The sequence below is a fragment of the Nelusetta ayraudi genome, unplaced genomic scaffold, assembly GCF_046127955.1.
Source record: "Nelusetta ayraudi isolate G7.1 ecotype Tasmania unplaced genomic scaffold, CSIRO-AGI_Nayr_v1 ptg000073l, whole genome shotgun sequence".
Lineage (NCBI taxonomy): Eukaryota > Metazoa > Chordata > Actinopteri > Tetraodontiformes > Monacanthidae > Nelusetta > Nelusetta ayraudi.
In genome coordinates this window covers 1364804-1490140 of record NW_027466123.1, presented here as the reverse complement: position 1 = coordinate 1490140, position 125337 = coordinate 1364804, and the positions used below count along the sequence as shown (strand labels likewise).

At 46.2% G+C, this 125337-nt stretch overlaps 4 protein-coding genes across 5 annotated transcripts; 3 read left to right on the top strand and 1 right to left on the bottom strand.

Annotated features, from left to right (window-relative positions):
• Positions 1-5370: 5370 nt before the first annotated feature.
• On the top strand, positions 5371-44395 carry nrp1a (neuropilin 1a; the record flags this gene model as incomplete). Its single annotated transcript, XM_076043112.1, has 15 exons — positions 5371-5575; positions 12055-12282; positions 14490-14645; positions 18477-18643; positions 27738-27893; positions 30158-30302; positions 33854-34185; positions 34329-34473; positions 36721-36816; positions 38271-38321; positions 39359-39502; positions 39593-39870; positions 39998-40094; positions 40828-40881; positions 41137-44395. Coding segments are annotated over 15 exons (2538 nt in total), but the record flags the coding sequence as incomplete, so codon positions are not given.
• Positions 44396-47855: 3460 nt separating this feature from the next.
• LOC142899486 (integrin beta-1-like) lies at positions 47856-68799 on the top strand. Of its 2 annotated transcripts, XM_076043082.1 has the most exons (17): positions 47856-48265; positions 59794-59863; positions 60184-60269; positions 61225-61441; positions 61515-61685; positions 62092-62330; positions 62407-62562; positions 62656-62751; positions 63826-63915; positions 64141-64281; positions 65290-65489; positions 65572-65810; positions 65998-66220; positions 66689-66918; positions 67102-67268; positions 68051-68128; positions 68569-68799. In XM_076043082.1, exons 2-16 carry the CDS (start codon positions 59794-59796, stop codon positions 68126-68128), a joined length of 2403 nt encoding a protein of 800 aa, XP_075899197.1. In that variant the 5' UTR covers positions 47856-48265; the 3' UTR covers positions 68569-68799. The 2 variants fall into 2 exon arrangements, with proteins under 2 accessions (XP_075899197.1, XP_075899198.1); XM_076043083.1 differs by lacking the exon at positions 68051-68128 and having other exon boundaries at positions 47857-48265.
• A 2346-nt stretch (positions 68800-71145) lies between these two features.
• On the top strand, positions 71146-78793 carry LOC142899501 (ras-related protein Rab-18-like). The gene is made up of 7 exons (XM_076043107.1): positions 71146-71311; positions 72793-72848; positions 74357-74418; positions 74653-74725; positions 75251-75369; positions 75924-75990; positions 76605-78793. The coding sequence occupies exons 1-7, from the start codon at positions 71244-71246 to the stop codon at positions 76775-76777; spliced, it is 618 nt and encodes a 205-aa protein (XP_075899222.1). The 5' UTR covers positions 71146-71243; the 3' UTR covers positions 76778-78793.
• A 14005-nt stretch (positions 78794-92798) lies between these two features.
• mkxa (mohawk homeobox a) lies at positions 92799-117637 on the bottom strand. The gene is made up of 6 exons (XM_076043114.1): positions 117411-117637; positions 115519-115678; positions 112302-112455; positions 106938-107279; positions 93390-93423; positions 92799-93252 (listed from the first exon to the last, which is right to left on the bottom strand). Exons 1-6 carry the CDS (start codon positions 117584-117586, stop codon positions 93039-93041), a joined length of 1080 nt encoding a protein of 359 aa, XP_075899229.1. The 5' UTR covers positions 117587-117637; the 3' UTR covers positions 92799-93038.
• Positions 117638-125337: the final 7700 nt, after the last annotated feature.

Sequence of the window (125337 nt, the reverse complement as noted above, 5' to 3'; positions counted from 1 at the left end):
CCTATTATTTTTCTTTTCTTCAACCAATGAGAGAGGGTGCAGAACCTTTAACTCAGGCATTTTTTGACCCATTTTTATTCCCCCACTTGACTTTCAAGTCAACCCATGGCCTCTCCTCTCCACTCACTAACTGACACAAAAGCCTGTTTGACTTTCACTTCCCTTTTTCTTTGATCAAGTGTATGAAACGCTACAGAACTCCAAATGCAGAATAGAATAGAATTGCCAATTCAGCGATCCCAATTCCTCATTGTTAAAATTTTACGAATTATCTATTTATTTATTTTTATTTGATTCTATTTTTGAAACCTTTTTTAATTAAAAAAACAAAAAAAACAACAAAAAAAAACAGTTTTTGCTATTAAAGCTCTTTGTTTGCCTTTTCAATTCCTAAGTAAAACAACAACTTGCTTCGAACTCTGTATAATTTGCATGCACGCTGTCCGTTAGCGGGGTAGTAGTTCGCGATAGCGACTGACAATATTACGAATAACTTACAATGCCTCCTTTTTAACCACTTCCTAAGTACATCTGCAGCAAGATGAACACACCGTGTCCCTCATTTAGCCCACTGAAGTGAAACCCACCTCGACTGTGACCCGTTTTTCATGCTTCTAATGATGCCCTAATGGAGGGGGCGGGGGGAGGGAAAATATGCACTGGGTCAGACCCTTCAGGCATGTCATAGTCGCCCATGGGAACCGAACTTAAGTCAGCTGAACATATTGGAGCGCCGCCCGATTTCAAAGGCCCCCCCGCATGTGAGGGTGAGGACAGCCGGCTAACAGAGGGAGCCTTTGTGATCACTTCTATTTCCTGCTCCGTGTTTGTACCCTCCCTCCAACCCCAGCCTGACGAGGTCGCGCCCAGCAGGATGGAAGAGACCTTGTAGAGACCTAATAGCCAAATTCATTAATTTGACGACAGCGCATCTTTCACAGGGTAATTAAGGAAATCTAATGGAGGCACATTGACTCCACCACTGCGAATAATGAGTCCTCTGCAGTTTGCTAAATGTACTTTGGTAATGCACGGTCACAGGCACGCGCACGAATTCAAAAGTGGCCAGGGCGTCTAAAAATATTACCACTTGCAAGGGGGGGGGGGCGTCCAAAGAGGCTAGTTGGATGGGTGCAGCTGATCTGCGCTTTCTTTCTTTCTTTTTTTTTTTTTAACATCTTTTCCCCATCTGTCTGTGTGGCAGCGTAGAGGTGAGTAGTGCAATCAAGCCCTTCTCCCCTCTCCAGCAAGGTCTCTACTTCTGAGCCTATCAGCTCTGATTGGCTGGCGGCTCGTCCAGCTGTGTGGCTGTCGTCGCGCCGAGAGGCCTCGAGCTAATTTAAAAATGTTGTCTGCAGATCGAGCTCTGTCTGGAGACTTCTCAGTTTTGGTTTTTCCCCTTTTTTTTTTTTTATTTGTTTGTGATGATGCCTCGATCTTCGTTGGAGATCAAAAACGTTGAAAGAAGTCAATTAGGATTCATGTTTTTAGCTGAAAATGAGATTTGTTTTGTTTTTTTTCTCCACGCTGCAGTCATAAGTAAGCTAGCAAGCTGTTTTGTTGACCCCAAAAAAGTTTGGGAATTTGTTATTCGTGTCACATGCAAAATGTGCTCAGTTTGGGGGAAAAGATGCAGAAAAAGAGGCTGTTTTATGTGAGTCCATTGTGCGTCCGAAAGACGCCGGGGATCAACTTGCTCCTTGCCCTCTGTTACAAATGTTAATGGTGTTTTGTTGCGGCGGCCCCAGGTGGCAGGCTGACTGCTAGCCAAGCCGCGTTAGCGCGGGAAGTCGCCGGGCTGGGCTTTTCTGACAGCTGACAGCCAGTACCCCCCCCCCCACCCCCACACCCCACCCCCCCCGTCAGGTCCCATAGGCCCCTCTCGGGGTTTGTCCTAAGCCTGTTGTTTAAGGTTTTCCACTTGTGTTAGCCCGAAATGTTTTGACACGTTTTAAGTGACATGTTGTGGTGCAATTGCGACGTGTACTTTGACAGCCGTAAGAAAGAGAAATGCCAGGAGAGGGTGGCGGGCATTTGTTCCGCACACAGCCGAGGGAAAATGGAGTCAAAACAAAAGGGGTGGGCGGTGGGGGTGGGGGGGGGGTTTCCGTAGCTAGGCGGCGCTTATAAATGGCCTGATTAAGAAACCGAACCAATTGTGGGAGACTTGCGCCGTCTGTCATATCACCCCAGATTACATTGCTTTTTGTAGAACCACATCAAGCAGACGTTTATGGTGGGAGGACAGATTATTTCCATGGGAAAGCTTCAGGCAATATAACTGTTGAATTGCGAGGGTGGTGGTTTGTCGCCTTCTCTTCGGCTCCGCGGCGAGGGATAATGTTTTCGCTCGACACCAGCGGATTGTTTTTCTCTCCGTGGCCCGAAGAAAGGAGGCAGCCTCATACGTTTGAGTCAGTGGAACGAAGGTCATTGAGAATTACATTCAGCCCGCCGTGCCCCTCCCCCGCCCCCCCCCCTCCCCCCATCACCGCCAGCAGCGAGACCCCTTCTCTTTTTCCCCCCCTTTAATTTCCCCGCTGAATTGGAAAACGTTTTGCTCTATTAGCACCGTGGTAGACAGCTTGCTTTGTGACTGCGTGTGTGCGTGTGTGTGTGTGTGTGTGTGTGTACGTTGGTTGAATGCATGTGAGTGGGTGGTAGGCCCACCCAGATTCGAAAAAAGTGGACGGATAAATAGGCAGATAGATCCGAAATGGCATTGATGCAAAATTGGAAAACCGCAGCAGAGGCAGGCAGCTGACGGGAACAATCTAACTTTAACTTGGTGGTTTTAAGAGGACGCGAGTGAGAGGTGCAACTGAATGCGGCCGGCGGGGCTTCAAAGTGGGCCGTGTTCCCCATTTGTGATTCAACATTGACGTTCCCCCCGCTAGGCGTCTTCTTACCCAGTTCCCCCCCAATGGGGATTTTATCCACCCGGTACAACGGATGCATACGTGAACATGACACGATGAAATGTTTAAATGGAGACTGTGAGGAGTAAAAACTCAAAAGGATTTGTGATTGGAACACAGTGGGGGGTGACGGAGGGGGGGGGCAGGGGAATGTGTCCATTACGTTGCAAAGAGGTGCGGAAAAGGTGTCACCGTCACCTCTGCTGACTACCATGTCCTCGACATGCTTTCCTACAAAACGAAGAAGAAATGTGTGGTCTTAACCCAACCAACATGGGATTAAACAGAGAGAGTTTCACTTCCTCATACTACAGACATCAAAGCCACCACATCTCACTTTCATTCCGAGGCGTCGGCAGAACGGCTCTCTCAGTTTGCCTCATTCGTCCCAGAGCGCTCGGTCCTCGGCCGAAAGTACCACCGCTAACGGCCGCGCGAGCTATCGCCGATCGGACGTTTTTCGATCGACTCGTTTCTTTGTTCTCGGCGAGATGGCTGAGAAAAATGGACCGCCATCAAAAGCATTGAAAATGTCGCTCGTTTTGACAAATGTTTCCCACGATGCCCTCCTGGCGATACGGAGATGTTTCGACAAAGCATCGCGCCGTTACGCAGAAATTTCGTACCGACACATCCGTTATACAGGCACAAGTAGAGACATTTTCAAGGATGATCTTCTTTTCGATTTCAATTGGCTGGCAGCAGGGGGCTCCCCGGAGCATATCCTCTACAAACGTTTATACGCAAAAAACCGATACAGATATATCGCGTTTCTCTTGTTCAGTCAGCAAATTCGGGGTTTTTTTTTTGAGGACAGGTGCAATGAAAACACCGGCTACCTGAATACACTGACACACTGTACATGATACATTCAACTCTCCTCAAACTTTACGCTCACGTTCTCGCACTCTTGCATCGCCGTCGGCGAGCGACCTCGCGGACACCAGCTCGACCCTCTCTGCTGCACCGCAGTGCGCTCTTCCCTCCGCCCTTTTATGTCAGTGATGAAACTGGCCATCAATTTTTTAGGCACCTGGCAGCGCTGGGCTATTGACAGCGGTGCAGTAGCAGAGACAGAGGCCCGCGTGTTAAATTATAAGTCCGCTGATGGAACCGAACAGGGGGGCGCGAAGGAGATTGATGTTCTTTGTCGAGCGGGGAGACCAAGAGAGGAGGGGAATTGGATCGCTTTGGGGGAGAAATCCTACCGACTCTGTTTGCTTGGAAAACTCGGTATATATGTTGATGAACCCTCTCCCCTTTTAACATTTCGTTGAAAGGTTTACCCAATACGAGCCCCAAGTGAAAGGAGGCTTTAAATTCCTCCGCATCATCATAAATATTTGCACTGGTGGCAAAAAAAAAAAAAAAAAAAGGATCTGGTTCAAAGAGAATTCTCTTTAAGCTAAGAAAAACAAACTGCCATTTAGCAGGAAAGTGGGGGGTTAGCATAACCTTATAAACACTGTGACTCGCGTTTTTCCGTCATGCTACAGCTGATGAAGTAGCTGAGAGTGAGGAGAAGTGGAGCGCGTACAAGAATGTAGTCACAGCTGGTGGGTGACCTGGTGAAAAGGCAGGACGGGGGTTATAGATTAGCATAAATTAGCAGGAAAAAAGATAGCAGCCAATGACAGTGCCTGAGGATTTCAGGAGATTCATTTGTACTGGGAGCAAAGTTTCAACAAGAGGTGGTTTTAAAAACAACGTCAACAAAGTCCACCTCTTATCGCTTCCCCCGAGCAGGAACACGCGCAACCACGTCCATCCGTCACAAAGCCGTCCTCGCAATCTTTCCAGCAGCACCGCATCCGTCCAGCTCTGCTTTCTATCCAAACAGACAGCAACGACTTGCTGAAGTATTAATGTTCCGAAAAAAACCCCACCGCAATTTCTGTGTCACCGACAGGGCAAAGGGGACCCCTATTCAGTGGTGACCTAGGAGGGTGCCTGGCCCCGCCCCTCAATCAAAGTGTAAATGACTTTTTTTTTGTCGAGGGAACCTTTGGCCCGGTTTACACGAAGACCGTTTTTTTCGGGAAAAGCTTTCGGTCGGAAAAAAAAAAAAAGCGACGCAGCCGCCTTCAAAAAAAAAAATGTGTGTTGACACGGAAAGGCTGGAAACAAATCAAAATGCAGCAGTTATGACAGACGTTTATGACTCTTGAGTTTACTCCCCGAAGAAGAAGGGAGAAGGAGAAGGAGAAAGTGGGTGGTTACAAAAGTAGCGGCTTGCTAACATAGCCGGACAATAGCTGAACTTCTGCTGGCAGTCGCGCCAGTAAAAGTTCACTGATATTTTGCTCATTTGCATTTTCCGGCCTCAATATCCTAGTTCGCCTACCCCGGAATTACAATTTTATTTTGAAATATTTTTTTGTTGTTGAAAGTTTTAAAGTTACGAAAATACGGACAAAAATTGCCTTCCGGGTTGTGACGCCCTTCTCTCTTTCTTTTTTGTTCCCTGTCACTCAGGTACGACTACGTGGAGGTGCGGGACGGCGTGGACGAGAGCGGCCAGCTGGTGTGGAAGTACTGCGGGAAGATCGCCCCGTCTCCCGTCGTCTCGTCTGGAAACCACCTCTTCGTCAAGTTCGTGTCCGATTACGAGACGCACGGGGCGGGCTTCTCCATCCGATACGAGATCTTCAAGATCGGTGAGTGGTGGCCTTCCTCCTGAAAAAAAAAAAAAAAAAAAAAGTGAGCTCGGAGTGACCTTCATGCAAGTTTATTTTTTTTTAATTAGCCAACCAATCGGTCGGCTTTTATTTACAAAGCGCTAAATCACAGCCAAGGGCGAAGTCGCCAAGAGGAAACCGCAATCAAAAGAGAAAACCAGCTGATCCCTAAAGGGCAAGCACGAAGCGACGGCGGCCAGGAAGAAGCCCCTCCCAGTGGGAGGAAACTCCCTGGCGGCCGGTCCTCTGCTTCCACCAGTTGGGGTGAAAAGGAAACAGAGAACTCAAGACCTAAACTGGTGGAGTCTCAGAACCCACATTTTCTTTTATATATATACATATATATGTCATATATATAGGGAGAGAAATATATATATATATGTATGTATACATATATATATATATATATATGTCATATATAGAGAGAGAGAAATATATATATATATATATATGTATATATATATATATGTATATATATATATATATATATATATATATATATATACATACATATATATGTCATATATATAGAGAGAGAAATAAATATAACACTTATAGTAATTTCTTATTTTGAGGTCGGAATGAAGTAAGTAACTGTTGCATTCAAGACATGCCAGAGGGGTTGGGCGGGGGGGTTGGCGCGAATGAGAGTCTTCGACTAATTTCATGGTTTGTTTGTGATTTGGTCGAGGCGGAGGCAGAGCGCCGCGTTACGCAACCGCAATATGTCGGGCAATATGCTCGATCCGAAAGCAGCGAATCGCGCCGCCCGCGCCCGCTCCGTAATTGCGGCTTTTTTTTTCTTTTTTTTTTTTCTTATCTGGCGGCGAGCGACTGACTGCACGACGAGCCTTCGTGGCCGGCCGGCCGTCGCGTCGTCAGGGCAAGCCGGCTCCTCGAGTCCCGTCGGGCGTCTCCTCCCTTCGCCGAAAAATAATGTCGACCCGGCGCGACGGCCCCGCGGATCTCCCTCCGTGAGCGACGGCAAAGCAGCGGAGGGGATTTCCTGCGGGGGTGGGGGGGGGCCCGCTGACTTCCTTTGTTTGGACGGAGCGAAGCGAGGGGGAGGAGGGAGCCCCTCCGGTGCAGATCGGCCTGTCATGTGACTGCCAGGCAGACAGGTGCTCCAGACTCCACTTCCATTAATTAACCTTAGCAGTACTCTATCGGACGCCCCGCCCCCCCCCCCCCCCACCCCACCCCCCCACCCCCCGGTGACCTCGGAGACATGATAAATGGACCCTCCGTCCCTTTTTAATCTGGCCCGGCGTGTGTTTGCGCTGGGTGTTTGCCTGCCTTTTTTCCAAACGGGTGTCTGTCACAGACACAGCCGGGCAGCTGGGCGAGTCTCCATTTAGAAGATCAAAGTCACTCTCCGACCCCCCGCCCCCACACACACACACACACACACACACCACCGCCACCTACCCCGAAAATAGAAAAGCTCATCTACGCGCGTTTCCCTCAACCCGCGCTACGGTCTCGCCGTGATTGTGTGCACATTTGCGAGCCTCGTCCGTCAGCCGCCGCTGATTGTAAATGAGGCGTATTACGGCCCGGCAGGCAGTAAAAGATGAAACCGCTAAGCGGCACGCTCGCGGAGACTGGACGGAATACAGACGCTATTGTCGGCAGAAGGCAGGAAGCCGCTGATTGATCTCGATCCTGTCAGCAAACCACACACAAATGGGGAAAGTTCATCCTTCACTTCTTTTTTTTTTTTTTCTGGCCGTTTCTTCTTCTTCTTCTTTCTGCAGGAGGTTAAACAGAGGGCTCCACGTGCCGCTAGCTTGAAATTCATTAACCGCATGCGATGATTACCCACGTGATTGCCGCTCCGCTGGAGTTCAGAATAAAGAGTAGATCTGACAGCGGGTATGCAGTGAGCGCAATGTCGTAGTTCGGAAATATTTCTCCCCCGTGAACAGAGGTGAGCCGTGAGAGGTGCCGGCGTTTGGCTAGCGAACCCCAGGCCCAAAGCCGTTGTGTTTCCGGGTCCACTCTTGTGTTCCGACGAACGGCCGCCGGCAAACACGGCTGCGAGATCAATTAACGGCCGTGTTTGTCCAAGAGCGAAAGCCCCGGCAGAGACGGTGGAGGTAGATTCCGGCGCTGGCTGATTATCCCGGGCTTTACCAGCGCGACGGGTATTAGCTGGGAAAACACTGTGTTGGCTAACACGTTTAGCGTTAATGACGACACGCGTACGCTCCGACCGATCGGGCGGGGCGGAGGAACGCAGCGGCTTGCAAAGAATGCGTGCCGATCGCAGGCGCTGATAGTCCCCGGGAATGAGTGGAACGCGAAGTCAGCCGCTGGTATCGGAGCCGACTTTCATCCATCCCGGGGGAAGGCGGCTACAAACGCGCAAGCAAAGGTCACGCGTAAGATAAACAAACCCACAAGGCTAACGACGTGTAAAACGCGCACCCCCCCCCCCCTCAGGAACTACAGTACAATGCCAACTTAAGCACAGGTGTGATTGCGCGTTCCGATCGAGCCGCGGTAGTTGAAAAGCATAAAACGATATTCACGGCGCGCGGAAAACACGCTAGCTAGTTCTCGCCAGCGACGCTTTGAAAAACCGGCCCGAACGGGAGAGAACAGGTTGTTTTGCAGCTGCACGCCGACCCCCACCCCCCCCCCACCCAGTCCCCAACACCCCCCCCACCCCCCTCCCTGATCCCATCCAGCCGTCTTAATTAGCACGGGCTATTTATTTTATAGCCTGCAAATTGGCAACCCGCACTCGGCCGGCTCAAGTCTGGCAAGGAACAGCGAGGGGAAGATGACAGTCGGGAGTGAGAGGAGATAAAGTCCGCCGCGAGTGAGGAATACTCTCGCCAAGGGGGGCAGATTAGCGAAATGGTTGCGCGCGCGTCTCCGTGGAGGCCCCAGAGAGGGATGGGGGGGAGAAAAGTTGAGCAAACTGACGAGACGGAGAGAGAGAGAGAGAGAGAGAGAGAGAGAGAGAGAGCCAGCGATGGGTTTGGACCGAAATCCTCGGCCTTCCCGAGGGCGATGTTTATCCCCCTCGTCTGGCAGCGTCTCACTTCAGACCCTTTCAAGTCTCTGGAAAGATCCGTCCTCGTCGCCGCGCCGCAGGAGCCCCGCTGCACGTGTTTTCCTTTAGCGTCTCAGCAGCTCGCTGGGACGACGGCCACATCAATGCCGTCCGAGGGGCCCGTTGATGTGGGCGAGGAGGCGAAGACGTTAGCCAACCGAACCCTCCCCCCCACCCACCATTAACCTCTCTCTGCTCACCGTCTCATCTACGTCTCCTCTGCATTACTCAGTAAGAGAGGGTTAGATTGATTGGGAGGCGTTCTTTCTTCTTTTTTTTCTGGGGGGGGGGGGGGTCATCGGTTATTTATTTTCTGCCAAAAGCCGCACGTGATTGGTCCAGATGTGAAGCGACATGATGAAGTGTATAAGTGGTAAACATTTAATACTCTTGATATCACGAACATCAGCCGTTAATAGCCAGTGTTGTTGCGATTGCTCCATGAAAGTAATCCAACTACTGGTTATGGATTACTCCTATACAGGTAATCTAATTCCTTTTTTTTTTTTTCAACTACTTTGTTTCGTAAGTAATCGGTTACAAATGACTTTAGTATGAAAAAAATGATTTTTCCGACATTTTGCACACGACAAGACATTCCGAGCTAGCATTTTTGCCAGAGTAATCCCGTCACATTACTCTGTTACGGAAAAATTACTTAGTAATAGATTACTCGCCAACACTGTTAATAGCACATCACTTGCTCATAAAATAATAGACGCAACAAAAGAACCGGAAGAGCAGGAATTCCCACCGAGGGATGGCGAAGGAACGGACGCTTGTTTTTCAGCAAAAGAAAATCACACCCTCATTGCCATGTTGGGGGGGAAGGGGGGTGGGGGGGGGGGGGGGGCATGCGGGCGTTTTTCAGAGAGCACGCACACCTGCGAAAACATCTTGAGTGCGTGTGGGTGGTGGAGTGGGGTCGGGTGGGGGGGTGGGGGGCACACTCTGCTCCCATTGACCGCACGGCCCTAATGGCGTTGGTCACATCTGGCTCGGATATACGCCGTTAGCGCTCGCACGTGGAAACCGGAGACAACAAATGTGAGAAGACAAGCGAATGAAAGGGAGGGAGAAGGCCCGCCCAGTTCCCAAACACCAACAACACCGTGCGTTCCCCCCCCGGTTCACAAAGGAAACCAAATTTACGGGGGTACGCCACTTATTTATAGCGCTTATTTGGATTTGTATAATTAATAGATATATTTTATTTCTATTATTTCTTTTTAATTCCTCTCTTTGCACTGCATACGCTGCCCTTAGCATTGTTGCTACAGGAAGTTGGGGCTCAACGTGCTGTATTCTGGATGGTTTGTGTAAAGGTTTTTTTTTTTTTTTTTTTATTTATTTGGTGCATAGTTTGTCACATGACGCCACTGTAGTGCAGATCTGGAAATGGCAACGGCAATACGGGGCCAATGAATCCCGCGTCAACACTTGCGGCGCCTCGGGCCGTCGTGCGCACGCCTCTCCATCTGCCGGAGTGTCTGCCGCACCACGGGCTTCAGGTTAATGTTTGATTAAGTGCCGCTAAACCGCCAGTGATGTCACAGGAGGAGGAGGAGGAGGAGGAGGAGAGGAGGCGTGACAAAGTGGCTCGGCCGAGTTAACCGGGCTAATGATTAGCCGGAGAGCGCTGCACAGAGTAAACAGCGGTGATTTAGGTTCGCAGCCCAGCGACAAACCGTGTTGTGTCGCCCCCCCCCCCCCCCCTCCCCCGGGGGGCCTCAAGAAGAAGAAGGAGGAGAAGTGAAGAAAAAGAGAATGGGCGTGTGTAAAGCCAGTTCATTCAGTTGGCCAAAGCAGATGAGCGCCCCCTGGAGTTTAGATCTGCTCTTTTTTTTCTCCTGGCTGCTGTCACTCTTTGGTTGCTCAGAAGGCTTTCGGATGGTTTTCTCCTGATTGTCCAAAGTTCTTCGAGACGCCTTTAGGTGTGGGGGGAAAAGAAATTCAAATTCAATTTATGATAAAGGGGGGGGGGGGGGGCAGCTGAGCTGAGAGCCGGCCCCATTAAACAACATTCACGTTGCTCTCAGTCTCTTGGAGGACACGTCGTCAGAAGAATCAAGCCTAAGACGCACCCTCAGAGTTGAAGTCAGAACTCGGCTTTGCCCACAGTTTAAAGGATCGTACTTGGACACCAGAGTGGCCCGAGTGGACGGCTGGTTGTAAATGTCGAGAGTTCAAGATTGTCTCTTCGTCCCCTCTCTGGGGTTTTCCTGTTGTAAATTCAGCTTGTACCGTATGTTTATAGAGCGGATTAGAGTGTTTGACTGTTTGAGCGCGTTATAAATTCACCCCCCCCCCTCCCCCCCCCCAAAAGCCTTTCTTTAATAATTTAAGCTCTTTCACTACGAAGATTGTAACTCCACCGACAAACAAGAGAGAGACGGGGACCTTGCGGAAGGCAGTGGGTTAGCGTCCGAAGACTTCGGCACCACCTAGCTAAGTGTCGTGCAGAAGCATGTCAGTGCTCTCCCCTTCCTGTTTCAAAAGGAGCCGCTCCTAAAAACCAGTCGACTGCCGGCTGGCAACTAGGATCGACATGGAACCGAACAAAGAGGCTTGAAGTCACGTCACGATCCAACTCGTTCCGAAAGTCACTGCGCCGCAAAACGAGTTTGAATGAAAAGTGCACGCTGAAGCGCCCCCCCCTCACCCCCGGTCATGTGGTCGGCCCGCGCCATGTAGCCGCGAAATCCCTGTGTCTCGGCTGCGAAAATGAATGGCGACGCAGTACCTTGAAAAAGCTGCACACTTAACGCCGGTGCTCTTTGGAGTCGAAACGCCCATTGACTTTTCTCACGCGGCTTCCTCCCTCCTCCCTCCTCCTGCCTTCCCGTGGTCCACCAGCAGTGGACTGCAATTGAGAAGCTTGAGTAACAGTCGGGAGGGGCGGGGGGGGGGGAGCAGTTTGCCACAATCATAATTTTGCCGACAATGACTCCATCTTTGCGATAACTGTCCGCAATTTAGGCCCCGAGACGGGCTCCAGTTGGAAGGCGAGCACGCCGGCTGCCAGGCTACCGTGAGAAAGGACATTACCCTGAGCGCATTATTTATTTTATTTTATTTTTATTTTTTATTTTTTTTGAACGATCGCCTCGGACGGCAGATAGCTCTTCTTCCTCTGGTGCTAGTGCGCAGCCAAGCATAAAAAACTTTGAACATGTCGAATGTTGAACAGCGTCGCTCGTTGCCTTCACAGTCTGGGGAGGCTGGCGCTAGTTAGCGCTGCTCATTAGCTAAACGACAGTCATCCCGAGTCGTGACTCTAAAAGAATGACTCACTTCTTTGGGATGCGCCGATAGTGATACAAGTATCGTCGAGTTGAGTACTCCTTACCAACTCCATACCAATAATAGACCAATTCTCCTCCTCCCCACGCAGGTCCTGCGTGCTCCAGGAACTTCACCTCCAACAGCGGCGTCATCAAGTCACCGGGCTTCCCCGAGAAGTACCCCAACAACCTGGACTGCACGTTCATGATCTTCGCCCCCAAGATGTCGGAGATCATTTTGGAGTTCGAGAGCTTCGAGCTGGAGCCCGACCCGACGCCCCCCGCTGGCGTTTTCTGCCGATACGACAGGCTGGAGATCTGGGACGGCTTCCCCGGTGGTAAGCGACTCGATTGAAATATCGAGATATCCATCTGTCTGCTATATATAGAAATTCTCTGTCCTCTCCAGTCGAGAGGAAATCATTTAGTTGACAATTTTAACCTGACACAACCGGGGGCCCTGAAGTTCTTCCTGTTTCCGCTTCCTCGCCTGTCATTGGCTGCTTTATGGCTTCGTAACAGCGCATCGGGGAGTTATGCGTGCGCGCGAGCGCAAAATGAATTGTGCACACACGAAGGCGCCATTCATTGACTGATGTGTGAATTAAAAAAAAAACAAAAAAAAAACAACAATACTTAATTTAGTTGTAAGAAAGACACAAAAATGAGACATTTTAAGACGGTCCTGCGTGTCTCCAACAATGAGTCTGCATTCACTTTAGCCACTCAACACCAAACAGGATTGAAGTGGCGCCTCACCCGTCACGTGTCCCTGGAGGTGACTGAAGCCGTGATGAGGAAGACAACCCATGAAAGGAAAGTCATGCTCTGGCCTTTGATCGGCGTTCCCCACGGTGCCTAGCTAGCTGGATTGTTGGTGCATTAGCGCAGGGGCTGCGGCGCCCGCTAGCCTTCGCTTGTCTGCCGCGCAGGCGCCGCGGGAATTGCGACCGTCCTCCCGCCCTTAAAAGCACACGTACCTCAAGGAGGGGCAGCTGCTGCGGAAGCACAACTGCCCCCCCCCATCCCCGAGGAAGGCCGAGACTGGGAGCGAGTGGAGGTCCTTTAAAATTTCATGTGCGCCGCGGTAGTCATGCAGATAATCCGGGAGATGGCATTTTTTTGTTCCAGCACAGAGTCACATGGGGTTCAGGGTCTCACATCACACCTCTCCCGTTAAGCCCGTGTGAGGTGGCTTTCTGCCTTTCATGTAGGATCTGGTGCCGGGAGTTGCGTGTTGTGGCAGGCAATTCCACAAACTGCCCATCACTGGCACTTTTTGGCCTACTTCAGTTCTCTAATTTTTTTTTAAAAATTTTGTGAAGTTTTTGGCCAGTGCTGATTATGCACAAATGTCTGAAGTCAGCCTTGCTAATCTGCAAAGTCATTAAGAGTGCATCGCCTCTCTCTCTTTTTAGTCAATGCACTCAATGCTTATTCGGCTAAATTGCGACATGTGCGAGTCATGAAAAGTGTAAAAAAAAATTTAAAAAAAAACCCTTTGGAAGCATTTTTTACACTTACACAGGTGGAAACAATCAGGCCGACAAAGACTAATCAGACCAGGTGGGGACACACAAGGGAAGGGCAAGGCAACCGACACGCGAGGGAACAGGATTTCAGAATAAAACAGGAAGTCACGAGACAATGAACGCAACTGAACCGACAGACTTCGATTTGGTTTGTATACAAGGAACATAAACTGCAAAATATTTACTAAAGTGTAAATATTTACCAAGGAATACTGGAAAAAATAGTTGCGTGTTAAGCTGCAAAATTTAGCAATGTTTTGAATAAATAAGCGCAATAAGAACACAATTTGTAAACAATCTTGAGCCAGGCATATTTGCCCTTCATGTTTACTCAACCCATGATTCATTTGCTGAACAATGTGTCGGTCTAACTCATGGTCGGAAACAACGAGAAAGCTTTCCCACGTTGCAGCAGCGCTCCTCTTCCCCCCCCCCCTCCACCTAGCATCCCTGCGTCTTCTCTCCCCTCCCGTTCTCTCACATTGATTCCCCTCATCCATTTTGCTAATTAGAACTCGCCCTCTTGCGCTCTGTCTTTAATACGCCCACCGAAACCCCCCCCCCCCCCCCCCTACTGTTCCTGCCGCATCTTTATTTGTTCGGTCTCCCCCTCACAAAAAACCCCGTCCGTCCGTCTCTTCGCACACCTCGAGTCTCCGAGGGGGGAAAGGGAAGACGGGAAGTCTGCGGAATTTACGGCCGGCAAACAGACAGAGACCGTGACCTGGCCGCGCCGCGGGGTCACTCTGCAACTTTGCCCTCTTTGTTTCCAACCAGCGAGCAGGCCCGGAATGTTTGGAGTCCCTTCCCAGGCATTTTTATGGAGTCGGCTTTTAGAGAGGAAAGAAAATAAAGCCGGTGCCATACCTCAATGGGACTCGAGTTTTCACACCGCCGCGGGGAAGACCGGTCGTTAAAACCATGTGTGACACGGCTGTAGAAATACAAACAAATATTGAGTCAGCCCTGCAGTAACAATGCCGGCGCTTGTTTTTCACCCCCTTCCCTTGCAGTTGGCCCGTACATTGGGAGGTACTGTGGGCAGAACACTCCCGGAAGGATCATCTCCTACACGGGCATCTTGGCACTGACGATCAACACCGACAGTGCCATCGCGAAGGAAGGCTTCTCCGCCAACTTCACTGTCATCGAAAGGACCGTTCCAGAAGGTGAGCTGGCGTAAAAAAAATAAATTAAAAAAAAGCATAAATAAACGAAATAAAACTCTGGATACCAGACAGGTGGGACGGGATTGTATTGAGAAAAACTGTGCAGTGTTAGGAGATTTAAAAAAAAAAAAAAGGAACGACGACATCAAGAGGTTGCACTTTAGATTGCAGCGCTCACTCGCTCACCCCCCCCTCTCCTTCGCTTGCCAGTGAGCTACAGTGGCCTGCGCTAGCAAACTCGGGTGTCTCGTTCACCTTCCTCTTCGTTGGTTTATTTGAGGACGGCGGCGTTCGCACTAAGAAACGGAGACATCAAGAGGTTACACTTTAGATTGCGGCGCTCACTCGCTCACCCCCCCTCTCCCTCCTTTGCCAGTGAGCTACAGTGGCCTGCGCTAGCAAAGTTGGGTGTCTCGTTCACCTTCTTCTTCGTTGGTTTATTTGAGGACGGCAGTGTTCAGGCTTCTCATATAAAATAATCATTCTATGGGTGGGAAAGCCAAATGATTTGTATTGTACTGCGAGTATACACCTTTATCAGTGCGTTCCTACGAAGCATATTAAGCTTTTAGCAATATAAAAAACAACTAGTCAGGCCATATTCTATACGTCAGACCTCTAGATTCCAAACAGCAAACATGAAGGGAGGGATAGAGTCAAAGAAGTGAAGAAAATAATGGAGAGCAGTGAATGAGTCTCACTTGAAACAAGTGGTTGCAAGAGTGCCAGGGCAACAAACGAGCTCTCAGGATTTATATTCAGAGAGAAGAATTCGCTCACACTTAACAGACCTTCTGCATTATCAAATAGACACTTCTCTCATTTGGTGCATGTGGTTTTTTTTTTTTTTTTTTTTTGGGGGGGGGGGCACATGTGCACCTCCTGCCTGCGGTTTACGTCTCGGCCTCCAAAAGGCAGCTCTCTCCCCCCCCCCCCTGTGCTGCCCTCGACCGGCTCCAGCACAGACTCGCACACATCCCCCGAGCGTTTAACGGGCGGCGGCGTCGTCATAGGACCTGACCCCTGACCCCCATTTTGCAAAACTGCTCCGGCTAAACTTTTCATTAAGGGAAGACGGCTTGCTGGTTGAAGCCATAAATCTGTCCGCGGGCCAGACCACCCCAAACACTCGCACGCAGTCAGTCAGTCAGTCAGCCTTCGGGAACAGATATAGAGATGGATGACGTCCAGTAGATCCACCAATCATCTCCACAAGGGTTTTGTTTGGCTCCGGGGGGGGGGTGGAGAAGGAAGGCAGCAGTGGCAGGAGTGAGTTCACACACTCAGATGTAGTTGTTTTTTTGTTTTTTTTTTTTTTTGTTTTTTTTCCACCGCTCACTGATGTAATTCCTTTTTGGCCTTTCTTAGTCTCTTTAATCCCGCAGACAAATTGAATTACGCATTTTACAACTTTCCACGTCTCAAATTTCTGATTGGTGCAGCGGCTCAGGGGTGGGGGGAGGAGGGGGGGGGTTGCTCGGTCTTGCATCAGCCATCCGAGGTAGGTGCAAGAAGCTCTAAACTTTGTGCAGACTCTCCTGCAGACTTGCGTGAGTTGAATCATTCATAATCCCCTTATGTATAATACACGGTGGATTTTCTCACTTCTGCGCACAGTTGGGTCTGGCTGTGAGCTGCTGATGTGAGGTGATAAAGCCATGAAGGGGGGGGTGGCGGGGGGGGAGCTTGTCTTTTTAGTTTTTTTTTTTTTTTTTATCTCATTTTGACAAAAATAGGAGATAATCTCTCCTCAGCCATCCAGACTCGCGTCATATCTACACCTCAGCCGGCTCTCTATTTTCCTCAGTCACCCACATCAGCGAACGCCTCAAGCGGCGGACAAAAGCCGCTTGTTTTCGCACCAGTGGCGATGTGTTCGTCCACGGTTATGTCGGCCCGAGTACAGAAATGTCGCAGGCGCTCGGCGTCTCGTCGGAGAGAGCGCCTGCGACGGGCGCTGGGAGGTGCGAGACTGTCTTCTCAGCCTCCCGCCGACACTTCCACGCAACGCGACGAGCCGCGCGTATGCTGCAGCGCCGCGACACACGCTTGCCGACTGCGGGCGCGCCCGCCCTGTGACAGATGGAGCGGCCGTCTGTGTTCGCTTACAGGTAGCCGCCGCCGCGTAGCAGATCCACGGCGGCCCTCGTCCTGGCTCTTGCGCGAAGCACGTGACTGCGCGCTGGGGGCCGGACTGCCATATGTTTGTGTCAGTGCTGGCCTTGTGTATAGAGGCGCAGGCATGGTAGATGGTAAAATGGACCTTTATGGTACCCCCGGAGGGCTTTACCTCTCATTCACCCGTACAGTCGTACCCAACGGGTGGCCGCTGCCGCGCAAGGAGTTTCAAGCCCCATTGGGAGAAACCCAGGGTTCAGTGTTCTGCCCATGGAAATTTCAGCACGTGGACAGTTGGAGTCGGGGATTCGAACCGCCGACCCCTCAGATTGTTTGATGACCCGGCCCGCTCTGTCGATTGAGCCATGGTGGCCCCAAGGCCTTGAGCGGAGGGTCTGAGACGGCGCAGAGGCCGATTTCCGCGACCTTGCTCACACCCGGATGTAATGTGAAAGGAGTCGACAAGGAATGCAGTACAAACCGTACAGTAATTACAAGAAAGATTCAAGTCAGTCTATGTACAAACAAACAAGAGCAGATGTGCAAAGGACAGACTAAGAAGAGTGACGGATCGCAGGGGTGAAAGTGTGCCTTGGCATTCCTCTACGTCGTTACGGCTTTATTATACGACTCGGGGGTCGTAAGGTCACGTTGCTGGTTCCAACAGTGACCCCACCCCCGTGCGTCGCGGTGTCAGCACGTCTGACCTGCCGGGCGCTGAAAGTCCGACCCTTAACTCACACCCACTGGTTCTCCAGCTCCGGAGCCCAGGCTGCGCTAATGTCAACATAAACGGGGGGGGGGGGGGGGTGGTGGGTGGTTGGCTCCTCGTGTGTACGAGGTACACCCACGTTTTTGGCTATAGTCGCACTGCTGTCATATCTCTCTTCGTTGGCCCACCAATGAGCTGCCAGCTCGTACTCTGCCTTCCCCCGTAAGCTAGCTTGCTGAGGTTCCAGCCAACCTGCAACCCAGGGTGTCATCTATTTTTTTTCCCTCTGAAGTCACATTTTCTGAGTCCAGGGCCGACCAATTTAAACTCAGAATTTCAAGTCGGTGTGAGGAACCTCTATAGCCTCATGCTTGTAATTCATTTCACCTGGCGTTGGGTGAAAACCGCGTGTCTGGAAATAAAAAAAGACGGTATTGCGCGAGGTCTACCTCAACCTATTCATTCAGGCAGGTGTTGACTCATAACTCCAAACACGACAATGTATTTTTTTCCCCAACTGCTTGCTGGAATGTTATCACCCCAAACATGCGACACTTCTTTAAAAACCTGAATTCCCACCAACACGTCGAGCTGGGAGCGTCTGTCCCAGTGGGCCGCTTAGCATTTCTGCACACGGGGATGAGAGGGATCCACGGACTGGAAAGAGTAGCTAAAGTGAACGTCTCTGTAATGCCTAATAATTGTGGAAAGCAAGAACCGCTCTGAATGTTTTATGAAGTCATTCTTTCATCTTTAATGCATAACACTTCCATTCAACCTGCATTAAATGCCGGGCAGGGAGGATCCAGCCAGGCGTCTCTGATGTGCTGTTCTCTCCCGGCCAGCAGCGCTGAGTGCCTGTCGTGCCGCGTTCTCCCGGCCCGACACTGAAAGCCCACCCTGGGTACGGCACACTCTGGCGCTCTCAGCTAGACCTCCACTAAATGTCTCGTCTGCTCGTTCTCCCTCTCTTTTCTGCCACCCCTTCCTTTCCTTTTTAGACTTCGACTGTAGCGACCCGTTGGGAATGGAATCAGGGGAGATAACATCCGACCAAATCATGGCCTCGTCCCAGTACAACCCCAGCTGGTCGCCGGAGCGCTCTCGACTGAACTACTACGAAAATGCGTGGACGCCGGCAGAGGACTCCAACAAGGAGTGGATACAGGTAGTGCATTCATCCCCACGTCGTATTTCCATAGTGCATTTACGGTTGCTGGAAAGCCACTAATTGGGTGCAAAAGCAAATTGATCTTGTCGACACAGCCTGGTAACACAAGCAGAGCTGTTGATTTCGTCCATATTCAATGTTTTTCACGCTGTGTTGGAAACTTGCGGTGAAGACGATAAGACTGCATGAGGGGGTGACTCATCACTCTTCCTTCCGTTCTGTGACAGTGGAGATGTGTGTGTGAGCAGGAAGTGCATATTTTAAAAATTCACCAAGTTTAATGGCAGTGGCAAATGTTGCTCCTTGTTTGGATTAGAAACACAGCAATTATGCACTTAAATGTATATTATTGTATATATGTTTTATGTGTTGATTGAGGCCTTTTTAACAACAAAGTATATTTACATACACACACACACACACACACACACACACAAATATATACAATATATATATATGTGTGTGTGTGTATATATATACACACTCACACATGTACGTGTATATATATATATATACATATACTGTATATACATATTTGTATGTATATATATACATATGTGTGTATGTGTATATATATATGTGTGTGTGAATATATATATATGTATGTGAATATATATACATGTGTATATATAGACACATGTACATATATAGTGTGTGAATATATGTAATGTATAGAGAAATGTATGTGTATATTTATGTATGTATATAGATATTTATACACTTATATACATATACAAACGTACTGTAGATACTTATATATACATGTACTGTATATATATATATGTATATATATATATATATATGTATATATATATATATATATATATATATATATATACATATATACTTATTGTATATATTGTGTATATATACATACTTTGTTGTTACAAAGGCACATAGATATATATAGATATAGCTATAGATATATAGCTATGTGTATATATATATATGTATATATATATATATATATATATATACACATATATATATATATATATATATATATATATATATATATATATATATATATATGTATATATATATATATATATATGTATATATATATATATATGTATATATATATATACACGTATATATATATATACACATATATATATATATATATATATATATATATATATATATATATACATATATATATATATACATATATATATATATGTATGTATGTATGTATGTATGTATAATATCAAGTGGCAATGGACTAATAAACCAAGTATAGTGGTGAGTTGCGAGATCACCCTTCAGAAGCCTAAAGTCATGGGAGTAGAAGAAGTGGAAGAATGAGCGGCTCGCAGGGTCTGTACAGTATAAGAAATGATCAGCGCCTTGCTCCAGAACAGCAGGGGTGTCCCATATTTGTCCTTCAGTCTCTTGGAGGTTCTCCCACGACGCCGCGGCCATCAATTCCGGTGATGAATGCGCACCGCGCGGACGGACCTCCAGGTGTTTGTTCTTTTTGGGGGGTCCCGCGTCCATTCTCTCCGTCATTGTCCACCCATCCGGCTGCGTCTCTCCTCCCTTCCCTCTGTCTATCTCTCCCACGTGGTCACCCTCTACCAAGAATTGATAGCTGCGGCTGCCTTCGGCGGGGGGGGGGGGGATTAAGTCCAGGCTTCCAGCTCAGCCACACACACACACACACACACACACACACACCCACACACTGTGGGGATGGGCTCTGTCACATATATTTCTGTCCGTCAGATTATCTTCAAAGCGATCATTAGCCACCGGGAGAACTCTGTGTGGAAAGATTGAGGATTTGGGTTTTCCATCCCGTGATGGGGATAAATTCACACATCCCAAATCCCCGCTCGCACATCCCTCCGCCATTACCCCCAACAGTGACACAGCCCTGACGACGAATACATTTCAGGCAAGTTTGATTTATTAACCAAAGGGCCAGGCTGTTTTTCCCTCTGTTGATTTCGCAAAGTTTGGCCGTCATATGTTTCGGCAGAGGGGGAGACGAGGAACGGTGCTGACACGCAGCCAAACATTTCCCCCCGGCCGGGACGTAAACATGCTTTTCCTTTCATTATTGCGCTGTAAATATTGTGCCTGACGGTCTCTGTTACTCCGCCGGGCTGATTCAATCGCTTGACTTGAGAATGTGCAGAAGGGGAGGGTGGCTTCGCCCGCACAAGCGTGAGCACTGTGGGCCTTTTGCGTGTGGAGTTTCGAGTCCAGACCCCCCCTCCAAACCTCCACCACCCCTCGTAGGAATCTCAGGATGTTTCCGAAGTTGACGAGGAAGAAACGCGCCGCCCTTTCCGCTTCCCCTCTTCGCGGCGTCAAGTACATTTGCTTGACGGGAAGGGAAGCTCCTGTTTGCAAAACACGCGCGGCCGCACCGCTGCCCTGTTTTGTCTTCCATCTCGAGCAGAAATTCGCCGCGAGATTGCAATTGCCACCGTATTGATTGCAACGAGGCTTTGATTTGGCGGTAAACATGGATTTTCTCCGACAAGCGTGCTTATCCCCCACCAATGCTGAGTGGCTCCTCGAAAATGTTCGGATTCCAAATGCTGCCGAAAAGGGCTGTCGTCTGTGGCTTTGCTCGTAATTTCTGTTTTCTATGGAGTGCCACGCGCTCGTGCCAGGCTCTCCAAGCCGGGGGCCAATTATCGCGAGGAGTGTTAAAAAGAGTAAGAAATCCGTCATTCCTCTCTCACTGCTGCCTGCCTGCCACGCTGCAACACGCTCTGGGCCACTCGCAGCACGTTCACTTTATCTCACCGCCCCGTCACATGCGCAGCAGTCATGTATTCATATTAAGCGCTGTCAGCGTTAACGCATTAATCGCGATTAGTTAAATGCAATCCACGATGCAAATTTTTCAATACTTCACATTATGGAGTTGAAACTGCCTTGAAATGCAGACGAGCAGAATTGTACGCGTGCAATTCAAGCCGCGATTAATCGCAGTTAACTGTGAAGATTCTGCGATTAAAAAAAATGAATGGTTTGACAGCCCTAATTCACATTCATTCTTTATTTCATGATGGAATCCTGTTTGGATTCCCATGCTATAGCTTGAGGCAGACAGCGTTGTTATTCACGTCAGGTAGCCTTTTCATTTTTCCGGGCCATTTTTCTTTGCTCTTCTTTTCTTTATCCTTTATTCCCCGACTTTCGGTTTAACATAATCCAGATTTGTTGTCCATTTTAATGCTCGCCTCTTTTTTCTTTTTTTGATGCGCCAAGAGTCAGCTTAAGTCTGCGCTCGCTCGCTCTCTCTCTCTCTCTCTCTCTCTCTGCTAGGTAATTAGATTGGCGTGCTGTGGTAGCAGCACTGAGCGCCGGGTTTGCTGGGCCATTAATCAGCCTTTTGGTGCACGCAGGGGACCTTCAGACCCCCCCTTTTCATGGGACTTTGTAGTTTGAGGAGAGATGAAAGAAAGAAGGCCATTTCATTTGTTCACTTCAGATCTTCTCCTGTTATGCCGCAAATTCCCCCTCTGCGCAGCGCCGGTCGAGTTGCATACGTGCGTCGAGGTAGAGCGGCACAGGACAGAGTGGGTCTCTCCAGCAATGTGCATCAAAAAAAAAAAAGAAGAAGGAAAAAAAAAAACAGATCCTGTGCCCTCTAGCCCAGCATTTAGCCCGATCCTTGTTTCGTTATTTCAAAGTAGTTTGAACGGGAATAACACACGGCACCAGCGTGTGATGTTAAAGTAGTTACTGCACATGCCCGACCCCTTTCTTCCCTTCTGGAGGAGAGGAATGTTCCAGATCGGTGCCATACAGGAGATGACGAGAGAGTTTGGTGCGCTGTAGGAAAAAAAAAAAACCTAATGGCCTCGGCAGAGGGGAAAAAAAAAATCAGCATAGCGTTATTAATTAAAGCAAAGAAGAAGATGACCATTAGGCAGCCGACATTGATCTTTCATATACACACAGCATGAATAATTGACACGGTCTTGGAGCGAGCTGTCAATACCTGAGAGCCCCTGTATTGAGCCTCTTAGAATGGCAACATACCGCACATAGGCGTCCCATTCACTCAGGTTCTTCTTCACATTAAGCACCGAGTTGATTTTTTTTTTTTTTTTTTTTGGTCTCCATATCCATAATTTAGCTGCTGTTTCTTTTTAGCCGGGGAATAGTTTATGCCCAGACGACATCGTCTTCACTTTTGTTTTTTCTCTGCCTTTGTGCAACCGATAGCCCAAATTATGTCTCGCAAGATAAAGGCGACGCGCTCATCTCACCCGACAGATGAAAAGCGCCGAGGACGAGAGGCGCGACGGCGCTCGGTCACACGACGCAAATCCCTTATCCGCGGCATGTGGTTCTAATTTCAAGGTAAAATCGAGCGTTTGCAGGCAAACTTGGCCCGCGACTTCAAACGCCGCCGCGTCATCAAACTGGAAACTGGAAATTGCACGCGGGCCCCGGCAAAGGCCCCCACTTAGCAAAGATAACAGTTTAAGTCACAGCGCCTGACCAACCAAACAACCGCTAATTACACACTGCGCCGCCCGTTTATGTCTTCTGCCGCTCCTAGCTTGGAGGCTAACGCTCAAACTGCTCGCCTTGCTCTGCCATGTCCCGAACTCTGTCTCATCCAAAAAGCGTGCTCATTTTACACCAGCCCCCACCTGCCCCCCCCCCCAAAAAAATGATCCGTCCCCAATTTTCAGGGCTAACCGTTTCACAGAGTGCTAAGTAATTAGAGATTGGACTGGTAATTAACAGCAGCTTTTCTGGAAAATGAAGTCCAACAAGGGCCGCTCAGATCATCGCTGCGTTGTAGAAATGGACACAACCGTCCCAGATCTGCATAAAAATCTCTCTCAGTTGGCCCATCAATGAGGCAAATGAAGGAAACCCCCCAAAAAATGCAGCATTTTGGAGTCATTTTTACCGTCTGTCTGCAGAAACTAGGAAAATTCCAAAGGCCGTTTAAGTCAGTTGTCATCGCTTAAACAGTCATCCGCAGCTGTGTGTACTGAAACAACACCATCCAGATGTCATTAGCTTTCATCTTATTACAAATTAATCTCATTTACATCAGATTGAGACAATTCCAGGTTGCGTTCATCTGACTGTACCGTCCTTTTTGCGTCCGTGAAGCGTCTCCTGACAATTCCCGATTCTCCTGGCGATTCCGGGAATCGTTTCCCAGAAGCCGCGCCAGGTGTCACCTGTGTGAGCGACCTGCTCTTTGACTCCACCTTCTCTCCTCTTGTTGTCCTTGTTGTCCCCGGGACAGGTGCTCACTTTTCTGCCGTCTGTTGCGTAGGCAGAAGAATGGATTTCAAAAGTATTTGGTAAACTGAGCGCAGATTGCGGAATCCTGGCAACTCGATTACAGGCTAATCAGCTGGCGTGAGATGAAGCTTTCGCTGTTTTCTTCAGCCCCCCCCCTCCCCGCCGGTTGTCACTGTACGACTGTGACTCTTCGCCGCGCCCACGCGACAGCAACGAGACTGTATCCTCCGTTATCTACGGTGCCGCTCAGCTGCAGACCCGAGTCACTCCGAGCCAAGGATAACAGTACACCGGGTATCGGGTGGACCTGACGGCGGCGCCCGCAGCTGCCGGCGCAATTGAGGGATCATTTGGAAATTATCCCTTCAAAACCTTGTGCAAACACCCACAACGTGCATTCTCCGTCTGTCATTTCACACGCTTCTACCCCCGGGGCTTCACACGCATGTCTGGGCCAACGCGAGTTCCAGTATGTTGATCTAATTCCGCCGGCTGCAGGCCTCCACTGACTTCACTCGTCTTCTGCCTCTCTGCTTTCGCTGGAGTCCACACGGCTGGAGTTGTGCTTTGAGTCCTTGCTTGGTCTCAGCTTGAGAGGTTAAAAAAAAAAAAACAATCCTATATGATAAAAATAGATGAATAAAATCGCAGCTGAGCATCTTTTCACGCTGCGCGGGAGCAACAAACGGACAAGGACCCGCATGAAGTTCGAACTGAGGTCACCTCAGCGATTCTCAGAAGTCTCGATGTCTCGCTTGTGACTCAGACAGTGCACGTGTGTTCCCTCCACATATGACTTACGGTGTGTCAGCATTCTAAGAATTTCACAGTGTCGTGGAAGGGCCTCGTAATGCCCACCCCGAGCTGAAACAACCGACGCCGGTCGGTCAAGATGGTGCGGGCGGAATCTGGACTCGTCATCACGCCGGCCGAGTATGAAACACTGCAGCGCGGCCAAAGTAGATAACGGATCACGAGCCGCCATTCACACCTCTCCGCGCGGTGATTACATCGCCCATTAGGCATGAGTCAGCCTTTCAGGGCTCACTGGCCAAACACTTCATCATCATCACCACCACCCGAGGATGATTTATTAAGCCAATGTTCGGCGCTGAAATTTGTCGCTTTTTTTTTTCTTTTGATAAAGTATTTACCTTTGCTGAATGAGGTTCATTGTGTCTTTGTAAGATACATATTTGATTGTTTCTTTTATAACAGACACACAGACTATTTACGTTACCTTGGTGATACAAACGCATCATCCAGGTGACTTTCTGAAAACGGACGAAAGTTACCGTCGAATCGTCTCATAGCATAGAAATAACATCTGAAAATAGTCACCTATCTGTCATGAAAGAAAAATGCTGACAATCGTATATATTTATCTCTGCCTTCAAGAATCCCAGTTTCTCCCCTCTCTCCCATGCGAGACCCTTTCTTTCAGCATCTGCCTCCGACGAGCCGCCATAGATCAATCATTTTGCTCCTATCAGCCCTTAAAATCGATCTGCTCTGTGTGCTCTGTGCTCGTCTTTGCCCCACACGCTCCACAATTCTGCCCCCCCTCACATCTGCCGTAATGACTGCGCCGCATCCAGTTCCCCGCCTTCAGACCGCTTCCGTCTTTTGACCGCTCTTTATTTTTTCATCCCTCACCTCCCAACTCCTTGTCACGTACCGCTGAGACGCATGCGTTGAATATTTCAGAATTTCCGTCAGGGATTTCAGTTTTGGGGCATTACTCGTGCCTCTCTCTGGTTTGATTGAGTTAAAGCGAAATTCCTAATGATTGGAGAAAAAAAACTCTGGAAAGTGCTTCCCTTTGAACAAAATTACAGTATTTTGGAGGGGGGGGGGGAGTTATATGTATCAAAAATAGACCTCTTCAAAAAGCCACCATATGTCTGCACGCCGAGTCCAAGCAACCATGTGTGTTCCCAATTAGCACGACGACTCATTAACTTCCCCCCGGTGCTCTTCATCTCCATTACACCTCACGAAATCCATTTTGCAGAAAAAAAATGTTCCATGACTCGGTATTTCAATTAGAGGCACCATTATGTCAGGCTCCACCATGAGCCAAACCGTATTCCGTTTCCATTTGTATATTTTTTGGCAAGTCCATCCGAATCCTTTGGGACGTCAACACACAGAGTGGGAGAGTAGCGTGGCGGAACTCCATTTATCGCCCCCCCCATCTGTTTACAGTGTGTCTTCTTACTACTGGAAGTGAGGGGATGGAGCATTCTGGGGCGTGCAGATGTTTCTGTTCTGCTCTTTTCGCTTTGAGGCATTTAGCACAGGGACAGCATGGAATAGTGTGTCTGTGTGCGTGTGTATACATACACATATACAAGTTACATATGGAACAGCAGGGTAAAAAATTTGGGTAAAACGTAATTTGCGATTAATCGCGAGTTAACTCAGGACACTAATGCGAATAATCGCGATTAAAAATATTATTTGACTGATTAATATATATATATATATATATATATATATATATATATATATATATATATATATATATATATATATATATATATATATATATATGTATATATACATATATATATATATATACATACATATATATATATATATATATATATATATATATACATACATATATATATATATATATATATATATATATATATATATATATATATATATATATATATATATGGCAAACACAAGGCTGACTAGCTCCACTGCATGCATGGTTTTGACATGCTGCCGTCTCTCTGAACCAGATTACTCGCCTTCATTTTCCGAAATGTCTGTACACGTCTGCTCGGAGAAAGGATTTTTCTCTCCTGCCGCCGCGACTCACATCCTCTCTCCGAGAAAACGGCCCAATGATCTCCCTTCTACGCCGGCCGCCGTAATCCACTCAAGACTTTGGCCGTCACTCACCAGAGCCCGAGCCAATCTCGCGCCGTCAAACATCAAAGTTCCCCGTCGTCTCTCGTTGCGATCTGGAGACCCCGCTCCCGCTAATATCCCGGGCCCTCTGGCATTGCTTTGCTTGTAGAGTGCGGTCCGCACGCAACGCCATTAGTCCTCATCAGTGTCAGTCCTCCACCTGTCACGCTGGAGCCGTTTGTTGCTCCCCTGTTTCGTACAAACCCCGCTTTTCTCTGGGATGGATAAAAGGTTTTTGTTCCTTTTCTGAGGGCGGTGGTCCTGCACACGCGCTCCAATGTAATGAAAACCAGCGACCACCTCTGCCAGACATGAATCTAAAGCAAAACAAACAGTAAAACACGGCCCATGCGCCTCTCTGATCCCACCGGCTTTGGTCGTCTTGACGTGATGAAAACAAAATAGCCTCCTGCATATTATAATGGCACAATGTTTCTTATTCTGTCCATATCTTTCTTCTTCTACCGACCTCCATTTGTTGAAAGTTCACTTTTATCCAATAAGCTCTTGTCTTTCATCTCAGGAAATTAGGTGATCATCATGTGTCTCTTTCATGAATATAAATATTTGATTGCTGTTTATTAAATTAAAGGGTAGCAGTAGATGAGGCTCCAGCCAAAGATGACTCAGAAACGCTCTTCTTACATATATTTTATTTTCATCTGTGGCTTGTAGCCGATGAGGCATTGGAAAAAAAAAAAAAAAAATTCACAAATTATTCACGCGTTTGAAAAATTGGAACATACAGAGAGTGGTACGTTTCAGCTTCATTAGGATAATCAGTCTTCTAAGAAGTGAAACTCTTGTCATCCCTCCTTCCTTTTAAGCCGGGATTTTCTCACGATAAACCCCCTTTAAGCAGCTTTTTCCTCAGCCTTATTCTTCTTCACCCACCGTCTCGCTCTCTTCTCACCCTCCACAGGTGGACCTCGGGTTCTTGCGTTTCATCTCGGCTATAGGCACCCAGGGCGCCATCTCCCAGGAGACGCGGAGGATTTACTTTGTCAAGTCCTACAAAGTGGATGTCAGCTCGAACGGAGAGGACTGGATCACTTTGAAAGAGGGCTCCAAACAAAAGGTAGGAATCCCTGTTTTTCGTAGGCTCATGTTCTACTGGCAAGGCAAGATCTAATAGACTTTTGTGGCTCTCGGATATAGATATAAATGTGTGTGTGCATATGTATATATATATGTATATACATATATATAAATATATATATACATATGTATATACATATATATATATATATATATATATATATATATATATATATATATATATATATTAGGACTGTCAGCGTTTTATCGTATTTCAAACCGAAGGCTGGGTGTAAACCTAGCGTAAACCTTTTTGTCCCTTTTACTAACCCGTAGTCGGCCCCTCTGGCCGATTTCTGGTAAGAAATACTTCCATCATGGGGTTAAAACTGCCTTGAAATGCAAAATCACAGAATTTCACACGTGCAATTCAAAACCGCGATTAATCGCAGTTAACCATGAAGCTTCTGTGATTAATCGCGATCAAAAAAATAATAATCGTATAAAGTACCTTTGAACCCACTTTTTTCCACCTTTATTATTCACCTTGATCACGTTATTGTCAATGCAGTCATCTAATGCATGACGAATAGGCAGCAACATGAGAAAAACTCCTCCTCAGGAGTTGTTTTCAACTCATTGGGGGTTTGTTTGATTTGTTTGAGCATCTTCCATCCTGACGACGACCTCCTGTAGCTTGATCCTCAGCTGAGGTGAGAATGCCGCACCTCGAGTACGTGCTTCCCCCCCGCTGCTGTTGGCATGTGCGACGTTGGCCCCTTCGCCGCGTCGCAAGCAGGAGCGGCGACGACAAACAAAAAAAAACAAAAACCTCAACAGAGGGTGAAAGTGGACGGAGCAGAAGGAGAGCAAGCTGTCGCGTTTGAGCAGCTTTGCAGGAGGCAGAAGAATGGAAGAAGAGTCGGGAGTGGGGGGGTCGGGGGGTCGGGGCGGGGGGGAGTCGGGGAGGTGGGCGTAGACACTAGTGGTGTGCAAACACCACGGAGGTGAGGCTTCGTGTGGAAGGAGGGAGTGGGTGTGTGTGTGTGTGGGGTCGTAAAAAGCCTTTCTCAACACGAGAGCACTCACACTAGCATGTTTGCACTGCAGCGTGCCGCTCTCCGGCTCTGGCTAGAAGAAGAAAAAAAACAGTGCGGAGCTTTAAGGTGAAGCCTGAGTTGTTGTTGATTTTTTTTATATATATATATATAAATATATATATATATATATATATATACACTCTAAAGTGCTTTTTGCGCAGAGGGGCGCAATTTACCGCATGCTGAGCCGGCAGTTATGACGTCTCAGCGCCGCCGCTGGAAAAAGTCAATTTGCCCCGTGAACTGGTGGGGACGGTCCTTTGGCATCCTGACATTTCAGAGAGTGGATGACTTTGGTCCCCGAGAGGCTGCGCAGGCTTTATGGGGACTAAAATGTGTCCGCCGCGCCGGTGGTCGTTTTAGCGCTGCCGTTATCTCAGGGTTTGTTTTTTTTTTTTTTTTTTTTTTTTTAATCGTTGCATCCTTCCTGCTATTCGCCTCTCCGCTGGATTCCTTTCAGCCTCCGTAGCGCCGTCGAAGAGGTCAGGAAGTTGTGCGATTGCGCACAGGACGAGGCGCTGCTGTAAAGTGTCTGCCGTCATATCTGTAACTGAAGGGAAAGACTGCACATGCTTTTTGATATTTTGACATGACTTTGTGAAAGGTATACATATGTATGTATGTATGTATGTATGTATACATGTACATATATATAAATATACATATATACATACATATATATATATATATGTATGTATATTTATATATATATATATATATATATATATATATATATATATATACACACATACATAATTTTCAAAATAAAATTGACAAATGCGATCATGGCTTGAGCTAGAAACGCAATAAATATCTTGTAAAAGTTACATATAGAGCAGGTTTGCGATTAATCGCGAGTTAACTCAGGACACTGCGATTAATCGATATTAAAAAATTTCAATACGTGTATATGTGTGTGTCTGTATATACATGTATAGACACACATATATACATATATGAGGTAATCTTCTCAGCTCTGCAGATCAATAAATAGACAAACGAAACAAAACACGCGGTTCATCTCACTGCGTCTGTCCGTCCTAATAAATCCGTCGTCCAAAAGTTAGCTAAAAAAAAAAAAAAAAATACTCCTTGCGCTTCTTTTCCCGAGGAATGCCGCAGCCTCGCAGAAATTCCAGACTCTGCGAATCGCCTTCAGGTTTTCGCTATTAATAATTCACGTCTTCTTTCCCCCCCCCCGCAGGTTTTTCAAGGCAACACCAACCCGACGGACGTTACCAAGACGATGCTTCCCAAGCCCACGCTGACGCGCTTCATCCGGGTCCGCCCCGTTACCTGGGAGACGGGCATAGCGCTGCGCTTTGAGGTGTACGGGTGCAAGATCTCAGGTGGGTCGCCCCCCCACCCCGACCCCACACCCCCCAAACCTTCCTGCTGAGACACACACAAACACACACACACCTCGGTCAGACAATTTACTGCTACGGTTAGCGAGGTCCTAAACCTGGAAACGGCTTCGGAATCCGTGAAACAATTCACCCGTCCTCGGATTATTCCCGCAGCCCATAATACTCCCCGTCCCTGTTGCCCGCCCCTCGCACCTCACCACGGCGAGTGGGTGCGAAGTGACGCCGCGCACACACTTGTACAAACAAGCTGCTGCAGAGTGGAGGAGGAGGAGGAGGAGGAGGAGCAGGATTACCTATTTATGGTTTCCCCCTATGTTAAGATGTCGCTCATTCAATATAAATGGAGCCAACAGCTGCCGGGCCAAGCAGGACCCAGTGCGGCGCCGCCTCTTTGCGGTTCCAGCACCGCCCCCCCCCCCCGCCCCCCTCGCTCATGCTGCTTTGATTTTTGGCAGCGCCCGTCCTCGTCCTTTCCTTTTCTTGTTTCGTTAACTTGCGCGTGTCGCTCATTCTCGCATCTGCCCGTCGCATCTTTATTGGTTTTGGCTGAGCGTAATTAGCGTCTCGGCAGCGCCGATCTCCTGCACTCGGATCAGACAGCGCCTCGCAAAGACAAAATAACACCCCGCCGGCGTTGTTGTCGTAGTTGCCGCGAGGATTACGCCTGGGATTAAAGCGAAGGTCGGGATTAGCGACGGGGGGGGGGAAATTAAAATGTGCTTGGGTTGCAAAGCGTCTCTCTTCGGCGCAGGCGAGCTGGCCCGGTGGCGGGGGCCCCTCGGCGTCTCGCTGGCTCTGAAGCCGCTGCCAGACTCGGCGGAGGTCTGCCGGGAGCTCGGTGACTCGTTCCGCTCTGGCTCTGAGCCCGAGGTCCCTAAATGGTCCAGGGTGTGAAGAGTTTTTCACTCATACTCGTAAAAATACGTTGCCGATACCCTATTACTAAGTAATCCGCGGCTGTAATTAAACTACTTTATGTAACAGGATTACCCTGGCAAAACTGGTAATTACATCATAATTACTTTGTCAAGTAAGGATTCCGTTACTTTTACGAAATATTTTGCTAGCTAAAAATGTCTCGTTATCCACAGAACCAAAAACAACAATGTCGTTACTTTTATGTACTGCGAGTACACACTTTTATTCATAGGTTTATAGGGCAGTGTGTTAAAATCATAATGAGGCCAAATTTTACACGCTGGGCCTTTTGAGGAGGAAACTCTTTTTTTTTTCACGTTCAAATTGAATTATTTCGGGCGTGTCGCTGTTTTTGCCGCCTCCGACACGTTCGGCGCTCGCAGCTGGAGCTGCGGCTGACAAGAGGGAGTTCACTCCGGTGGCAAATCTTAGAACACACACACACACACAATCATAAACAGACGCTGTTTTGGATTCAAGCGGTCGTCGTTTTTAGACGGCAATTTATTATTTTATTTTTTTTTTGCGTCTTTCAGACGTGATGTTCGTAGGTTTTTTATGCTCAACTCGCGAGTCCCGCAGTCACACACACGCACACGCGGGCGCGACAGATGTAATTGCGCTCAGACTCTGTGGGAGCCAAACAGTAAATATTTTATTGCCCTGTGCTGAGGACTCGGTAGGACTGTCGCTGCGAGAAGGGGAGACAGCGGGATTGTAGCCAAACAACAAGTAGCTTCTTGTTGTGCATGTGATTCCTGGGAAGGATGAATGAAAACAGTCTTTTCTAAATGAGGAGAAAAAAAAAAAAAAAAAAATTCATAAACCTTTAAATATAACGGTGCTAACGAAGAATGCGCGAGTCAGTGTTTTGCCGAAAGAGGAACAATGTATTTTTAAATATTTAGTCATTTTCAGGTTAGCGATGCTAAAAAATCTCTCTAAAAAAAACAAACAAAAACAACGAACACGGTTATGCGTTTTACTTTGCATCTGTATTATTTATTTTGATTATGCATTAGTCAATAATCCCCAGTACTTTAATATTCAGTCATGTTTTATGAATACACATGGCTTCAAGGCCGCAGCAACGGGCCGTCCGTTCCGTTCCGGCTCTCGTTGTGAAGCAACGGCGACGAGGAAAAAAGCAAAAACAAGAAAAAAAAGCCAATAAATCCCATTTGGAAACACTGTGAGACGCTTGAACCGGCGGAGGAGAGGACGGCAGCGGATCAGAGGAGCGGAATATAAAAGGAGGAGAGCAAAGTTTGGAAATGTGGTCGGGTCAGGTGGTGCCGAACAGCCGTCCCGCAGATGTAGACGGCGCTGGGGCAGGAGGTAGACAAACACAGGAGGAGATGAAGCATAGTGTGTGTGTGTGTGTGTGTGTGTGTGTGTGTGTGTGTGTGTGTGCGTGTGTGCGCGTGTGCGTGTGTGTGAAAACAGACCCTCGGAATTCAGGACGTGGAAACGCCAGCTGAGAGGTGGGATATAATTGGCTGCCTGGAGAAAACCGCTTCAGGCGCACAAATTAGTATGCATGGGATCTGCAGCAGGCGGAGGGGAGAGCAGAGGAGAGGAGCGGGGGGGGGTGGAGGGAGTTGGGGGTGGAGGGGGGGTGGCGAGAGATCACAGAGGCATCGCAAAAAGTTGCGGCGGCTCGTCCAACTCCGGTTTGACTTTCACTTTCCTCTCCGCGACTCCGCTTGTGTGTGTGAGATTTCCCCCAAATGCCCGCAGAAGAACTTTTTAGTGAGACGTCGTACCTTGGAAGCATTGGTTGGCAAAGTGCGTTCACGCAAATGAGGAACGCAAAAATCCTGTGTGGTATTTGCGAACTTTGCGAAAAAGATCCATAAGTTAAATGCAGGCTCTTCACAGACCATATTAGAGACGTGGCAGAAGTGGAAAACAGTATTAGCATGTCGTCTAATGCTAATAAGACAACATGCTAATACTTTTTTTATGCTGATAAAGTTGTTGTCTACTTTCGCATCTGCGAGTTAGCACACTCGCTTCGTTTGGCTCGGTTTCGGTGTATATCTGGGCGCTCCACGCTCCACGAACCAATGTTGTAAAGTGTTTGGATGCTAACTAGCGGATCCGCTCGTAGCACACTTGCTTCGTTTGGCTAGATTTCGGTGTATATCTGGGCGCTCAACGCTCCACGAACTAATGTAACGCGTTTGGACGCTAGCTAGCGGATCTGCTAGCTAGTTAATGTACTCCTCGCGACAGTTGACATTTTCAGGCGTTAACATTACACGTTGGGTTTGGTTGATGAGAAATTGCTGTCTGTTTGCAATTCACCATTAAAAGAAAAGAAGAATAGGCTACAATGAAACGATGCTGCGTATTATCTGGCCTATTTTTCCACGAGTCCACGAAAAGAGTTTGGTGTTAGCTGACAAACAACATTAGCGATATCATCATCCGGGAGGCTGGCTAACATGCTCTAACATATGGTGTCACATTTTAATCAGGTGTTGTTTTGTTTAACGTACAGACAAACTGTCATCTTTACGTTCGTTTCCAACGGTTCAAAAAGGCCTCATCCTACTTTTTTTTCCCTCTCGCTAACTCAAAGTTTAATCTCCCATTCTTCCTTTCAGAGTTCCCGTGCTCCGGCATGCTGGGCATGGTGTCGGGCCTCATCGCCGACAACCAGATCACGGCGTCGTCCCACGTCGACCGCAACTGGGTGCCCGAGAACGCCCGCCTGCTGACGAGCAGGACGGGCTGGACGCTGCTCCCCCAGCCGCAGCCCTTCGCCAGCGAGTGGCTCCAGGTGGACCTGGGCAAGGAGAAGCTGGTGAAGGGGCTGATCGTCCAGGGGGGGAAGCACCGCGAGAACAAGGTCTTCATGAAGAAGTTCCGCCTGGGCTACAGCGGCAACGGGTCCGACTGGCGGATGGTGCTGGACGCGAGTGGAAGCAAGCCAAAGGTGAAAGAAACGTCGTGACGAATCATCTCGTTGGAGACGATTGGAGGCTCACCAGGAGCGGCTTAGCAGCTTCCTCGCCCGGATCGATATCTCACACGGCAATGTCTCCGTCTCTCTCTCTCTCTCTCTCCCGCCCCGACCAGATTTTTGATGCAAACAGCAACTACGACACTCCGGAGCTGAAGACGGTGGAGACCCTCCTCACCCGCTTCGTCAGGATCTACCCGGAGAGGGCGACTCCTGCCGGCATGGGCCTGCGACTGGAGCTCCTCGGCTGCGAGATTGACGGTGTGTGAAAACCTCACGTATGACGCCTGCACTCTGTCTTAGGTCCACTGGGTGGAAGAGGAACATTTCTAGATAGATAGGTAGGCAGGTGGGCAGGTAGGTAGGTAGATAGATAGATAGATCGATAGATCGGTGGGTGGGTGGATGGATGGATAGGTAGGTAGGTAGGTAGGTAGGTAGGTAGGTAGGTAGATAGATAGATAGGTGGGTGGATGGATAGGTAGGTAGATAGATAGATGGGTGGATGGATAGATGGATAGGTAGATAGATGGATAGATGGATATGGCAAAGAAAATACACCTTTCATTTACTTTTTTTTCCTCTGGGGGGAGCTGTTTGAAACATTGGCCCACAATGACATTCACGTGGGTTTTTTTTGGCTACTTTTCTCATTGCTTGCAACTTTATTTGTATTCTTAAACAGCTCATATATTGTGTTATGTATTTGACAATTGCCAGCACCTGAATGTAGGTTTCAGGCGTGAGTGGAAAAACGTATTCTTACACATACATACATACATACATACATACATGTGTACAAACATACATGTGTACATACATATATACCAGTGTACATATATGCATACATGTTTACAAACACACACACATACATACATACATACATACATACGTACATACGTATGTATGCGTATGGCCCTTCGTTTTTGCATCGTTTCACCGAATTTCACATTCGTTGCCTTCATTTCCATTCACATCCGTGCTCGTGATCTTTCCTCGGTGCTCGGCAGGCGAGCCGTCCCTCGTCTCGCTCTCTGCGTGGTGACGAGTGACCCGGCCCCCCCCCCCCCCCCCCCCGGCGCCCCCTCTGCCAATGTGCGGCCTTTATTTTAAAGGTGCGCGCGAGGAGGACACGAGGACGCAGCTGTCCCGCTCGTTATGGCCCACGAGAGTCGTCCCGACATAAATCCCCCACCCCACCCCGCCCCCCCGCCCCACACACACACACACACGGGGGAGGCACTTCTGCAGGGGATCAGACAGAAGAACCCACCTGGTCCAGATGGGATTATTGCAGCCGTCCCCCCCCGCCCCCCCTGTGTACTCCTATTAGACCACTGCCTGCATTTCTGCTTTCATAAGCCCCCCCCCCTTTTCATTTCTCCCCTGCTCTTTATCGGTCTTAAAGCTGATTTAGCGGGGAAACAGCTAAGCGTTATGAGTGCGTGGTGTTTCGCCCCTAAGTGGATTTACATATTGGATTTTAGGGAGGCCCATTCTGTTGCTTCATGGACTCCCATTGGGAGCATTAGTCAGATGATAATGCTTGTTTGCGGCATTAACGGCGCACACGCACACACACGCACACGCACAACCGCACGCATACTTACAGACAGGGAGTAGCTACACTCTCGCTGCCAAACTGCGGTCGCAACATATGCACACTGTGTGTGTGTGTGTGTGTGTGTGTGTGTGTGTGTGAGTTATGGCAGCAGTGCTAAATTCTGCTAGCTTCGCAGCGGCCCACCGAGGGAGGAGTTGGAGCGGTGGGTTGGGAAGGGGGGGGGGGGGGGGGGGGGGTTGCTGATCGCCGCCATATTTCATGCAGCGGCGGCGGCAGGCGGTTGTGATCTCTCACACAGAGATAATAATAGAAAGGCATTTTTTTTTTTTCCCCGGCCCCGTCCGTCCGTCCGTCCGTCCGTCTCTCTTGCACTCAGGCCTGCTAACTTAGTGTAAACACACACACACACACACACACACACACACACACACACGCGCGCGCGCGCACGCACACACAAGCCTTAGGGGCCGCAACATACTGTAGATCAGCGGCTCCTCCTCCAGGTTGGTGTCGACGCCCCCTGGCAGGTGTTTGGCAGACTGCTTTGATTTTGGACTTTTCTGTTTTTTTCACCTTCCACATAAATAATAAAACTCTGCTCCAGCAGGAGGGTGGAACTGAATATGCTGACTATGCTGTTTTTGACATCTGTAAAAAATAAAAAAAAATAAAAAAAAATAAAAATTATTAATAATTGCAATCTAGTCTTTACGTTCCATTTTCACTGTAAGATCTCTCCATCGGAGATTTAAATATCTGTTTTTTTCTTCTTCTTTTTTTCTTCTTTTTGTTTCTGCTCTTTGCACCGTGCTGTTGCCGCAATGATGCTAATTCGCCCAAATGTGGTACAAATAAAGGCATTCCGCTCAATTCCATTCCCTGATCTAATTTTTATTTCTCTCTCTCTCTCTTCTCCCCCCCCCCCACCCCCCCTTCCCCCGCAGCTCCAACTCTCCCGCTCACCACTCCGTCGTCAGACGAGTGCGACGACGAGCAGGCTCCCTGCCACAGCGGCACAGGTGATGGCTACGACGTGACAGGTGCTAACATCGCCCCCGCGAGACTGCCAGCGCTCCCTGCCCCTGCCCCTGCCCTCGCTGCCTTCCCCCATCTGCCGCGGCTCGCACTCAGACTGCTTCGCCCCTCCCTCCCTTGCTCCCCAGCTCCGCTTCTCTCTCTCCAGCATGGATTTTTTTTTTTCTTTTTCTTTTTCTTTTTTTTTTTTTTTGTGCAGTTAATCTGCCATCTATTGTGCAAACTCCCATGCACGCACGCACGCACGCGGCCGCTCTGGCATCTGATCAGCGCCACACGTAGCCCACGCAAACCGCCCTGCATGCATTTGGCCCTCGTCTCTGCGGCTGCTGGTGTTGCACGTTTTTTTTTTTTTTTGTTTTTTTTTTTGGTCGCGGTTTCTACGACGTACGACGTGACGCAACACATTGCGTCAACGTACAATAGCTACTCGGACAACCCAGCGTCCAGCACGAATGAACAAACGTGCTAGCGCGACAATATTAAATTCAAACCGCAATAAACAAGCGCGACTATTAACTACTGCTAACTACTCCGAACTACTCAGAGGGCGACGGCTTGTGTTTTATTACAGACAGACATTCGTCAAAAGCAAAAAGCAAACAGAATCAAATGGGGTTTCACACTGACCGATCGTAAGGCAGAATCCCTGTGTTAAAGGTACGTTCATTTAGCCGGTGAGCGTCTGGTTCCGATGCAGTGGGGGGGAAAAAAAAGAAATGATAAGCTGCTGCATTATGGACAGAAAGACAAGAGGAAAATCTCAAAGATCAGTCTGTGATTCTGTTTTTTTTTTTTACACTAAGAAATGTACACGGAACAGTACATGCCGACCATATTTCGTTGCACTTTTTCCACACACACAAGCTGAGCTCTCCCTTTGCCGTCTTGGAGAAATCTCCCCTGCTGCAAACAAAAGAAAAGAGAGCATTGCACCCACCTGCTTCTGCAACTTGCAGATGGCGTCCTTGTCTCGCCTGCCTTTGTCCTCCTGCACCTTCTCCTGCTCACTCTGCTGTCCTCTGCTCCCACTAACCCCCCTCCTTTCACTTGCAATGCTGCCCACACCCTCCTTGCAACCAGCAGTCTCCAGTAAAGAGCATGGAAGCATCTGGGTCACTTTTTTTTTTTTTCTTCTTTTTTTTTTTAACAGAAGAATAATTGAAAAATGGCAGCCATGTTCAGATTGGCTAAATTTAGCTAGCATGGATATCGTTAGCCTAATAGCATAAAGTCGTTTTTTTTTTTTTGTCCAAATTGTGATATCTGTCTAACTTTGCCAATGGGCTTGCTAAAAAAAAATGTGTTTTTTCTTGTTTTCTGAAAACATTTAAATAGGACTTAGGCAACTATGCTATGAGGCTAATAATATGTTTGCCACATGAATACAGAACTCATGACAACGTTTTTGCAAGGCTAAGAAGAACCATGCTAATGTGTGTTTTTGTGTGTGCGATAGGTGTGACCGTCATGCCAGAGACCCCCACACCTGAAGTGGACACAATCCCAGGTAAGCCCACGGGCCTTTCTTTTTTTTATCAGGGAGCTGCGCCACGGCTAATGTGCGTCAGCGAGTTTTGCTCGCGCTTGTTTTTTCTGGGGTTTTGTGTCGTTTTCCGCGGCTGTTGCCTCAGAAAAGTCTTTTTTTTTTTTTTTTTTTTTTCATCTCCCTTTTCATCGGGCAGCTGAGTGAGTCATCTTAACCGAAGCTAGTCGGTAGCCTCAGTCAAGGCGAAAGCCAAGGTTTTCAGAAATGGTGTTGCTTGTGGAAACTCCATCCTTTGCCTTCGTTGCGTGAATACAATATATTGCCGTCAGATGCTGGCTAGAATCACTCCCGATAGTAAATTGGCTCGTAGACTCTATAATAATACTATCAGACCTATTTGGGGACCTTTGTCCTCTGTGGACCTTTCAGATCTTTTTTTTTTTTTTAATCTGATTTGCACCTTTTTTTTTCCCCCCGCCTCTATTGGGACATTCTCCAATATTGCATTTGTCTGCCGGGACTCGCACCGTCGTTGGCATTGTCTCATTAAAAGCCTAAGGTCTCCGTGGGCCGCTCAGTGTCTTTCCACTCGGTTTGGACGCCACATCCGAGCAGCGGTCTTCCTCTTCTCCCCCCCCCCCCCCCCCCCCCCCCCCCTGAGCCTGTGATGCTCCGCTGTCACTCTGTGTGCCGCCGTGCTTCAGTGCCCTCTCTTACTTTCATTAAAAAAGATCACATGAGGTCTGCGCCGTTGACTCATTTCTGGGTTGTTTTTTTTTCTTTTTTCCCTACCTTGAATCCCTCTCCTCGGCTCCCTCTTATTAATCCCCGACACTGCAGAGGCTCTCAAAGCCTGCGTCCCTCGGCTCTCTGGCGCCCTCTGGTGCTCGAGTCTGATCACCGCGAGGGGGGGAAAAGTCTCCCGAATCGCAGCCTCCAGCTGTACCGCGTCTCTGTTCGTTTCGAGTTCCCGGTTTCTAAAACAGTCCGAAATGTGAGATCGGCCGAGGATTTCGCGCTTCCCGACCGTCCTTTCACACTTTTGTGCACTTTTGCAGCTTTCCTTTGGTTTGCCTGCGACTTTGGTTTGGCCCACGACCCGTCCTTCTGCAGCTGGACGTCCGAGGACACCGGCTCCAGGTGGCAGATTCAGTCCAGCGGCACACCCACCCTCAACACCGGACCCAACATGGACCACACAGGTGAGGGAGGAGCCGCTGTCGTCCCGACACTCACCTCACAAATTTTTGCACGGTTCACTTTGTAACACGACGCCGCCGCCCTCCCGACAGGCGGGTCGGGCAATTTCATCTACACGCTGGCGACGGATCCCCAACAGACCAAGGTGGCCCGCTTGCTGAGCCCGGTGGTCGGTTCCCCTGACTCGGACCTCTGCATGTCCTTTTGGTACCACATGTTTGGCTCGCACATCGGCACGCTGCACATCAAGCAGCGCAAGCAGACGGTCGACGGGAAGGCCGACATCCTGCTGTGGACGGTCAGCGGCCACCAAGGCAACCGCTGGAGGGAGGGCCGCGTCCTCTTGCCGCGGACCAACAAACCCTACCAGGTCAGTCGCCATCGATTGTTGGGTCGTTTTCCGAGCGGCAACGTATCGTAAAAAAAAAAAAAAAAAAAACAGGTCACATACTCCTACTTAACCTAAATCCGTTGCGTCCTATTTCTTGTTTTTCAAGGTGGTAATCGAAAGTTTGGTGGATGTAAAGAGCTGGGGCGACATAGCCGTGGATGACATCAAGGTTCTGGATGGAGTCAGCATGACAGATTGCAAAGGTGAGGCCATTTGTTCCAAGTTACAACATCCGCGCTCTGAATACGCTGCTGGCCGTGTGACACTTGGGAGATTTTGAGAGTAAACGGCGACATCGAGTGGTCGCGTTCCAGGCCGCGGCGCTCGCCCTCTAAACCCTCCCTCTCCCAAGCTTGCCAGTGAACTAAGGGTGCCTGTTTTAAATAGTACTGCGGTGGTTCAAAACAAAATTAAGAGACTGTGTAAGGTGGACGTGATTTCTGTGCATTTAAATTACAGTATAAAAGTTTTGCGAAAATCCAAGTTGATTATCATGTAGACATGGAATTGGGGAGGGGGGGGGGGTTGTCATACTTTAAAGGTTAAGTATCAAATACTTGGGGATTTTGAAGAAATAGCGACATCAAGTGGTCACATTTTTGGATTGCACCGCTCTTTCACTCCACCCCCCCCTCCCCCCTCCCGAGCTCGCCAGTAAACTACAGTTACCTGCGCACCCAAAACAAACTTGGATACCTCGTTCACCTTTTTCTTCTTCATTGGTTTATCGCCAGTGCTCGCTCTAAATACGCAAAGTGCTGTCGGGTAGCTCGATTGTCCGCACCGGGCTTCCTTAGAAATACGGCAATGCAAGATGGCAGCTAACTGGACAAATATGACACACTGGCGTCAAATATGGCTTCGAAAATAGCAGTTTTGTTTTTTTCGCAACGGACTTGATTTGACTGGGCTGTTCTTTTTTTTTTTTTTAAACAGATCCCGACATACCCACGGAACCGATGCTGCCAGAAGACGGCATCAATGACACGTGTAAGCCATCTTTACGCAAAACAAATTCACCTCTGCGCAGTGGCTCCAGAAGCCCCACAGATACCAGACAGATTTAGCCCTCTGTTTACAGCTTCCCGCTCAAAGTTTGTTTGCCTCTTGCTAAAAAAAACCCAAAAACTATCCTTTGCCGCACCTTTCACACGTCGAGAAGTTCTCTCCGAGAACTTTTCTTGAGTTCGAAACGCTGCCTGGTGTGAATCTCATCCCCGCGTTCCCATCTCTCCCCTTGCACAGTCGACGTCACGGAGTACCCGGACTTTGTGGAGACCAACCAGATCAGAGAGGCGGGCAACATGCTGAAGACGTTGGACCCCATCCTCATCACCATCATCGCCATGTCGGCCCTGGGCGTCTTCCTGGGCGCCATCTGCGGGGTGGTCCTGTACTGCGCCTGCTCGCACGGCGGCATGTCGGAGAGGAACTTGTCGGCCCTGGAGAACTATAACTTTGAGCTGGTGGACGGCGTCAAGCTAAAGAAGGACAAACTCAACGTGCAGAGCTCGTACTCGGAGGCGTGAGGTGTGGTGGCGAGCGCTTCTTTTTTTTTTTTTTTTTTTTTTTTTATCGGCGCGACTCTTGTTGAGCTTTGTCGTTGCGTCCGCGAGTGGCAGAAGGCAAAAATCATCTCTCTGGTCCTCGAGAAGACTGAAAAAAAAAACAAAAAAACAACTAACTGCCAATGGCCTCCAGTCACTGGATGAGGGACAGGTTCAGGAACCAATGGGAGGTTTGGACTGATCCACGCTTTTCTCAGGAACTGCAGTTAAAAAAACAAAAACAAAACGAAAGAAAGACAGAAAGACAGACGAGTAGGGGACACTGTGTACAAAAAAAAAAAAAATACAGGAAAAAATATGTACAGATGATTTAGATTATATTTTAATTTTTCTATTTTGCTTTTCATTGATTTTTACAATCGGATGCTGGTGTTGAGACCAATTTATTGATGATGTTTAAAGTATTTATAGTTGTTTTGTTTTGTTTTGTTTGTTTTTTTTTCTGGGAAAAAAAAAAAAAATCTTTGCTTTAAATCTTAAGTCGAAGGTTGTTGAATTTCCAAATATGGACGGAGACATATCGTATATGAACCATATCTGGCAAAGCTGCAGATTTGCCCCGTAAATGTGCTATACAGGGTGTGCCCATAACTCCCCCGACCCCTGACACGTGCACCCCCCCCCTCCCTCCCCCCCGCACCCCCACCACCACCCTTCAGACCTGAGTCATGGCAATGTATGGTTCTGACAGTGCCTTTAGAACACTTTTGTTTGGTCTCCTTTGGATCTGGGTGTTTTTACTGTACATGACTTAAGTTATAACGACAAGAAAAACTGCAAAATGAGAAAACAATCTATCATTGCGTTTTAGGTTTTGTTTTTGTTTGTTTTGTTGTCATTTTTTGTCCCCCCCCAAAAAAAAACCCACACACTGTAAATAAGTTTTAATATATTTTATTGTCCTTTTTAAAGAAAGTAAAAAGGAAAAAAAAAATATCTGCAGTATCCCTTTTTTCATGTGTGTGCGCACGCGTGTGTGTGTGTGTGTCTACCTGTGTGCGTGCGGGCGGGCGGGCGTATGTGTAAATATGGTATTCAGACTATTTTGTTGAAGGTGCAGTGTTATTGTGTTGTTGTTTTTTTTTAAGAGATTGTTCGCTCAAATGAGACTTTCTGAGACGCTGGAATTGCAGCAGTGTTCAATGTGCATTCAAGCCACCCGTCATCCGAACACCCGCTTCATCAAACCATAGAGCCACCACCGAGTCGTAAGGCTAAAGACTTATATAAAAGTCATTGGGGAGGAAAAAAAAAAAAAGTGAATTGCTAGCCCTGCCCTACTCCCCCCATATTGCTGCTGTGGAGTTTTTAACTTGCTAAAAATTTTTGCGCAACAGCTCGAAACACAGAAAAGGAAAATCTGTCAGCACACCAAAAAGAAAACAAAACATAATTTTCCCGCCCTTTTTTTTTTTTTTTTTTTTTTTAAATCTCAAAGGGCAACTATGGTTTGTCATTTCCATGCGATTGTTCACTCCACAAAGCACTATCTGGACAATGCAGCTTGAATGCACTTTGTAATTGACTCCCTATTGAAAGCGGGACAAACACTAACTGAAGAATGGTGCTATCATTTATTTTAGCTAAACACATTTATGTCTTAAGAAGAAGAAGAAGAAGAAGAAGAAAACCCAGTTTGTATCGTTCACATGCTGTATTGTAGCTTGAAGACCGCAAAAAAAAAACACACAAAAAAAAAACGACGACGACAACAGTTTGACGTGTTTCACGTGTAGCAGCCATAAACATTGATGTCAGAGCTGATGTCACGAGGACGGGACAGCGGTACGGCGAGGGCATAGGTGTGCGTGGCCTGAATCAGGTCGACCCAGCTGTTACCCTCTGGAGCTTTACCAAAGGACGGTTTGCTCTCTACTTTGTTTGTTTGTTTGTTTGTTTACCGGGGGGATTTTTGTTTTTTTTGCAAAACGCGCAACCAAGGATCGGAAAACATTTCAGCAACGCTCATCAGCCACTGGAGAACTATCAGGAACCTTCCCCAGAAAGGAGGCCGAAGAGTGTGTGTGTGTGTGTGTGTGTGTGTGGGGGGGTTATTATAGAACACACACGGCAACAAGCAATCAATCTGGGTTTTTTTTTATATATCTGTGTCTTTTAAAAGAAGTGAAAACTTCACCCCTGCGTGAACTCTTTAAACGTGGGTGGGTGGGGGGGGGTGTGAGGCGGTGAGAGCCGTCTGGATGGATGTCCAGTCACGACCCCTTGACTACCAGAGAACTGAGACCAATGGGGAGGAGCTCTTCGTCTCTTTGGACTGACTGTATGAGAACACATTGGGGCGGCGGGGGAGGGGTACGGCAGAAAAATCGGTGGGTTTGTTTTGGGTTTTTTTCGGCACCCACAATCAAACCAATCAAGGACCGGGATCCCGATGAGGGCAGGAGCTGGGCTTTGATTCCTTTTCTAACGTCTGTGTGCTTTCGTGTGTTGTGCCGTGGTGAACACCTTCTCTTCGCTTTGTTCCATGTCTCCCCCCCCACACACCCTGCCGCCACAAGGGGGAGTAAGGGGGGCGCGGAGCGACTGTAGCTTCTAGCAATTTCTGCTAAACTTAGAGAAAAAGGAAACTGTAGCGTGGACTCGAAAAAACAATGTTGCACTGATTAAAATATATTTAAGAGTTTTATGTGTTTATAGCGTTCATTTGCATAAAAACGGAGGTCCAAAACATACAAAAAAAAAAAAAAAACACCTGTTCATTTCTTGTCTTTTTTTTATATATAAATATCTATAGTTTCAGATCATGTGATATAATTCTGAAATGTAAAAAAATATATCACATGTTCATTAATGAAGAGGCTTAATAGTTTTTTTTTCTCTCTCACCCAACCACAATTTTCATGGCAAATAAATGCTTTGTTTTGTACTGTCATTTGAATTTTGTGTATCTTGTTTTCTGTTTTGTTTTTTTGTTTTTTTTTTAAATAAAACAAGATGATAAGACTTTTATTTTCAATACTGCTTCTGTAATTCTGCTGTTGTTAAACAAACAAAAAATAATAATAATAAACAGCAAAGCCTTAAAAAAGAGAAAATGACATTTGTGTCCACCTGAACTTGGCTTTCTTACGTTTTTCGTCAATGAGGGCTGTGGCCTTCATTTCCAAAGAACTGAAAAATGCTTCCCCCATCATCTTCAGTGGCCTATTGGCAGAGTTTCTACCCCGAAACTAAATGAGATTGTGGGTTTTGTTCCTGCTCTTGGTCATAACAAATTCCTATCCAGCATGAGCAGTGACGCCACTGCTGCTCGACGCTCACTTTGGGAGACGAATCAATCCCTTCATTTGTCTCCGTAGGAAAACTGGGTCGTGGCATCACCACCAAAAACATTTTCAAGCAGATTCCTGAACTGAAGTCTGTAATATTCTCAATGTGAGGGCTGATTGGAGAAGCCAACTGTGGTGGAGATCAGGGAGGAGAGGAAAGGGAGTGTGCTGCTGACCACTAATGAGAAGCCGATGTGAGGGTTGACTGCTCACTTTTAGCAGAAATACAAACATTTGGTATCCATTGGAGAATCATTTGTTTACAAAGAAACTGTACGTAGGGGCACGAGTTGGTCAAGAAAGGTGTCTGAATACAGAGGAAACGGACATTTATAGACAACACAGGTACTAAAATTAAAGCTGCGAGCAGCGTTAGTGGGGCTGAGCCTATGTGACCGCTGTGACTGATTTGGCTTCCAAATGGCATTGAATCAATGTATTTTTTTCTTATTTTATTTAAGCACGCGGAGGGTAATGGGGAACAGGTGAAGACAACATGTAATCAGGTCAGACACACAGGGGGCACATGAGGGAGGGCGAGTGCACTGAAACGAGAGGAGAGTTAGTTCATTTTCAAAATAAAACAGGAAATGACAGGACTAAAAAACAAACAATAACCCAAGATGAGACAGACTTTTGCCACGGTGTGACAAAAATAAAATAGGTTTAGTTTGTTTTGTGGACAAAAGCGTAGTACAGTACATTTACACGTCAATTTGACTTACAAAGCTTTAAAGCTAAGTTATTTCTTTAGTTTACGTACTCTCCTGAGTAGGACTATGTTCAATTGCGACTTCAAACAACAATGCGTTAAATTGCTATGGCATAATCTTCAACTGAGAATCTCTCTGTTGTATATATACTTTGTATATAGTCGTACATGAAACCAAAGCAGACCTGCAGTGCAACGGCAGTTGCTGAATCTTAACAAAAGCAAACAACAATAATAAATAAAAACAAGAATACTTTGTGGATTTTTCACATCTGGAAATAAAAAGGTGGCCCTAGATAGCGGAGCCAGAGGTACGTGTCAGTGCTCTCGTGACATTACAACGGACGATTTCTACAATTTCAGACAAAATAGGATACTTTACTTCATTGACCCAACCCCCCAGCAAAGATAGGATTTCAAATCCAACCAAAGTGAATCTGTAGTTCTTCAGCCCACCACCTGATGTCTCTGTAGAGTAACATGGTCAACATGATGGAAACGGCTACAGTTTCCGGTGACCCCATCCCATTTGCCACTACTCCTCCATTTCTCCTGCAGTCTGGGTGCACGACACCACCTTGTTGTCGACAACAGAAATACACAACGGACGTCTACAATAGACGAAACCCCAGGAGTAAACCATTCACCACCACGCTGTGGATCAAGGCCACTTTGTTTAAAAAACAAAAACAGAAAAACGGGAGACATAGTTGAACATGGAGCTAAATTTGAATGAACTATAACACGTTTTACGTGGTAATAATAATAATAATAATAATAATAATAATAATAATAATAATAATAATATACGATTCATATGGAAAAAGAGATAAACTCAACAAACTGAGTTGAAACAACCTAAATGAACCACAGGGGGGCACCAGCGCATCAACAATCAAAACCAAGTCTCAGCGGTCCGTTCGTTACCCACAAGGAAGCCGTTGCATTTTGACCAACCTGACTCACTTTCCGGTGGGAGTTGAAACTGAATTAAAATGGGGGTGGGGGGAGTTTACTCAGGTAGTGTCAGTTTTCCTGTTTGCTCGCTGTTTAGTCTCTGGTGACTTCGGTCACTCCGATGTCAGACTTGTTGGAAGAGACTGCACTTACTGGAAATAAGTATGTAAATAAAAAAGAAAATCCTCATTCGGTAATGCGAATGAATCCATCAGTAGCCCCCCTTAGGTAAAAAAACAAAAAAAAACAATGACGATTGAGTCTCTACTTTCACTTGAAAAAGCAACTGTAGTCAGTTCAAACTACAGCTCAAACTTGGTAAACACTTAACAGACCTGTTTAGTCTGGTAGAGACAAAACAGGATTCCAAGGACGAGATGTCCTTAATACCACAATGCTTTTTATAACCTCGCATTTTTTCCACTTGGAGTGCAGTGGAAGAACGCAGGAATATCTCTCCGCTGAGTTTCAGGCAAATACATATTTGGCAGGATGGTTATTTTTTCTCCAGGACTGATCCCAGAAATTGTGCGGCCTGGGAATGTTTGATGAGGCCAGAGATGAAATAAACCCTGTTTCTTCCTGTTTTTACAATTAAGATGCTGGAGAGGATGTTGCCTTCCAGTTTGGGGGAGGTTAGGCTGGATCAACTCTGGATAAGAAAAGTTCACTGTAATGTTTATTCAAGTTTGGACAGAGGGGAAATCCACATTGATTTGATTTTGTTTTGTTTTATTATCACAGAGTGCGGGTTGAAAATGAGACAGTGGCTGGGATGGGATGGGATAGGGGGCGGAGGAGGGGTCGGCGGGGCTCCTACTAAACTGTCAGACGTAAACTGTTAAGCACGAAAAGTTATGGCGGCGCCTTCAAAATTGAAGTTGTTTACTACTACATCGTGAGTTACGGTTGTGAGGTTGGGTTGATAATGATGACGTCGACGTAACTAAATAAATAAAATTATAATAATAATTAAAAAACAATCCACATAATTGACCACTGGCAAAACATGAATGATAAATGTAATGCTTGTAATTGTAAAATACAATTTATTCCATTACATCAAATTCAATAAATAATAATAATAAAAAAAAATAGCCTGAAAAAAGCCACATTTTCATTATCTCACCTATAAAGTTAAAGTATGAATCTCGTAAAACAAGGCTGACCTGTGTTTAAAAAGTGGGCTTTTGCCATGACATTTATTTAGAAATACACGTGAACTATAATGAACAATTCGCCCACCTACTAGACATTAATTGCGCTATACTGCGGACATAAAAAATTTAAAGTTTATCATGCCAACATATCGCTTTAAACAACCGATTCTGATGCAGCGTTTGCTTTTAATTTCGAAGGGCAACACGGAAGCGCTGTGTGTTACCTCCGGTAACAGAAGTAGGGGGGTGGCAGTGCTGACTCGCCGAGCCCGAGTCAGATGGACCGAGAGAGGAGGAGGAGGTGACACACACATGCGTTGTCGACTCGAGTCGACTTTCCGTCTCGTCTGTCCCACCTCGGACCGACTCCATCATTTTTTCATTTATTTTTTTCCCATTTATTTTTAAAGAGTCCTCAAATCTGCCCTGTCAGCCAATGAGGGGATGTGCGTCCGGGTAAACAGACGGTGACTACTTTTGTTGTTGTTGTTGTTGTTGTTGTTGTTTTGGTTTGGTCTGGAGGGGGTTTAGTTTAGTGGCTCCCGGTGCCCGCAGGGTACAGAGCCGCTGCCCGTGCGTGTGAGCTGCCGCTGCGGCTTCCGCTTACGGGTCCATCAACAAAGATCCCGAGGGTAGAGTGACTTTCCCCGTTATACCCTGCCTCGGACTAATCAGCACAGCGACAAGGTGAGAGGAACAAGCTATCTATCTATCTATCTATCTATCTATCTATCTATCTATCTATCTGTCTATCTGTCTGTCTGTCAAGTACAGTATAGCTAAAATAACGTTTCAAACAGGATGCGTTTGAATTTTTGGTTTTTGAAGTTGTATTTTCAGAGTTTCTTTTTTTTTAAAAAAAAATTAGTTTTTTTTTTTAAATTATTATTTCTCGTGGCGCTTTGAGATGCCTTTGGCTGTTTTTTTTTTTGTTGTTTTTTTTAGTGATTTACTAATTAAAGTCGATCGATTTATTGTTTTTACGTGCAGTGGAAAAATGAGTGATGAGCATCATCTTGTTTGTCTTTTGCTGGAATTTGGGGGGTTTTCGGGGGGGGGGGGGGGGGGGGGAGGAGTTGGGGGGAGGCCCACTGTTTTGTCGGGGCCCCCCTTGGAACCAGTTACCTTCAGGCGGCCCGTCCTTTCGGAAACCACTGGCGAACGTGGAACCTTGCGAGCCTGAACCGGGCCACGTCCATTGTCTCTGTGGGCTTTTCGGAAGACGTTGATGTAGCGCGCGACGTTGCGGGGTCACGTCACACTCTTTTGCTTTCATCAACGAGCGCAGTCTCGCATGACGCGTTGCCATTATTCCCAGCCCACTGTCCAAAGATGGGACTCGGCGGTCCAAAGGAAGGGGAGGCGATGCGCGAGGACGTCAGCGTTTAGATGGTTGCTCTCCGACGGATATTTGCTCCTTGTTATTGGCTAAGTGGCGCGTGATTGGGCAGAGCAGAGTGGCTCCTACCGCTTCACTCGTCGATGGAAGAGGCCAGGCCGACCGGAGTGACTCCATGGGGTATTTTAATCAAGGAAATGGAAGGAGGAAGGGAGGGGTAGAGGGGTGGAGGAGAGATGTGGTTAGAGGAAGGGGGGGGGGGGCAGGAAGTGAAAGCAAAGGAAGGACATTGACGGAGGACAGTGGTGGGTGGGCAGACATGGGAGAGTGGGGGGGGGCTGATAGATGGTTGACGAATCAGTAGCTTGCCAGCTAAATGGAACTGACCTGGAGACCCCCCCCCCCCCCACCTCTCTGGGGAACAGCTGCGAGGGCCGGTCTACCACCTGATTTATGATGGCACTTACCGCGCGCGCACTGGACGAGGCTCCGGCCGCAGGCCCTTAATCCAGACGTGAGGCTTCTCTCCGTCCAGGTGACAGAAGTGAAAGACGTGAGTTAGGTGCAATCGTTGCGTCCTGCCGTATTTCTAGCAGTAGCAGCAGGGATGCATGCGGCCCCCTGGGGATAGCTGACAAGAAGCGCGACGAATGGCCGTCTGTTCCGCCCGTCAACGTGAGCCCATGATCGCAGACGTGCAGATCTTTTTTTTCCCTTTTGTTTTCTCATTCTTCAAAGGCAAAGTGTCTTGAATTTTCGGTGCTCTGCCGCCGTATGTTCACGCTCGCGGCACATCACAAAGCGTTGGTGTTTTGTTCCCCTTCACGAAGCGCATATTGACCAGGGCCCTTTTGTTTGCCAACTGCAGCAACGCTTCGGGTCAAAACTTTAGGCCCCTTTTCCACCCAGCTTCGACCTCGTCACTTACGTAGCCCTCGTGGGCCCTTTCTCCACTTCTAAAAAACAGGCTGTGAGGCACTGGCGAGGAATGCCGCCGATAAGCTGACCTCTCTTCCTGCCGAGGTCCTCTGAGGAAACGAGGGAGAAACCGTTTCACGTTGGTCGTAAATGGCAGATTTTCCCGCTTTCTGCTCATCGGTTTACGCTGTGTTTTGTGCTATGGCGGCGGGAGAGTCGAGTGAGTCACTCAAGTTAGAATAGCTTTGGCTGTTGATGATGCTGCTGAATTGCTGGGTTTTCCAACTGGTTGTGCGCGTCTGTGACAGCAGGTTTGTTTTAATGAATGAATGAACAATGGTTTCAACGGGAGATCTTAACCCACTGAATTCTTTAATACCACGTACTTTTTCCTCATATGGCAACACATTGACGTCATACAGTATATTTGGTGCAGAAAGTGCTTTTACATCTTTGATCATATAATGAACAATGCACTCCTTGCGTGTTCCTCCCTGATGTGCCCTATAGCACATACACACCCACATACAATGCAAACACTGTTCTCCGTCTTTGTGAACGTGGCCTGTTAGAGGCCGACATTTCAGGGGTGTCAAGTGAGTCAGCAGCGACTCTGAGACAGAAACATACCACAGTGCTGTGTGTGTGTGTGTGTGTGTGTGTGTGTGTGTGTGTGTGTGTGTGTGTGTGTGTGTGTGTGTGTGTGTGCGTGTGGCGGCGACGACCAGCCCACCGGCGCATGTCAGGAAATACAGACCTCAAAGGGAAATTCGCTGACGTCCATTCAATACCACATTAAATGATCAGAAACGTCAGTCAGGGGCGCGAGCGTTTTAAAAGTTCGTGCCATTGCCGATCTTGGAAGGAATTTTACGACCGCCTCGCTTGGCCTCTCCCGAAACCCCCCCCACCCCCCCCCCACACCCCCGCGCGGAATCAAACGTGACGGATATTCCTCTACGTTCCCAAAGGGGAGCAGCGCTTGTAGCCGTCCAGCGCTTACTGTTTTTTAAGCCCCGCGCAGCTTTCACCCCCTCCCTCACGGTAGCGGAAATGGAGGCCCTCTGGTTCAAGTGTCAGGTCTGAAGCCTTAACGAAAGACATCTGAGTGTCATTAAGGCGGCAGTTTTCCAGCTTTAGGGCCTCGGGAAAGGATACAGCAACAAGCGGTGCCACAGCTCAACTGCTGTACACTTGGATTGGAAGCAAACTTTGACGTGTGTGTGTTTAGCGAAAAACAGGGCTGGGTCCTAATGTAGTGGTTTCCACAGTTGTTGACTAATGTGCGTTATCCTCGCATGAAGCAGCGTGGGTGGTTTAGCTACTTCTGGAATATCACCTGAATATTCATATGCATGTGCAGTACTATATATATACACGACACTATGCACATATATTTATATATATGTATGTATATGTATATATGTATGTATATGTGTATATATTTGTATGTATATATAAATATGTATGTCTGTATATATATATGTATGTATATATGTATGTATGTATGTATATATATATATATACATATATATATATATATATATATATATATATATATATATATATACATGTAAAGTTTTAGTTTTGTATATATTTAAATCATGTCATGTCATGATCTATTTGGTGAGACCCTTTTTGAGCCTATCTATCATCTATCTATCATCTATCTATCTATCTATCATCTATCTATCTATCTATCATCTATTATCTATCTATCTATCTATCTATCTATCTATCTATCTATCTATCTATCATCTATCTATCTATCTATCTATCTATCATCTATCTATCTATCATCTATCTATCTATCTATCCATACGTAGATCTCAAATAATTAATATGTATGAAAGTCTATTATCAGTAGAGATAATATGCTGTCTTATCCTTGTAAGAGACAATCTTTTGCCCAATTCTCTTTTCCATCCCTGTGTCTCAATCGAATGGGCAAGTATGGAACACACTGCACACTAACAGGATCTGTGCCGGGTTTCCTACAACTCCGACACAGACTTCCTGAGCTATCAAGTTGAGCTTCCTGCGTTTCAGCAAAAAGGAAAGGGCCGATTCAGCAAACAGGGTGGAGTTTTAGGAGGTTTACTGTACTGCGGATCCCAGCTCAACAGACTAAGCTTTGAGCTGACATTGTCACAGCTAGGCTACCGCCACAGGAATCCACCAAAACGGGCTTACATGCTGGCCTGCCTCACGCAGAAGAGAATCGGATCTTCTTCGTCCTCTGAAAATGTCAAATTTTCTGGAATGCTTGACTAAATCTTTCCAACTGTGGTGATCTTTACCCTGTTTGTGCACGATGCAACAAAGCTCTCCGAACCACCGTCCTGTTCTAAACACTCTCAATACAATCACACTCTGCCTCTGTTGACACAAAGATCATCGGATTTGAAATGTTGGTTTGCGAGCTGCTGATTTGCCATGCTGCGTCTTGTAAGTTGTTCAGCCTTTGACAAGGGCTGCTGTGGCCAAGTGGGAGGGGACTTTTTCGGACACGGTGTGCCAGCGCTGCAAACTGTGACACAGACGTGGAACCATGAGTAGTTGTATTCATTTGGCCCTCTTCCAAAGCCTGTGGTCTGGCCTCAGTTGTTTCTACTGGCCTGCTTTGTTGGGATGTCTTGCAATTAGTCGCAAGCCCCGTTCCAATGTTGGCATTTATTGATCCAACCACCGGTGTGTGGTTTGGCCTGGAAGAACAGCTGATACCTTGCATCTAACAGCACTCTACAGTTTAAGCTAGTAGCTAAGCTAAAGCCACCATCCCATATTATTTTTGGGGTTAGTACCTATAGCTAATCATGGGGGTTGAAGTGGCTATAACATACCTTATCTTACACTCTCTTACCTTATTTCTTTGCATCTAATCAGCTGGTTTGCAATATCACTTACAATTAGCGAGAAAATTAAAAGCACATACATTTAAAATCTCACCAATAAAATGAATGCATTTAACTTTAGACGAGGTTGCATTTTCAATGAAGCATTGCTGCTGAAGATGTGCTTCACGTCTTTGCCTTCTTGACCGTACAATATTTTACCGCTCTGCTCCTCGACGACGACGACGACGACGGAAACTGCTACTACTGATCTTCTCCGCAGTGCTATTTTTTACATTCAATCTCTTCTTCACTTCCTTCCTTCCAAGGCTCGCTGAACTCCACGCGCATGCTTAAAGATTGCGCGTCTTGGTGGTTTGCGTGGTTGGGGGCTGATCTACAAAGATTGCATGCGTAATTGCCAGCATGCGCAAAAGTGGTCGACACCGCCTGATTTAAGTGAGGACCTTTCCGGGCCAGAGGGGGAGAATGTGGGACGGCAGAGAGACTGGCATGAAGGGGATTTAAACCCCTCATTAAAGAAACAAAATCTGACAAAAAAAAAGTTTAATTTTGCGAAGTAAACATGCGTACACACACAGTCTGACAAACTGTTGTTCATTTGTCGAGGTGTTTTTCATCTGTTGAAGTGCTCCATTACAACGAAATGCTTTTGCTATGCAAACTATCAGACGTCTTCCTGACCCGTGGCTTTGAGTCAAATCAAATCGTCTCATATCAATCGTCTCAGAGCAACCCGGTCCGCATCGGTTGTCCCACGCGTAGCCAGTGTTTTGCGCGAACCTGATACCTGCCTTTGAAAGGTGGCGAACAAAAACACAAAGTAAACAGCAATCGGTCGCAGCTCTTGTCAATTCACAGTCCGACCGCGACACAATCCCATTTAAATGGGATCCCCGCCCAATGTGTCTCGCGTTCTGACGGAAACACGTGTCAGTGCACCTGTAGATGTAGATGTAGATGTACATACTGTATCTACCTGCATCTGCATATTCATTAAGCCGAACGCGCTAAATGGACCCCATGCGGTATTTTGCCCACGTGATGGTCACAACCCCCCTCATTGCTCTTCTTCGTCATTAATTAGCTCGTGTAATGGCGTGTGGATTCTAGGCGAAAGACCGAGACCCTCCCATCAGGCCACCGGGGCCAATGGGAGTGAAGGGTTTAAACTGACCTTTTTCTCTGGAACTATTTTACCCTACTTTTTTCTTAGTGTTATTTTCTCTTGATGAGAGTTTTGAAAGACGCTGACGCTTCTTTGCCCTTTTTTTTTTTTTTTGCTTTGTTTCCCTCTATGGCGAGCTCACACCGTAGGAGGTCGTACCCCGTTCAGTTTTCTAGGAAGGCAGCGACAAAAAGGATGAAAGAAATTAACAACTGTCTCATTAGTGTCATTGATCCAACGAGGCTCTTTTTTTTTTTTGGCAGAGAGGACGCGCTATGTGGGAACACTTTGAAGACCTGACCTCCTGTCCTGCTCTCACAAGGATGCCTGATTCATTGCTTTTGTTTCGTGAGAGGCTTACCCTCCAGACAGTCGGGGGTGGGAGAGCGGGGGTGGGGGGGGGGGTGGGGGGGGTGGGGTGGGGGGTGGGCAAGGACACAGACGGACACTGTTTGGCATTTTCCTTCGGCTCCGTCCCCTAGAACGCAGTTTTCAGGGCTCGGACACGTTCCCCCTCCTGTCTGAACTGTGCGTGAGGTCAATGGGGCTACCGGTGATGCCGGAGCGAGTGAACGAGGCAAAGGCTCGGACAGGGATAGCTGGATGGGATACAGCTATTTTATGACTTACTGACTATTAATATCATTTCTTCAAGTTCGGCAGGCCAGATTAAAAAGCTTAACGGGCCGCATATGGCCCCCGGGCCGTAGTTTGCCCTTGCCTGGGCTAGGACGATCGCAGCGTAAGAATGCTCACAATGAGGTACTCTGGACTCCAAAAATACACATTTATCCAATTTTTCTTTTTTTTTTTTTGCCTTGACCTGTAGAACTCTTAATATTCCGATGGCGTTTTGAAAAGTGAGGTGTGAGTTGGATTACAAGAAGTCTGAAGGTTGGATTCAGTGACGCTGAGACGCGAGAAATGTGCAACTTCCTTGCCTCTGGAGTGGAGGCGAGCCTTTTCCCATGTGAGTTGAGCACCGCCCTTTCCTGTTTTTTTTTGTTCGTTTTTTTTTTCTTTTTCTTTTTTTTTTTTTTTCAATTTTCCACTCCTGCCGTGGAAGAACATTCAAGTCTGCGGCAGAGAAACTGAGCCTTCGCCCCTGCACGGACTGTGTGGCTCCTCACTACCACCGCTTCTTTTTCGGCAGCACACATTTTTTTATTGAGCTCTTTCTTTGGCCGTCACGCAGAGGGGCCTGCTCGAGTTAAGCCGTCTGAAGCACATTCAAAATGCAGGGCCGATTACATAAAAAGTAAGTGAGACTTGTGCGGCTTTGGTTAAGTGAGGTTTTTTTTTTTTTTGGTTTGCCCTTTGGATTTAAAATCCTTTTGAATTCTTCTTTTGCTTGAACGGAAAATGCCGTCATCAAGCTTTTGCTTTTTGATTTAAGTTTGTCTGTGTATGTGGTTGGGAAAAAATGTTTCATACACCCTTGGCATTACGTTGTATCGATTCATAGGGGCAAGGGAGGTTGCTACCTTGGCCCGTTTCTATTGAAGTGCAAAAGACTCTAAAATGGAATTTTTGGAAAGGTTAATAGAAGAGAGTGCAAATCCCGATATCTTTCCGTTAAGTGGATTACAGAAAATATGTGAAGGCTATGTGATGCTTCGTTATGTCAGAGTCTGGCGCCTGTTTCACAAAGTGGGTTTCTTCTGGAAACCCGAGACTGTTCCAACAGTTCTGTGAAGCTAACCCGGCCGATTTGGCTTGTGTGTGCTTTCGTGGAGGGCCTCCTGGACGAGGAGGATGCGTCGCTACAGAGAGTTCCAGAAAGAAAACAACAATTCTGAGATCACAGCTGATACAGCCGATGACAGAATAAGCGTCGTGTGTCAACAAGAATGTGTTTTCATTATTTTCTTATTTCATTTTGAGCTGTTTCTAAAGCCTATTTTCATCCGTGGACTGACTGGTGGCTGACTTGTCCATTCCCTCGTCAAGGGTTTGTGCCCCCCCCCCCAAAAAAAACAAAACAAAACAAAAAAAAAACAAAACATTTTTTTTGCGAAACCTCCTTCGGTGAAACAGACTTCTCGGTGCTCGCCAGGTCACACTTGCGCACGGCGATGAGCAACATGCTAACATGGCATTCAAACACGTGCTGCCCACATTGAAGTACATTGGTCTCGCGCAAAGGAGGAAATCGAGTCGTCACATTTCCATGTTCCGTGAATTGTTCCGTCGACCTGTCCCTCTCTAGTGGTAATTTGTGGCTATCACAAACAATGACGCGACATTTTAGCTCAGCACTACTTTAAAGATGGGCCCGATGCGTGTACGCGATGACGTATGAACATCGGAACTCACTCGACAAAGCTGTTTACACCAGCCGAGGTGTTTATCAAACAACAAAAGCCACCTCAGACGAGAATACGAGTTCAAGTAGTTTCAAAGGAGGGACGTTTTTATTTAAATTACTCATGATCCCCCCCCCCTCCCAAATCTTTGGTGAGCAGATCTTCAAAATGCTAGTCACTAAACATCCATGTAAACACGCAACTTGCGTCGCTGTGATGTTTTTGGCTTCTTGCAGGTCGTTTTTGAGTGGATGTCGGTGCGTAATTATGAAACGTAGACATTTGTATCTCTAACCATGGATTGGTAGTTTGATTTTTTTATTTTTTTTTATAGTGTAGAAAAAAACAAAACAAACCGTTGGCTGTAAGAAAAAAAAACAAGAGCGTCGACCTTCCTTCTCTTGCCTCCCCCGCGTATCTGGGATACGTTTGGTCACAGCACGCATATTAAAAAAAGACTGTTGAAAAAAAAAAAGGTTTTAACAGGACCGGCGTGGGAGAAGCATAAATTACTTTGCTGGAGAACAAAAACGTGGCTGCGCAGTCTCGCTGTGCTCAGCAGATTCTGCTGGAATGTGTCTTTAAAAAAAACACAAAAACAACAAAAAAAACCTGACTGGTTATGGCGCTCTTACACACACACACACACACTCACAACTTAATCATCCTCCCCATTCCCCTTACCAAGATTGATATCTTGGGAAGGAGATTTTAAAACCAATTTCTTTTATGTTCTGCGCCTCAAGCAAGAGAACGAACTTTACCGAAAATAAGACGATTCAAATTGTGGCATTTCCATAAATTCCCTGATGTGAAATTCTGTGATAGATGGCCTTGGCACAACATCTTGTGAAACGTTGCTTTTACGCAGGAATAGAGAGAAGAAAAAAAAGCCTTTTGGGTGGAAATGATTCACTTGCGAGCTGAAAATCGCAAAAAAATGCAGCTCACCTATTACGGTACCGATACTGGGTTTGAGTACCCTTCGTTATGATTTACCACTGGCCTGCGATGGTCATGGCCCTGAGCGCTGATTTTAAGTCGGGTGGAAATAAATCCGTTTCAATCGTAAAAATCAGATTTTTTTTGAAGAAAATTGGGAATTTTCACCGTATCGCCCTGCCCTATATCCTATTGGGTTTATCATCAACAGCTGCTTCCTACGTAGATAGAACTAAGAGATTTCGTCAGAAAAAAAACCACCAAACTCAATTGTGCTCTAAGGGAAGCGCCGGTCAGGGGCCGGCCGGACGACATCCTGCTTTTAGCCCTTGTTTTGCTTTACTTGTCTTTGCTCATACTCGACATTCCTCCGTACAGCTGCTGAGCTTCACGGCATCGCTGACAACGTGGCTATTTTTCTAACGCGATACCTTGTTTGACATTTGATGGACTTCATTTACGTTTCGGTAGTTGTGTGCGTGGAGCTGAGTCGGAGACCTCAAAAAGAATGAAAAGTGGATATTGGAGTGTGTGTGTGTGTGTGTGTGTGTGTGTGTGTGTGTGTGTGTGTGTGTGTGTTTTGCAGCCCCAGTTACTTTTTATTAAGATGATTTTTTTACCACCTTCTGTGATTCAAAGCATTCAAAGCAAATGACCTTCACGCTTCAAGATTTGGCGATTTAGCGCTTTACACATAAAAGTCGACTGACTGTTTGATCGATGCATTGACATTACACGCGTTGTTGAACATATTCTAACAAATCTCACATTTCTGAGCGTTCGCTTACGCAAACGAGTCGGATACACCGTGATATGTTTTATGCACTGTGTGTGCGGTGATGGTCTGAAAAGCAAGCAAAGCTAAATGCATTGTAGCGCACACCAGACCGTCTAATCTGGGGTTCCATAGACAGGCAGTCTCTTCTGTGTTTATATGAACACACACAGACACACACACACACACACACACACACACACACACACACACACACACACAGAGGAATGCCGCCCTCAACACCACAGTCTAAGGGAATGTGGCCCACTAATGTCCCCTCCTCTATGAATAGCCAGCAACAGTCACTAGCCCAAAGAGCAAAAGAGGAGTTGTTGCCACTTAATCTCCATCTGCCTGCCGCTGATTCCACTCTCATTCTTTATATGGCCACACATTAGCTACTGTGGAGATTCTCAAAGAGGAAAATTCCCATGGGGTCTCTGAGTGGGATTCGCTAATGTTTTAGCGAATCCCACGTTAATTAAATTTGCTGATCCCTCGGCCAGCTCGTATCACAGCATTAGGCTGTTCATTCAGCCTTGAGTCCCGGCTCTCATTTGATAGATCGAGGGGGTGAGAGTCCCAAATTGGGGGCTAAACTAAACTTTTTCGGTCTGCATCAACAGTGTTGTTTTGTTCGTTTACGGTTCAGGATCAAAACATAACATGGTCTCTCAATGAAGTTTTAAAGTAAATCCAAAGACGCGGTATTATTTGGCCACCTTTTTTTGCCAACTGGAGCTAAGGCTACGCGTCGTGCTAGTGCTTCTGTGGAATATGACTATTTGTTTGTAGATTTGAACTGAAATCACTCAATAAAAAGCAATTGAATATACCGTAGCTTCAAATAACTGAATCATTTTGTTGTTTGTGTGATTTATTAGCCTTTGAGGATCATGTCGCCCTGAATATGAAAAGCTAGATTGGATCGGCTGGATTTTCCACACCGGCAAGACAGCAATATTGATGTATAGCCAATCTATAACCTTTTTATAACCACTCAATTGGTCGGAAAACAAAACTACTTTCATTTTACAGCCATCGTGCACTCCCAGAAATATATTTATGGGTACTATATTAAGCTTTTACCAATAAATCTTGACGAATTTTACATAATGTATCTTAAAGTTGCGTTTTTCGCAAGTCAATTGTTTAGACTGCCTGTCCACAAATGAACTGTTGGGTCCTTCAGCCGCGTTGGCCTTTAAGCAAGGGGTGCACCCTGCCTTCCTCGCGGCGGACCAGACAGGCTGCTTACAGACCCGGGTCGATGTGAAGGCAGAGGGCGCTAGATCAATGGGAGTCGATGCTATTTACAGTGACAGGGATTTTGGGAAAACATATGGGTAAATCGTTACGGCTGTGTATTGTGTGTGTGTGTGTGTGTGTGACTGCACGTTTGTGTGTGTGTGTTTGTGTGTGTATGTGTGTGTGTGTGTGTGTGTGTGTGTGTAAGCTCTACAAATTGAGTTAGCTACCGTTTACCCTTCGGACTAAGAATAGTGGAGCCCTTGCCTCTAATTCATTCATCCATTTTCTGCACGATGGCCTGTCCCGGCTGTCAAGTCGCCAGTTCGTGGCAGGGCCACATAGAAAGACAAGCAAACATACACCCATTTACACACACACAAACACACCGACGGACAATTTCCAGTTGCCAGTTCGCCCAACATGCATGTTTTTGGACTGTGGGAGGAATCCCGGGGTCAAACCTGTGACCTTCTTGCTGCGAGGCCGCGGCTCTAACCGCAGCACCGCCGTGTCGCCACTTGCCTCTAATTATAACCAGTGAACGTACTGACCTAACATGTCCCCTCTTCCCTCGTCTCCCCTCTTGGCTTCTTTATGGAGACATTTCAGTGTTAATTCTCAACAATGTTTTTTTTTTTTCTTCTTCTTCTTCTTCTTTCAGATGAACTTGAAGCTGCTCCTGACACCCATCGTCTTGTTGGGCCTGTGTTGCGGCGGCATTGCTCAGAAAGGTAAGATTGAATCATACCCCCCCCCCCCCGCCCCCCCCCCACTTTAACAACATTATTGTGTCACATGATACCATTTTGTCAACGTCATCTTGCGCAGGAAAAGCACTTTTCCCAATAAGCCGGCCTCTCCTCTGGGGAGAGAGGCTAATGATGCGATTGGCCAGAGGCTCCGTTTTAGCATCACGGCGCATAGATCCTCATGGAGAAACCTTCCATATTCCACTCCGAGTGCCTTACCGCCCCAACCTGACAGTGTTCCACATGAGCTGCCATGCAAACGTTGCCCACTTTCTCTTCCCATCTCTTTGTTTTCCGTCCAGAGGGGAACGAGTGCGTCAGCGCCAACGCCAGGTCCTGCGCGGACTGCATCCAGGCCGGAGCCAAGTGCGGCTGGTGCAAAGACCCTGTACGTGAATCGAAGCTTCCAGCCGTCGCGGCTGCTGACAAGTGCAGTTTGGAGTGTGGAGTTTCGATGTCATTAGTCGGGCAGCAAACACCTGCTTGTTGGATTGCTTTGTTTTCCGATTTGCGTGCGCTCCGGGCCGCGCTGTCCTGAAGATGGTGGTGGTAGTGTGCGCTAGGGATGGGCGATATATCGTCAAAAACATTCACCGCGGTAAGAATATGTCATCTCGCGGTAATAACGATAAACTCCTGTTGATGACGTAATTAAAAAACTTGCGGTGCCACACCAGGCCGGGCATAGGTACTACATCGTTTTCAGTCGTTTCCAGCGTATTTGAAAGTGTGCGCTTCCAAAAAAATCCCAAAAGATGGAGCCGAATTGTTTTCTACTTTTTTTATAGTCACTTTTATCGTTATCGCAATAAATGCCAGAAATGATCGTGATAAAAGTTTCAGTCCATATCGCCCATCCCTAGTGTGCGCACCGACTGTTTATTGAAAGATCTTGAAAGATAAAACTGTATTATTTGTCTGAAGCAAGGGGTCACCGACCTTTTTGACTCTGAGGGCCACTGTACTTCATAGCCACTGAGTCATATGAAGGGCAAGCTAACTTGCTACGCTCTCCTGAAATGACACGTTTTCTCAGTTAGCCTTAAGTTCTATATGATTGTCAATGACACCGATCAATGTGAAGACACTGATCCCTTTCATGGGTTCCCAATAATTATCGACAGTGACTTAACAAGGTTGGATAACATGGAACTAGTTGTGCTATGTTTAGAACGGGCCTGCGGGGGGGCGACTCGTGGTCCTGGGGGGCCAACTGGTGCCCGCGGGCACCGTGTTGCATGATCTCTGGTCTAAAGAAACTAAGTCAAAGCCTTAATCTAGAGGAAAAGAATTCGATTTTTCGTGGATGGCCTCCTTGATTGCTGGTATGCTGCCGCCCGCAGGATTTCTTGAAGCAGGGGGAGACCGTAAGCAGCCGATGTGATGAGCTGCAGTCGCTGATGAAAAGGGGCTGCGGCGAGTCGATGATCGAAAACCCCCACGGCAGTAAGACGGTCGTCACCAACAAAAACGTGACCGTTCGCAAACCGGGCGAGCAGCTGCAACCCGAGCAAATCACTCAGATCCAGCCGCAGAAAGTCAGCGTCACACTTCGACCCGGTAAGGGAAAACACTCACCTCCTGAGTGGATTGGACAAAGTTGCTTCCAGCTAACCCGGCAACTCTGTGGCAGGCGAGCCCCAGACGTTTAACTTGAAATTCAAACGGGCTGAGGATTACCCCATCGACCTGTACTACCTGATGGACCTGTCCTACTCCATGGAGGATGACCTGGTGAACGTCAAGAAACTGGGAACCAGTCTGATGGAGAAAATGTCAAAGATCACCTCCGACTTCAGGATAGGTGAGGAAGTTCCTGTTTTTTTTTTGTTTTGTTTTGTTTTTTTTAATTTGGTCTCCATTTTTGTTTCACATCTTTTGTTTTGCACCGGGTTTGAAGGCTGCCAGAACTTTCCGACAGCCTGGCCGAGATTTGAGAAACGTGACCCTTTAAATCAGCGGCCCCCGAATTTTTGTGTGCCACTGACCGGTTAAACGCAGACAGTATTTTCATGGACAACCGAGTAAGCAACTCCCATTGTCCAACAATGCCCAAATTGTTTTTCCTTTCCCTGCTTACGCACTCAAGAAACATTTCCAAATTGTAAAAAAAAAAAAAAACATAAATAAAAAAAATGCAGGACTGGCTAGGCTGAGCCAATCAATGGGTCACTCGGCCTTTTAAATTGCGCGCTCCTATTTTTCCGAAGGTTTTGGCTCCTTTGTCGAGAAGACAGTCATGCCCTACATCAGCACCACGCCGGCTAAGCTGCTGAACCCGTGCACGTCCGACAAGAACTGCACCAGCCCCTTCAGCTACAAGCACGTGCTGAACCTCACCAACGACGGCAAGAACTTCAACACCCTGGTGGGGCAGCAGCATATATCGGGGAACCTGGACTCTCCAGAGGGGGGGTTCGATGCCATCATGCAAGTAGCCGTGTGCGGTGTAAGTAGGAGGAGGGAAAGGAGGGTGTCTTGTTGGTGCGACGCCGGACTCTGAGTGTTTCCTGTTCGGCTCCTAGAAAGAGATCGGTTGGCGGAACGTGACCCGTCTACTGGTCTTCTCCACGGACGCGGGCTTCCACTTTGCAGGCGACGGCAAACTGGGCGGCATCGTTCTGCCCAATGATGGGAAATGTCACCTGGAGAACAACATGTACACCATGAGCCATTACTACGTGAGTAGCTTGATGCGGAGGCGACGCGACGGTTGGATGAGCGCTAGTCGAGCTTTTTTGCTGGTTGTAATTTTTGAACCTGGTGTTTCGCAGGATTATCCGTCCATCGCCCACCTGGTGCAGAAGCTGAGCGACAACAACATCCAGACCATCTTTGCCGTCACGGAGGAGTTCCAGCCTGTTTACCAGGTTAACTTTGTTTTCTACTCGCGCTTCTCATCCACCTCACTTGTCTGTGCTTTCCCAAGTGTAAAAATACCCACATGTGCTGCGAGTTATGGTAGCCTTGGGCTATAATTATTTCCTCCTGCACCGCTCTTCTCTTCTCATTGGTCATAACCAAGCCGTAATTCAGTCCAGCTTCATTTGCGTAGCATGAAAAAACTGTCTTTTAACAGGAAGAAACCCCCAGCGGGTGCCAAGTTTCAAATTAAAGGTCCAGTGTGTAATATTTGGAGATTTTGAGAAGAAACAGCGATTTTAGAGTGTAACCACTCACCCCCTCCCTCTCCCGAGTTTGCCAGTGAACTACGGTGACCTGGATATCTCGTCCACCTTCTTTTTTGTTAGTTTATTTGAGGACACCAGCGTAACCACTCACCCCCTCCACCTCCCGAGTTTGCCAGTGAACTACGGTGACCTGGATATCTCGTCCACCTTCTTCTTTGTTAGTTTACCAGCGTTCACCCTAAATAAAAAATGCGCTGTCAGGCAGCTGGATTCTCCACACCAGGCTTCCTTAGAAATATGGCATTGCAAAATGGCTGCTAACTCGAAGCAAGACCCTTGATCTGTGCATATATTCTTATATTCGTAAGAACCATTCTAAGGGTAGGAAAACCAATTTACTCTTATTATACTGTGAGTGTACACTTGTATAAATGTATTTATGGGAAGTATGTTAAGCTTTTACCAATATAAAAATCCCTGATCAGGTCAAATATTAAGGGTGAGATCGTTCACTGGAACCGGCAAAAAACAGGAGGTGGTGGGTGAAGAAATATTGCAAAACAATGCCAGATTAGGCCAGTAACAATAGCAGCAAAGGGTAGAGTAATAGTGAAGACCATTAGTTACAGTAGGAGATGGTGTGAAGCAAGAAGAGAATAATCATAGTTGCAAGCAACAAAGGCTCAGCTGTTCCTAAACCTCTCTATTCTGTTTTTTGACGACTATCAACAACTACCGGACGAGACGGGACTGGTGAATTTTTCCGGCTTGACTTGGTAATTTATTGCAAAGTTTTCCCCCCTCTCCGTGCAGGAGCTGAAGAATCTCATACCCAAGTCGGCAGTCGGCACTTTGTCGGCCAACTCGAGCAACGTGATCAACTTGATCATAGACGCTTACAACGTAAGTCATCTTGAGTCATTTGTGCAACTGGACCACAACAGAGCCTTAAGCACGCTGAGTCAGCTCTCCCATTTAAAAAAAGAAAAAGAAAAAGAAAAAAAAAAAAATTCTCAGAAGAAATTTTCCCTGATGCTGCTCAGCAAGGCTTTTGTGTGTCACATAAGCTCCAAGCACGGCAACCGAATGTTAACATTTGTTTGGTCTTTTTTTTTTCCTGTCTGATAGTCGCTGTCCTCTGAGGTCATTCTGGAAAACAGTAAGCTTCCAGAGGGAATGACCTTAACTTACACGTCACACTGCAAGAACGGAGTGGTGAGCGAGGGCGAAAATGGACGCAAGTGTTCCAACATCTCCATCGGGGACGAGGTGAGCATACATAATCCCACCACTTGTGTATATGTTAGAGCTACATGTCTTATTCAGTAAAACATTTTGTGCTATCATATTGGAGAAAAATCGATGCAACTCAGACCTGATGTCTCTATGACTTTAAATGAACAGTTTTTTCTATTTTGTTTTTATAGATTTGTACAAAATTTCGATTTCGGGGTTTGTTTTTTGCCATTGTTTTATAAGGCAGCGGTTTTCGTACAAATTCCCCTAGACCTCACCACACACTTATAACAGTTACATATTTTCAGCATTAAAAAAAATAAAACAGCTACTATAAAACTGGTGAAACATGACATTTCATGGTTTGATTGTCACTGACAGATGTTCAGCAGGCGGCATCAGCTTTCATTATTAATGACTTAACTTACAGAACGTGATAAAGTTTAAGTTAAAATAATGTAAAAAAAAAAAAAAGAAAAAGAAAATAATGATCATGGATGTCTTGCCACAGGGTTGGCTGTTTTGTGCGTTGTGTTTTTGGGGAAGCCAAAGGACTGTAACGCATTTAAACATTGCAAGCCAGTAGCCACGTCAGCTGGATCGCTCAAAGATTTTAGCTCAGAAATCCAAATCACCCACTCTGCCAAACTCCAACATAGTATGAACGCCATTCAATGTGCTGTAGATATAAAAACCAATCAGCTCCCAGATGTTATTTCTGCTATTCACCCTTGGCAAGTAGTCCAAAAAATACAAAAAAAAGGGAAGTGTTAACAACGTTTAAGCTAACTGCTGCTAAAAAAGTTACTGCTGAAAATGACCTTCCAAGTTTAGCCGCCTCATCACAAATACCTTTTAGAATCTCCTTTGTATACTGAGACAGTGCACTCCACAAAGACAAGCCACCTTGTATTGACCCAGTTCAGCACAAGGAGCTTTCTGCCCTTAGCTAAGATTGCAATGTTTTTGTTGTTTTCATTGTTGTTGCTTGAAAGAATCTCGTTTACTAACTGGTCGACATTCCTCTCTCTCTTTCTCAAGGTCGCTTTCACCATTAGCGTGACATTTCAGGGCTGTTCCGGAAGCAACATGTTGAGCGAGACGATCAAGATCAAACCGCTGGGGTTCACCGAGGAGGTGGAGGTCGCCGTCAACTTCATCTGCGAGTGCGAGTGCCACAAGGACGCCGTGGAGAACAACAGCCTCTGCCACAACGGCACCTACGAGTGCGGAGCCTGCAAGTCAGTTCTTTGCGCCGCACGCACGGAGAAAGCGCGGGACGGTTCCCGACGTCTGTGCTCACTGTTGACCGTCGATCCTCAGGTGCAACCAGGGGCGCGTGGGCCGCTACTGCGAGTGCAGCAGCAACGACGTGCCCACGGAGGACATGGACCGCAACTGCCGCAAGGACAACGGCACGGACATCTGCAGCAACAACGGGGAGTGCGTGTGCGGCATGTGCGAGTGCAAAATCCGAGACAACCCCGAGGAGCGCTACAGCGGCCGCTTCTGCGAGTGCGACAACTTCAGCTGCGACCGTTACAACAACAAACTCTGCGGAGGTGAGTGTGACGGGAAGAAAAATAGAAAAACAACACAACAACAAACCAAAAAGACACGTCAGTATTATAATAGAAGTAGATAAAATAGATACATCGGTAAAGGAAATAAAAACAGAGCATAAAACATTCTTGAAATTCCAAAGGCTGGTATTCCGTATTCACTCAAGCCCGCCCTCCCCTTCATCAGGTCACGGAACGTGTGACTGCCGAGTGTGCAAGTGCGACCCCATGTGGATGGGCAGCGCCTGCGACTGCTCTCTGGACAACAGCACGTGCATGGCCAGCAACAAGCAGATCTGTAACGGCAGGGGGGCCTGCGATTGCGGCACCTGCAAGTGCACCGACCCCAAGTTCCAGGGTCCCACCTGCGAGATGTGCCCCACTTGCCTCGGAGTGTGCGCTCAGCACAAGTGAGTCTGGCATAAATGGAAACCCTCAAAGGTCCAGTGTGTAATCTGTAGCTTAATTTATGATTTCTACGTTGGTAAAAGCTTCATGTACTGCCGATAATTACATTAATAAAAGTGTGTACGCACAGTACTGTAGAAGTAATGTTTTCCTACTTTTAGGTATATATAATAATATACATAGAGCAATCAGGGTCTTGCATTGCCCTTAATGAGCGCTCATCCTCCCCCTCCCGAGCTTGCCAGTCAACTACGGTGGCTTGCTGTACAAACTTAGATGCCTCATCCACCTTCTTCTTCGTTGGTTTACATGCTGCTGCTTTGTCCACACCAGGCTTCCTCAGAAATGTGGCGGTGCAAGATGGCAGCTGGCTATCTGAATGACTGAATTCGCTTGTATTAATGTATGTAAATCAAGCCAAATATTACACACTGGACCTTTTATCTCCAAACACCCACTCGTGCTTCCAGGGACTGCGTCCTGTGCCGGGCGTTCGGCACCGGCGAGAAGAAGGACACGTGCGAGCAAGAGTGCAGCGACTTCAACCTGATCGTGGTGAAGGACAAACTGCCGCAGCCCACCGACACCGCCTACCCGGTCATGCACTGCAAGGAGAGGGACGCCAACGACTGCTGGTTCTACTACACCTACGCCGTCAACAACAACACCCAAACGGAGGTCCACGTTCTGGACAAGCTCGGTAGGCCCGGAACACGAGTCAGGGCGTGGAGGGAGCTGTCTGCTCCACAGAACGCTAATCACAGGGCCTGTGGTTCTGCAGCGTTGCAGAAATAGAGCAGATGTTTATTCACAGAGAGGTGCTGATTTGTTTTGCTGCCGCTACGTCACAACGTCTTTACCCCTCGCAAATGCCCGTTTTCAGACTGCCCCGCCGGTCCTGATATCATCCCCATCGTGGCGGGTGTGGTCGCCGGCATCGTCCTGATTGGCCTAGCCCTGCTGCTCATCTGGAAGCTGCTGATGATCATCCACGACAGGAGAGAGTTTGCCAAGTTCGAGAAGGAGAAGATGAACGCCAAGTGGGACACGGTGAGTGTAGTAGAAATGTGCCCCGTGTGAGATATTTTTTTATGTATATATATATATTTATATATATATATATATATATATATATATATATATATATATATATATATATATATATATATATATATATATATATATATATTTTATTGCTGTCTATTCTCAGCGATAGATGATTTGCTGGTTGCCCAATAGCGCCCAAGTGTCTGGGCCACATTATCTTCATTCCCACCAAACTACAAGAGAGATTAAATGTGTCAGTTTTGGAAGCTGCTTGAAAGAAAAGCACGGCGGGACTTTCTTTGGAACGTAATGTAAGGAACGTTCTTTTTTTTAGGGAGTGGCCACAGTTTCTCTTCTTTTCTTTGTCGGTACAACAAAGGCGCTTTTTGGATCGACTTTAGCACAGTCCCGTTGCACCACCCACTGGTAAAATAGTGCACTACAACTACATTCTCTTCAGCTTCTTCCCACATTCCAATGATATTTACAGTTGAAAACAGAAGTTTGCATACGCCGTGCAAAAAGACACATCACACTTTTTTCTTACTGTGTAAAATAAGAGTAAAATTCTCTTGTTTCTGGTCCGTCAGGATTCCCAAAATTATTCAATTTTGCTAAATGCCACGATAATGAGAGAAAAAAAAAAATCTAAGAATTTCTTCTATATCTTCCTGCTGCCTTCTTCTGCCTTTTTTCATATTTTCATCTTGGTTTGTTTTTTTGTTCTTTTTGTTGTCGTTTTTCTTCCAAATGAACTTTATCCTGTCTTCATTTCCTATCTGTAGCCAGAAAACCCAATATACAAGAGTCCTATCAATCGCTTCCACAACCCAAACTATGGACGTAAAGCTGCTGTCCACTGAGTTTGTATTTCTTGTCCTTTCCCTTTCGTTTTCCTGCATGAATTTGTTTTTCCTTTCATCTATTTTTTTTTAATTTTTTAATTTTTTTTACAACTTTTGCTTGAGCCTGTCAACTTGTGGAATTTCAGTGGAGTAAAAAAGTGTGAGCATGAGTGTGTTGTTAAAATACATACCACTCAGATTTAAATGGTTGCAAAGTATATTAAGGGCAGTATATATGGTAAGTAGGGTTAGGGTTTTGCAAAGACAACGCCTCACTTGGTTTACTGTCAGAAACGCATGGCTGTTTGCTCAGTTGAATAAATAAATAAACTGTACAGGCTGTTACACGGTGTGTTTTGGGAAATTTGTCACAAAATCCTAACAAAAATGTTCCATATTTCTTCACTTTAAAGTGATCTTATCCTCACATTTTATTTCATTTTGTTTTTACATTCCAGGGTGAAAATCCAATCTACAAAAGCGCCGTCACCACTGTGGTCAATCCCAAATATGAAGGAAAATAACTGTGCCACAGTTTTCTGTGGACTCTGCTGTCACACCTCAACGCTGTTTTGGCTTCCGGGCGATTAAAAGTTGTGTACCGTGCTGTCACTGCACCTGCATTTTCACAAACACATTTAGCTTATATGCATTCATTTTGTTTTTAGATGTACAGTATACGTGTATCTGCTTCTTTTTTTTCCCCATCCGCAGGAATGGAAAAGAAGAATTTGTCTTCACAAAACAATGTGTGTGTAAAATCTTTGTTGAAGTCTTTCTCAGCCTCTGTCTCCATCTCAAACGTCTGTCGCTTCCTTCTCTCCTCTCGCCTCTACGTGTCCACTGACTTCCAGACAGTTTGAGTTCAAGAAATTTCAGCTGAAGCAATACGTGATGCCAGTGTTGTGTGTGTGTGTGTGCGCGTGTGCGAGACAGAGTGGGCATTTGAAATGCATCACAGCAGGGTCTGCAACGTCTGTAAATGTGGTTTTGAGTGGAGGTTTATAGATTGTACCGAGCAGAGGAGTAAATGCGTAAGAATTAAGATAAGACGAAGCTAATGGCAAATGTAGTTGATATGCAATCAGAAAGGGACTGTACGCCACTTGTTGAAATTGGAAATTGAGGCACTGTTGAGCAAGTTATGTGTTTAAAGTGTTTATGTGGCTATTATATGAGTTGCAATTTAATGAACAGGTCACCCAGAAATGAACGTTTAGTTGGAGTGTAATGTCTGTCTCACAAACTGAGCTAAGCCCCCTCCTTCCCGCCCATAACAACCACACAGGCTGGATGACTGAACGTTTCTGCACCTGGAAGCCAACACTGACATTATTCTCTGGAGAGATGAACGTTTTCTTTTTGTTTTTGTTTTTTAAATTTTGACATTTCCAAAAAGGAAAGGACTTATAGACAGAAATGTACCATTTTACTATCTTGTGCATGGAGAGGCCTTGACAACTACTGAACATTCATTTCTGGGTGAGCTGTTTTAGCTCTTGAAATACTGTTGCATTTTCCTACTGCTTTTTTTAAAACTTGTTCTCAGGTTCTTTCCTGTGTTTACCAAGAACACCAAAACGTGTTTTCTGTCTTAACATTACTTCATTCATGTGAGTTCATTTTGTTGGTTATTATTTCCTGTTTTTTTTTTCTTTCTTTCTTTCTTTCACCCAGGCACTATATGAATCACTGCTAAAACGCCTTATCACCCAAATGCTTCTGAAATATCAAGCAAGTGCAGTTTAATGATTTTCAAAATGTCTATATTTCAACACCAGGCTTCCTCCTAGTGCTGTTTTCAGGTTATTTATTAAATAAACTATTTTAAAAAAGTACATGTCTTGTTTGTTTATGTATGTAGGTATGCGTGAATTAATTTGTCTCTGGAAAATATATGTGGGGGCGACACGGTGGTGCAGTGGTTAGCATTAGAATGAACGTTGCAGGTTCAGTGTGGAGTTTGCATGTTCTTCCTGTGTCTGCAGGTTCTCTCCCGGTGGTCCAACTTCCTCACACAAACCAAAAAGAAGCATGAGGCGAATCGGGAACTCTAAATTAGCGGTAGGTGTGAGTGCGAGTGGTTCTCTTTCAATGTGGTCCTGCGATAAACTGGCAACTCGTCCAGCCTTTGCAAGAGACCAATTTTCTAATGGATTGAATAATATTACTTTTAGCCCACAATAATAATGTAAGAAAACGTATCACCAATTATTTTTTGATTAGGATCAAAACTGTTAACTTTGTCTCGTTGAGATTTTTTTTCTATTTAAGCGAAAAATAATTTCTTCTTCTTCTTCTTCTTCTTCTTCTTCTTCTTCTTCTTCTTCTTCTTCACCTCTAGATTAGATAACTGTATTCGATAGTATCACAATGTAATATATATATATTTTTAACTTACTATTTTCTAATTACTAATACAACTAATTCAAAATGCTACCGCATGTCTACCAACTCAAACTGGGGCAGCACATTTCACAACTCCTGGCATCTTTTTTAATGGCCTCCAGTTAAATCTAGAAATGAATTTAAGAGAAAGCTTTTCACTCTCGGGCTCCTTTCTTGATTGAAGAGCTCATTGTACGGTATCATCTTCCTAGAGTCTTTTGCTCTGAGGTCGATAAATGCCGCTCTTGACACAAATCTGTAATGAATTGAAGTCAAGGTTTATTTATTTTTTGCTGACCAAAGCGCGGTACAGATTAAAATACAAAAACATGCACAGTTATACATTAAATAAATCAATTAAGAACTTAATTTTTTTATTTTTATTTTTTTTTTAAATACAAAAGCACCATCTTAATAATTAAAACGACCAATTGAAAAACAATGCGATGAATGAAAGAGGGGGGAAAAAACACCACATTATTATAATTTTGGTCAGTTGAAAATTAAACTATTACACATTGCTTTATAAACATCTATGTATACACTGGAATATAAGATTAGAACATCGTAAAGATGACGCGTTTTACAGTCCCGTTAACTCAAGATGACAACAGATGTACGTCAACACCGGAAGTAGCCGAAGATTTACCGGAAATGTTCGAAGTGACGCGTCGCTGCTGCGAGCTGTAAACAGGAGCCCCCAGGTCGCTGGCGAACAACTGTGTCGTGGTGGCCGTTTGTCGAGATGGAGGACGACATTTTAACGACTTTGAAAATCTTGATAATAGGAGAAAGCGGTGTCGGGAAGTCCAGGTAAAACAACATTCCTCAAGATAATCGCTGTCGTGGGTCGTCTGCTAACGGTTTGCTAGCTAGCGTTCCCCTCGCAGCCAGGAAACACAATGTTCGGGTCACGGCCGACAACAGCTGTTTAAAATTGGACCTGGATTGAAGCCAGTTGAACCATTCGCAGTTACAGAAACATTACCCCCTTTTTTTTGTTTTTGCCAGCGTAAGTCGGTGCGGGGCTCTCTCCGCTAGCCTGGAGCCCCTTATACCTTCTGCTGCATGTGACATCACGCTGTCGCGCATGAAACAGCTGTTTTGGGACGCCGCAGCCAAGACCTCGGTTTGTACTCGTGGCTCTAGTTTATTCATTCCAAGCCGAAATATTCTGTCATTTATATTCGTGACACCCTTTACAACCGCGCCCTAAACTCCCCGTGGGATATATATATATATATATATATATATATATATATATATATATATATATATATATGTATATATGTATATATACACACACATATATATATATATACATATATAACCTGACTGATGGTTTATCTCTAGAAGTCTTTTGCCCCAACCATTAGCTAGACATTCAACCATTAGCCAGATAGTCATCATTTGTTGCTGACGAAGTCACACCATATAAAGCACATTTTATCGTGACAAACAGATATCATAGTATAGGTATAGTACTTCTAGTATAAAACATAAAGTTAGCATACGTTTGTTGTTTGCGATGATCTTATTTCTAACAGTTTTTGTTTGCAACTACTACAAATTCTTCTACATGTCTCATGGCGCACTGATTTTTAGTGTGTGTGTGTGTGTGTGTGTGTGTGTGTGTGTGTGTGTGTGTGTGTGTGTGTGTGTGTGTGTGTGTGTGTGTGTGTGTGTGTGTGTGTGTGTGTGTTCTCGCTGTAGTACGGGCACTGTGATTCCTGTACATAGTTAAATGTTCACCAAACACGGAAAAAGGGTGTGTTTACGCCACCAGTGTCATATATACAAAATGGCTCTGCGTGTGTCTCCAGGAAACAGTCGGTTGTTGTGATTATTATGGCCTGGAGGTAACCGGGTCCAAAACAATACGCCATTTATTTGTCTTTTCTGGCAACAAAAAAATAAAAAAAATAAAAATGCAACTGTTCAGACTGTCTTAATAATTAATAATTACTGACATGCTGCTGGACAAGGAGCACACAAGTTGATTTGACCTGAAGAAATGGCTCAGACAGAAAGAGTTTCTTTGTCATAGTTAACAGGAACCCCCCCTGTGCTCCTGACTTTAGTCCAGTGGTGATACTTGTCTTGTATTTCCAATGAAGGCTAAAAGTGAACAATAACAAGTAGTCAGATGCAGGATGTCTTACAGAAAAGGCGTAAAATAGTTCACTCGTTCTGCAGCGAGGAGCTTCCTCAGCCTTTGCGGAATAAAGCCGTGTTTAGCCGTGAGTCACATTGTCACTAATTCCCAAATTATTGTGCCCTCCTCCTGTCGACAGCCTCCTCCTCAGATTCACAGACGACACGTTTGACCCGGACCAGGCGGCAACAATAGGTGGGTACCTACAGGTAACCCGGTGCCTCCGGCAGAAACTGTAATTTTATGCTGATGCCTAGTTTAAGTGACGCGACGTCCTGTCCCGCACCAGGATGACGCAAGATGTGTTGATAATTATAGTTTGAAGAGTTGAGATGACGTTTAGGTGTATTGGGAAGTTAAAAAAAATAATAAAAATAAAATAAATAAATAAATAACGAGCTAAAAATAAATAAATACAAAAACCCAAAATGCAGCTGTCTTTGCATATAATTACACTTTTCCTGTTTTGTTTTGTTTTTTTCAGAAATTTGAATTGTTGTCAAACATTTTGTTGTTTGTCCAACTACAATTGTGGCCACCACAAACAGCACAATAAGTACACTGAGTTAAAAAAATAAAAACAACCTAAATCTCAAAATGACAGAATGTGTTTGATACTGGTCAAAAGTGTTGTGGTTTCCTCCTGGTTATTCTTCATTTTTACCTCAGACTTTAACTCAGGCATTTGCTGAATGAGTGTTGACCAGCTGAATATAAACGTTAACTGCAAAACCTACCTGCATGCTATTTTTTGACATGCGTAATGAAAACATGCAACAGTGCAGGACATAAATCACAGCTATATATGTCGTAAGCCTAGCATAGCATAGTCGTCTAAGTCATATTTGAACGTTTTCGGAAAACACAAAGAAACACATTTTTTGCTAGCACGCTGGTATCTTTTTTTTGTCAGATATCACAATTTGGCCATAAATGACTTAGGCGATTATGCTATTAGGCTAACGATATATTTAGCTTGATGTACACAAATGAGATCAGAACATAGCCGGTAATGGGCTTGCGAGGGCCAGTTGCCCATTTGCATTTGATCAAAATATGTTTCTGTATTTTTAATTGATTAGAAGTCATGAATTGAATACAAATTAGATTTTTGTCGCATGTTTGTTTTGTCAGCCATGTCATTAAAACCGCCAAACAAATGAAAGGAAAGCAGAACGGAGCTTTCACTCAGCCTTTCTTCGAAGGTCACTTTCCAAACCGCACTCTTTATTTATTAGTGAGGAACGCATTACACTTGATCCTCGGCTTGTCTCCACATCCACCTTTTTTTTTTTACTCTACTGTTTTGGCTCTAATACATATACTCAACCAACCCCAGATGTTAAAACAAGCCCACCAGACATCTTTCTTTCTCCTGCAACTCTGACCCATCGAGCTCTGCCATCCAGACACTGCACGGTGTATAGAGAACGCATGTGTTGAGAACTCTGGTTAATCTACATCTCCCCCCGCCGATGGGCACAAACTTGTTGGTGCCCTCCTGTAAAAGAACGAAAAGCCCACGACGGTCCCCCGAAATAACTTGAAACTGACAAAAGTGGCGGTGAATAAAAATGTAGAGAGAGGAGTGTGATGGTTTCAGCTCAGACCGCTGCACCACGCTCTCTCTCGTGGTATATTTTTTGGTGGCGCTCACATTGTATAATACGGTATGGTCGACTGATATTTGTCCTTCTGCTTAGGCGTGGATTTCAAGGTCAAGACCCTCACCGTGGACGGCAACAAAACAAAACTGGCAATATGGGTACGTGAATTCATCGTCTTTTTTTTTTCCCTTCTTTTTTTTTCCCCTTGTCACTTCTCTCAAGCGGCCAGAAGATGGCGCCAAAGTCGCACTCATGAGCGCGCTGCTGTTCTCTCGGTAGCCGGTCTCGTTAATTTATCCCGCCTGGGTTTCCTTCTGTTCGAGCCAAATGATGGATTTTTTTTTTCTGTGTCCTTTAAGTCTGAGCTGTTTTTTTTTTTTTTCTTTCCCCAGGATACTGCGGGACAGGAGCGATTCCGAACCCTGACGCCAAGCTACTACCGTGGCGCACAGGGAGTCATCCTGGGTAGGAAGCAGTGGAGCTCATTTTCTCTGCATCTGTTTCTGAGCTATTGGAAACAATGCACAACCTACATAGTTTGTTGTTATTATTGTTATTATTATTATTATTATTATTATTATTATTATTATTATCATCCATCCATCCATTTTCAATACCTGCTTCTTCTTGAACGTGTTTATTATCACAATTTAGTTCCTACAATAATTCATTTTTGTTCTATATTTTCCTACTCAGTCTGCTGATGTGTAAAAGCAGAACCCGCTGCGCTTCTAATTCAGTGCTCGTCATGTGATGCTGTACAATTTTCACTTGTTTTGACATTTTGCTGATCGTTGTTCTCCATCAAGTCACTGCGTATAAATACCGTGCGCAACGCCGCATGAAATACGACTATTTTAACAGTTTAGCTTTTTTTGCCCCCCCTCGTACGATGGAAACTTGCGATGGCGAAAGAATGCATTTCCATCGGACGAAGAACCCGCGTACTGTAAGATGCGGGTGCGTGTCTGACGGCGGCCCCTGTTGCAGTGTACGACGTGACGAGGCGGGAGACTTTCACCAAGCTGGACAACTGGCTCAACGAGCTGGAGACGTACTGCACAAGGAACGACCTCGTCAAAATGCTGGTGGGGAACAAAATCGACAGGGTGAGTGTTTCCTGATGTGGTGTTGTTGTTGTCGTATCTATCACTTCTGGCTTTTATTGTTTGGCTAACTTTAGAAGCTAATTCTAGAACTCTATCTCTCACTATACATATATATATATACATATATATATATATATATATATATATATATATATATATATATATATATATATATATATATATACATATATATATATATATATATATATATATATATATATATATATATATATATATATATATATATTCCCCACTAGGCGGTGTTTATATTAAAGAAGAAAAAGTTGTCTGCCTGCCCGCTTGACAAATGACGGAACTGAAAAGCGGTGGCAGACAGACTTCCATATTTTTAGCATCTGGAGGCCAGAATCCGTCGGCGGGAATAAAACTGCCCGCAGAGTAGAGTATGATAAATGTATTGTGTCCCGGTCTTTGTTGCCAAAAAAAAAAAAAAAAGGTGGATTTTTTTTTCTCCTCGTGTCCACGACGACTAGAGTAGCTGTCTGCTCCACCTCACGGGCTGGAACTCAGCCGCTGCCTCTCCTTTGTTTTAGGAAAGCCATGAGATGGACAGAGCGGAGGGGCTCAAGTTTGCACGAAAACATTCCATGCTGTTCATAGGTGAGTGTGCAGCGCTCACTTCCCCCCTACAAGACCGCACGGCGTCCAGCACGCCTTTCTCCAGCAATGCGTTTGCACCTCACGTCGTTCTTCTTCTTCTTCTTCTTCTGTTTGGTGCCTTAAAATAATCTCCCTGTCTTATACATACATGCTTATTGCGAACATGAATAAAACGCCATCGCTATATATGTCCGGTATATAGAGTAATGCTTGCTATGCGACGCTTTCTAAGCAGGGATGCTACCGCTACCAGCACTGATATCGGTACCGATACCAGGGTTGAGTTCTCTACTCGATACCGATACCAGTTGTGTTTGTGCGTATGTAAAGTCATTCTATGAATGTGCACAGGCCTTATCAAGTACATCAGTATCGGTATTGGTAGGTGGCGATACTGAAGTACTTGTACTCTACTCCTTGTATCTCAGAGTGGTATCGGTGCTTCTCCGCTTATCCCCACTGATGATTATGATCCTGGTGCCATTCAGTACATCCGTTCACCACTGCAGCAGATGACAACACCAAGATGTGTTTGGTTCCTTATTTCCCTCTCTGTGTTTTTTTTCCTTTTCTTTCTCTCCAATCATTCCCCCCCCCTCCCCCCCACTCCTCAGAGGCCAGCGCCAAAACCCGCGACGGCGTCCAATGTGCGTTTGAGGAGCTGGTGGAGAAGATCATCCAGACGCCCGGCCTGTGGCAGAGCGAGAGCCACGGCCGCGGCGTGCAGCTCACCGACGAGGACGCCGGCGCCGGCGACTCGTGCGGCGGCTACTGCGCCCTGTTGTAGGTGCGCACAGAAAGGAGAGAGAGAGAGAGAGGGAGAGAGACTTAGACACACACACACACACACATACATACACAAAGAGAGGGACAAAAAGACTTACAAACACACACATGCAGACATTAAGACTTACACACACACACGCACACACACTCAAAGATAAAAAAGACTTGGACACACACACACAGACAAAAAGACGGACACACACACACACACACACACAGCAAGAGAGACAGACACATACAAAAAGATTTACACACAGACAATCATGAAGACTTATGCGCACACACAGACAAAAAGACATTCATACACACACACAAACGCACATCATGAGAGAGAAAGACACACATACAAAAAGACTTACACACACACACACACACAATGCAAGAAGACTTACACACACACACACACACACACACACACACACACACACACACACACACACACACACACAGACAAACATGAAGACTTGAACACACACGTAGACAGAAAGACAAAAGGTCTTAGATGCACACACAGACAAGAAGACACACACACACACACACACACACACACACACACTCACACACTCACAGATACATGCGCTCAAACACAAGCATTGCCACAAACACACCCTTCCCTCTGTGTGCTTCCCTACCACGGTGGAGGTGTGACTCCCCCCCCGCCCCCCCTCCTCCGCTGAGCTAGAAGCGTTCTCACACGTTGCCTGTGTTCACACTGACACAACATGTCTGCGCACCCTCTGACGTGCTAGCGGCGCGCCGCCTGAACGCCAGCGCAGCTCGGCCGCCTACCTCCTCTGACGACTTTAAACCCCCCCATTCACCCCCCCCCCCCTTCCCTCTTCCCTCTCAGCCTTTTTTTTTTTTTTTTTTTAACATTACTTTTGTGCAATTCTGGGAGCTTCAGCGCGACTCGTGTTGTCCGTCGGTCGAGTCGGTCCCAGTCAGTTTCAGTGCTTTGAGCTTGAAAGTACAGATAAAGGCAAATAAAATGGGGGAAGCGGTTTTTGGCTCCCCTCCAGTGTTTTATCTTTTTTTTGGGGGGGGCCTCCACTCGTCCAGTTGTGAAGACAGCCATCATCCGCACAGTCTTTTTCGTGCTTCGTAATAATGCCTCCGTGTGTCCTGAAAGCGTCACAGAGTTACCCAGCGTCCCAAAGGCTGTTTCACTATTTTTATTGGCCTGGACTCTAAAGCGTCGTCGTTTGTGTTTCGTCGTTTTGTTTTTGGCTTGAAAACATACGATTAAAGAGCCGGAGAGCAACCGGCAAAGATTTCCGCCGCATGCAGAAAAAGGAAACAAACCTCTTAACATTTTTGCACAACCTCGCCAGCGACGTTCGCCCGGGAACGCCGCTCCCGTCCGCTCCCGTCCGCTCCCGTCCGCTCGTGTTCTTGCGACGCTGCTCCGCGACCCAGGCAGAGGACGGGTCGGGGCGTTTCCCACCGGAGTTATTGGGGTGGAAAAGGAACCGCGCTCCGCATCCCAGATCGCTTCGGCGGCGCTCCCGCCGCTGCGATGGGTTTGTCAGGAGCGGCACTTGCCCCCCCCCCCCCCCCCGGACCTCTCGCCGTGTTGGAAACGCCGTCCTAGAACTCCGCTTTGGAAACGGGGACGTTCAGAGCGGCATGGATTCATGTCTTAACGGAACTTTTTTTTTTTTTTAGTTTCCTATGTTTCTTTTTTTTAAATGTTCAATGTGTTAAAAATCCTTTTTTTGATTTTTTTTTATTGCATGAAAATTCCTTTGTGCCATTATCTTTGCTTGTATGTCCACTCTTTATACGCTGCTCATAACACAATACTTAATCTTATAGATGACTAGAAGTAGACTTTTACTTTGTATTCCGAGTATGCTGATACATGTATACCTTGTAAATTATGTGCATTTGGTGGGAGACTCCTGTACGAATTGTAAAGTTGAATGTATACATATTTCACTGCAGTCTGCCCTGTGGATTAAACAAAATAAAAAAATCTTCTTTTTGTAACAAAAGAAAAATAAACGCATACAAGCCATTCGTCGAGTGTGAAGTTCTCGAGCTAGCGCCGCCTCGTCCTGTCATTGTTGCCGTGTTGGAAATGTCACTGTTAGGTGACGGGTTCTTTACCCGGGGGCCGTTACATTCCTCTACGTCCTCGGCATCGAGGCCTGTGTTTAAACGGTGTCAAGTGCAAAGGCCTCAGAGCCCAGACGTGCGATCTTTCTTTGGCGAGCCTCTCAGGAAGCGCGACCACATCCATAACTCATAACTGCGCTAGCGCCTCGGCCCTTAATGTGAGCGATTCCTGGGCCATTATGAAAGGGGTCCGGGGTTGGGGGTTGGGGGCGGTGCTTGGCAGCCGAGAAAGCGCGAGAAACTCTTCCTCTCGTAAGCGTTATCCCTCGTCTCACTCTGCGGTCCGGGCGGCCGTCTGGAAATATGTCTCAGTCAAACAACAGAGGCGGCGCACGGAGAAGCCTGCCTTCATGTGGTGGCGACCGTGTGCTGAGCGCTACGCTGCCGTTTCCTCGTGTCTGCGTTGGAAAAACGGCAATTGCTCCACATGTCTACCTGACGTGCGTTTCTAAGAACGGTTCAGAGCATTATTTATTTGCCCGGTGCATATTCTCCTGAAACCCATTGAGAAGTTGTGGGTTTTTTTTTGTGCTAAAATCTTGCTATGCTTTGTTGTTCCACTGGAAATGTTACTTAAAGGTGCAAAGAGTAAAACATTTGGCTTGATTCTGAAGTAAACCATATCGATTTTCCAAAGTGATAGCCATTTAAAGGAGAACTCGACGTGCTTGTTATCAGCAGGTGTTTTTTTTTTTTTATACGGAGGCTGAGTGTAGTTCACTGGCGACTTCGGGAGAGGGAAGGTGAGTGAATTAGCGCCACAGTCTGAACCCCAGATGACAGAAATGTATACACAGTACCTGTAACACTTGGGGAAAAAGGCACTTTGCATCTTAAAGGTGCGCCATCAAGTGGTTACGTTTTAGATTGCAGCTCTCACCCTCCTCTTGAGCTTGCCAGTGAACTACGGTGGCCTGTGCACACAAACCTGGATACCTGGTCCATCTTCATCTTCTTTGTTGATTTATTTGAGGATGCCAGCGTTCACCTTAATTATGAAACGCGCTACCAGGCAGCTGGATTGTCCACACCAGGCTTCCTTAGAAATGTGGCTGTGCGAGAGGCAGCTAAATAACTCGCTGCTTTTACAACCATTCTAAGTGTAGGAAAACCAAATTGCCTTTATTGAACTGCAAGTATACCCTTGTATTAACATATTTATGGCCATAATGCACTTTAAAGTGTGTGTGTGTGCTGTATATACAGTATATACATGCATATAGTGTCTATTTAGCTTCATTTAAAATGCCTACTACAGTGGGAATAGAAGAGTTCTTGGAAGTTCTCTGTCCTTCCTTTCAGGCTCAGAACGCAGCTATGGACCAAACTCTTTGACGGAGCTCTTTCTGTGCAAACAGGGTGGATCTGGTCCTCATTAACACAGTCTTGTCTCCCTGTTCTTCCTCTAGACAGATGGATTAGCACTCAGACAAAAGCCTCCTGAGACCGGTCTTGCAGTCCTGTGTAGCAAAAAAAGAAAAAGGTTGCGAGATACCTTCCATAGTTTCATAAGGTGTTGGGTTCACGGACGTCACTCACTTTTCTCCAGCTCCTTGCCAGTTTTGCTGCGGAGTGATGGCTTTGCCATGCTGGAGACGACGATTGGAAAGATCATCCTCTGTCGAACCAAAGAAAAAAAAAAAAAGCGTCCCGAGTTGAGCATTGTAGCGAAGAGCCTAATATGTTCACCATAAGGGGCGAGGCCCCTGCGATAATGAAAATGTGATAGGGACAGGGCGTCTCGGAGAAAAGCAGCTGGCCTCCTCCGACAACGTTTATACAGATTTCTTGGACAACACGACCTTCCGTGTTCTGGATGGAAAAAAGACCCAAAGGCACCGGCAGGTCTGCAGAAATCTCGCACTGTTTATATTCAGAGGTGAGGTAGAGGAAAATGCCCCCCCCCCTCCCCTTCCATTTTTTTTTATTTTTTTTGTTGCGCCTTTGCTTTCCTGCCCTTCCGCAAGTCAGCCAACGTGCAGCTCTCTTGGGTTACCCTCCCGAGTACCAGACGGCCGTGAGGTAATGATCCCCGCGTCCACAACTGATGGCTCTGTCACCGCAGGTGGAAACACTTTGATTGTGCGCAGTTATTCTGTTTACATTTTTTTCACCCGTTTACATTAAGGCCCTTTTGGACATCTCATCTGGCAAACGCCAGTGTCCCGTTTCGGAGCTGCCGATCTGTTTTGAGCGCCCTGTGACCCGCCGCGGGCCTCCGTGTCTTCGGGGTCGCAGGAAAGTCAATCGAGCTCCCTTTCAGCCTGAGCGTCGGTGACGATTGGCTGAAGCTTCTTGTGTGGCCCTGGGAGGGTATTTCGTGTTCAACTAGGAAGAGGACGTGAAGACTAATAGTATTAAATGTCCAGTTGTACAATATTTGGCTTGATTTACGATTTTTATATTGGTTATATTGCGCTTTCAATGTAATTCAATTATGCCCAGAGCTCTATATTGCTTTGTCGGGGACAAGGAGGTCACAGACTAAAACATTTCAGTTACGCAAGGGGGCCGTCACTCGGGAGTCTTGCCACGAAAACAGGTCTAACGTTACTGTTTTTGCTCCCTTATCACTTGTAGGTTTTTTGTACGCCTCCTGCGCACTACAGGCAGCTCGGTTTCCCCCGGCGGCAAATGCGGCCGATTGAATTTGAAAACGAAAAAGGCAGCACCTGCCTTTCAACGCCCTCCCGACAGCAGAGCGCACGTCAAACAAAGTTATCTGAGGGAAGCGGGTTCCTTTCAGGTGTACCCACTTGGACTGGGATTTTGACAGGGTGCGTCCACGTAAGCGCTTTGTTGCGGGGGTTTTCTTTCAATCAGATTGCGTGGAGATTTTAAAAGGGGTGAAAAGTGTTTTGCGATCACATATCACGGGAGAGCCATTTAGCGAGGCCCAAGTGCACATGCTTTTGTCTCTTTTATCTGGCACGGGAAGGGGATTGTTTGATCTCATAATGGCTAGTTAGGGCTAATTTAGCAGAAACACGACCGGTCAGCTCTCAAGACATAAACTGTCCTGAAAGCTACTTCTGATTTTGTAAAAGAGGTGCTTTAGACTCCATTAACCCTCAACTGCTCACGTTTATTAGTGGCGTTTTTTTTGGTTGTTCTTGATTCATTGATGTATCAAAATTAAGACTTTGCAGGTGGCTAAACAGGTTATTGCTAATTTCTAGGGGTGTGAATCTTTCACTCACAAAACGATCTGATTCAAATCTCGATTCACAAGCTGCGATCCGATTCAGGGACGATTCATAAAAAATGGTTAATAATTTGGTATGATTCGATCCGATTCGGTTCAGTGTGATTCAATACAAATGGACAATTTAACCCCAAGTGCTTATTTTTACTTTACCGATCCAGGACTCCGTCAACTGATGCACTCGGATCTCATACGTCACAGACCGATAACCGATTCAAATCGGTTTATCTTTACACCACTACTAATTTCCTATGCTAGGAAATTAGCCTAGATAACCTGTTTGTTATCTGCAGGTGTTTTTTTTTTTTTATACAGAGGCTGACTGTAGTTCACTGGCAACTTGGGGAGAGGGAGGGTGAGTGAATTAGCTCCACAATCTGAACCCCCAGATGACAGAAATGTATACACGGTACCTGTAACACTTGAAAAAGGCACTTTGCATCTTAAAGGTGCGCCATCAAGTGGTTACGTTTTAACCTTTACTAACTTAACTACCAACCAAAGGGTTTGTTTTTCGCCCCTTCTTTTGTCCGATTTCTCGGCTTTGTCCAAACATTCCAAACCATCTGATCTGTCCGGAAAAGAAGGAGCAACGTTTGATTCCTGTTGCTACATAGGGCCTGTGTGGATAGCCTTTATTTGCATAACACTGTATATGTGGTCTATTTAATTTTTTTGTTACTTTTTTTTTTAACGTACATCTATACAATTATCACATACATATGTCTATTTGTTTTTGTGTATATATATAAAGCTTATGTGCATGAGAACAGCTTTGTAAATCACAGCATTGTGAACTCACTCTGGCTCAGTCCATCACTTTGTCTCTATATCCATCTCTTCTCTGTCTAAATAATAGTTGACTGATTAATTGATTGATTTCCTTAATCCCTTCCTTGCACATGCTACAGCTCCCCCCCCCCAACAGGGCTGTGGTTTAGAGTGGGAATGGTTGTTTGTCTTTTTTTTTTTTTTAACGTAGCCCTGTCATTTACCTGGTGACTTGCCCAGAGTCCAGCGCCCCCCTGGGATAGGATCCAGCGCCCCCTGCAACCTTGAGCGCAGGAGACACGGGAGTAGAAAATGAAATGAAAAGTAAAACAAGTACTCCCGGTCCACTCATTTAACTCTTGGCAAGATTTATTTTTTTTATTAAATAAAGGCCCTGTATAGTTTTTTCAAATAGAATTTGTCTGTCAAAATATGGAAATCTGTCTCCAATCTGACAGGAGTCAGAAATATAATAAGAGGCAGTAAAAGTTTTGAGCAGATGACTTTTTGATTAATTACAGCCCCTGTAAGGCGCAATTTTTTTTTTGTAATTTTTTGATTTTTGAGTCTCAAGATGTTCCTCGATCCATCGTACCTGCTAGCGTCTTCTTCTTTTTTTTGTCTCCTGCCCTGCAATGACTTTGAGTGAAAAGGACAACTTGTGCGCCCATGTGTCTCCTATGAGGTGGTCTCCCGTCATCTGCCACCGTCCGATGGCACGAGTGTTGTGAATGAGGAAGAATTCCGAGTGTTGCGCGGTCACAGTGTGGACTCTGTAGGGGCCGTGAAAGGGGCCGCAGTCTTTAGTAGCCCATCGGGGGGGGGGGGGGGGGGGGGGTTGTCTCTCGCAGCCCCTGCCAAAGGCTTCCAGGCTCGGTGCAGCCTCGTATAAAGCGCCACTGTACGTAACACTTAGGTCTCCTTCAGGGAAGACTGTGAGGTAACTGCTACGTACGGGGGGGGGGGGGGGAACGCGTGGAGGTCCGCTTCAAAAAGTCGAGTTTGGATTTGACACATGCAGGAAGCCGTCGACATGATTCAGAAATGTGCATTCCTGGGGAGCTCGGGGCAGGGGGGGTGGTGGTAAAAATTTGAGAGTGAATGTTTCCAACTTAAACATCCAGAAATCTCAACAGGGTTTCCTTCTCCCTGGCTGTAGCTCCAAGCAAGAGGGCCCTAATCAAATCCATTTGTTCGACAAAAGTATACATAATATAGAGACATTCAGTTTTATCTCGGCCCCTAACTTTTCCTCCTGGTGGAGTGCAAAATGAGTAGAGACCTTAGGAAAGACATTTAGGGATGTTTTTAAAGTATTAATGTGACATTTGTCAACTTTTCTTTTTTTTTTTTTTCAAACATGGAAATGAAACGGGTCTGCTCCTTGCTGTCGGAGCCGAATTATTAACTTCGGTGTTCAGTTTCAAATCTTGCGTATAAGACATTCTTCCTTTAGAAACAGTTCTCTGGGGACATCACATTAAAAACCAGGCCGCGTTCCGAAAACCGCCAAAACAAAACGTATATAAAGTCGCAAAAAGAACACCGATCCGACCCCCCGGCAAAATAAGTTCTGAGAACGTTTTGTGGCATTCGTTGGAGAAAGTGAGCTTGGCGATGTGTTTGCGCTGCTCCCACTGCCTTATCGCAGTTTCGATTCTGTTCCCGTGGCAGATTTTAAGCGCAGTTTGCTTTGCTACGGCGGTTGCAGAAATTAAAAAGTGCAATTTTTCCGGGCGACTTATACGCACTGAACGACCAAACGTTTTTCTCCGAGCGCTGGATTGTGGTGACTATAGCTGGCTTCTAATTCCTCAAAAATTGCAGCGTGTGCGCGGAGATAAATTGCTCGGGCAGCGGCGAGACGTCGGGTAATATTACTCAAGAGTGATACTTCCAATTGAGCCATAATTTGAGCCCGATAATCAGTCTCCCCAACGTGAACCTGCAAGCACGTCCAAATAAAGATTAAGTACTTGATTGACGAGGCAGTTAAATCAAAAACCAATCCCAAATTATTTTTTTTGGGCCGACAGCGGAGACGTTCATACTCTGTTTTGGGTGTTTTGGATGTCTGATAGATGTCAGACCTCTGCTGCAGAATCATTACAGTGAGGGGATTAACGATTGAGTTTCATCAAAGGTGCAGCGACGAGAGTCTAGACAAGACGCACGCACTCCACAAGTCTGGGCCGAAATTTGTGTATTTCGTGTCTGTGTGAGGAGAGGAACAAAAAATAAAATGTCGTGTTTTTTTCTTTTCTTTCTCGCGGCTAGCATGTGGAGAAATGCTTTGGGTCGCCTGGGCCAATTTTGGTCCCAGATTTATGGTTGCATTACGATGTTGGCTCCGGCATTGTGAGGCCTATATGTTTTCCAAACTGCCCGCCACACTGATACCCGCCTGCCAATTCTGTGTTCCCGCTGCCTCTTTGCCCCTTTGCGCTGCCTTTTGTGCGCGTTTTAATACTGCTTTAAATGTAAATATTTTGTCTTGTTTGTAATCCCCGCCGTCTGCCGTTGTGTTGTGGGGTCGTGTGGGTTTTTTTCTTTTTTTCAGGCTTCCGCCGTCGCCTCTGCCACGGCTAGCGACGTCGCGCGGGAAACGCTCGTCGCCCCACGGCAGATTTTCTAAGGTGTGGTATGAAAAGCAGGTCAATTGGGGCACCTAAAAAAAAAAAATCCTTCTGCTTTCCTTTAGCGTTTGACCAAGCTGGAGCGGTGCCCCGTTTTTGTGACGCGCTTGTACGAATGTTTTTCATGACTTGCAGCATTTTAGGTTAGCTTGCTCGATTTTAAGCTAGCACGTCGAAAAGCGGGGATCGTAACTGATTTCTTCTCTCTTCTTCTTCTTGATAAAGGTGTGTCGCGGATTGTGACGGAGTGACGTGTTCATGCAGGTAAATCTCACACACACACACACACACACACACACGTGCCTTTTATAGTGCACGTCACACACTCCTCTGTACCACACAGAGGATCACCTTTGTACCGCATCCGTTTCTCCACTGCTGTCCATCTTTGAATTCTGGCGGTGGCACGTTTGGCTTCTGGGTTATGTCGGGTTTTTTTTTTTGACTTGCATTGTAGTGTAGGCTTACGGAAAGAAAATGACACAATGACGCCGTTTATGTCCCATGCAGCCATGCTCGTTTTTGTTTTGTTTGGTGCGTCCTGATGCTCGGTTCCCGCCCCCGTCTTCTCGCGTTAACTCTTTTATATATAACGTTACAATCGTGCGATTAATACTAAAGTTGATTCCATTTTATGGGAACCCTGTGACATGCGGGATTCCCGTAAAAATGTCAGCCTCGAGTTCCAACCACTGACACGCTGGTGGTCATAACCTTTATATTTAGCACCCCTACTCTCAGATAGAAGCAGGTATTGAAAATGGATGGATGGATGGATGGATGGATGGCTTTTCTTCAACGCGTTCAACAGTATTTGGTGGAAAAAGCAACCACTGTCTCTGGTAAGGTGAACCGATGATCTGATGAGCTATTCTTTAGCTGTTCAGTGAGGTTCTCTTGGTGCCTCTATCCTTCTCTTCCAGGCTGTTGCATGTTAAAGTGAATCCCTGCTCGACAAGAGTTGAACCACCAACTTTTGGTGACTCAGTTCATCTCTTAAGCTCTGAGCTCTCCGTCCTGACCTTGCGGCAAGTTTCCCGGTGCCTTTGTCACTTATTTTGGGGTCCAAAACTTACAAAGATGGCCGTCCTATCATAGTTTGGCACGAGACAGAGTAGAAGGCAAAATCTAAATGGGCCCGAAAATCGGAAAAAAAGGCATACATTGTTTTTTACAAGTAAAAAAACTTTTTTTTTTTAAAAAGTACTTGAATCGGTCCGAAACGCAACAAAACCACCGTCCTATCGTAGCTTAGCACGAGACGGAGTTATTCCAAACAAAACCTCAACATCTCTGAAAATCTGTAAATTCAACATGTCAAAAAAAGGACAAAAAAAAAAAAAAGCTCTAATCAGTCCGAACTTCAACGAAACCACCTTCTTAGTATAGCTTAGCATGAGACGGGGGCTGTTCCAAGCCAAATCCAAACATGTCCAAAAATCTGTGTTGTGTGCTGTGCTGACATTGTTAGCGCAGTTAGAGGTTCCTCAGATTCAAAAATATTACTTTACAGAAATGTTTTGAGTGTGATCTGCAAGTGGTCGGGGTCGGGGTACATGTAAACACTGAGAGCAGGATGTCGTGTACAAAAATGCCAAAAACTCGACTCCACCAACTCACAATTTTTTTTTTATTTTAAATCAAATGTCCTCGAATCAAGGTCCGTTTATTTGACATTTTCTAGAACACGATACCTTTTATTTTGTCTCCGTACCTTTGCCACATTCTAGTAACTTGATACATGTTCCAAAAACAACTTCAATTAGGCCAAGAAATTTTTGCGCTTGAGTGTACAATAATCCTTGATAATTTTTCAGACACTTCCCTGTCAGGCGATACGTCAGAGTACCTCAACCTGTCAGCAAAGATGTTTTACCAGGAAGTCTTAAAAGTACAACAGTCACAGATCCAAGGCTGCCCTGACTGCACTCGGCCGAGACGCATTATGAATTTGGTCAGGTCGTATTGGACCTGACCAAATTCATAATGCCACATACTGTTGTATGTTGTATGTTGTTTTTTCCAAGTACGAAAAAATGTAAAAGTTACTCTGATCAAACGCATTGGAACCACTGTCCTCTCACAGCTTAGCACAAGATGGAGCTGTTGTATGCAAAATCTCAAAATGTCAGAAAATCGGAAAAAATGACAAACTGTCATTCAAAAAACTGTCGTTTTTATTTATTTATTTTTTAAATACTTTAATCAGTCTGAAATGCACCAAAACCACTTTCTTAGCATAGCTTAGCACGAAACGGAGCTGTTCCATGCAAAATCCCAACACGTCAGCAAAGATATTTACCAGAAAGTTTTCAAAGCACAACAGTTTCAGAGCCGATGCCTCCTCCGACTGCACTCAGCTAGCATTTGGCGCTAAAATAAGATGCATTATTATTATTATTATTATTATTAATTCGGTCTGGACGTATCTGTTTGTGGAGACTTCTTGCTTGCCCATTCCAAACATTGATGGCGAATGAGCTTATGTCTGAGAGTAATCAAAGGGGATTTTGATGTCTCTATCTGGCTCATTTCAAGCGCTTAAATCGCCGAGATGTGAACTTTCAACAGTGAATTTCACAAGTATGTGAATTGATTTTTTTCCGCTTTCTGCTTTCTGTTCTGGCAGCTGTCAGACCACTGCGAGCTCTGGAAGGGGTCTTATTGTTTCGTAGCCGCTTGTCTCAGGGGTGTGAGTGCAGCAAAACATGACGCTGAAACATTGGCTTACCTTTCTGTTGTTACGTGAACAAAGAAAATGTTAGCCGTGACTAATCAAGACCGCTCTGGATTGAAATTGAAATCGTCGGTTCGCAATTTATTGTAGCTGCAGCAAGAATAGGAGCAGTTTGAGAGCAAATTTGGCATTGTGCCGTCTCGATTTATTCATTGTCTGACGATTATCTTATGTCTGTCTGTTATCTTATGTCTCTGTGGTCAGGTGGCATTGACTGATGGAATGAAAAAAAAAAAAAACACAACATACTCTAGTATGTTGTTTTTTGTCTGGGACAAAAAAAAACAACAAAAAACTTTAATCAGCCTATAACGCACCGAAACCACCGTCCAATCGTAGCTTAACACGAGATGGAGCTGTTTCATCGAAAAATCGTAAAAAACAATATGTGGTATATTTCCAAGTATGTTGTTTATTTCCAAGCACAAAAATAAAATACTGTAATCAGTCCGAAACGCATCGAAAACCACTGTGCCATCGAAACTTTAGCATGAGACTGACAAGTTCCATGCAAAATCTCAACATCGGAAACACGTACGACAAAAATAATTCAACCAGTCCAAAACACTTTTTCCATTTTCTGGAAAACCACCTCATGAGAGCGTAAAAACCTTTTAGCGATATTCGAGAGGTTTTTTTTTTTGGAGTTTCGACGTTTTCCAACACTCGTTTTTTATTGCGATATTCTAGGGCTAATGGAAACGCCGCTGTAGCTTAGCACGAGACGGGATGCTATAACGCTAAATCTCGACTTGTCCGAAAGTCAAAAAAAAAAAAAACCCACATGGCATCGTATGTCGTAGCGTTTTTTTTTTTTTTTTCAAGGTCGTGATGCGAATTGTTGAACCCGTCTCTGTTGACTCATCCAACTTCCCTGCAGCCGTGAGTTGCAGGAGAAGAAAAGGGGATGGATGATTGTTTTTTGGAAATAACAAAAGGAAAAGAAAAATACATGGAAATGTTAATGTTTTGTCTGACTGGAAACGGTAATGCGGTGGTGGTGGTGGTGAGTAATTCTAACTTGGGCGTGAATGATCAAAAAGGCTCCCTTCTTGTCTCTGTATTTGAAGACAGAAGGAAGACTTTTTTTTTTTCCAATGCATTCCTCAGGGACAATACTGAATAACATTGCTAATAGCTGCTGAATTGATTGTTGGCTGATCCGTTTAAAGCAACGCGCGGCGTGATTTCTCCTCAGTTCCCGCCATCATTTCCTCCCGTCATCCCGTTTGCCATGCAAACTCTTGACTTCTCTTTGAATCTCCAGCTGTCTTGGGGGAAAATACGCAATTTAAAAAAAAATGTTGTTTTTTTTTTTTTTTTGGCGCGTAATTTCTCCGCATCGCTTTTGTCTGTGGCTGTGATTAGTTCAGGTTTACTCCCGAGTCCACGACGTTCGCCTTCCCGCCAGCGCGCGCGCGCGCGCACACACAAAGTTGCCTGTGATTCAAAACAGCCTCCATCCCCAAACAACTTGCAAGGCCAAAAGAAGCGTCTAATCAGGCCGTCGTCTCAGGAATCTGAAAGCGAGATCCCGTAATTTTTCTCATATTTGCGTCCAACGGCAGAAATAAGCAAAAGAAAGAACAATGTGCTGGCTTCCATCGAAGGTCTCGGAGAAGACGGTCTCGCACATGAAAGGTAACCAAGTTCCGAGCGGTTGATCAATCCTCATCATAGGAGGAAGTCCCCCCCCCGCCTCTTTGTATTTTAGAATATGTGCATTTTTTGGTTGATGTTGCTGACTTTTGGGGGCTGAGGTGAAGTCTGAAGTCATTTTGGTCCCTGGCTGGACAAACTGGAGTCTCTGCCACCAAGATAAGACTACAAAAACTTGCTGTCAATGCTTTCGACAGCAGGGTTTGGGTGAAAAATGTTGCTTGTTGAAAGATTGGAGAATACCATGGGCCCAGTTTAACAAACAACACATGAAAACGTCAATGAAAATATGCTACAATTAAACGGGAAACAAAGTGCGTTCGTTTTCGGACAAAGCAGAAGCCCCCCCCCCCCCCCCCCCCATTCAGGCTCCGGGTCTGCTCAAGGGTTCTTCTGACTGGGGAATTTTACCTGCACATACAATCTTTGTATACATCATCCCATGTTAGTGCGTATTTTCTTTGTAATCTCACACAGATTTCAAAATAAAATAACACTTTTCCCTTTAAAATAAAATAACAAATGAACAAAAAGTGATTTTAGCATATTTTTTTTTTATTTTCAGTCAGACTTATTTATTGCTTTGACCAAGGAAACAGTCTTTTTTTTCTTAAATGAGCAAAAAAGAAAAAAAAAAGGGAGATATGCATTTGGTCATTGGATTTTAAATCCAGTCTCTAACAAAACAAAACAAAACAAAAAAAGAGAGAGAATCTTATATAACTTAACAGTAACAAACAAAACAAAATTGAAACAAGTCAACGTCTTCTTTGTTTTCACAAAGTCTGTACCAATAATTTATAGGATTTCAATAATTAAGACTGTGCTGGTGAAAGATGTGTACAGTACTAGAGTGTTGATCCCGTCCTGTGTGTGTGTGTGTGTGTGTGTGTGTGTGTACTTGAAGTGTTTGGGAACCTCGCGTTTTCTTCTCCTCTCGGGTTGAGTGGCTATCGGAGTAGTGTGAGGCACACAAGTGGTCCAGAGGGTTTCGGGTTGCAATTAGAAACGCAAGTAGCCGGGACCAACAGTGCCCGGGGAGTGACGGGCTAATGCCATTGGTTTCACTCGGCTTCCAAAAACAGGCTAGTGGGAATAACACACATCCTTCGCTTTCTCAACCCCCCCCCCCCCCCCCTCCCGCTCGCCCAAATTTGGAAGCACGTTGACGGCGATTCTTCAAACGGGGCGAATACTGAGAATTGTGAGTGCATTTATTATTTTTTATTTTATTAATTTTTTTAAGTAACATTTCGAAAATCTGAGACACTTAAAAAAAACGAAGAAATATAAAAACGCTCGTTCTCCAATGTCATGTTTTTTTTTTTTTTTAAATATAAAATTCTGCACAGCTGAACAGTACCTTGACGACGTCTTTTCAGTCCCGACTTTAAGCCTCACTTGATTTGCCCCCAACTTGTTGAACTTGGTGTCGCAAACGTCTCTAAACACACGTAACTGTACATTATGACTTTACATTCTTTCCACTGGATGACCAAAAAACTTTGAAATAATCGTAAAACAAAAAAACAAAACAAAAAACAATTGTGCACGTGCAGAAAAAAAACGACGTTTCTTGCACAGCTGCAGGAAAGTTGATAATACTGGAGTGTATTTTTATTTTTAAACTTGAACTCTGTCTACTGGCTTCTTGGAAACAGCACATTTGAATGTAGCACTAAACAGCTGAGGAGGCTGAAGATTTAAAAAAAAAAAAAAAATTCTAACATTCCTTCCACCGGGTAAGTCTCCATCAGAGAGACCCGAAGCCCTTGGTATTCGGTATAACGTGACCCATCTTGTCCCCGAGAAAGGCAACATTGTACAGGGAAAACAACTGATAATACAAAGTGGAAGCAAAAAAACCAAAAAAACCAAAAACATCCCTTTTAGGTCATGGCACTTCTTGAAAGGAGCACAGATAGTAGCACAGATACCGTAGGGCGGCGAAGCCTGCCGCTCGTACATCCGTTCGTCATTGAACAGACGGTCCAGCTGAGCTGATTGTGTGCCGAAAGCCCCTCCTTGGGAGAACACACGCTAATGAGATCCAAGGCCGAGATGTGTGCGCGCGCGTGCTTGGAGAGCGCCGGCGGCTTTATCGCTCCGACTCGCGTGAGGGCCACTTATCAAGCAGAGGCCGCGGCCCCATTTAAGCCAGACGGCACAAGACTAAACACAGAGTTGGTTTCGAGTCAAAATGAAGAGTCTAGCCGCTACAAAAGCGCCGACGCCTTCAGGGACCAAACTGAGTTTTTAGTTTGTTCGTAAAGCAGCGGCGGCAGGGAGGCGAACAAACGTCCAAAGTTCTGTCACTGCTGAGGATCGTAGGGGTTGCTGGTTCGAATCCCCTGTGTTTTTTTTTTTGGGGGGCGGGGGGGGGAAAGGGAGGTAACGGCCAAAGCCGATCGAAATCGGTTCAGGTCAACACAGGTGTGAGTGCAAGCAACCATTTACCTACAGACAATTTGAAGTTAGCTCGTCAGTTAGCCCGATAGGTCTGTCAGTCAGAGTGTCTCGTCTTTGGAACACGTGGCTAGCCAGAGAGTAGAGAGAGAGAGAGAGACAAAACCTGTGCAAGGCACAAAAGAGGATGTGCAGGCTCCGAACCGAAAGGCCCCCCCGCCCCGCCCCAACTTTAGAATCTAACCCACAACCTTCAACGCGACGCGACGACGATCCGACGTCCCGTTTCCAGGCGCCTCAAGCATCTGCGTTTTCACCGACCCTGTGGTCAGACGTGTAATGGTAATAAAAGGCACTTCAGCAATTTTTTTTTTTTTTTTTTTTACAAAATTTCATGGCATATAAAAAGAATAATAATAAAAATAAAAGGTCAAAATCGTTAAAAAAATAAGTTAAGTTTACAAAAAAAAAAAAAGGTCACGTTTCAGGAAATACTGCAGTGGAACTATTTTTTTTTTTTTTTTTTTTTTGACGCAAATCACCAATAAGAAGAAAAAAAAAAAGTCTTCCACACGATTCTTTCATCCCCTCTTTCCTAAATGACCAGTTTCTTCGAAGGCGAGGTTATCTGGAGTCTGGCAAGCTCGCGAAAACAGGACATGGTTGTTGCATAGAGAGATAGACGAGGGTGGAGGGGTGGGGGTGGGAGGGCAGGGGAGGGGCAGTTGTCCTAGTACTTTTGCACCAGTGGCACTTTGACAGTCTTGATCTCAGCTATATGCGAGGACTTCTGGATGATGCAGCTGGTGGTGCCGGGGACACTGTCCTTCGCCTGCGCCAAGTTGGTCAAGGCCATTGCGGCGTTGATCTCCCTCCAGTAAGTCTCGTCTCTGCCCGTCGCCTTCTCCTGCTGTGACGCAGCTCGGCCGACGCCACGGACGCCGCTGGGGGGGGAGAAAAGAGAGTCGAGAGGTTGCAGGAGAGTTACAGAGAGTTCAACTTGCTAATAAAAGGGGGGGGAAAACCCCCCCCCCCATATAAACCAGATCTGATCTGGGAGGGAGAAGACTCGTAGACTCACCTGTCACATTTACTTGATCCATGATCTGTGGTTTCTGAAAGTACAAAGGAAAGAAAGGAAAGAAAATATGAGTGTTTTTGTGAGTTTTCTGGAAGTCGGCGAGCTATCCGGCTGAGGTCCAGCCCAGCAGGTACAAACACATGTTGTTCTGCTTTCACTCTCTCTGGCCGGGCCGCCAGTGAAGGACGTCTCACGAGGAGCCATTAAGGAACAAGGTGAGTCAAGCTGAAATATGTCTATGACTCACAAACTCCATTCTCTAATATCTCGCCGTCGACAAACAAGAGGCCCCCGGCCAGCATCATTGATTAGTCTGACTTAGAACGACCGGGGATTTTACGCAGACAGAGCGGTGTGCGGCTCCGCCCGCGCTGTTTGAGAATCAAGGATGAAGGTTATTTGTTCATCGCGCAAGGTATTATACAAGCGTAATCAGCGGAATGGAATTATTTTTGGACCTCCACGGTCCAGCGGAACAACACGAGACAATAACGCAATTCGACGTATACATTTCACACTGGCAACAACGCAGCAGCAGCAGCAACACCAGATGATGGGCAGAGGGGCTCCAGATGTTGGGTTTCCCGAGCCTGATAGGAGGAAACTCCCGTTTCCAATTCCTTACTGGGGTGACGAGGGTCCGCGGCGATGATCTCGACCTTCATCGTGCGACGGTTTTGAACGGGGGTGGGCAAATTGTTTGGCAGGGCCGTAGTTTGCCCACCCCCGGTCTTGAAGGTCCTCTCTGCTGAGCGGAACATAAGAGTTGTTCCATATGTTCTCTCTCTGGATTCTCTCCACGGTACCAGGTGTGCCACTCTCCAGGACTCTCCGATCTTTTCTCAGAACCGAAGGAGCCCTTCATGGGCGAGAGGCGAAACGTCTTCAAGATTGCAAGGACAAGTCCAGTTGCCCCAAGCTGAGCCCTTCTTGCATAACACAGGTGTACCAGTTCCTCGGGGAGTTTAAAGTCCCTCCGTCACCCAAATCGTTGATCATTGATTAGGATCGATCCCTCCACGTCTAAACCTTTACGGAGGGAGGCAACGGGCCCCCGTTTTTTTAGTCTTCGATCTGACCCGGTCTAAGGCCAAACCCATGAACCCCCCTTCTAGTCCGAGGACGGACCCTGGTGGCCACTGGGGCACTAAACCAGTAGATCATCGAGAGAAAAGCTGGACATCTGCTCTCCCTCCATTAGTTTTTCTTCTTCCCCCTCATCTTCAAATGGGAGCAAACCCAGGTTCACATGTGGAACATTAGTGGCTAATAGTCGAGTCATTAAGCAATCAAACCAAAATGTCTCCTCTGGGCAACTGGTGCTTTTTACTTCAGCATTACTGCCGTCTCGGATCCCAGCGAGTGTTGCCAAGCGGCAAAGAAAAGTGAAGGAAGAGACTCGGTGTTCCGCGGAGCATTAAATGAGAGCTGAGCATTTGGATTTCCGAGCAATAACTCTGGAACGTGCCGTACGAACACAGCAACTCCAAGACAGTTTGTTTATCAAGTTAATAAAATAATGGTTCCGCCTCAGTTGACCATTTTATAACTGAAAACGTCCTCCACACCACTTCCCGGAAAAGCGTAAGGGTGAGCCTTTAACAAGCCCTGATGTTTCAAAAAAATACAGTATTAAACAGATCCATCCGACATTCACTTTAGCTTTTTCTGCTCTTTGTGTATCCGTGATTCTCCCATTTTCTTCATGATTTCAAATCAGTCAGCGGCAGTCAGTGTTGTTGGGATTCCTCCATGAAAGTAGTCCAACCACTGATGACCGATTACTCCTTAAAAAGTAATCTAATTACTTCTTTAACTACTTTGTTTCATAAGTAATAAACTACTAAATACTAATTACTTTAGTTAAAAAAAAAAAAAAAGATAAAGCAACAGTTGAGAACGTCTCGTTTCCTGCACATAACGCACAACGAACCACAATATTCTTCCATTCAGACGAGATGAACTCAAAACAATGTTTGTATTTCCAGCTACAAAACCCAATGGCTGTTTTTTCTTTTGGAGCCGCCATGCTTGTTTTGGTGGGAGTCGCCGCACGCCAATGACGTTGCGCGCACGGCCGCATCGTCAATCTGCGACACCGTTGTTTTCGGTTGTTTTTCTAAATTTCAGACATTTTTAGCTTGCGAAACACTTCAGAAAAGTAATGGAATTGTTACTTGATAACAAGTTTTGCCACAGTAATCCCGTTCCATTACTCGGTTAAAAAAAAAAGTGGTTTAATTAAAGTAGTGGATTACTTAGTAATAGATTACTCACCAACACTGGTGGCAGTACAAGGAAGTTGCGTGCGCGGGTGCAACGAACGCAAAGAAACAATGATCCAAAAACTACAAACTGACATTTCAGGTCAACCCATTGCGTTTCTGTGTGGCCATGACGTCAGACTGTTCCAGCCAATCCATTGGTCAACCCACCCGCCAGGTACAGGAGACCAACAAATCTCAAGCCCAGACATAAAAAAAAACAAACAAACGTATTGCTTCTACCGACATTTCTTCAATAAACACAGACTCTGCTTTACGTCTTCGCTAACTTGGTATTATCCTGTCTTTTCTTCACCTCCGAGGTCGCTACTCTTTATTTTCCCTTGCGGTTTCTGGCAGCGTTTCGCAGCTGATGTCAAAGCGCCCGTAATCTAAACTACTCGGAACCACAACCGCTCGGCCGTTAAGAGACAATTGACTGCTTTCAAATGTCGTCCAAGGAAACGCATTAGCTCGGCATTTGAACGCTACGCACTTTAATAATAATCAAAAACGGGACACGTCATCAGCATAGAATACAATCGGTGTCGTGTGCTTTAAGAGTGCGCAGATCACTGCGCAGATCGGCCCACACGCGTGGCCTCAAGTATCCCCAGTCACATGGAGCGGCGGCAAGCGTCCAGAGACGCTTGAACAACGTAGTTCTCAGACACTGGAGAAGAGTTGAAAACAACCCTCAACCCTTGAACGCCCCCTAAGGTCCGGGAGCCAGCCTTCTCTCCCGGGAACACCTCAACCCCACGATCTGGAACCACATCGCTGCAAAAACACAAAACTCCTTCCCCCCCCAAAAGCACAGTGCCTAAAACATCTAAAACCTAGATTCTTTAAAAAACACAAGTCTTGCCAAAGACTCAATAAATCTGCAATAAATCAAGGAGGGCCTTCTATTATTTTCTCTCTCAGTTTTCCCGATTCTTGTTTTTTTTTCGCCCTTTGCGACCGAGCACTCCGTTTGGTGTTTTACTGCTTTGAGGTTCGCTGACAGCAAAGCTTCGTGGGCCGACGATCTTTGGCAGCACGTTGAAGGTCCACACACGCAGACACAGACACACACACACACACTCGCTCTTTTATCACCAGGGTTGACGGAGCAAGAGCACAAAGAGAAGAGAAATGGAGAGAGACGCATCATTGCCAAACGGGGATGTTGTTGTTGTTGTTTGCGAAACACAATGTATTTTTTTTTTAATGACAAACATTTTGATGGTGGAAAACAAAAAAAGGACGTCTTTGATAGAATTTTAATGATCTCTGCTAAAAAAAAAAAAAAAAGATAGGCGCAATCCTTGCGTAAGTCTATATGTCTATATGTCTATATGTCTATGTGTGATATATCTATCTGTCTGTATGCACGCATAAACATAGAACGTGAGCACAAATAGATAGCTTAGTAGATCACATATACAGATGTATCAGATACATAGTAAAAAGCTTGGATGCCAAACTTGTCGTCATATTTCCTGCCAGCAAATGGGAAAGAAACTCAAATCCTGATTTGGTAATTCCACTGATGCAAAATTTGGCAAGAGGTCATTGAACAGCGAGTAGGAGGAGAGCCTGACGAACACATGCGCATCCAGATATGCACTCTGGCAGGAACGGCGCCAAGTCATTTCCCTATCACGCCGCCTGACGAGAAGCAGTAGCGCCATCAGCTGGTCGAGGCTCCTGAATTAAGAGAAGATCGTCTCATCATCATCATCTTCATCATCATCATCATCATCATCATCATCATCATCATCATCATCGTCATCCCACTGCTTTCCCCCCCCCACCCCCGCCCCACTCCTCAGACCGGAGGAAGACGAGTCGGGACTCGCTGCCCCCGCAGGTGAGTCACGGCTCTGCCACTTTACATCATTATTAGCACTGTTTCGCCCCCCCCCCCAAAAAAAAAAAAAAATCCTGCAAATGAGGTCACCGTCTGATTACCACAAGAGCCGGGGGCTGATCTCACTCTCAGCGCCACTTCGCTTCCAGCCGAGACGAAGACGAGGAATATTTCACGCAAAGTTTCAATTCATCGCTGACTTGGCGTCCGCGCCGGCCGCGCGCTTTTCACTCCTATCTGAGGTTTTTCCCCCGAGCGTCCAGATGAAGTCAGAGACGCCTCAGCACTCGGCCAAGCGCCGCTCTTAAATTACTTCGCCCTGCCAGTCGTCCCCGCGTCTCACTTACTGTCTGTATGGGTGGCGAGCAAGTTAACAAAGAAGCAAACTGACAATTTTGGCTCCGTCGACCTGGGGGGGGACACGATACAGGGTGTAAAATTTATTTCATACCGACAGAAATTTCATGACCCTCTAAGCGGGGGTGGGGGGTGGGCAAACTGTTTGACTGGTGGAGCCACAACGGGTTGTAAAATTTGACAGAGGGTGCCGGGAGCAGGAGGAGATGGATGGAGTGTTTTGGTGAGCCACCTCATAGGAGGAAAAATACTGTATATCATGGGATATGTAGAAAACACGTGTTTTAATGTCAACTGAAAATGAACCAAAGCAAAGTTCCAACAAAATCTGTGTCTCTGAAGTCTCTGAAGCCCCACGGTATTTAAGCTCTTTATTGAAATTACTCTTGAAACACTGAAAGCTATTTTATGACTTACTCCCTGAATATCGTTTTTTTTTTTTTTTTAAACCTTGGCGGGCCGGATTAGGCCGCCGGGCCGTAGTTTGCCCATGCCTGCTCTAAACCAACACATTTCTCGTCTACTCCGCCAGACTGTTGTTGAGTCATTCACTTCTTTCTTTCTGTCACTGCCCAGTAAGACGGAACACTGGCCTGGTCGAGGCAGATAACCAAATTGGTAATAATCATTTTGTGTCGTTTTCTGTAAGATCTGCGAAATAATGACATTGTTTTTCATGAGTTTAGATGTCCAACTGTAATGTGTAGTTTGCTCTATGGTTTTTCTATTGGTAAAAGCTTAACATTAATAAACATTACATAAACTAAACATTAATAAAAGTGTATAATCGCAGTACAGTAAAAGTCATTTGGTTTTCCTACCCTTGGTTTTTATACATAATAATACCAATAGATTAAAGGTCTCGCTCCCAGTTAGCTGCAATCTTGCGCCACCACATTTCTAAGGAAGCCTGGTGGGGACAATCCAGCTGCCAGACAGTGCATTTCAAATTTAGGGTGAACACTGGCGTCCTCAAATAAACCAACGAAGAAGAAGAAGAAGAAGAAGAAGAAGAAGAAGAAGAAGAAGAAGAAGAAGAAGGTGGACGAGGTATCCAGATTTGGGCTCACAGGCCACTGTAAGAGGGAGCGCTGCAATCTGAAATGTAACCACTAGATGTTGCTGTTTCTCCTTCAAAACCTCGAAATATTACGCGTTGGACCTTCAAATAAACACTGCCAGGTTGTCACTGTATGTTTACAAGCGGCGGGAAACAGCGTAACTAGGGCCGCCCCCAAAACTGGGAGAATGTCTTGAAGAAAATGACATAAATAAAGGGTCGGACAGACGAGCGCTTTCCTTGTGATTGCGCCCAGAGGAGACGAGCTCAGACGTGAGCAGAAATCAAAAAAAAAAAAACGTGAGTTTTCCGGCGGGGACCGTGACGTGAAAACCCAGCCAGAAAAAAGCCACCAGCGTCGGAGTGATTGGCTGCTTTCTTGCGGCGCACGAAAACGGTAAACTTAGATTTGTGAGCTGCTTTCATGTGATCTCCGTCGGGGCTTGGTTAGAGTCCAAATGACATGTTTACGCCGCAACGGGTCCGTCGTTAGTTCTGCCGCTGCCGCCGCTTCTTCTTCCCTGCGGCAACTCGCTGGAGCTGCGGCACGCGTGTCGAACCTCAGCGCTCAAACTGGACCAGACTGTGGAAAAGCCTCGGTGGGGGGGGGGGCAGAATATCATGGAAGATTTTTTGAAAACGCAGGCTGTGCCAGGCAGCTGTGTTTTCCTAAATCTACTATATCGCCATTGCCACGTTTCCATCCAACAGCGGCGGCGGTTGGTTTGGTACGGTGCAGCTCCGGCCAGTGGGCTTTCATCTGGTATGCCGCTCGGCCGCCAACAGCCGGCGCCCTCTGTGTCAGGCGGCAGCGCGACACATTAATGAGCCCACTTATACGCGCATGGAAATTGGATGAGAATCAGACGCTGATCAGTCGAGATACATGTATGTACACACACGTGGCGCGCAACGGAGCCCGCTTCCCTTTTGGCGCCCTTGTTAACCAATGCATCGTTTGGGCGTTTTCTTCCATTTTGCGCGCGCGGGGCCGCGAGCCCTTCGAAGCCACTCGGAGAAACACGGGAGGAAATCGGGTTGGTTTTTCAAAATTCAAAAATACCGCGATTGACAAACGTGATCATGTTTTGTGTACGTTGTATTGTGCACGCGAGTAGAAAGGAAATGCTTTCTTTGTTGAACCTTGAGGGTTAGGAGCATTGGCTTGAGGAGTACCTCAAAGTTTGAGGGAAGGAATCATGATTGTCCTCTACAAATTTTTCCCAGAGTATGAGAAACGCCATAAATATCTTGTGACGTTACGTATAGAGCAGGGTAAAAAAAAATGTGCACTTAATTTGCAATTAATCGCAAGTTAACTCCGGACACTAACGCGATTAAAAATTTTTGATCGACTGTATGTTTATTCTAAATATACAGTATATATGTACATATATACATACATATGCATATATATACACACACACACGCCCCTATAATGAATATAGGTGTGTGTTCATGTGTCACGCGGCCAACGACACGTTAAGTATCATATCCTAGCACTTGTTTGCTGCGAGGCGGCTGGAGCGAGGTCTCCGGTCGGCCGTGGCTCCTGCCAGTTTGCATCACACCCAGCCGCTGCTTAGCGGTCAGGGGGAAATTTCTCAGCTTGCTTTGCTCGTCTCCCTGCGGCTTCCCCCCTTAATCCACCTTTCCTCTCGCACGAGGTTTGCAACCAGAGCTCAGCGCCCCAGAGCTTCCAAGAGGAGCGGCAACGCAACCAAGGGGGCGGGGACAGTCGGAAATACTGAAAACTCAGCGCAGCTCAAGACGAATTAATGCTGCGTGCCGTGTTTCCATCGGGGGGGATTTTTTTTTTTTTTTCTTTAACCAATATGTTTTGAGTGAAAAACCTGCAGCTCATTTTTTTTCCGGGGGCGAGTTTCCTGTTGCTTACCATTTGCTCCAAAAGGCAAAAATCGCCTCATTACGACGTAAAAAAACATTTCTCGCAAAGTTTGCAGATTTTTTTTTTTTTATCCAATGACCGTTTATGCTGTAAAAAAATCAAATACAGTTTTTCTATTGTTTTAAACAGAGAAGTACTTTTGAATATGTAAACTGTAAATTTCCTGTCCTTTACTTTTTTTCTCCATCCTTTTGACTGTTGTCTGTATTTCCTTTTCTTTTTGTGCAAGTACTTTGTGCAGATGTACGTATTCATCAATTTGCATTTGCAACGCGGATTAAAATGAAAACTGTGGTCAGATTACCGCATTACATGAGCGGGAGGGGGGGGGATAATAAAAAAAATGAAAGTGTGAACTCCCATTTTGGTTCCAAACCAATCCCTCAATCCCAGAATAAACCCTGTAAAAAGAAAAAAAGAAAAAGAAAAAAGAAAGAAATAGAAATTCCTCATAAACTGCCCGTACTCTGGTGGATTCTGACCATATAATCACTTTGTCTCTGAGTCACCTCTCGCTACCAAACAGTCCAACAACCTGGAGAGAAACTCCGCCTCTGGATCTCTATGGAACAAGTGCCCTCCTCCTCCTCCTCCTCCTCCTCCTCCACCTCCCCCTCCACCTCCACCACCACCTCATCTGTTCCACAGAGCCCTGGTACTAGAACCTAGACTCGTCCTGGCAAACCACCGCAGACTTGGAACGACGTGTCTTTCTCTCTCTCTCTCCCCCCCCCCCCTTTTTTGTTTCAACCTCTCCCACCTTGTGGAAAGAGCAACTCGCAGGCCAACCTGTCCACATCCACATCTCTGGATTCCTGAGATGACGAGTTCCTCATCCATCACCGTCAGGTGTCACTACACGGTGCGCCGCCCGCCTTTCCTATCGCTCTGTGAATTACGCCGATAACGTGCGGGTTGGCCAACGTGGCGCGGCAAACACCTAGTGCCTCACCGGAGCGAGTTCCGTCTTTGGCGAGGAAAACAACACGACGCAGGCGAAAGGAAACTGAGAGAAAAAAAAGCCAAAAGTGCGAGAAAACGTCCTGGCTCGGACCGTCATTCCGATCCCAGGCGCAAAATCCAAACATTCCTTATTTTTTCTTTTCCACATTACGACGGCGATCCTTCACGGTGTTTTTTTTTTTTTTTTCCATTCACCTGGACCGTTCTGGCCGGCCTCAAGTGCCACTGAACTCTCCGGGATTCAATAACTGTCTGGCACTCGCCGTGACCTCGTTTGAGAAAAAAGGGCTCGGAGGAGCGGAGCTTTCAAACGTGGCTGTTTTTATTGAACACATTTCTGAAGAAAGAAAAAAAAAAAAAAAAAGAGAGAAAAAAAAATAAGCGCTGTCGAGCGGAGGCCTGACCTAGAAATAAATCATTTTATATTTGAGTGAGCTGATGCGACTACCAGAGCTCAATTGAAGGGGCAATTTAAACTAATTCTGATGCGATTAATCCCATTATTAATGTTGCCAGCTGCTGCAGGTTTCTTGGGTTTCTCTCGGTCCCCCCCTTGGGCAACATTAATTACATCAGCATGAGGTCAAATGTTTAGCTTCTATGCGTAATACCTGGGATAACTAATGATAAACCGATTCGCTTTATTTTATAAATGCTAAATATTAGCGTGCGTGCAAAAACAAAACTTAAGAGTTTGCAAGCTTTGTCACTGCAATGCAGTTAAGTCCAGGCTTTAAACCACATTAACTGTGCAGAAACTATGTGTTCACCTCATTTAAATAAAGGTCTTTGTCAGGCTTCCAATCCGACTGAGTCAACTTGTTTTATTTCTGGACAGATCTAAAATTAAAGAAAGAGAAAAACACTGGAAATTTCACCGGCAGCTTACTGATTTATGTGCTCCCACCTTTCAGTGCCTTTCCACACCGAGGCTGTGCACATCAACTATCAGGCCACCGCACCACTCGGGCTTTGCTGAGCCCATAAAGGAGGAAAAAAAAAAAAAAAACGGAGCTCCCTCTCCGTAAAGCCTCTGGGAAAGATCTCTGCGTCTCCGTCCATGGAAACGTTGGGAGTCATTTGCTGTGGAATGAGCTATACGATACGGGACGGGGCAGACTCCGGTGCGGCGCAAGAAGGGAAAACACGGAGCCAGATTTTTGGCCATTTAATATCCCATTAAAGGGTAATTTGGCATGAAACCCCTGGCATGTGCAGTGGAATCCTGCCACTGCTTGTATTCAATGAAAATCCCTATCGGCTTTGGCGCGCAGACGTGCGCGCATGCACGTGGGTGTTTGGACTGCATGCGTGCATGCATGTGCCCCCGTGAATGGTACGTGTGTGTGCGTGTGTGTGTGTGTGTGTGTGAGTGTGTGCGTGTGTGTGTTTTTGCGGCTCCTTTCAAGCCAGTGGAAGTGTAGTTTTCCACTCAGGGTGGATGTGCTCACTCAATCTCCTGCCACGTCTGACTGCTCTCTGTAGTCCCAGATAACAACACTGGTGGGCTCAACCACTGGCCAGCGGCCCACTGATGGACCTCCGGTCGGTGTGATGGCAGTCACCCGAACGCACAACTTTTGGCTCTGACCAATCAAAAATTGACCCCCAATGAAAAAAAAGTATGTATGTATATTTAGGTATATATGTTAGGGCTGTCAGCGCTAACTCATTAATCGCGATTATTTAAATACAATTCATAATTATTTTTGTTTTAAAATCACATTTCAAACGTAAAGCAGGGTTCAAACCGGAAGCGGAGGCGCTGCGAAGCGTCGCGGAACGGAGACGGCTTCCTTTCGGCGGGGGACGGCTCGATGGTATCAAAGATTCGTAAGGAAGTGACGTAGATTCTGACAAAGTCTCGTAGATTCTTTCCAACTCTCGTCGGGAGAGATGGAGGGTCCGAGTAGCCCAGGCTTCACAGCAAGCATGAATCAAATAAAATCAATCCTAAACGGTTAGGTTTAGGATCAGGACTCGGGTGACGGTTAGGTTTAGGATCAGGACTCGGGTGGCGGTTAGGTTTAGGATCAGGACTCGGGTGGCGGTTAGCTTTAGGATTGGGGTCAGAGTGACAGTCAGGAGAAGTATTCAAGTTACGGTACCGGTCAAGAATACAGTTTTGGAGGCTAACGATGTTTGTTACGTCCTGGACATAGGGTAAAATCACTGCCTATCTCTACCAATGTTAGCCACCCTCTTTGACGTTACCTTCGTCTTCAACGATTAATCGCAGTTAACTATGAAGATTCTGTAATTAATCGCGATACATCAAGGGGATTCCACCCACACACACACACACACACACACACACACACACACACACATACACATACACACATGTATATATTCATATATATATTTTGAGCAAACACTCTCAATAAGTAAGAAATAAATAGTAGTCAAGCATAAAAAGGGAATAGCTTCAATTCAAAGAGATATAAATGGTGACACATGACACTAAAACGTTAGCAAACCCAACCTAAAAGCCCTTTTCTGAGTATGTAAGATCATCTGCGTGATTCATTTTATATTTTCCGACACTCTCCTCCGCTACATTAGCTCAACCGGCTAGTCAGCCAGCCTTCCCCGCACCTCGGCAAACTTTCCATGTGGAGCATTAAAAGCATCTCCTCGCAGTGCCAGAATAACACGGGGACCTTTATATAGAAATGATGCAAGAATCTGAGGAGTCCGAGAGCGGGCGAGGAAATTTGATTGACCAACACAGATCAAATAGATATTATTCGCTATTAAATCCCAGTTTTGTTTTTTTTTTGTCTCATTAAAGTGTAGAGCTTCACATTTAAAGGCCTCTCCATTTCTATGATGCACATTTTCTATCTGCTTGCCAATCTTACGAGCCTAAGCAGGTGCTTGAGTGGGGAAAAAAGGGGTTGAAAAGTGACCTGATCGTGTGGTTTGTGACTTTCTTTGAGGCAGTCGGTTCACTTCAATACCGGTGGACTTACGACGCCTCGCGCAACTCGAAATACATCTGTCGCCTTGAAAACGATCCACAATAAAAAACCGAGTTCGACCGTCCAATTTCTGTTACACACACACACGCACACAAATTAAAACACCCCCTTCTCTACTGCAGCAGGCTCTGCCGAACCTGGAACAAAAAAAAGAAAAAAAAAAAAAAATCTGCATCCGCCGAGAGAACAAAGGTCCAGTGTTCCCTGCTGAAGACAACTTGGGGACCAATTCCACCTCATTTGTTTGCAGCTTTTAATGCAAATACTCATAAGATTCATATGAATTAGCGAGAATATAGGAAGACTTAAAACTCAAAGCGGAGCAAACTCGGCTGAATGACGTAAAAAAAAAAAACAATTTGACGATTCGAGTTAAAAACACGTTAAGGCTTCACTTCTCATTATTTTCTTTGTTAAAAAAAAAAAAAAAAAAAAAAAAAAGCTTTGCGCAGATTTTTGCGTCTCAAATTCCACACTGCACGACAACGAGACCTCAAGACAAGAGAAAAAAACAACAACAAAAAAAAAAAACCCACAGCAGTCGTCTGTGAAGTGACATTTTTGCGTGTAAAGGATTGTTTCCTTGTAACTCGCGTCAACAGAACACACTGTGCAAAAACACAAACCCGCCCGCGCACACACACACACACACACACACACACACACACACACACACACACACACACACATCTGGGCAGACAGATGCGCATGATAAAACAGTAGCCTCATCTGCTTTCCCTCACTCTGGAATGTGTTTTTCATTCTGCAGGAAGAGTGAGTGACACAAAACAACCCTCAAGAAGGAGGCAAAGCCAGACGGAAAACGCTCAGACTTCATCATCATCATCATCATCATCATCATCATCATCATCATCGTCGTCATGGGGTGGCAGGACTTGACCCGTTGTTTTCGACACGTTTTTCACTCGGTGTCCAAAGTAGAATATTTACACCTCGTTTTACAACACACACACAGACACAGAGAGAGAGTGTGTGTGTGTGTGTGTGTGTGTGTGTGTGTGTGTGTGTGTGTGAGCTGCGCTCCGGCGCTGCTCCGAGCTCAGTTGGACTTCACGGCCGCTTCAAAGCGTTGCCAAACAGTAGCCTGAGAAGCGAGCGTGTTCCTTGTTGTGTCTGGCCGACTAAAGCCGGGTCAGAGGGGAGGGGCCGGGCCGGGCCGGGCCGAGCCGGGCCGAGCCGGGGGCTGAATTCCTGCGCCGCTCCGCTCCGCCGGCAGTGTGCAAAGTCACAGCGTGTGAGCGCATTTGCACTTGTGCAACGGCGTACAACTGCTCCGTCCCACTCGTGAAGGGTGGAGTCGCCGAGAGTCATGAGATTCGCCTCGTTTTGGGGACTCGCTAAAGGGTTCTGAAGAAGTGAGACAGGGAGGCGACGACATAGCGCAGCAGCGCAGGAGTCACCAACCAGTTTTCAACCTCTGAGCTGCTGACTGGGTGCCGAGTCATACGAAGGGCAACCGGCTTGCTACGCTCTCCTGAAATAACACGTTTTCTCGTTTAGCATTGAGTTACGTGCAATTACTATTAATGATACCCTCAAAGTGACTCAGAACGTGATTTGCAATGACAATCTATATCTAATCTATTGGAATGATCGTGTTAATGAATCGTCAATAATCATCAGCAAGGACATAACGAGGTTGGAGAAAATAGAATTTTTTTAGACGTAGCGATTTGCGCTATTTTTTTTTAGAACAGGCCAGCAGGGGGCGACTCACGTGGTCCTTGTGCTGCTGATGGTATTGGTAAATACTGAACGGTATAGTGGTCATACTTTGCATTGCATTGGTTGCAAGTAATTATATTACATTAAATAACATTACATTATATGATATTGCAAAACACTTATTGGCGCTTGTCACTTTTTAAAAAAAATCCTTTTTAACTTTGTATTTTTGTAAAACTCATACTTAAACCCATATATTTAACTTGCCACCATTTAAACTCCTTTTTTTTTTTTAAAAACTGTCTTCATCCCTTGTGATGCTCAACCGCGTCGGGTTCGGCCACACCCACATTTCCCTGCCGCGTACCGCCGCACACATGACAAATAAAATCTTTGAAACCTGAGGAAGCAACAGCGTAACACAAGGGAGCAGAACCGGGAGAGGTTTAACGCAGAAACGTGTTCCTTACCGGCGCGGTACACGAAGTTGGCCTCGGCCTCGGAGGAGGACGGGGACAGCAGCTCGTCGTCGTACTCGTTGGAGCTGAAGGAGCCCGAGTGGTTCCTCTTGCGCGCGTCCACCACAGCGTTGGCCACCATGACGTGGCGCAGCGAGTCGTTCAGGTAGCGGTGCAGCAGGCTGCTCTTGTACTTGGGCGGCGACACGTAGTCGTCGGCCAGCGAGGCGGCCGAGCGGAGGCCGGCGCCCATCGCCACGATGGACGAGCCCTCCTTCTTGATCACGCCGGGGTACATGATGGGCTTGTTGAGCTCCTGGGCGCCGCCCTGCGTCCGCTGAGGGTTGTCCCCGTCTGCAAGCAGAGCGAAGGGAGGGAGGGGGGGGGGGGTCAAAAGTCGCACGCTGTGTCGTGCAGAAGTTGAGAGCACACCAACCAATCCAAGACCAAGACATTATCAAGACTGGAGCGCATCGAAATGGAGACAAGACCAAGACTGGACGCATCAAGCTCCAGTGCTACAACGTTACTGTAGTTGCCCGGTAGGACAAGACGCGACATTTTCCGATTCAATGCAGTTGCTCACCCAGCACGTGCGGCAATAAAAAGTTGCCCTGCGTTTAAGATTAAAAGTCCAAAATAGAAACTTTGTTATGAACTGCGTTTCAGGTGGAAGTCGTCCTGTCAGCCATTTTACATTTGTTTCTTATTGCGGTCTAGTGGGGAAAATGCTTCCTGGGACCAATGTGGGTTTTTTTGGTGCAGTACCTCAATTAGCCACTGGGTGTCAAGAAAAAATATGGTGCGCCGCCTTATTGCCAGGCCAGTATCCAGTTCTGTTAATACATTCATTGTTGAAACACAAACCGTAACCCGGATTTAACGTCATCATTTCGGGTCATATTGGTTAAAAAAAAAAAAAAAAAAGAACAGCATATGGCCACAGTTCAAGGTGCCAGTGGGCCAAAAACCCTCTTGAGCTCCATTTTCAAACCTACCGATGTGTTATCCTCCCATACATGTGAAAGCACTCGTTTGTTACGTTTACTTCACTCCGTTTGTTACATTCAACCTATGCAAAGAAACTACACAGGTGCGGTAGCAGGCTTACTTCCTGCCCAGACTAGAGCGACGTTCAGCAGTTACGGGCCAGGAAGTGTTTTTTAGAGTCCATTGAGGAGAAAAATAAATCCATCAGGGAAACGCGTCAGCGACATTGCAAAGTGATAGCTGGACGCTTCATCATCTTACTTCTCAAATACCTAACAAATGATTCCCTGTTTTGACAGCGGCGCTTGCCAGACGGCGGCGGCCACGTCGATTCTCTCGTCCAATCACAAGTTGTGTTATCTTCTTCTTCTTTGTTTTTTTTTGTTTGTTTGTTTAAGGCGGGAGGCAACCAATTTGATAGGCGCATTACCGCCACCTACCATGATGGAGCGTGGAACAGAGTAAGTACCTCCCCCTCCACTCTCTATAATAAAAATAAATAAATAAATACAAAATAATAATAATAATAATAGAAAATTTGTAAATTACTTTAATAATGCTTTATATGTAACATCTTTTCCAATATTATTTAATATCACTTTCAGACTAAACACTTCTACCCCACATTCCCTTATTTCATTTTTCAGGCGTTACCTCTTCATTTCATATTTTTCACATTCACATATAACATAAGGAACCGCGTCCCCCGTCATTCTCACACTCACACATCCCAGGTGGATGTTTTTCCAGTATTTGCAATGTTTCGCTTAATGCTGTACGTCCTAATCTCAGCCTTGTTATCATCAATGGCTCCCATTTGAGTTGTTATTGGACAGTGGCGCGCGTTGAAACAGCTAAACTAAAAACGAGGCGATCCTCAGAGATTAAATGACCCAGACAGTCGTCTGTAGTTGTTGACCTTTTTCAAAAATTTCAATGTGTTTATGTAAAACATGTTATTTTTTTTCCCTCATCCAGATCCAAACCGGGGCGGGGGAGAGAAAACGCTTTGACAAACCACCTGCAAATCAGCTGTTTTTTGCGGTGCTTCGCAGTGCAGGACTCTGAATCATACCCAAAGGCGTTGCAAAGCGCTTTTCGCCGAATTAAAGAGAAAACCAGCTGATCCCTCCTGAGCAAGAGTGAAGCGACGGCGGCCAGGAAAAACTCCCCAGTGGGAAGAAACCTCGAGCGGACCCCCGGACTCTGGAGGGCGGGCCAGCTGCTTTGACTAACCGGAGGACCATAGTGTGCATTTGTTTGTTTGAAGTCGTTCTGAAAAAGCTGGGCCGTCGCTTTCTGCAGGTCGTCTCCTACTTTGGAATCGCTTGGCCACGGCAACAGCAACCGTGTAGGGCCCCCTCCCTGATGAAAGGAGCCGAGGAAGGGGGGGGGAATAAATCGCCATTCTGGAAAAGCTCCTCCTCTGGCATGGGGGAAATCAGGGAGACGTTCACGCCGCTCACTGTTCCTGCCAAGAGTGCAATTTTGTAATTTCGGAGGTTGGACGTTTGATTTAGTCTGGCCCAAATTAAAATTATAACCCCGGCATATCAGAAACACATGGAGGCAGCGCTCGCACTCGCCTCCTCATCTGCGGCGTCTCCGGCGTCTCCCGCGCAGCAGCACAAACCCTGAATCTGACGTGTCGATTTAATCCAGCAACACCTAAATCACCACCAGCCGGTCGAGGAGCCGCAGGACACGGCGGCGCGTTCGTACTTCACCTCACAGTGTGCTTGTATTTTCGCCGTTTGGGGCCGTAAGTAAGCAGGTAACCAATCAACTTTCAATGTGGAAAAGACATAGAAAGTATTAGAGTGAGAAGCACATACATATACATGTGTGGGTGTACATATATATATATAGCTAGCTGTATGTAGCTATACATAAAAATAGCAAAAGGCACACACATAGGCACAATGTGTGTATATATATATATATGTATGTATATATATACATATATATACTTATTAGGTCTGTCAAACGATTAATTTTTTTTTAATTGCGATTAATTGCAGAATCTTCATAGTTAACTGCGATTAATCTCGGTTTGAATTGCATGTGTAAAATTCTGTCAGTTTGCATTTCAAGGAAGGTTTTTAACCCCGCAATGTAAAGCATCTCTTATCAGAAATCGGCCAGGGGGGGCCGACTACGGGTTAGCGAAAGGGACAAAGAGGCTTACGGAAGTGCTGCGCCCGTGAAAATCACGCGCGAGCTGCAGCCCTCCTGTTCACACCTGATGCACATTTCTCCGCCGTTATCACGGGCTTCTGCTCAACTCCCATTCAGAGCTATTTTTTATTATATATACATATATATATATATATATATATATATACATATTGTACATATAATATTGTATAGCTAATAGCTACACATGAAAATAGTAATAAGCACACTATCAGTATAATTGGAAATAGTAAGTAGTAGTGACTGAACATGCAAGATGATTCTAAAAAAAGAAATGGGGGGGAAAGTTCAATCTGGCATGTGAGGTGCTGGCTGCACGAGTGAACAGTTAAGTCACTTCGGGGCAGTTCGTGGAGTGTCAGTGGGGTCAGCAGGCAACGGCGGTTAAAAAATAAATAAATAAAAATAAAAGATAGCCTCCTGAAACAAAAGCCCGGGCTTGAAAAACATAATGGATGGCCTTTTGTTCGCTACACGGGTCAGAAGTGGGAGCAGCCTGCGGGGAGCTCCGCGACCATAATGCGACAGAGGGAAGAGCCGGGGCCAGATATACAAAGCTCAACCGGTGGTACGGTGGCCCGCAGCGGACACAATGCAAACACCGTGGGCACATTCCAGCTCGCAGCCGCACGCTCGCTGCGTCCCCCTCCAGACTTTAATTAGAGATCAGCGACACCACAGCGCTCTTCCTCCTGCCGCTGCTGCTACCATGAGTATGTTCTCAGTGTGTGTCTGTGTGTGTATTTCAGCACCATGGCTGTAAATACGCGACTATTCATTTCCAATTGTAGGCTGAGAGACTGGGGGAGGGGTGGTGGGTGGGTGGGGGGGGTGGTATGGGAGGGTGGTGATGGTCGGTGTCTTAATGATAACGTTTGCCGTCTCCCAACTGGATCACACTCGCGACATTTATACACACCCAGAACACAGTAGCGCGCGGCGGCGTTAGCGGCCGCAGAGGGAGAGGCCCCTTTTGGCCCGGCCTCATGTCATAATGCTAAGATTGCCTTTCGGAGGCGCAGCGAGAATGATGTAAGGAGCTTCTCCCCCCGCCCCCCCGCCTCCCTCCCTCCGGTCACTCTGCACAAAGAGCAGCGGGTTCACGCCGGGATACGTCCCCTCAGCTCTGCAGAGCTCTAGCAGACTCACACTGTACGTTCCCATAGGGCAGTCCTTCTCACATAGCCCCGGTGGAACACACTAGAATAAAAGTGTAATTGGACATCCACTACAATAGATGGCAGTGGCGCTCCAATTGCGCAAGGAGTAGCTATTAGCTCGCGGGTTTTTAATGCACCGGGCATGCGCACACATGGCACAGAGCAGGAGATCTCAAGTGCGGCGAGCAAGCCCTCGAGACAACGTGAAGAAATATTTAACGGGGGATGAAAAAAGGGGCGGAGACAGACAAACGAAAGTCTGCCGGCTAGGCGCATGTAGCGCTTGGCTTCGCTGTGACGAGGACGAGGAAAGACGTCCCCTTCCGAGTAAGCGCGGACCGTGTTTGCTCCCGTCTAAAAACGGCGGCGGCGGACAGCACACGTATAGCCAAATAAGTGAAGGCACCACTTACAGACACGAGAAATCACGTTGATACGTTGTTTTTTTTTTTGGAACGTCAGGCAAATGAATGCACTTTAAATCTTTTCTGTTACAGACTAAAGAACAATGTTAATAAAGTTATTTATTTCAAGTGGATCTATATTTCTTTTTTTGTTTTTCTTTCATGTCAACAAGGAATCAACATTATGTACTTTAAAAGAAAAATAGATGATTAACACTGTTTTATACCCACAACGGTCATTTCGTGTGTACTCTGGACATAATTTCAAAGACACTACTCGGGAATTTCTTTGTCATTCCCCATTTCAATCTTCGATTTAATCTTCACGCAGACAACAGACAGAAGATCTGGTTTCCAACGAAGCCGCACGAGAGTTTATTTTATCAGAATCTTGCTTGGCTTTGTGACTTTTCTGAAAAAGTCCTTTCCTTGCAGGCAATTCATACTTTTGCTTAAAGTCTCCACAGCACTGTGAAGATTTGGGACCTGTTTCAGAAGTCAAGCAGTGATCTGGGCGGCGGCTCGCGAGTCCTGCGCTCTGTGTGTGTGTGTGTGTGTGTGAACCTCTTTCAACCTCTGCAGTCAGAGCTAAGAGGCGAGGGAGGGAGGCGAAGGAGCTGCCTTACCTTCCGAGCAGCTGTCGTCGCTGCTGACGCTCAACCTCTCAGCGTTGCCCTGGACATATTTGTTGTACAGCTTGATGCGAAGCGCCCAGCTCAGGTCCGGCTGCCGCACCGTGTTCTTCAGCCGCCTCCTGGCGTTGGCGAACCAGTTGGACACCTGCGAGGAGGCAGTAGTGCTGGAGCATTAAAGGTCCAGTGTGTACAATTTGCCTCGATTTATGCTTTTTATATCGCTAAAAGCTCAACATACTGTCCGTAAATACGTTTAAAAAGAGCATACACGGGCAAGCACAACAAAAGTAATTTGGTTTTCCTACCCATGGGACCGGGGATGCTGGAGTAGAGTACCAGTACTTGCATTTCAGTACTCACCGATACTGACACTGAGTACTTGATAAGGCCATTACACATTTTTTCTTTGAATTCTTTCACAGATGTTCTGTTATCTGTATCTGTATGAGTTAAGTACTCAGCCCTGGTATCGGTACCGATACCCGTTACTTGTATCGGTACCGAATTGATACCCGTTACTGGTATCGGTATTGATACCTGATACTGGTATCGGTGCATCCCGCGCTTAGAACGGTTTCTGTTCAGTCAAGATCAAAAACAAGAATCAATCCAATGCAAATCTGTACTTAAAGGTCCAGGGTGTGAAATTTGGCTTGATTTCTGATTTTTATATCGGTTAAGAGCTGAACACACTGCCCATAAATACCTTAATAAAAGCGTACACTCGCAGTACAATAAAAGGAATTTGGTTTTCCTGCCCTTAGAGCAGTTCGATCAAGAATGGTCTTGCTCCTGGCTAGCTGCCATCTAGCGCCACCATATTTCAAGGAAGGAATTCTGAGCTAAATACAAAATGCGCAAATGTCAGGCAGCCCGCCTCAAAAAGAAAAAAAAAAAAAAAAAAAATGTACACGCTGGACCTTTAAGGCACAGACAGAGATGAAGAAGAAGTGGGCGACGCATGAAAACACATGCGAGCATTTTCACTTCTCATCGTCCGGAGACGGAGACGACCAATACACCTCCTCCATCTCTCTGGCCACCGTCAGGATAATTCACACAGAGAAGGTGGGTGGAGTTGGGGGGGGGGTTGGGGAGCGGCAGGAGAACAGCGGCCGAGTCGGGTTGCAAGGTCGGCTCTCTGAAAGCCGAGCCGCGAGAGAAACGTCCCAGACGCTCCGCAGAGGGGAGACGACCCGGCGTGTGCATCTTGTCTGCGTCAACATCATGTAGAAACGATTAACACCCTCTGAAAAGAAAAAAACAACAACGTGGGGGGGGGGGGGGGGGGGGGGGAGGTCGCGGAGGTAGGGGGTGGGGGGTGCGTCTCATTAGCTGGATCTTTCCGAACCCAGATGAAGGTCCCGAAGGGCACATTCCACAGGTCCGAAAAATATTTTTTCTCCGTCTTCTGACACCGTCCTCGATAAAACACCGGGCCCTGGCTCCGCTTTCATCGCGGAGGGGAAACCATTATGTTGCGCTGGAATAACTTTTCACGCTCGATGCGTTTCAGGCAGCTCCTGCTGCGAGGGGCCTTAATGCGACCGGACCGCTTATTTTTTTTATTTTTTTTTTTTCATTCGGATCCGCTCGAAAAAGTATCACGTTTCTCGTTAACGGCGGGACGAGGCGAGGGACGGCGGCAGGAGAGACGGATGTCACCATCGAGAGAGGCGTTCAGGGACCAGAGGACGTCGCCGGAGACGGGGGCAGCGCCAAGGGTCCAAACGCAGACTTTGAAACTTACACAATGAAAAAAATGATGTGGGCGGGGGGGAAAGTGGAGGAGCTGCCAGGTGAAGTTGGACATTAAGAGCACTGACGCGTTTCCAAATGACAAAGTTTCGGACAAATTCTGCTCGTTTCAACATTTTTTTTTTACCACTCTTGCGCTTCAAATGTGATCTGATCTAAAGTCTCAGAACGCTTTCAAGTTGATTGATGTTCTCCTGGCTGACTGTAGACCCGGGGTGAGCAAACCTTTTGGACCACAGTGGGTTGTAAAATGTGACAGCATGGGCGGGGGGGAGGGGGCGGAGCAGCAGCAGATGGATATGGAGTGTTTTGTTGACCCACCTCATAGGGAGGAAAAAATTACATCATGAGGTGTGCAGAAAACACGTTGCTTTCACGCCAATCGGAAACGAACCAAAGCAACGTGAGAACAAACTCAGTGTCTTTGAAGCCCCACGGTGTTCAGCTCTTTATTGAAATCACTCTGAAAACACTGAAAAATGGACGAAATACAGCAATTTTATAACTCATTATTATCGTTCCTTCAAGTCCGGCAGGCCGGAGTAAAAAAAAAAGCTTTAACGGGCCGCATATGGCCCCCGGGCCGTAGTTTGCCCACGCCTGCAATAGCCTACTGAATGTTCATAGAAATTGAATTGGTCTCCCCCCCCCCCCCCCTCTGATCTCTGACACCGCAGCAGCCGCTTGTCGGGTGTCAGCCCCTGTGTGTGTGTGTGTGTGTGTGTGTGTGTGTGTGCGTGTGTGTGTGTTGAATTAAACATTCCTCCGCTCCGCTCTGCGCTCGCACCCACCAAAAACAAACACCTCCATCAGGGGCCGCAAATGAGAACCAGATCAGTGCTGCTGTGGGGCCGAGGAAGCCGCCGCGCTTGTGAGGCCAAATCAGTGACCTCGTCAGCCAGATGATACTGTAACACACACACACACACACACACACACACACACACACGCACGCACGCACACACACAGCTGCCGGTGGCCAGACGTGCCAAAAAACAAAACAAAAAACGAAACAAAACACACTGTTTCCCTACTGGGCTTTTTTTTTTTCTCCATCGCGCTTGCCCATCGACGGTGGGGTTTTTCTCGCAAAAAACTCACGCAAAGAAAATGGCGAAAGAAAAAAAAAAAACGATGAATGAAATTTCTTTTTTCTTTTTTGGGAGGATTCCCAACAGTCGAATATTCCAGCGGCAGGAATGAAGAAAAACCGCGGATTTAAACGGCAGCTGCGCAAGGTGTGTTGTTCCTTTCCTCAACGCTACCTTCATCCGCGATCAAGGGAAGCGAAAAAGTGGCAGAAGATGCAGCAAAGTAAAGCGCAACTGACAGAACGTTGACCGTAAATGCAAATCAGGGGGCAGAAAGGCGGTTTTCGAGGCTGCTTGGACCAAAAAAAAAAAAATCTAATCTTTTCTCTCCCCCCCCCCCTCAGCCGTCGGAGACCCACCTGCACCAGCGTCATCTGCGAGCCGAGGGCCAGCAGGATCTTCTCCGTCTTGGTGGGGTAGGGGTTGTCCCGGTGCTTGTACAGCCACTGCTTGAGCGGCCGCGCCATGTCCTGCAGGGCCTGGCGCTTGTGTCGCACTTTGCCGCCGTTGGGACGAACCCTGAAGGCGGGGGAATGAAAAAAAAATAAAAATAAAAAAATCAGAGACTTTCAGACATGACAGACTTGTTATTTATTTTTATTTTTTTGATGGAAAGAAACACCGGCTGTGTGTGTGGGGGGGGAGGGGGGTTATTTATTTAAAATGACTATTTCAGCTTATAACTGCAGCCACCGATTCGTGCAGGTTCTGAGTCACACCACCCACTGGCTCCGGGGTTCTTTCTTTTCTCACCGACATTGGGGAGCAGAACGGCGGCTTCCTCGCGCAAAACAAGAGGGAAGACGGGAGAAAAGTGACGTTTTTTTTTTTTTTTTTTTTTTCCGAAAGCAAACCACGCGAACGGCGGAGCAAAGGCTCGAGGTCGACGGACAGGACTCCGGAAAAGGTGCAATTTCCCTCGGACGGAGGGAGGACTGCGGTCGCCGAGAGAGGCTTTGTGGGGAGCAGAGATGTCCCGCACACATTTCACAGCGTTTTCTCGAGCTGGAGACGCCGACTGACTGACTTGACTGACTGACTTGACTGACTGACTGACAGCGGCGTCCTAACTCACTGCCAAGCCAGCGCACCAGGTTGCTGGGAGTCATGCCGCTACTACAGGGGGGAGCGCAAGACTCGGAAAAACATCACAGCCTGAGGTCAGGGGGGAAAAAAAAAAAAAAATGATATGCATGTATGCACACGAGTGCCAAATCAGCAGCTGTTCAAAGACAAACATCTCCGGGACGCAGACAGAGAGCAACAAGCGGACAGACAGACAGACAGACAGACGGACGGACAGACAGACGGACGTCTTCACCCCCTCAACTGCAGGTTCTCTGAACCTGCAGATGTCAGTGTGGAGCCGCATTCCGCTCGCTTCCTTTTATCTGACGCCTAATCAAGTCAGTCTGGGGCTTCCTGGTGGTTCCTACGAGGTGTCTGCCCCCCCCCCCCCCCCCGCCCCCACCCATGTTATTGAAGGGGTCATTCCTGCCCTAGTCCTGCCCTCGGCCGCACGCACGGGGGGTGGGGGGGAACCGCCGAAGGCGAGGGAAAAGAGTAATTAGCAGGGGGGGTCTCGTCTCGTCTCGTCGCCTTGTCTCGCACCTGCCGCCCGTCACCTTTCCGATGGAAAACCAAACGGAATGCGGCCTTCAAAGAGAGAAATGCAACGGCGCCGCGAGCGACCGGGCCACACACAGGGAGCGTGGCAGCAGACGTGAGGCCAGCGACACCGAGTCGACGAGCGGCGCGCTGCTGTGCAGCAGCGACACAACCGCATCCAGCGACTCCTCCTATCGAACCAATATGACAGCCATCGTGCAAAATGTGGACCCAGACTGACCTGCCACGGGCTCGTTTCACCAATTTTTTTTTTTCAAGAATTTTTCAAGTGTTTCAAGCACGGAAGACAACACAGTTTTAGGTCACAATGCACACAACCATTCAGGTGTTTCTGTTTTTTTTTTGAGGGTTTTTTTTTTTTTTTTTGAGGTCCTGTGCCTTAAAGCGACAATGACAAGCACAAGCTATCGCAAATCACTGCTCGTGCGCGCACGTTGACAAATCAAATTTAGATTTTTTTTTTTTTTTTTTTTTGGAGGAAACTTTTCTTTAAACTCATTCTCTCCTGTTCAAATTCCGCGCACAAGGACGCACATCACTTCCAGAAAACTTCCACCGAGCACTTTGATATCTCAGTTCTCGGTATCTCAGCAGCAGCAGCAGCAGCAGCAGCAGCACCTACCCGCTCCGCCGGTGCCTGATGGCCTGGCTGTCCCTGATGTGATGGTGGCTGGGCAGCAGGTCGGCGTGCTGCCCGTCGATGACCTCCAGGTAGTTGCGGCTGCTCATCTCCACCTCCTTGGCCTTCTCCTCGAACAGGACCTGGCCGCTCAGCTTGTTGAACACGATGGCGTTCATCTTGGGCCGTCAATAAAAGTCCCCTTCCGACCTTTCAACGGCCGAGCTCTCCCCCCCCACAAAGTGATGACATAAAGTGTAAAAAAAAAATAATAAAAAAAATAAAAAAAACGGCTGTAAAAGGGGGGGATAAGTGGGGTCGGGGAGGGGGGGCGGGGGTCCTCCCTGGTTCACAGCGTCCCCCCGTCCGTCACCTGTCACCTGTGGAGAAGATTTAAAAAAAAAAAAAAAGTTGAAGAATGAAAAACGAGTTCCAAAAAAAAAAAAAAAAAAAAAACAAAAAAACCAAACTTGTCTTGAAACCCTGGAGCTGAAAAAGTCACCAGCGATCGCGGATTTCGCAGTTATTCCCAGACAGACGCACTTGGACGAGGTGAACTGTGCGTGCGCGCGCGCGCGCGCGACGAGGCAGAGCCCCTCCTCGTCCCCGGCGTGACGCAAACACGACGCACCCGACACCGACTCCGACGTGTCAAGCTGCGGAACCCAATTAGGCGGCCGCGCCGTCAGTTGGGCAGCGAAGCGGCGTTTCAACCCGCAGCCACTTCAAAAAGCATCAACAGGGGGGGGAATAAAAAAAATAAAAAATAAATTAATTAATTAAAAATAAATCAGTCACAACAAACAAGAAATCACCGCCGGAAAAGTCAGGCAAGCGCATCCATTCTGGCTAATGGCATTCAATTATTAAATCCAATTCAAAAATGTTTTTTTCCCATCTTTGGGATCCCTCGGAGGTGAAGAAGGACACGAATTCCCCCCGTGAAGTCCACCCGCCGTTAATGTGATTTATAAAACAAACAAACAAACAAACAAAAAACAACAAACCCCAAGCCGGACAATATTTGCGCACCACGTCTCCCCACGTCCATAAAGGTCCTGACAGGTTTATTTTGACTCGCGCGCTGGCCCACTGCAATGTAAAACAAACACAGCTGCAGCCTCTGCAAATGTCACTCGTTGTTGATTACGCAGCCTGTTGATTATTGAATCTGTCCGACGCGCAACCGGGACGGGCTGTGCAGTGCAATGCAGTGCAGTGCAGTGCAGTGCAGTTTGCACTGTGAGTCGCGGTGTCCCACAGTGATGCGCACCCTGGGAGAAAATTACCGTTAAAAAAAAACAAAAACAAACAAAAAAAACAAAACAAAAACGAATCGATAAAATTGAAATAATAAAAAAAAAATAATAAAAAATGACACGAATCGATAAAACTTTCGATTATTTCGTGGTTAGTTAGTTCGGTTTCGTTTCTCGTCCGCGCCGCATGTGCCTCGGTGTGTTTACCTGCGTCGGGCCGCTGCCGGAGTCTCTTGCGCCGTGAACCACAGTAATCCCGTGCGCACTCGCCCATTCCCCGCCTCACATGTTGCCGTGCGCCCGGACCGCCGGAGCTCACACCGCCCGTGCGGCCGCCTCCTCCTCCTCCTCCTCCTCCTCCTCTTCCCCCTCCTCTTCCTCCTCCTGCTCGCCGCGCCGCCCGGGACTCTGAATACGTCGCCCTGCTCGTGTTCCCCCGCTCGAGGGCCGCTCCTGCGAACATCGCGTGGATGGTTTACACCGGTTCACGGGCACCATGGAGGTGGGGGGGGGAGAGAGAGAGGGAGAGAGAGAGAGAGCGAGAGAGAGAGAGGGGGGGCTGGATCGCTAAACTCCATGTGAAGAGTGAGAAATGAAATCCTGCGAGCCAATCGGCTAAATTCAACATGAGAAATTAGTCTTTTCCGCAATATTTTGCATGTGAAATTTTCAACCGACATCATGGACCAGGTCAAAATTGTACAATGTCAATGTCTGCTTAGTCAAAAGATGGCAAAGAACTCTGGCCAAGTACTGCAATCTAGACTTCAAGGCTCTAAGTGGAAAATTCGATGGTTGAATTAGCATTTTTATGTCGGTAAAAACTTAAGATGCAGCCGATAATATACATAGATCAATAAGGGTCTTGCTCCTAGTTAGCTAGTTAGCCATCTTGCACTGCCATTTTTTTTTTTTTTTAAAGGAAGCAACAAGTAGATACTGTAGGCTCTCACTAAGGGAAGGACTGTTTACCGAGGACAGAAACCGTATGTTTTCCCTCCTGGCGTGACGTGAACTTCAGTTACCTTACGTGACCCCGTCGCTGTTATGGGAACCCGTGGGTGACCACTGACCCCCCCCCCCCCCCGCCCGGTTGGGGAAAATATGAAAGCTTGTCACTTTAATCTTAATTTAGAATTTAGCCTCTCTCTGCGTTTTGCCATCTGCTTCTGATTCCAGCCTGGCGTGCTGATCCCACAGGTAGGAGATGGGGGGGGGGCAAACTATGCACAGCTCTGTGCAGTCCGAGGCAGAAAGACGATCGGAGATGTAGACCGTTGCACTGCTCACAACGGTCACACGGGAAACTACGGGTTTGATCAGTATAACGACTTGTCGAGGAAAAGGCACAAACTGCCACATTTAGCATATTAGCACATTTAGCACTGATACCACTCTCTTGCATAACGAGTAAAGTACGAGTACTTGCATTTCAGTACTCCCCGATACCATTACTGAGAGCTCGTAGAGTACACATTGTAGAATTACTTTGATTGTTTAAAAAAAATCTTCCACTGATGTTCTGTTATACAAGTTTCACCGCAGTACCAACACAAATTCAGCAAAATTGTCATATGCATGAGTATGCAACTGGTATGGTGTCATGATATTGGCATTTATTCTACGAGTACGAGTAGAGGGCTCAACCTTGGTATCAGTGCCGATACCCGATACTGATATCGGTATTGGTCCATCCCCAGTTGTAACAATACGCTCACATTCCGATTCCGAATTCTTGAGTCTTGATTTAAAGAGGTTAGGAAAGTCACGAAGGAAAGAAAGAAGAAGAAAGAAAGAAAGTGTTTCTGGTGAAGGACGGGACTGAGCTCCAGAGTCGGAGAGCTCACTTGGATGCACAATGGTGGTGAGGCGGGAAGGAGGGACAGAGAGGTGGAGATAGAAGGAATGTGTGGTGTTGTGGCTGTAGTTCTTGGTTTAACTCGATTGCTCTCTTCAACCATTTCCAAGTAACCCTGTGGTGAAGTATAATCTACAGAGGTTAAACAATATTTACAACATAACTGACAACTCGCCGGTGTGGATATATATATATTTAGCCTTAGTAGCGCAGAGTTAGTTAGCCTGTCCGCGCGTAGCTAGCAGAGCTCGACTGGACTGAAGACGGCTAAGAGACTTACCAACCAAGTGCGTCGCGCCATGCTAAGGAGCTAAGGATCTTTATGTTCACTGTTATACAAATATCTATTTTATGTTGGGCTGTGATTATAATTGTTACCCATCCACAAAGTGTAGAAGGACACATACGTTCAAAAGGCAATGTAATGTCTCAGAGTTCTGTAAAAGTTGATGTTGCCGAGCTCCAGGTGGAACAAAGTTGGACAAAATGACCATGTAATGTTGAATATAAGACACTCACCAATGATTTAGCAAGAAATGTTCCAAAACAATCCAATTTTTTTTTAAATTGTTATTAGTATTATTATTATTATCATTCTAAACAAGGCCATGCCTCTAATCTTCCTATAATTAAAAATAAACAAACAATGTTTTTAACGCCAGACTCTGATTTATTTTTTTATTTTTTTTATTTTTTTCCGAATTGAACACGGCAGCTGGCAGTATACGTGTAAAGCCACAGGCACATTAGTTAGCAATAGGTTTGCCATCTTTGGTGGAAAATGTGACTGAAGAGAAAATTGGAACGTTGTTTAAAATGACCCAATTACTCCTTTTTTTCGGCGGCATTTTAAACATTTGGGACACTAATCAGTGAGTTTAAATGTGCGCCGTCTGTCTAAGTCCATTAAAAGTCATCGCGAGTCAAAACCAAGTGCCACTGGAAGTCGCTTTGGATCGCTCCTCTCGAAATTACAGTGGAATTACAGTGAATTTGGAACACCCCAAAACTCCCTTAAACCCCCCCACCCCACCCAACTACCTGTGGCTTTTCAGGACTACACAAACAGCTGCTAAATAGCCACATGCTGCTTCAGTACTGCATGCAGTATCAAGCCTACAAGGGGGTGACGGATATTTCTGCCAAGAAAAACAAAAACAAAAACAAAAAAAAATAGGTGTTTCATCAACCCCTTGGATGTAAGACGACATGAACAAAAACTTTAGAAATGTTCCAGTTGCTGGATGGTCCGCCTCGCTTTAGTTCTGGTGGTTCTATTTTTGGTCGGTGAACCTCCAGGTATTTTTCCTCCCCGAGCGGGCCAGACCGTTTGCAAAAACCACCAATGTATTTGGTTAACGTCTGGTAGCGAAGTGAAAGCGGCTAAGCCACGCTGACGCGTGGCGATATCTATGTGTAACTCATGTTGTTTTTTAATCATTCATTCCTAACAGAAGTAGAGAACGGCCACAGAAAGAGGGGGCGGGGAGAGAAAAAAAAAAAAAAAAAGAAACATGAGAGTTGATGGCTTGAACAGGGGAGGGTGAAGGCCACATGAAAAGACTCCCCCTAAAAACCAAAGCAGGAAAAAATGCCTGTTGAACATCTGCCTAATAAACCACTTTTACAAAAAAAAGAGGAAGATCTCAGCGCCGTACAAGAAACTTTTTTTTTTATACTCGGTGCTCACATCTCAATGCGTCTCCAAGCAGTTACAGACTTTTAAGAGGATGTTCTACCGCGGCTGGCTGATGATTTGTTGGTTCGGTGCGTTTCCCCATTTTTTTGCTCAGCGCGTCCCCCCCCCTCGGGGCTCAGCGCTGGAACAGCTTCGATGAAAAGGCCGGTACCGTAATACGGTTCTCGGTGCAGCTCTCAGGTCGGCCGAGCCTCTGTTTTGCGGTCGAACGGCCCAGGAGCGCGGGGGCCAAGTCATCGCCGTCGGCTCGGACAGGAACCTCGGCTTCTTCAATAGACACGAGCGGGCGTCGCCCCCAAGTGAACATGACAGCGCACCGGCCATCCGCTCTGTTTGGAGATGGGCGGGAACGACCCCCGAAGGGCTTGCGGGAACGCAAAGACAAAGTCGCAGGCGGAGCACCGTTCGAACTGGCCAAGCAGAGGAGAGCGAATTGGCAAACAACAGAGTGAGACAAGCTCCTCCTTTGAAGACGCCTCCGGAGGTCAGTCGGCGGGATTCTGGGTCAAGTAGGGGGATGACAAGTCTGATCGAGCCTGGCTGGAAACGCTGAAACCCGATCCATTCAAATCAATTCCAATCAATCAATCGTCTCCGAAATGTCCCAGGAACGTCCACCAAGAAGGACCAAGGGGAAGAACCACAGTCCCAGTTCACGTCAATAGTGGATGACCGCGTCGAAAAAAAAAAATCCTCCAAAAGAGAACTGAATGCACGAAACAATTGGTAGATTTTAGAAAGCGACACAGATATTCGCTTAAGGATGAACAATAGGCGCATATTTTGTACAAGTTCAAGTAGAGTACTCAATCCCGTTATTGGTACCGATACCCGATACTGGTGTCGGTGCATCCCTCCTTAAAACAGTTCTGTTCAGTCAAGACCAAAGCAAGAATCCATCCTGCAATCTGTACTGAAAGGTCACGTTTGTAATAATGTTGCTTGATGTATGATATTTATATTGGCCAAAGCTGAACATACTGCCCAAATATACATAAATACATTATAAAAGAGTATATATACATAAAAGAATGTACAGAGAGCAATAACCACTGGTGATCCGGCATTATGTTGATGCAAAAAGTAAAAAAAAAATCAATAAAATTTGGCTGTTTATTAAGGTTATGGCTTTATTGATGGTTGCCGTCACGCAATATGTATTTCCCCTGTGATCTTGTAATATTGCGGTTCCCTCTGCTTTAATGTTTCTATTATTATCATTATTAAGATCTGTGATTTGTGTTTCAGATTTGCACATCAAAGTTTGAAAAAAATGAAAATGAAAATGAAATTGATGTCGTCATTCAACCATCGTCACAGGGTGTAAATTAGGTTTGGCTCATCAAGGTCATTAGTGACTATTTTCAATAGGTGACCTTGAAGCTGAGGTTCGTGTTCCAGGCTCAATCTGTGGAGGGCTTCACAGGCGCATCTGGAAGCCTTTAGATCATCTCAGAATAAGAAGACTCGTCCAGTGGGTTTTTGTTTTTTTCACAACTTTCCCCAAACAGACAATCACTTGGCCACTTGGCAGACAAGAACTCGAGGTTTAAACAAGCTGTCACTCTACGTTTGTCTTTTAAAAACAAAACAAAAAAAAGGACGGACGTATCCCGGCGAGATTGCTGTCGAAAGTTAACGTCAACCTCCAACAAGGAAGTCCTAGCTCGCTTGTTTATGCAAGTGTGTCCCAGATTATTAGCATTTCAGAGGTGTTTTGTAACACAAATGCCAGTTTTTGTTAATGGCATGCTGCCTCACACCTTTGGGTGATCGTGCCCTGCCTGACTTAGGAGGGGGAAAAAAAGTCTTACTTACATTTGTAAACCACAGCATTTCACTACAGGTGCAATAAAAACACATTTTTATGTAAATTTGTATATTCATTTTCCCCCTCTTTGCACTGTATATAGTGTTGTAACTATGCAAATTTCCTCAATGTGGGATAATTAGTCCTTCTTCTTCTCCTTGTTGTTCTTCTTCTTCTCCCCTAATGTAGTTATAACACGGAATTTCTAGGAGATTTTTGTTGGCAAAAAAAAAACAGCTCTTTGCGCAATACTTATCGCATGAACTCAAAATAACTTTTCAAAAAACACAAGGTTCAGAACTCCAATTAGAAAACTTTATTAACATATGTGGCCAAAGGCCAAACCTGTCCGAGCTAATGTCTGTATCACCACTATCCCTGGGAGCTAAATGGAGGTATTACCCTCAAAGTTTTGGAATCTGATCCAGTCGGTATATTTGCGCACTCATTTCTCTGTCACAACAAGCTTGTTATTTGCACTTTATAAATGTGACGCGGAGATTCATTAGAGCTGTGAACGGCTCTTTTGAAAGTCCCCCGGACAGAACCCGAGTCTGGCCTTATGAATGGGAGCTGCGGAGATCTCCCACTGTAAGGAAGTGGCGGCCGATCGGACTGAACCAACAGCGGTCGTCACACGCGATGCTGAGCTCCGCGATAGAAGCTAATTTAGAAATTGAGAAGAGAAGCGGCGTTTCACCGCCTCTGGCTAGCTGAGAGCGCGCGGCTCCCTGTTTGGATAGAACTCAGAGAGTTCCTTGTGCAGATGCATGTTTTGGATGGCAGCTACACAAGCGGAACCGCACTTCTGCCGCTGCTGTGCAGGCGTGCGTGTCTTCGAATTTTTAAGCATCGCTCGGACGCTGAAGGGAAAGTGGAAAGGCTTTGTATCCGTTTCTATGTTCTGTTTTTTTACTTTTTTTGTGGGTGTTTGTTTCTTGTTAATATTGTTAATAAAGGCATTGCATTCTATTCTATCCTATTCTATTCCATAGCTGGAGAGACATTGATATGGGGAAATGGAAATGGATTTTTCTTGGCGGGAAAAAGAATCAACAATGTACTCGTTTTTTGTTTAAGGAAATTAAATGTTGGGTCTACCAAGTGGTGATTTTGTTGTTTTGTTGGTCGATGTTGTATTGTTTTGTTGTGCAACACTCACAATCACCAGGTCGTACACTTACTCTTACGTTCTATCAAAAAACAACCTGTCATCTCTACTCGCAGTCGATTGCAAAAGATATGTGCAATGTGTGAATAAAATGTGACGACAATAAAGAGTGTTTGAAAGAATTATTAAAACA

Excerpts from the sequence above, each read along its gene's own strand:
- mkxa (XM_076043114.1), bottom strand. The coding sequence starts at position 117,586 with ATGAACGCCATCGTGTTCAACAAGCTGAGCGGCCAGGTCCTGTTCGAG. Across the intron at positions 112,456-115,518 it reads CGCAGATGACGCTGGTGCAG|GTGTCCAACTGGTTCGCCAA; the intron begins GTGGGTCTCCGA and ends GCCTCCTCGCAG. Across the intron at positions 93,424-106,937 it reads CAACTTCGTGTACCGCGCCG|AAACCACAGATCATGGATCA; the intron begins GTAAGGAACACG and ends TTGTACTTTCAG.
- LOC142899501 (XM_076043107.1), top strand. The coding sequence starts at position 71,244 with ATGGAGGACGACATTTTAACGACTTTGAAAATCTTGATAATAGGAGAA. Across the intron at positions 72,849-74,356 it reads GGACCAGGCGGCAACAATAG|GCGTGGATTTCAAGGTCAAG; the intron begins GTGGGTACCTAC and ends CCTTCTGCTTAG. Across the intron at positions 74,726-75,250 it reads CGCACAGGGAGTCATCCTGG|TGTACGACGTGACGAGGCGG; the intron begins GTAGGAAGCAGT and ends CCCCTGTTGCAG.
- LOC142899486 (XM_076043082.1), top strand. The coding sequence starts at position 59,794 with ATGAACTTGAAGCTGCTCCTGACACCCATCGTCTTGTTGGGCCTGTGT. Across the intron at positions 59,864-60,183 it reads CGGCGGCATTGCTCAGAAAG|AGGGGAACGAGTGCGTCAGC; the intron begins GTAAGATTGAAT and ends TTTTCCGTCCAG. Across the intron at positions 62,752-63,825 it reads AGTTCCAGCCTGTTTACCAG|GAGCTGAAGAATCTCATACC; the intron begins GTTAACTTTGTT and ends CTCTCCGTGCAG.